Below are 124,947 nucleotides of genomic sequence, written 5' to 3'. Positions count from 1 at the left end.
GATGCTGAGACCATTATTCCAGTTTTGCCCTCAATTCCATGAGAGCTGTGGCAATTCCAGCAAAGTCCCACTGTGGTCAAATGGGGCAGGAAACTGGTTCTTTGAGACTCCTCAGAGGTGGAGGAGATAATGAATGTATGACATGCCTCACAGGGTAAAGGGAGCCAAAAAAGTAAAACCACCCACCTCCAAAACAGGAACTAAGAGATATCTTACACATCTTCCTAATCCTGAAAAATGTGGGGCTACTCCTTGGGAGCTGGAACACCCTGTGCCTGGAGCAGCCAGTAAGGCATTATGAGGGAAGCAGGATGCCAAAGGAAGAGGTCAGAAAAGGCTAGGATTCTGGGCAGGTCAGTGGCTCATGCCTTTAATCCCAGCACTGGGAAACCGAGGGGGGTGGATCACTTGAGGCCAGGAGTTCAAGACCAACCAACATGGAGAAGCTCTAGCTTTACTAAAAATACAAAAATTAGCTGAGCCTGTTGGTGTGCTTGTAATCCCAGCTACTGGGGAGTACTGGGGAGGCTGAGGCAGGAGAATCACTTGAACCTGGGACGGGGAGACTGCAGTGAGCTGAGACTGCACACTGTGCTCCAGCCTGGGTGACAGAGTAAGACTCAGTCTCAAAAAAAAGGGCTAGGATTCCCCCTGAATACTCCTGTAAGTAATGACTCTAGTCCTTCATGATGTAGTTTTACATAGAAATTCGAGAAAATTACTCAGTTATTACACTTACCAGTTGCTTGTGTTTTAAAGAATGAATGGGCTGAATTGCACTTTAACCAGCATTCAGAAACAAGATTCTAGGATGATTATATGGTTGGTACTCAAAGGATGGCCAACATGGTGAAACCCCATCTCTACTAAAAATAAAAAATTAGCCGGGTGTGATGGTGTGTGCCTGTAGTCCCAGCTACTCGGGAGGCTGAGGCAGGAGAATCACTTGAACCCAGGAGGCAGAGGTTGCAGTAAGCTGGGATCACACCACTGCATTCCAGCCTGAGTAACAGAGTGAGACTCTGTCTCAAAACAAACAAACAAACAAACAAACAAACAAAACAGAGGGTAATAAGATAAACAGGTAGTAAGATTCCCTGGTGGAAGTAAAGGTGTCCTCATGGAGAGCAGTTCTTTCACAATCTAGATATAAGATTCATATTACCTCTCTGACCTCACGTGCTATCAAGACTTAAAAACAAGTAAAACCTTTTGAATGAAAAATGAAGAGGCTGAGGCAGTTCCAAGAATTCATTAATAGTGACTCAATGAAGGGACTGCAAAATTTAGAGGGAAGCATGATCTAAATGTCATAAAAAGGATTATTGCCGGGCACGGTGGTGGGTACCTGTAGTCCCAGCTACTCAGGAGGCTGAGGTGGGAGGATCGCTTGAGTCCAAGAGTTCTGGGCTGTAGTGCATTATGCTGATCGGGTGTCCGCACTAAGTTTGGCATCAATATGATGACCTCCCGGGAGCAGGGGACCACCACGTTGGCTAAGGAGGGGTGAACCGGCCCAGGTCGGAAATGGAGCAGGTCAAAACTCCGGGGCTGATCAGTAGTGGGGATAGCTACTACACTCCAGCTCGGGCAACATAGTGAGATCCTGTCCCTTAAAAAAGGAAAGAAAGAAAGAAAAGGAAAAAAAAGGATGTTTGAGGGAAACCAAATAGAAATGTGTTTAGTAAAATGTAGCTGAAGCTTTTGCTGCATATTGGACTAGAATCTGGAACAGATACAAATTTTCAGTCAGATCCAAGTTTTTGTTTAAATTGGAGCAAGGCTTGCTGTGGGTGACACAAACCTACCAAGACAACTGCCATGGTCTTCTAGTCAGTTAGTACATAACCCCACAGGCAGCACACAAGGCTCAGCAGATGAGCATGAGGCCAGTCCTGTGTGCCAAATTAGTGAGACGGTTCCTTTGAGTGGTGAACCCATGTAATTAAATGTATTCTCATTCCTAAGGACTGACCTTCTTAGAGCCAAGTCTGCACCACTTAAGCCTAAATTGGGTAAGAATTCAGTGGCCAGCAAACCTTAGTTATAAAATAGTCACTGAATCCCCATTACAAGTGATTTAAATGCCCATTCACAGTTTCAGTAACATCATCCCAGAATTATTCTAATCATCTCCTAATGGACTTACTATTTTTCTGATTCCTTTTACTCCCTCTTACACATCTGACCCCGTCAAAATTGTTGTCGTCAATAATACTTTCAACATGATCACCATCCTCACACCACTGCACTCAAGCCTGGGCAACAGAGTGAGACTCTATCTCAAAAAAAAAAAAAAAGTATATATACAAAATATCAGTGAAATGTTTGACACCACTTACTTATACAGTGGAATAATAATTAAGAAAAGGATGTGTCATCATCTTGATGGGATACTATGAAGCCATTACAAACAACTTAAAGGAATGGAAAAGCAGACTTGGGAACTTATTTTTTATTTTTCATCCCTCTCCGCAGGCTTGGAAAATTAAAACAACGAACAAAAACAAACAAGGCCAGGTGCAGTGGCTCATGCCTGTAATAGCACTTTGGGAGAACAAGGTGGGCAGATCACCTGAGGTCAGGAGTTCGAGACCAGCCTAGCCAACATGGCGAAATCCCATCTCTACTGAACATATAAAAAATTAGCTGGGCATGGTGGCACACACCTGTAATCCTAGCTACTTGGGAGGCTGAGGCAAGAGAATTGCTTGAACCTGGGAGGTGGAGGTTGCAGTGAGCTGACACTGTGCCACTGCACTCCAGCCTGGGAGACAGGGCAAGACTCTGTCTCACAAAAAAAACAAAACAAAACAAAACAAAAACAAAAAAAACCCACCCTTGAGAGTGTATACTCAGCAAAGACAGAAGTGGCCAGCTTTGTCACGTTCCACGCACGTGAGTCAGAGCTCCCAGGAGTGGGATATAGCTCAGGCAGGGCAGAGAGAGCCCCAGGAAGGCATGCACACTCTCAAAGGGAAGGAGGGCAACACTTAGCTGCTCAGGACTTGCCCTGATGAAAACCTCTCTCTCCCCAACTTGCCCCACTCTTGACCCATCCTCAAACTACCCAATAGTGTGTTACAAACAATATACAGTTCTCACACCTTTGCTCCGCAGGAGGAAGAAAAGTGGTTTCAAACAAGGAGAGGGTGTCAATAGCTTTCTGCACTTTCAAGCAAATAGAAAGCGTGTACAGGGCTGCCCACCTTAGACCTGGCCCCTGCACCAGCCAGCGACAGAGCTCTCTATGTCACCAGAGTGGGCCAAAGGCTTTTCAGTGTTTGCTGTTTGTTCTGAGGTTTCTTCACTTTATTTTGCCTGTTACACACCCCACGGGTATGAATCCTGGTCCTGACCTCCTATCGCTGAGTGTCTCCCCGAAAGCTCACTGGCATTAAAAGGAAGGGAGGTAGGGAGAGATAGAAGAAAGCGCAGAGAAGCGGGTTCAAGTGGGAAGCTCTCGGTGAGCAGGTGAGAGGGCAAATGCACCACCAGGACCTGGGAGAACGGTCTGCCCAGGCTACAGAGCAACGGATTCCTTTTAGGAGGAGCTGAAGGCAGCCTACGAATGCAAGAGGGTTTTAGAAATAAGGGGCCTCTGCAACCTGGCCACAAACTGCAAGGAGCGGAGGGCAGGGTGGCGGGCGGGGGTCGTGGGGCCGGGGAAAGCGGGGAGAGAAGGCTGAACCGCAGGCCAGACAAGCCGAAGACCCCAGGCCGGGAAACCACACCCGGCCTTATATATTTTATTTTTAAAGTTTTTTTTTTTTTTTTTTTTTGAGACGGAGTTTCGCTCTTGTTGCCCAGGCTGGAGTGCAACGGCGCGATCTTGGCTCACCGCAACCTCCGCCTCCTGGGTTCAGGCAATTCTCCTGTCTCAGCCTCCTGAGTAGCTGGGATTACAGGCACGCGCCACCATGCCCAGCTAATTTTTTGTATTTTTAGTAGGGACGGGGGTTTCACCATGTTGACCAGGACGGTCTCGATCTCTTGACCTTGTGATCCACTTGGACCCCCGCCTCGCTGGGCCGAAGGGCCGTCGGGCAGGCTCAGATGTGGGGCGGGTGGCAGGGAGAAGACCCGGGCCTCGGCCACTGCCTGCTCTCCTCCACGCTACCAAGGGACCAGCCATCTCCCCCACTCTCCAGTCCCTTTCACACGCCCCAGCCCCCGGTTCTCCCACCCTCCAGGACCTCGGGAGTTCCCAGACCGGCGCCACCGCCAGCTCCCAGTCTGGTGGCCTTCTGTGAGTGACTTAACATCTCTGGGCCTCAGGAAGGGACTGATTGTTACGAGTATCAGGTGAGTTCAATACAAGCAGAGAGTTTTAAAGAGTGCTTGGGTCGGGGGAGTTCACTGGTTTACTCCTTTGGGATTGCGTCTCCCGCCACCCTTTTCTTAGCCAGGATTCGGGTATTCTCTTCCCTCTGCCGGCCTCCGGTTCTTCAGTCCAGGGAACGCGCGCACGGACTGGCTGGGCGGGGGCGGGGCGCCGCGGGGACCTGGCACCCGGCGGTGTCCTGAGGCGCCCTGCCGGGCCCCGCGCCTTCCTCAGCCGGGACGCCCCGAGCGCGCCAACGCAGCCAGTGGAAGCGCCGGGGCGAGCCCGAGTTCCGGAAGATGGCTTCCGGGAGCGCGTGCGAACATGGAGGCCCAGCCGGCCGTGGGGGCGTTGGAACGGCCGCGCCAGGCACAAGCGCGTCTCTTCCTGCAACTCCACGCGGCGGGTGGCTCAGCGCTCCGGACCGGAGGCTTGGAGAATGAGAGCGCACGCGACAGCAGAAGGGTCGCAGGTCAGGATTGTTTAAAGGCGGCGAGAGGCGGAGCAAGGCTGAAGGGAGGCGCCGGGAGCGCCTTTGCCGAGAGCGGCTCGTTGGTCTAGGGGTATGATTCTCGCTTCGGGTGCGAGAGGTCCCGGGTTCAAATCCCGGACGAGCCCAGGCTTTTACCCTTTAACATTCAAAATATTAAAAATAGACTTTTCCTCCTCCCCACATGGTCCATTCAGAGATTTAAAGGAAAGCATTCTAGTCCCATGAGCTCAAATGTTGATCCCCTTTGGTTTTTGAAGCGAGAGACCATATGGGCTCAATTACTACAATGTATGGTTACTGTACGCCCAAGGGCAACGCATTCAAATTGCTTTGTACCATTTAAAAGACATACCTAGTGTGGAGTCCTGTGCACGCCTTTAACGCCTCCAAACGAGCAGGGGGCGTCATGGATTAGCAGGTCGCGGGTTTCAGGAATGAGCATTTCCAAGGAAAGGGGGCGCTCAGCAAATACTCCGGTGAGGGGCACTGTCGTGGATGAGTTTAAACAACGCCATAAGCAACAGAGAACCGAGCTTCGGAGCTCCCTATACACGCGCTGCACCCAAGAATACACAGCTAGGAACAACGTTTTCATAGTACAATACTGCATCACTAGCAAACTTTTTACATTTTCACGAGGACTTTTAATATTTCAGTGTAAAGAGTGCTCTAAGTTTCCAAAAGTCTCAATTTTGTGTCTTACTCTGACTGACCTGTATTTATTAAGTTTACTTATCTATCTCCAAAATATGCAATTCGGGATTCTGAATCCAAAAGAGGGCTCGTCCGGGATTTGAACCCGGGACCTCTCGCACCCTAAGCGAGAATCATACCCCTAGACCAACGAGCCGACCTAAGGTCTGTGTTCCCGTCGTTGCAAAGGAACGCGAAGCTATTTAGTCCCGCGCCCTCACGTGGTTGGTTGCATGTTAGGATTCTACCTTTTGGTTGTGTCTGTTTTCTTTCTTTCTTTTCTCTCTCTCTTTCTTTCTTTCTTTCTTTCTTTCTTTCTTTCTTTCCTTCCTTCCTTCCTTCCTTCTTTCTTTCTTTCTTTCTTTCTTTCTTTCTTTCTTTCTTTCTTTCTTTCTTTCCCTTCCTTCCTTCCTTCCTTCCTTCCTTCCTTCCTTCCTTCCTTCTTTCTTTCTTTCTTTCTTTCTTTCTTTCTTTCTCTTTTTTTTTGAGACAGAGTCTTGCTCTGTCACCCACGCTGGAGTGCAGTGACGCGATCTCGGCTCACTGCAACCTCTGCCTCTTGGGTTCAAGCGATTCTCCTACCTCAGCCTGCCAAGTAGATGGGACTACAGGCGCGTGCCACCACCCCCGACTAGTTTTTTGTATTTTTAGTAGAGAGGGGGTTTCACCGTGTTAGCCAGGATAGTCTTAATCTCTTGACCTTGTGACCCACCCGCCTCGGCCTCCCAAAGTGCTGGGATTACAGGGGTGAGCCACCAGCCCGGCTGTTTGTTTTCTATAGAAACTGCGTTTCAATTTTCTTTCTTTTTGGTTTTGCTCTTTGAAAATCAGTAACACAGAAGAAAGCAAAGTTGTCACTATCAGTATAATATCGAACTCTTATTTCAAAAACTGTAATTTTATCGAGACCATCCTGGTCAACATGGTGAAACCCCGTCTCTACTAAAAAATACAAAAAAGTAGCTGGGCATGGTGGTGCGTGCCTGTAATCCCAGCTACTCAGGAGGCTGAGGCAGGAGAATTGCCTGAGCCCAGGAGGCGGAGGTTGTGGTGAGCCGAGATTGCGCCATTGCACTCCAGCCTGGGTAACAAGAGCGAAACTCCGTCTCAAAAAAAAAAAAAAAAAAAAAAAACAAAAAACTGTAATTTTATTTATATTCATGGCTAACAAATGGCAATAAATGACAATGTCACTGTGGCAGATTCCAGTCTCTCGCCTATTACCGAGTTCTGGATGTTTCATTTGTTCTCTTTCGCATTTTTCAATAATGTTAAAATCTCGGTTTCTTGCCTATATTGTTTTATTATAGTATTCAAAAGCCCTACCTATCTAGTTTTGTGAATCCCATCTCTGGGATTCACTCAGACTTTTCTCTTCAGCTGAAAACCCTGTTTGCCTTTGGATAAATCCCAAACTCAAACCTTCCCAGAAAAAGATCCTTTAACATATCCAAACCAACTGTATGTGGTAAATAACTGAGTTTCAATCTTATATTCTCCAACTGTTAAGTTCTTAGAGTGCAAGACACCTACATCAACACTGAATTTTACTGTAGAATTGGCAACCAATTGTGTGATTGCTGTTCGATTGTCCCAATATCTTTCATTAGATACAGTAGGCATAGCTTCTTAATTATATTTTAAAGTCTTAAATACTTAGCATTGAGGCTTACCTTAGGAAACCTAGTGCTTAATGAATAATTCTGAATGATTACAATTTGTCCCAAATTCCTTAATTCACATTTTAGGTTTTTTGTTTTGTTTTGTTTTTTTTTTTTTTTTTTTTTTTTGTTTGTTTGAGACAGGGTCTCACTGTCACCCAGGTTGGAGTGCAGTGACATATCATGGCTCACTGCATTTTGGTACTTCCATTACCAGAAGAAGGGTTCTCCATCCAGACCTGGAAGAGAGCATTCTTGGATCTCCTGCAGGAGGGAATTCAGGGTGAGTTGCAGAGTGTAGTGAAAGAAGCGAGTTTATTAGAAACTACTCTATTGCAGAGCAGGACATCCTCAGAAAGTAGGAGAAACACTCTTTTTTCTTTTTTAGGGAGTCTCACTCTATTGCCAAGGCTGGAGTGCAACCTCTGCTTCCCGAGTTCAAGTAATTCTCCTGCCTTAGCCTCCCAGGTAGCTGGGACTACAGGTGCCCGCCACCACTCCAGCTAATTTTTGTATTTTTAGTAGAGACTGGATTTCACCATATTGGTCAGGCTGGTCTCAAACTCCTGAACTTGTGATCTTCTCGCCTCGCCCTCCCAAAGTGCTGGGACTACAGGCGTGAGCCACAGTGCCTGGTCAGTTTTTCTTATGTAGTGGTCTTACCTATGTAAAAGCTAAGCCAAGCTGTATCTACATGTGGGAGAGCAGACAAAATTTGTTACTCTGTTGACTTGAAGACAATTCTTGATATTTTAGCATGTGAATACATCAAACCATAACTATGATGATCTTGAAGGCATATATTGTTGTGGCTAGCAGGACATTTGGACTTCTTGCTGTTGTAGGAATGAGTCCTTCTAGGTATCTTAAGACTGTTTCCTTAAATGTAAACATCCCATGACTATGAGTCATGACAAGCAAGGAATGTGCCTTGTTAGTCCTAAAATGAAGCCAAACTTAAAATGGTGTTATTCTAGCTTTCCTAGGCTGCTGATTCCCTAATGTGCTAACAAGCAGTAATTGCGAATTGTCATTCTAGCAAATAACCAAGATAGGAAACAAGTAGACAGAATGACTATCCTAAATAGACCTATTCATTAATTTTATTTCATGTCACGTATTCATCGATTTATTCATTAACTCATTGCTCATTCCGCCCTGCCCACCCACCCCCGAGATGGAGTCTTGCTCTGTCACACAGTCTCGAGTGCAGTGGGGCGATCTGGGCTCACTGCAACCTCCGCCTCCCCAGTTCAAGCAATTCCCCTGCCTCAGCTTTCTGAGTAGCTAGGATTACGGGTGCCCACCAGCACACCTGGCTAATGTTTGTAGTTTTAGTAAAGACAGGGTTTCACCATGTTGGCCAGGCTGGTCTCAAGCTCATGACCTCATGATCCAACTGCCTCAGCCTCCCAAAGTGCTGGGATTAAAGTAGTGACCCATTGTGCCTGGCCTGCTCATTCTTCAACAAACATTTAGCAAGTACTATGTGGTCAGCTCCAAACTGTCTACTTTCTTCCTGTAGTTTGACAACAGAAAACAATAGTTTTGGAGCTCTAGCACTGTCTCTCCCCCTTTTTGTTTTATTTAAAACTGCCCTAACTTGAGTCTTCAGTTCTTCTTAGGGCTCCAGGAAAGGAGGGAGGATAAGAATATCTTATAAAATGTTAATAAGTTCTAGATTGCCAGGATAGTTTATTCATCAAAATCTAACTTGCAAAAACAATGCCCTGGACACCTAAGAAGTTTATACTGCTTTTCTCCTAAAAAGGAGGAATATATAGAATGTAACTTGTTAGAGAAAATAATGTAACCACTTCAGATACTTGAAAGCCTCAGTCTCAAGAAGTCTCTCTGCTCTCTTTACCCACTTGAATTTACTATAGCTATTATCATTTTAGGTTTTTTTTCTCCTAACTTCTACTTCTCTCTAATCATTAAAAAGGAACTTGTCTTTTACTCAGTAGGCTAAATACTTGAGTATCTCATTTGACTGTCATAATCATGATGCACAAAGACTGACAATAGCAAAACTCGGAATATCGATTGCTTCATTGACAGAGGGAAATATCCCTATTTGGTAGGAGGAATGTCTGCGTTATCTGTCCAGGCACATTCTTGCCTAGAATTCGATCCCTGTGAAGCAAACGTAGTACACAGATAATTGCAGGGCCCAGGAAGATACCAGGTATCTTGAGGAACACTTTATCTCAGCTACAGTGAATATAGAAGTCTGGTGATACAGCCTTCTCCTGTAAGAATTAACACCTCTCTAGGGACCCTTTTACTCTCCTTCCCCCAATTTGGTATCTCTGTCACCAGTGGAAGGAGACACTAGAACTCTAATTTTCCAACTTTCAAAAATTTCTAGCAACAGAGCTTCTGGATTAAGACATACTTTGTTAAACTGATTTGGCTTCAGGCAGATCTTTCTCAAGATGGCCCCAGGATTCTTCTTTGAATCTTTCTGATTGTTATCCACGAGGAGTCAAATTTTCAGGGTTCCTGGAACACCACCCACATTCCAATTTCTTCTAGCAACAGATTTGGAAGACAAGGATAGACAGGCTAGAAATTGGGATTCTTTTTATCTTGATTACACTTCTCACCCAATTTATATCCAATCCTGTCATTCTTTTCATGAAATGTCTCTCAAATCCTGTCTTCTCATCACCACTGGCAATACCTTATTTCCTGCTCTCTTCACTCTTGCCCTGCCGCAGTGGTTATCCTTTTAAAACACAGATCTGAACTTCTTACAGCCCCTCCACCACTCTCCACTGCCTCCAGAACAAACACAACTCAAGGCTCTTCAAAATCTGACCGCAGCCTGCTTTTTTGGCATTCTCTCTTCCCCTCTTTCCCTCACTCCCCTCAAGTTGCAAAACACAAAGCATTCACCTAACGTTTCTAACGCATGGTAGGTAGTTTTCGTTCTCTGAAAACTTTTTCCTGTTTTCTCACTGGTGAACTTTTATTCGTCCTTTGAAGCCCACCGTAACTGTTTTATCCTCGGTGAATCATTCTAGATGCCTCTTGGGCCGGTGGTTTTTGGGAGAGGGAGGTATATGTGGCTGAGGTACATCACAATCAGCAGAGAGGCTTTTAACACTGCTGAGAGCCACTGTCCCTGCGGCTTTGGGTTTCTCCTTCATTCACTCTTCAAGCATTTTCACAAATGTAATCGAGTAGTTTGTTGTGTACACTGGTAGACAACGTGCTTCTTGAGAGTAAAACCCAGGTGTTCTACATCCATAGTTGAATTAATGCATTGGTATCTTCCCCAACCTATGGCATTTGAGACACAGTTCAAAAGGATTTGCTGACAGAAATAGGGCAAAGTGATTCTGGTATGCTTTTTAAGTTTTTTTTTTTTCTCACTAATGTTCTTACGATTTTGCTGTACTACAATGTTAGCTAAAACAGCACAGATATCAGGAATGGCATAAAACCCTGAAGTGAGAGGTTGCATTTTGGTTCTTACCATATTCTCCGCTCCCCCTTGCCCTAATTGTCTAAAGCATGTTTCCCTTCCTCACCATCAGCCTCCCACCTGAATCTTCCCTTTTTCTCCTTCACACTTATCTTTCTTGTGCCCCCTGTCCCTCCATTTTTCCCTTTTGTAAGCCTTTTGCATAACGATCCTTCCAAATACTTCTATTGATTGGGCAACCCGTGGGTGACAGACTGTTCCGGGCCAAGGCAACCCAAGGCGAGCAGGGTCAGCAACCAGTGTCGGGAACTTATGCATTCTAATTTTCACAGACACAGACAGGAACGCTGACATGCAAAAGCAAAGCAATCCAAAAGCACTTTCATTTTTTTTCCAGGTAGCAGGAAAGAGTTCCAGATTCCCATCCTTCTGAAACCAGGAGGGAGGTTCCTAACAGGTGGTTAAGGCAAAATGGAGACTTCTTTTTAAACCACCAGATTTCTCAAATGGCAACACATACATTATCTAGTCCATGCAAGGGACAGACCTTGGAGACAGGGCAAGGTGTACGTGTTCTACCTGGACGACTGAATCAGAAGTCTCTCCCCCATCAATCGAATGCCTCACTATTTTTCTTTCTGTTTTTTCTTTCTTTTAAAGGTAAATGAATTCCTTCTTTCTCTTTAGGTGAGGCCGGCAGAGACCAAGAAGAGCTGAAACAGAGGCGAGGTTACTACCCAGCAAAGACCCGGGGCGAGGAGAGACAATGAAGAGGACCGTGGGACTGGACCCTGAGAGAGGCAGAGGAGATGCTGGCTGGCGGGGCCCGCAGGCGGACAGCCACGCAGGCAGGCGGAGGGTTCGGCGTGGCCTGGGACCGCTGCAGACCCGGCCTCCGCGCGGGGCCAAGGCGCCTGGGTGGATCCGAGGAGGCGGGGCCTTCCTGGCGGATGGGTGATGGACAGCCTGTCTTTCCAATCGCGTCCTTCAAACGGCGCGGGCAGGCCAATGAGCGGACAGCGAGGGCCGGAGCGGGGCTGAGGCTAGGGTGCCGAGCTGGCGAGCCACGGCTGGGGCCAGAGTGGGGAGCGCAGCGTGGAGGTGCCACCTGGTGGGGGTGGCGGAGAGACCAGAACCTTCTTCCCCAAGCGGAGCCAACCTCAGTGGGGACCAGGGCTCAGCGACGCTGCGGCGGCGACGACTGCAGCGGCTGGACGATGGCAGCGCCCGCCGGAGCCTGGGCGGTGATTGCAGCCCCAGACGGGAGGCGCTGGCCGTGGTCGGTGCTGACGGCGGCTCTCGGGCTCCGTGAGTGATGCCAGGGCTGGGGCCGGGGCGGGGGGTTCCGGGTCCGGCACACGCCTCTCGCGGAGGTCGCAGGTCAAGCGCGCGCGCTGAGCGCGGAGGTGGGGAGGGGGCGCGGCCTGCGCTCTTTGGGACCGAGGGAACCCAGCCAGTGGGGAACGCGGGCCCCCGCGACCGACCGGGAAGGCACAGAGTCTCTTTCTTCTCCTTCCTGGATCCCCGAGTGCGGAGGAGGGGAGAGCGCCCTACCTTGCTCTCTCCCGGGGGTCGGTTGCGGGGAGCAGGCCCGGCGGGCGTCTGCAGTGACCCCTCGCGGCGCCCCTTGCCTTCTCCTCACGGTGATTCTGGATCGTCTGGGCCCTACCGGATTCTGACTTGGGAACCAGGGTTCTGGCGTTCCCCACCTTTGGAAGGTGGCAGAAGGTTGCAGGTTATTCCCTTGTAGGGATGGTCTTTGTTGGTTTGTTTCCTGTTAAGCCAGGGTTTTGTGGTACTTGTAAGTAGCTTTCCTAGGCTCTCATTCAGTTTTAAGTCTCTGTAATAAAAGAGTCCTGGAATCTCATTTGTCTCATTTCCGTGGTCTACAAAACATCAATTAAAAAATATAGTTACAACCGGGCGCGGTGGCTCACGCCTGTAATCCCAGCTCTTTGGGAGGCCGAGGCAGGTGGATCACGAAGTCAGGAGTTCAAGACCAGCACTGCCAACAGGTTAAACCCCATCTCTACTAAAAATACAAAAATTAGCTGGGTATGGTGGCACGTGCCTGTAATCTCAGCTACTCAGGAAACTGAGGCAGAATTGCTTGAACTGGGCCCGGGAGGCCGAGGTTGCCGTGAGCCGAGATTGCGCCACTGCACTCCAGCCTGGGCTACAGAGTGAGACTCCGTCTAAAAAAAAATGTGTGTGTGTGTGTGTGTGTGTGTGTGTGTGTGTGTGTGTGTATAGTTACTTCTAGGTTAGAATGCAAAGAGCTAGGAATACCAGGAGATGGCCTGACTTAAAAGTTAAGTCAAATCCATCATAATTCCAGACGTAGCCACCATAATTTGACAAGACATAGAGCATTAAAAAGCATAGTTTTCCTAAAGCGGGGTGGGGCAGGGTGGGGGGTGGTGGGGAAGCTCCTTTTTCTTACCAAATATCATGACTCAAGCTTATGGTAAACCTCGGGATCAATTTATGGGAGTTGGGTGAGTTGTTTTATGAACATCTGGAGTGGTATCTGCCACAGGACTTTCTGTGTAGTTTTTCAAAGCAAAGTACTTCTTGCTGTCTCCGAATTTGGTCAAATAACACTTATAAAGAGAGCCAGCTGCTGAGAAACCACGTAGAGTTTTTTCATTCCTTTTGTTTTAAAAATGTCAGTTGCATCACAGTGTCTGAATACCAGAGTTTACTCAGAAATTTCTGTCTTCATGGAAGAGTTCTTAATATAATCCTTGGATCGAGGAAACTAAGTGAAGTTCTGTTGGATCACCAACTGTTCCACATAACCAGTGATTCTAGGGGTTGTAAAGCATAAATATTGTAAAAATCTCCCCACCCTCCAGAGGTTGACAGATGATGGCACGCTTTGTATGTATAAGACATAATTCATTCTGTGTTTTGTCTTAGGAAAAAAAAACGTTGAAAGCATGTTTGTTGATAGTGGTATTCGTGTTTAATCAAACGACTTAAGTTTATCAGAAATATACTTGAGACAGAATTACTGTGTGTGAGAGGTCAGACATTGCTATGGAGGACAAAGCAGATAGGGTGATCTTAATTAAAATCAGGGTATTAAATGTAGCAGGAGTGTGAAACTACATAGTAGTGAAAAGATCACCGGAGTAATAGCCCCATATACCTTGGACGTAATTCTTCAGTAATGAAGATGAATGTTGATATGTAAAAATCAGCAGCTGATGTTATTGGTTCAATTTGGAAAATTATTGAATCTAAAATTCTTGCCAAATCACCTTTTTTTCTGGTCATGGATACTGCACATAATAGTTCATCTTTTACAAGAAAGCTTCTCAAGTTTGATCAAGACAGTTAACTCAGCAAACATTTACTAAGCACCTTTTTTTTTTTTTTTTTTGAGACGGAGTTTCGCTCTTGTTACCCAGGCTGGAGTGCAATGGCGCGATCTCGGCTCACCGCAACCTCCGCCTCCTGGGTTCAGGCAATTCTCCTGCCTCAGCCTCCTGAGTAGCTGGGATTATAGGCACGCACCACCATGCCCAGCTAATTTTTTGTATCTTTAGTAGAGACGGGGTTTCACCATGTTGACCAGGTTGGTCTCGATCTCTCGACCTCGTGATCCACCCGCCTCGGCCTCCCAAAGTGCTGGGATTACAGGCTTGAGCCACCGCGCCCAGCCTACTAAGCACCTTTTAAGTGTGAAACACCAAGCTACTCTAGGACAGAGTCCTCACCCTCAAATAATTTGCAATTCAATGAGGGAAACACTGTGATGAGTAGTGTAAGTCTGCTTTTTTTTCTGAGGTTGGTGGTGGGAGGGTGCGTCTCACTGTTGTAGCCTTGGCTGCTCTGGAACTGAAACTCCTGGGCTCCAGTGATTTTCTTGCCTTTTCCTCCCAAGCAGCTGGGGCTACAGGTGTGTACCACTGTGTAAGGCCAGAAGCACATTGGTAAAGATGTACTATGGGAGCTTGAAGGAGGGTCATTATCTCAGACTGTAGTTTGGGCTACTGGAGGAAGGGAGTTTAAACTGAGTAGGCTTTGGGGAGGCACAGAGGTACATACAGAGTTAGGAATGAACCTGTTGGTGGTGCAGGATAGTGGGAGGTTGGAGTGTATATAAGGTGGATGGTGGGAGTTGAGGCAGGAGAGCCAGCCAAGGGCACCAGCTTACAGAGGTCCTTCTCTGCCACACTTAATCCAGTGGGGATTTCTCTGTCTATTGAGATGGGAAGGATAGGTTAGAGTGGGGTGAGACTGAAGCCAGAGAAAGCAGACTATTGTAATAATCCAGGGGAGGATGATGAAGTTCTGAACTCAAGCACTGGGCTATGAAGAGAGGAAGAGAGGACACATATTCATGAGCCATTTAGAAAGTGTGTTTGAGGCTGGGCGCGGTGGCTCATGCCTGTAATCCCAGCACTTTGGGAGGCCGAGGTGGGTGGATCACCTGAGGTCAGGAGTTCAAGACCAGCCTGGCTATGGTGGTGAAACCCCATCTTTTTAAAAAAAAAAAAAGAAAGAAAGAAAGTGTGTTTGATAGAGCTTGGAAACTGATTAATGCAGGATTGAAAGAGGAGGTAGATAAAATTATCATAGGTTTTGGACTTGGGAAGCTGGGCATATTTTTGTCCTTTTCACAGATTGGAAAATAGGAGTCTTGAGGGAAGAAGATGATGGAGATACTTTTGAGTATGCTGAGTTTGCGATGCTAGTAAGACATCCAAATGGAGATGGGCAGAAAACAGTTGGATAGACATTTCTGGAGGTGAGGAGAAAGTTCTCATTGGAGATGCGGATTTGGAGAATTATGTGGTTAATTAAAGCTTAGATTGTTTGGATGAGGTCATCCAGGGAAAATGTACGGAAGAACATAGCAGAGAGCCAATGACAGAGTTCTGGGGCATATGAAACCTGAGAAAGAGACTCTGAAAGAGAAAAACCAGGAGAATTTGGTATATCAGCATTGTCAGATGAAGAGAGACTATATGTAATAAGAATTCACTGAATTTGGTGGTTAAAATGAGCACACAGTATATAAGGACTAAATCTCAGTAATTTGTACCATCCATTTCAGTAAATGGAACCTCCATACATCTGATTGTGCTGCCCAGAAACCTAGGATCCCCGTTTGAATCTTCCCTGTCCTTCACATCCATTCATTTCTCCCATCTCTAAAATGCATCTGGAATTCATCTTTTTCTACCTCCACCCCTAGCCTTTTAGTCAGTCACCGTCACTTCTTGCCTATATTACTGTGATAGCCTCCCAGCTGCTCTTCCTTTTTTGCCCCTTCTTGGTTCTTTTTTGTTGTTGTTATGGAATCTTGCTCTGTCTACCCCATGCTGGAATGCAGTTGGGCAATCTCAGCTCACTACAACCTTCATCTTCCGGGTTCAAGCGATTCTTCTCATGCCTCAGACTCCCAAGTATCTGGGACTCCAAGTGTGCACCACCACGCCTGGCTAATTTTTAATTTTTTCTTAATTTTTAGTAGACACAGGGTTTCACCAAATTGGCCAGGTCTCAAACACCTGACCTCAAGTGATCGGCCTGTCTCGGCCTCCCAAAGTGCTGGGATTACAGGCATGAGCCACCACATCCAGTTCTTTTTAATCCATTCTTCACACAACTACAAGAATGATTTTTGTTAAAATGCAAATCAGATCATGTTGCTTTCTTGTTTAAAATCCTTAATGGCTTCCCAATGCACTTGGAATGAAATCTAAACTTCCCATGGCCTTAAAAGCTCTTTGTGATCTGGTTTCTGCCTACCTCTATGACCTCAACTTGTACCACCCACCACCGCCTTCTCACTATATTCAAGCCACACTGCCATCTTTCTGCTCTGTGACACTCATTTCCACCTCAGGGCCTTTGGACTAGCTATTCTGATGTTGCCCAGGGCTGAATTCTTTTCATCCCTGAGGCTTTAACCTAAGTTTCACTTCTTCAGAGAGGTTTCTCTGACCACCTTATTCTAGGGTAGTTACCTGTTATTATTTGCTGGCTTGCTGTTTACTTCCTTGTTGTAATGTCTATGTGGCTTTTCTTCTCTCTTTTTTTTCCTCCATCAGAGTCTAGGACAGAGATGGCATCTGTCTTGTTTATAGAAGTATTCCTAGTGCTTAACATAGTGGATATGATCGATGCTAAAAATATGCGTTAAATGGCAGTGAGGCACAGGCATGTCTTGATAACAGTTTGTTAGGAGTTTGTAATATGGAGTTAAGATTTAGCATGGTATAGTAGGTACTCAATATGTGTTTATGCAAGAATATTTTTCCCAAGTGTGATTTCATACATTACCTAATTATGTCTTATCAGTTCCTTTGGACTTTTACTTATTTACTAGTCGTTATAGTAAAATAGAAACTTAGTCCTGTAAAATATATATTTTTTTACACCAACTGCAGAATATTCACTAGGCTTAGATGCTGCCAAAAGAAAAAGATAAATATTAAGTGAAAGACAGCTATATGCAAAAGTACATAAAAATGCAAGTTTGTGTTTTTACTAAGTCTAATTTATTCACTTACTCAACTTAAATGAACACTTGCTGGGCACCAGGCACTGTTTATATTTGGGGATGCAGCAGAGAGCCTAGATGCTAGTGAGAAGTGATAGACAGGAAACATCTACCCAAATAAATAATACCAAAGGACAGATTAAATTCCCAACATTCACAACTTTTAAGAAAATACGATTTACTATGAAAATTTGCAGCAAATTTTTAAAAAATGGATCATCTTATTTGTATTACAAAATACTTTTAAAACTTATTAGCCAAGAATGGTGGCTCATGCCTATAATCCCAGCGCTTTGGGAGGTCAAAACAGGTGGATCACCTGAGGTCAGGAGTTCAAGACCAGCCTGCCTGGCCAACATGGTAAAACCCGTCTCTAGCCGGGCGCGGTGGCTCAAGCCTGTAATCCCAGCACTTTGGGAGGCCGAGGCGGGTGGATCACAAGGTCGAGAGATCGAGACCATCCTGGTCAACATGGTGAAACCCCGTCTCTACTAAAAATACAAAAAATTAGCTGGGCATGGTGGCACGTGCCTGTAATCCCAGCTACTCAGGAGGCTGAGGCAGGAGAATTGCCTGAACCCAGGAGGCGGAGGTTGCGGTGAGCCAAGATCGCGCCATTGCACTCCAGCCTGGGTAACAAGAGCGAAACTCCGTCTCAAAAAAAAAAAAAAAAAAAAAACAAAAACCGTCTCTACTAAAAATAGAAAAAATTAGCCAGGTATGGTGGCGTGCGCCTGGAATCCCAGTTACTTGGGAGGCTGAGGCAGAATTGCTTGAACCCAGGAGGCAGAGGTTGCAGTGAGCTGAGATCATGCCATTGCACTCCAGCTTGGACAACTGAAACTGTCTCAGAAAAAACAAAACAACAAACAAACAGACAAAAACTTATAAGGGATATGTTGTAGGATTTCTTGAAAGGTTAATTTTTCCCACTGAGTTTTAAAAATATGGTTTAATTGGGAAAAACATAGCTTTTCAGAAATATTGCTGCTTTCCTTCCATCCACTAGATGCTGGTCTACCTACTAAATATTTCTCACCATCTCCTTTGCATCCACACTGAAGCTAATATAGTACAGCCACAATCACGTCTCTCCTGGATTATTAGAGCCTTCTAACTGGAGCCCAGGTGTTTTTGAATTGTATCTTTTATCTGAGAATTTGAGTTATTTGTGTAAGACATGCATCTCATGTGTACCTCAACCTTGGAAGATTTTAGTCTTGCTCCCTAAGACTACAGATGTCATTTTAGAGAGTCAAATGGTATGCTTTGGCATATAATTTATTATTGATTAGTCTTTAGCCCCATCAAAGGCAATTTAATTATTAGAGGAACTAGAAGCATCTCCTGAGGTCTCAAGTGTCATAAGGCTCTGAGGCTTGACCTGTAAGGCTGGTGATATTAAGTCTTCTTCATGTATCTTCAATGATATTTCTTTCTTCCTTTTCCACTCTTACTTTGCTGAGTCATTTCACAGTAGTAGTGCCCTAGAGTCCAAGCAAAAGTCTTTGGAATTTTTGCTGCCATAAGAAAGCAGAGGTCATTTAGCTCTGTTCACCATAGTGCATAAATTGAGAAATTGTGGTTGTCTCCTGGGACCTTTATATTTTTGCCTTTAAACCCCTTTATTTATTACCTTTTTTTTTTTTTTTTTTTTTTTTTTTTTTTTTTAGACAGAATCTTGCTGTGTTACCGAGGCTGGATTGCAGTGGGGCAGTCTTGGCTCACTGCAACCTCAGCCTCCTAGGTTCAAGTGGTTCTCCTGACTCAGCCTCCCAAGTAACTGGGATTACAGGAGTTAAGTCACCACGCCTAATTTTTTTTTTTTTTTTGTATTTTTAGTAGAGATGGGGTTTTACCATGTTGGCCAGGCTGGTCTCAAACTTCTGACCTCAGGTGACCCAAACTGTCTCGTCCTCCCAAAGTGTTAGGATTACAGGCATGAGCCACTGTGCCCAACCTATTCATTGGCTTTTTCAATGCATGTGGCTACTGTAATTTTTAATTTACTTACCATTTTTTCTTGATCCCATTAGGCCTTTATCCAAGATGATTTCATTGATAAATCCTCCTTCAGTAGTTTTTTTCTTCTAAACTCAGAGTCTCTTTAGAAACTGTGATACTTTATGATACCTCTGATCTATTGTCAGAACATAGAGCTTGAGCAATTTTTTAGCAATAGTGGTACATTGAAATTGAATCCAATACTTAGGTTTAATTGATTGGAGTTAGAAATGCAGTATGTCTTTGCCTATCCTGTGTGTTGCAGATAAGATTGCCTCATAGAATGAAATCCATGATTTAAGTTTTGTTATGAGCATGCTGCAACCAACTGAACAAACCTTGATGAACTTGTAATGAACATTTTTTTAAAACTGGGACCCTGATATTCTACTTTGGGATCTGGGGAGTTTATTATGTGCATTTTAAAAGATGCTGTTATTGGCCAGGCATGGTGGCTTATGCCTCTAATCCCAGTGGGGAGGCCAAGGCGGGTGGATTGCCTGAACTCAGGAGTTTAAGACCAGCCTGGGCAACATGGTAAAACCCCATCTTTACTGAAAATACCAAAAAATTAGCTGAATGTGGTGGTACATGCCTGTAATCCCAGCTACTCGGGAGGCTGAGGCATGAGAATCGCTTGAGCCCAAGAGGCACAGGTTGCAGTAGCTGAGATCGTGCCGTTGCACTCCAGCCTGGGTGATAGAGTGAGATACTCTGTCTTGATAGATTCATCTCTACAAAGTAAAAATAAAGAAAAAACAAATTATAGGTCCATAGTTCTTTTTTTTTTTTTTTTTCAGACGGAGTTTTACTCTTGTTACCCAGGTTGGAGTGCAATGGTGCGATCTCGGCTCACCGCAACCTCCGCCTCCTGGGTTCAGGCAATTCTCCTGCCTCAACCTCCTGAGTAGCTGGGATTACAGGCACGCGCCACCATGCCCAGCTAATGTTTTTGTATTTTCAGTAGAGACAGGGTTTCACCATGTTGACCAGGATGGTCTCAATCTCTTGACCTCGTGATCCACCCGCCTCGGCCTCCCAAAGTGCTGGGATTACAGGCTTGAGCCACCGCGCCCGGCCCATAGTTCTTTTATCTGTAACTCCAGAGCCACAAAAACCAAAAACCTTTGAAAATTAAGTTTTTTCCTAAGTTTGATACAAATTCTTTTTTTTTTTTTTTTTTTTTTTTTTTGAGACAGAGTTTCGCTCTTGTTACTCAGGCTGGAGTGCAATGGCGCGATCTCGGCTCACCGCAACCTCCACCTCCTGGGTTCAGGCAATTCTCCTGCCTCAGCCTCCTGAGTAGCTCGGATTACAGGCATGTGCCACCATGCCCAGCTACTTTTTTGTATTTTTAGTAGAGACGGGGTTTCACCATATTGACCAGGATGGTCTCGATCTCTTGACCTTGTGATCCACCCGCCTCGGCCTCCCAAAGTGCTGGGATTACAGGCTTGAGCCACCGCGCCCGGCGATACAAATTCTTTGGCTGCAAAATTCAACCTGAAGCAGTAAGAGACTGTTTACAACTGTGATCCTATTTGGTATGACTAATTGTATTTTTCACCACAGAGATATTAATGTGTTTGACTGCTGGCTGCTGCTCTATATTCTTTTGGGACTATTACATAACATACAGTATATGTATTGTGTTTATTCTTTTTTTTTTTTTTTTTTGAGACGGAGTTTCGCTCTTGTTACCCAGGCTGGAGTGCAATGGCGCGATCTCGGCTCACCGCAACCTCCGCCTCCTGGGTTCAGGCAATTCTCCTGCCTCAGCCTCCTGAGTAGCTGGGATTACAGGCACACGCCACCATGCCCAGCTAATTTTTGTATTTTTAGTAGAGACGGGGTTTCACTATGTTGACCAGAATGGTCTCGATCTCTTGACCTCGTGATCCACCCGCCTCGGCCTCCCAAAGTGCTGGGATTACAGACTTGAGCCACCGCGCCCGGCTATTCTTTAAAGTCTGAAAAAGTCTGTGTTCTGAAATACATCTGGCCTTAAGGATTTCCTATTAGCTTGTTGGCCTGTACATTATCTTATCTCAGACATTTCCTTCTACTCTTGTAAGTACTAAGAACTACAAAATATTGCCTGGGCAACATGGTGAAAACCTATCTTTGAGAAGATTGCTTAGAAGTGGAGGCAGAAGTAAGCCATGTTTACGCCACTGCACTCCAGCCTGGGCAACAGAGTGAGACCCTGTCTCAAAAACAAACAAAACTACAAAATACAGTTTAGTTCTTTAGTTTATTTTTTCTTTTTTTAGAAATGTGGTCTCACTGTGATTCTCAGGCTAGAATGCAATGGCTGGCTATTCACAAGTATGATCAAAGTTCCCTGTATCCTCAAACCTTTGGGCTGAAGTGATCCTGCTGTCTCAGCCTCCAAGTAACTGGGAGTACAGGTGTGTGCCAAACCCAGCTCATTTTTTTTCTTCCTTGTTTTTTTGAGATGGAGTCTAGCTCTGTTGCCTGGGCTAGGGTGCAGTGGTGGCATCTTGGCTCATCACAACCTCTGCCTCCTAGGTTTAAGCAGTTTTCCTGCCTCAACCTCCTAAGTAGCTGGGAGTACAGCCATGTGCTGCCACACCTGCCTAATTTTTGTATTTTTGTAGAGATGGGGTTTTGCCATGTTGACCAGGCTGGTCTCGAACTCCTGACCTTAGGTGATTTGCCTACCTTAGCCTCCCAAAGTCATTTTAGTTCTTTAAATGTACATAAAGCTAGTGTGCTTTCCGCTTAAGAGCTTTCACTGAAACTCCTTTAGAAATTTATGCTACTTTGGACTCAGCCTGTCTTTTATTCAAGGAATTCTAAGTCTGTAAACTGGCACAAGTTTGGGAATTGATTGAAGGGTCCTGACTTTCTGATTTTATGATTCAAATTAGACTTTTGTTCACTTTACCTAGAACTTTTCTGCTTATATAGCTCAAGTAAGAATTTAGTAGGCCTCCTATCTATTTCACTTGTAGGAATACCATGATCGACCAATCAATGCCATAGATTGGTGAGAATCAGACTTTCTCCTGTGCCTTGACTCTGCTGTCCATCATGGTAGCCATGCCCACCTTGCTTTTGGCAGTTTAGTGCTGCCCCCTGTCATCCCAGGATCCAGTGATTCCCGCTGCATTTACGTTTTCCAGTTTAGGGTTAGCAGTTCCCACTGTAAGTTCTTGGCTATAGGTAAGAGTGTCACAAAGTTCTTTTAAAATGCTGGGACTCCCCTCATGGATCTATTTTTCACAGTGATGTGGGAAAAGGTGTATTCTCTGTCTGGGCACAGTGGCTTATGCCTTTAATCCCAGCACTTTGGGAGGCCGAGATGGGTAGATCACTTGAGGTCAGGAGTTCGAGACCAGCCTGGGTGTCAAAGTACAGAGGCACGATCTCAGCTCACTACAACCTCCACCTCCGCAGTCAAACGATTCTGGTGCCTCAGCCTCCTGAGTAGCTGGGAATACAGGCACGCATCATCACACCCAGCTAATTTTTGTATTTTTAGTAAAGGCAGTGTTTTGCCATATTGGCCAGGCTGGTAGCATGTGCTTATAGTCCTAGTTACCTAAAAGGCTGAGGCAGGAAGACTTTTTGAACCCAAGAGTTCAGGGCTGCAGTGAGCTGTGACTGAACCACTGCACTCTAGCCTGCAACAGAACAAGACCCTCTTTCCAAAAAAAAAAAAACAACAGCAACAACAAAAAAGATATGTCCTCTGGACACTCACAGGTGAGTAAGTAGATCTTAAAAGATAAACCCACTCTAGGACCAGGCGAGGTAGCTAACTTAGCCTGTAATCTCAGCACTTTGGGAGGCTGAGGCAGGTGGATCACCTGAGGTCAGGAGTTCGAGACCAGCCTGACCAACATGGAGAAACCCCGTCTCTACTAAAAATACAAAATTAGCCAGGTGTGGTAGCCCGTGCTTATAATCCCAGCTTACTCGGGAGGCTGAGGCAGGAGAATTACTTGAACCCAGGAGGCGGAGATTGCGTTGAGCCGAGATCACACCATTTCACTCCAAACTAGGCAACAAGAATGAAACTCTATCTCAAAAAAAAAAACCAAAAAGCCACCCACTCTAACATTCCTGTCTCCCTAGGCCTTTGAATGCCTTCCTCCAAAGTAAGCCAAAACAGGCCTGGCATTTCAAGTTCATTTACTGGGGGCCACATTTGGTCCATGTTTCAACCAGCAAACCAAACTGTTAGAGACCTTTCTAACTCCCTGAGTTGCAACATTAAATGCAGAATCTCTGGTTAGTGGGCTCATAACAGTAAATTTGGCCTAATCCAACTTGATGTTCCCTCCACCATGATCTCACACCCTTCATACCATTCCCACACATATTCCCCAGATTTCTGTTTATATAAATTAGAAAAGTCAAATAGTTTTTTTTAGAGTATGCGCACCTTCATGTCTCACACATTGTACCTCACCTTTAGGAGCCTTCCGAGACTTAAGTCTAACTAGATCTAGAAGCATAGAAAGGTGTTGGGGGTAGGTTTTGAGGAGAGTCAGCGGTGTCTTGCAGTGCAACAGCCTCTGGGGAGGACACTGAAGTTTCCTCAGGCGCAGCAGGTTTAAACTCCTCAGATGGGGGTGGATGGCTGCTTCCACTGGCGAAGAAGGCTCATCAGAATTTAGGGACTTAATGTTTCTAGATCCATAAAAGACTTGCCCCATTTCTCCATTCCAGTTTTCCGATCTCATTTCTTTTCAGTCAATGCCCTCACTTTAGTAGTAGACACCCTGCAGAGGTTTGGAATTTCAATTTGTACTATAATTCAGTCATTTGCAGGATAAGATTCTGGATTTGATTTTTAAGCAGTCTCAGCTTTGCGACTAACAGAGATAAGGGTATCTTTCAGACATAAAGTTTTCTGATCAGATATGTAGTGCTCAAGCTGGGAATTTGAATCCTTGAGCTCATCCATTTCTTTTCTCACTTCATCCAGTGCCATTAGGAATAACCAACATATCTCATTATACTCATAGTTTGACAATAATATTTAAAGGTATGGTATATGTAGTTACTCAGAACCTTATTCTTACACGTGTTTGATTAGAAGTATCCAATTGTGGCTGGGCGCGGTGGCTCAAGCCTGTAATCCCCGCACTTTGGGAGGCCGAGGCGGGTGGATCATGAGGTCGAGAGATCGAGATCATACTGGTCAACATGGTGAAACCCCGTCTCTACTAAAAATACAAAAAATTAGCTGGGCATGGTGGCATGTGCCTGTAATCCCAGCTACTCAGGAGGTTGAGGCAGGAGAATTGCCCGAACCCAGGAGGCGGAGGTTGCGGTGAGCCGAGATCGGGCCATTGCACTCCAGCCTGGGTAACAAGAGCGAAACTCCGTCTCAAAAAAAAAAAAGTATCCAATTGTGATATTTTGCATATATCTATTGCCAACCATACCCATGGACTATCAGCGCACTCTTTACTACTGGAAATAGTAATTAGTGTCCTTAAATCTAATTCAGCCGGGCGCGGTGGCTCACGCCTGTAATCCCAGCACTTTGGGAGGCTGAGGCGGGTGGATCACGAGGTCAAGAGATCGAGACCATCCTGGTCAACATGGTGAAACCCCGTCTCTACTAAAAATACAAAAAAAATTAGCTGGGCATGGTGGCGCGTGCCTGTAATCCCAGCTACTCAGGAGGCTGAGGCAGGAGAATTGCCTGAACCCAGGAGGCGGAGGTTGCGGTGAGCCGAGATCGCGCCATTGCACTCCAGCCTGGGTAACAAGAGCGAAACTCCGTCTCAAAAAAAAAAAAAAAAAAAAAAAAAATCTAATTCAGTTAGAGAGCCAAGTCCTGAAACTCTAGAATCAATTCAGAGAACTCATCCTTAAGATTCTGCTCCTTTAGAGCCACTCTCAATACCAAAATTAGTCAGGGTTCTCCAAACAGAACCAGTAGAATATATGTGGGTATGAGTGTATACTTCTTCTTTACATAAATATAAATAGATTTAGCTGGGCATGGTGGCGTGCACCTGTAGTCCCAGCTACTCGGGAGGCTGAGGCAGTAGAATCGCTTGAACCTGGGAGGAGGAGGTTGCAGTGAGCTGAACGCACCCCTGTCAGCTTGGTAACAGAGCAAGACTCCGTCTCAATAACAAAATAAATAAATATACATAGATAACCTATCTATATCCTGCTGGCACAGATAGATAGATAGGAATTGGCTCACAGGATTTTGGAGGCTTGGTAAGTCCAAAATCTGCAGGGTAGGCTGGCAGGCTAGAGACCCAGGGAAAAGTTGCAATTCAAGTCCAAAGGCAGTCTGCTGGAAGTCTTCCTTCTTTTTCAGGAGTGGTCAGTCTTTGTTTTTTTGTTTGTTTGTTTTGAGGTGGAGTTTCACTCTTGTTGCCTAGGTTGGCATGGGATCTCTGCTCACTGCAACCTCTGCGTCCCAGGTTCAAGTGATTCTCCTGCCTCTGCCTCCCAAGTACCTGGGAGTACAGGCATGCACCACCACGCCCAGCTAGTTTTATTGTGCTTGTGATAGAGACACGAATTTCACCATGTTGGTCAGGCTGGTCTCGAACTCTTGACCTCAGGTGATCCTCCCGCCTTGGCTTCCCAAAATGCTGGGATTACAGGCATGAGTCACCATGCCCAGCTAATTTTTTTTTTTTTTTGTATTTTTAGTAGAGACGGGGTTTCACTATGTTGACCAGGATGGTCTCGATCTCTTGACCTCGTGATCCACCCGCCTCGGCCTCCCAAAGTGCTGGGATTACAGGCTTGAGCCACCGCGCCCGGCCTGTCTTTGTTATTTTTAAGACCTTCAACTGATTGAATAAGGCCCACTATATTATGGAGGGTAATCTGCTTTATTCAGAGTCCCCCAATTCCAATATTAATCTTATCCACAAAACAGCTTCACAGAAATAGCTAATGGGTTTTAAAAGATAAGCCATAAGTGGAGATCTCAAATTGTGGTTTCCCATGATCATAAACAATTCTATTCCTTGTTGTCTCCGTTTTAAAGCGCTTTCTCAACTTGGTGCTGTCTGACTTCTTCTTCCTCTCACTGTTTGACACTTTGATAAAGGCCACCTGCTATTACCAAATCAACTAACCTGTTTCAGCCTTTTCTTTCCAGACCTCTTTGCTTTTCTCGACATTGTTGACTACCTTGATCTCATTTCCTTTGCCTTTGTGACATGACTCCTGGCTGTCATCTCTCTTCCCTGTCTTCTCCAAGTGTGCATCCTCTGCCTGTGCCCCAGCGTTGATTTTCCTTAGGCAGATTCTGCTCTCGCCCCTCTGGTAGTCTCACCGCTTGCTTATCTTTGGTAATTTCACCAATTTTGTTTGTTGACAGTGAATATATGGCAGATATAGGCGTTTAGTACATATTTGTTGAATAAATGGTGGCTCCCAAATATATCCCCAGTGCTATGAACTGCAGAATCTTACCTACTGACCATTGTGTACCACTGGACATATCTGTTTGAATGTCCAGAGGCACCTCAAACTCTGTATGCTTAGAACTCAACTCCATGTATCTCTCCTCTGCAAACTCTGCCTCCTCCTGCATGCCACTGGCTATTGTTATTGCTTACTGCTGTCCCATTTGCCTTTCCCTCAAGTCAGCCAAGCCAAAAATTTGGTCTTCATCCTAGAATCCTTCCTTTTTGTCACCTCACCTCACCTCCCTGAATTTAATCAGAGCTCTGCCAGTGTTTACCTTTTATTTCTGTACCCGCTCCTTCCTTTCCATTGTTCTAGGACAAATGCTGATCATTTTAACTTCCTTACTGCAAGAGGCTCAAGGCTCCTAGATGGCCTCTCTAATGCTAGTCATATTCCCTTCGGGTCTGCCCTCCCAGCTCTTGCCAGAGGGATCTCTCTCCAGCAGATTTAATTGTACCACTCTTCTGCTAAGATCCTCCATCTCTCCCCATTATTTCTAGAATGTTCTTAGGTCCTTAGCTTGACTCATTCTTGTCCTCATTATCTGCCATTCCCTTCCTTGTACTTTATTGATTGTTTTGCAACATTTCTGCTGCTGTTTTATGTCTCCTTGATTTTGTATATGATATTTTCACTCTTCTGATTGCTCTTGTCCCTTATTTACCTGGCTAACTCCTATTTAGCTTTCTCATCTCAATGTAATCTCAAAGCCAACCATCTGCCTCTAAGCTTCCTTTGTCTCTTTATCTAAAATTGTGTTTTTATATTATTGTCTCCCCAAATGCAGGAACTGTGTGTCTTATATACCTTTGGGTCTCTAAGCTTCCTTTGTCTCTTTATCTAAAATTGTGTTTTTATATTATTGTCTCCCCAAATGCAGGAACTGTGTGTCTTATATACCTTTGGGTCTTTAATACTTAGCATAATACCCAAAACATAGTAAATGTTTAGTACCTATTAGATGAACTGTTGAACTGTTCCACCCCAAGTGGAAACTGCAAACATTAGAGCAGACAGTGAGTGGAAATAGGGAAGCAGGACCTCCCAGGACTTAAGATCTTAAGATGAGGGTGGTAATCGGTCCTTAACTTTGTATTCTAGACACTGGATTTGATACAGATGTGGCTCAGGGCCAGGATGAGGCTGGGGAGAGAACTGGGCTAGGATCAGGAAGAGGTTGAGGGGTGGTGTTCAGTAAGATCGTAATGCCAGCTTAACTTACCGTGAACTTTATAAATGCTGGGGGGCTAGTATATTTAAGCAGATTGAGTTGTTAGTACATTTTCTTCCTGTGCTGAGATAGATTGTTCTCACAAGATTGCCCAGGGAATATGGGATCAGCCCAGTGGACGTTTATTGAATGACCTCAGTGACTCTGGTCATCAAGCTGCAATAGCCTAAAACACTCCTTTCTTCACAGTAGGAATTTAACTGATAGGAGCATTGGATTGGTCACATCACCCTCTTCACTGGGCAGGGATGTAGTGTGCTGCTGACAATGACACTTTAGATATGAGGATATAGCCTAGAAATCTTGATTGGACTTTTTCTGGATTTTGAGAGATTTCCTGGATAGAGAGCCTATCATTTAAAAGTAGATTATCTCTACAGAGAACCAATATCATCCATTGAGTATTGAGATTTCTGTTTTAAAATTCATTACCTTTTTTAAAATTAAATAATCAAGATTTCAAGATGTTTAGTATATTAATGTTAAATTGAAAGAACCTTGGACTTAGGAGACAGAATGTACAAAAATGAACATGAACACAGCAAATACTCATGTTTGCTAACAACACAGTCACACAAATAAAATGTCCATGTAACTACTAACCCCATTACTTACTGATCTCCATTGCTGTACATTGTATTCTTCCTACTATTTGTAGCTGGAAATATATGGTTTGGAGGTGAGTCCCAGCCCAAATCTCATTTCAAATTGTAATACCCAAGGTTGGAGATAGGGCCTGGTGGGAGATGACTGGATCTTGGGGTGGAGATTTCTCATGAAGGATTTAGCACCATACTCTTGCTGTTGTTTTCATGATAGTGAGTGAGTCATTACAAGATCTCGTTGTTTAAAAGGATGTAGCACCTCCCTCTTTTTTCTCTTGCTTCTGCTCCTGCCATGTAAGACATGCCTACTCCCTGTTCATCTTCCACAATGACTGTAAGCTTCCTGAGGCCTCACCAGAAGCAGAGCAGATGCCAGCATCATGCTTCCTGTACAGCCTGCAGAACCATGAGTCAATTAAACATCTTTTCTTAATAAATTACCCAGTCTCAGGTATTTCTTTATAGTAATGTAAGAATGGACTAATACATATGTTTTGGGGTTTTGTTTGTTTGTTTGTTTGTTTGTTTGTTTTGAGACAGGGTCTCACTGTCGCCCAGACTGGAGTGCAGTGGCTCGATCTTGGCTCACTGCAACCTCCACTTCCTGTTCAATTGATTCTTCCACTTCATCTTCCCGAGTAGCTGGGACCACAGGTGCACACCACCATGCTCAGCTAAGTTTTGTGTGTTTTGGTAGAGATGGAGTTTCACCATGTTAGTCAGGCAGGTCTTGAGCTCCTGACTTCAGGTGATCTGCCTGCCTCAGCCTTGCAAAGTACTGGGATTACAGGCATGAGCCACTGCACCCAGCCAAAGGGACTAATATGTAATACACACACACACACACACACACACACACACACACACACACACAAATGTTTATTCTTTCTTGGCTTTCCTGCTACAGTATAAATCTCTCCTGAGGCCCAGAAAAGTGACTGGGACATAGAAGGAATTCAGGTGTTTGTTGAATGAATTTATTGGTGGTTTTAGAGTGTTACCATGCTTTGTTGGTTTGTTAACTGAAAATTTTTAAGTAGAAGAGCTTTTGAATTTTCAAATAATAATTAAAAGTTTTCAAGAATTCTAAGGTGTAGTTTACCTTATACAGATGTAGAAATTGAGCTCTCAAATTCTCTGTATGTGCTGCCTTTCCATAAACATTAAACATTGCCATGACACCCAGAGAAGCCCCAGGGAGCCTGCTAAGCAGCCGTATACCTGGGGAATATAGCTAGAGTACTTGTTTTGTACTTCACTCTCGAAAGGGTCTGGATTTTCCCCCTCATTTGTCATATCCCTGTTAATTACAGTCACTACTCTGAACATCTACTTTGGCTCTCTTTCCTTACCCCTCTTATCTGCTCAGAACCCTGTCGTTACCAGAAAATGTAGCAACTCCAAAATCTTATCCCACTCTTCAAGCCCCATCTCTTCTTACAGTTTTACTATGACAGTATCTGGAACTCTTCAACTCTTCCCATCCCTCCCTGCTTTTGTTTTGTATTCGTTACTCCTGGCTGTGCTTCCCTCTCCCACTCCAACCTGGAGTCCATAGTTCATTGTTATAATCATTCCTTTGTAAAGGCTCCTACTTCCACAGTCCTTCTGTGCCATTATTGCACTTACCTGGCAATCCCTCAACCCTGGGAAAACACTACCATCTCTTTTTATATCCTTAAGCATGTTTTGCTTTAATTATTGCCCTCATTAGATCATTCTTGCCGCAGTACAAACATAAGCTAAAATTTCTCATCCTTTTTTTTTTTTTTTTTTTTTTTGAGATGGACTCTCTCTCTGTTGCCTAGGCTAGACTGCAGTGGTGTGATCTAGGCTCACTGCAATCTCCACCCCGCTTGTGCAAGCAATTCTTTTGCCTCAGCCTCCCGAGTAGCTGGGATTACAGGTGCCAGCCATCGCGCCCGACTAAGTTTTTGTATTTTTAGTAGAGATGGGGTTTCGTCATCTTGGCAAGGCTAGTCTTGAACTCCTGACCTCGTCATCCACCCACCTCGCCCTTCCAAAGTGCTGGGATTATAGGCGTGAGCCACTGTGCCCAGCAGAATTTCTTTTTTCTTTTCTTTTCTTTTTTTTTTTTTTTTGGAGACAGATTCTCATTGTGTTGCCCAGGCTGTAGTACAGTGGCCCTATCTCAGCCCACTGCAACCTTTACCTCCCAGGTTCAAGCCATTGTCCTGATTCAGCCTCCCAAGTAGCTGGGACAACAGGTGCCCACAACCACACCCGGCTAATTTTTTTATTTTTAGTAGAGACAGGATTTCACTATGTTGGCCAGGCTGGTCTTGAACTCCTGACCTCATGATCCGCCTGCCTCAGCCTCCCAAAGTGCTGGGATTACAGGCTTGAGCCATCACATCCGGCCACCTGGTAGAGTTTCTAATCTTAAAAGCCTTCTGTTGATTCTACAGTCCTTTTTAGCTACATTCTGGGCTGAACTCTCTGCAAAAGTTTTTTTTTTAATGGACTATACTCCTTTCTTTGCATGTACTGCCACCCTTCCCACTTTCTTCTGTCCAGCCATCCCACAGCTGCCTCTGCCACTCCATTCAACCTTCTCGGGTCAGCCTCACCAGAGGACTCCAGGTTGACAAAGCCTGTTGGTTCTTCGCTGTAGCCACCTTATATGACTTCCCAGACCTTCCTCCTCTCTCCTCTTGGCCTTACTTACACCTCGTTCAGTGGTCTTCCGCTCTGACAACCTGCTCCCTTTCAGCCACCTTTGCAGGGTCTTTTTTTCCTCCCTGACCTTTATAGTTTGGTGTCCCTATGACTTAGGCTTGGCTCTCATCTTCCTCTACATTATTTTCCTGTATGATGGCATCTTCTCCTGTAGTTTAGAATACTGCTTGTATGCTGGTAACTTCCAAAATGTGCATACAATTCCGACCTCTCTAAACATCAGACCTGCAAATCTGGTTACCTGCTTAACTACTTAGAGGTCTCAAGGTCTCTCATTGACGTTGCAAACTTAACATTTCCTAAATGGCAGGTTGTTCTCTATTCCTTCTCTCCAGTTAAATCTATCCAGTTGCTCAAGCTAGAAACTCAGGAGTCATTCTTCATTCATCCCTTCTTTTCACTCCCATGTTCAATTTAATAGCAGAAATCCCGTATGTCATCCATTTCTCTCCCCATCTCTTTGTCTCTACTCTAGGTTATGGCTGCAGTACACAGCACCAGAATTACTGCAGTCACTTCTTTGGTTTTTGTTTTGAGACAAAAGGGAAGTAAAGAGTTTATGATCCACTTACTGAGGCTTTCTGGGGAGAGCAGGGCCAGGCTGCCCATGAAGGTACAAGAATGGCTTGAGAAAGCAGGGAAGGGAGACTGACTCTACTTTTATTGTGATAAGTTACTGGATCTGGAGAGAAGGTCTTTATATACTCCTTCAATCCAGGTCTTGGTTTGAACTTCCTACCTGTTCCAAAGGATGGCTCACCTGGGCTTTCTTATTAGCTTGCCCTGAGGAAAGGGGTACAGCTTGAGAGCTCTTGGCAAGGCTGGGCACAGTGGCTCACACCTGTAATCCCAGCACTTTGGAAGACCAAGGCGGGCAGATCACCTGAGGTTAGGAGTTCAAGACCAGCCTGACCAACATGGAGAAACCCCGTTTCTACTAAAAATACAAAATTAGTTGGGTGTGGTAGCACACACCTGTAATCCCAGCTACTTGGGAGTCTGAGGCAGGAGAATCACTTAAACCAGGGAGGCAGAAGTTACAATGAGCCAAGATCGTGCCCTTGCACTCCAGCCTGGGCAAGAAGAGTGAAACTCCATCTCAAAAAAAAAAAAAAAAAGAAAAAAGAAAGCTCTTGGCAGTCAAATATCAAAAATAGTATCATACTCTTTATTACAAATATTTTTAAGTGCTTGTCATTGTTTATGTTACAGGGCAAAAATCTTGTCATTGTAAATACCATGTCACTGATAGCATAAATAGAAGATTCAGCAGACTAATGTCAAGAATGTTTTTAGAACCTTGAACACAGGGAATACCCTGTGTGTCTTTTAAAAACACTGAAAATACTTAGCATCTCTATTATGTTTGGGTTAACACTGATGATGCTGAAATGTTGGGTGTTGATTGCCTGGGTCACTATGGGCAAAGAAGCTTTTTTTTTTTTTTGAGACAGAGTTTTGCTGTTGTTACCCAGGCTGGAGTGCAATGGCACAATCTCGGCTCACTGCAACCTCCGCCTCCTGGGTTCAAGCAATTCTCCTGCCTCAGCCTCCCAAGTAGCTGGGACCACAGGCACGCACATCGTTCCCAGCCAGCTAATTTTTGTATTTTTAGTAGAGATGGGGTTTCACCTTGTTGACCAGGATGGTCTTGATCTCTTGACTTCGTGATCCACCCGCCTCGGCCTCCCAAAGTGCTGGGATTATAGACGTGAGCCACTGCGCCCGGCTAAGAGCTTTTTTTTGTTTTTGTTTGGTTTTATGATATTACTGATTTCTATGTTTATCTCATAATCTTTTTGTATTTTATTAAACATGTTTTTAATAAATTAACACTCTTATTTTCAAACTTAATAAGTAGGACTCATTTTACTGTACATATTCTGGGTTTTAAGTTCTGATCTAAGAACTGAGATACAGAAGAACCAAATTTGAGTAAAATTCAGAGTCCCAGATGCCAGAAGCCAGGGAGACACTGGAAAACAATTACTGAGATATACTATATATTAACCAATAGTTGGAAGACAACATGCTTACCTTTCAGGTTTGTGGTTTACTGCCTTTCATCAATTCTGACACCGTTTTTAACATTTTACTATCTCTGACATTGAGATATGCCTTATAGTTGGTGAGTCATAGCTAGCATTTTTATCTCTTGGTGACACAGAAAACAATGTACCTTACTATCAGTGGTGTCTTTGATTACATGAAATATGCCAATTTTTACACCTTTATAAAAATCCTTTTTTTTTTTTTTTCTGAGACATAGTCTCACACTGTCACCCAGGCTGGATTGTAGTGGCGCAATTGAGCCAAGATGATCTCGATCTCCTGACCTCATGATCTGCCTTCCCCTTGGCCTCTGAAAGTGCTGGAATTTCAGGCATGAGCCACTGTACCCACCCTAAAAAGTCATTTGTACTTCACAAAAAATATCTATGATTAGACCACACGTTAGGGAAGACTTACAGTGGTGATTGTCTTGGAGTTGCATTGAAGGAAGGGTGGGAGTTGGCTCAACAGGAGTGGGTTGGTGGTGAAGGCATTCAGACTGAGAGATAGCTTGCACAAAGCGTATTGTATTATAAAGAGTGCGTTGTGTTGGGGAAAAGGTTAGAAGTTTGATGTGGCAGAAATGTAGGCACTGGGTGAGATGAGGAGAGCGATAAACTGGCTGGAATGGTAACCTAGAGCCAGCCCTGGAAAGGCTCTGTGTGCCATGCTAGGGAATTGAGGCTGTCATGGCATGTTATGCAGCATTGTAAAGCAGCTCTCCCTCTCTGTTTCATCAGCAAAGGGGTGGGCAGCACTGGCACCAATAATAGAAGAGTGAAGACAATACGTATGTCGAATAAGATCTCTAGCACAAAGCTCTCCAAAATGGAAAGGGCTGCACCCTGGAATCAGATGGAAGGGAGAACTTCTTTACCAAGGGAGTGCTATTTCCTTCTGCCTTGTTGTGAGTGGAGTTGGGGTTTGGTGGCCTGTTTTAGAAGCCTGTTTGTGGACAAGCTCTGTGACATAGTTGTTGAAAAATGAGAAGTGGCTTTCACAGGGCATATTAATCTATTTGGATGGAAATTTAGGAGTGGAACATGTGTTTCTGAGCTGTTTTTAGCTTTTTCCTAAGGGCTATCTATTCTTATAATTTAAGGGTCATTTATCATTCTTAGTTTTCTCTAAAATATAACTTTTTGTAGAGGGATGTTTTATCACAACATTTAAGAAAAAAATGTATTTGTTACTGTTCTGTGATTTTATTTTTATAAGAAATTTGAGAATTTGATCCTTCATAGCAGATATTTTTTCAGTTTGGGTCTCCAAACAAGAGACATAGAAAATTTGTTCAGCAGAGAGCCACTGAGATATATAGTTAGAAGATCAATCAGGAAACATTAATGGAACCAGAATTATACAGTAGAAGAAGAAAACTATACTAATATTTCTGTTATTTCAGTCTAAGTTTAGCACTCATTACCATTTACAGCCCCCAAGTGTATTGTTTTGCATAGAGCCTTGCATTGTTAAGCCAGTAGAAGGACCTAGTCTGTTAAAAACATTTTCTAATTTGATTCCACAGTTTTGTTGTTGTTGTTGTTTTTGAGACAGAGTCTTGCTCTGTCACCAAGCTGGAGTACAGTGGTGCCATCTTGGCTCACTGCAACCTCCGCCTCCCAGGTTCAAGTAATTCTCTTGCCTCAGCCTCCCGAGTAGCTGGGACTACAGGCATGTGCCACCACGCCCAGCTAATTTTTGTATTTTTAGTAGAGATGGGGTTTCACCATGTTGGCCAGGATGGTCTTGATCTCTTGACCTCATGATCTGCCTGCCTCAGCCTCCCATAGTGCTGGGATTACAAGCGTGAGCCACCTACCACACCTGGTTCATTCCACTTCTTTTCTTTTTTTGAGACAGGGCCTCACTGTATGTCTAGGCCAGAGTGCAGTGGTGTGATCTCAGCTCACTGCAGCCTCAACCTTCCAGGCTCAAGCAGTCCTCCTGCCACAGTCTCTCAAATAACTGGGACTTATAGGCATGAACCACCATGCCTGGCTGATTTTTTAAAAGTTTGTTTATAGAAACAGGGATCTCACCATGTTGCCCAGACTGGTCTAGAACTCATAGGCTCAAGCAATCCTCCTGCCTTGGCCTCCCAAAGTGCTGGGATTACAGGAGTGAGCCACCACACCAGGTCTTTTATTTCACATTTAAATAAAAATCTTAGATAGCACTATGTTGACAGAGTTCAGAAGTTAAAAAAGAATGCATGGTAAAAAGTCTTCCTTCTAGTCCCCAGTCCCTTTGCTGAGGATCCCAATGTTAGTATCCTGTGTATGGTTCCAGAGATATTTAATGGAGATGTGAGCAAATCCGTAAGTGATAGCATTCCATACACATGATTCTACGGCTGCTTTTTTTTTTTTAACAGCAGTTTTATTAGATATATTCACATATGATGGAATTCACCCATTTTAAGTGGGATTCAATGTCTTTTCAGTGTATTCACAGTGTGGTCCAGCCATCATTACTTGTATAATATTAGAACACTTTCATCACCCCATAAAGAAACCTTATATCCATTTCTTAGTGTCTCTTCCCCTAGCTCCTACTAACCTACTTTCTGTATCTATGGGTTTCCAAGTTTTGGAAATTTCATGTGGATGGAATCAGATAATGTGGGCCCTTTCATGTCTGGCATCTTTCACTTAAGCGTAACATTTTCAGTGTTCATGATGTAGCGTGTATCAATATTTCATTTCTTTTTATGGCTATAATATTCCATTGTATGAATATACCACATTTTGTTTGTCCATTCATAAAATGAGGAACATGTTTTGCTCTGAGGGGTGCTGTTGCTGGGTCGTGATAACTCGTGTTTAACCATTTGAGGACCTGCCAGATTTTTCGAAAGACTGTGTCATTTCTATTCCCATCAGCAATGTAGAGGGTCTAAATTTCTCTACATCCTCCCCAGCACTGGTTAGTGTCATCTTTTTTTTTTTTTCTTTTTTCTTTTTTTTTTTTTTTTTTTTTTTTTGAGACAGTCTCACTCTTTTGTCCAGGCTGGGGTGCAGTGGTACAATCTCAATTCACTGCAACCTCACTTCCTGGGTTCAAGAGATTCTCCTGCCTCAGCCTCTCGAGTAGCTGGGATTATAGGCCCTTGCCACCATGCCCAGCTAATTTTTGTATTTTTAGTAGAGACAGATTTTACCATGTTGGTCAGGCTGGTCTCGAATTCCTGACCCTGTGACTTGCCCACCTTTGCCTCCTAAAGTGCTGGGATTACTGGTCTGAGCCACCATACCTGGTCTTGTCATCTTTTTTATATAACCATTTTAGTAAGAGTCCCATCAAAATGGTTGTGGTGTTTAAAAAAATAACTTGAAGGAACATGAAGTAGTCATTTGAAAAATATAATCATGTAGAATTACTATTAGAAATTAAATGTAAGGGCTGGGCGCAGTGGCTCACGCCGGTAATCCCAGCACTTTGGGAGGCCGAGGCGGGCGGATCACGAAGTCAAGAGATCAAGACCATCCTGGTCAACATGGTGAAACCCCGTCTCTACTAAAAATACAAAAAATTAGCTGGGCATGGTGGTGCGTGCCTGTAATCCCAGCTACTCAGGAGGTTGAGGCAGGAAAATTGCCTGAACCCAGGAAGCGGAGGTTGCGGTGAGCCGAGACCACGCCATTGCACTCCAGCCTGGGTAACGAGAGAAACTCCGTCTCAAAAAAAAAAAAAAAAAAAGAAAAAAAGAAATTAAATGTATATAATACTTAGTTTTTAAGACTATCCCTCACGTAGCTAAAGTCAATTTGCTGGTTTATACATGTAAAAATAATTTCATTTGTTAGTATTTTTGTTTTTGAAAAATTTAGAGATGAGTCCTACTCATAGAAATTTTCCTATTTGTCCAGTATTGGAGGCAGAATGAAACTAACAAAAATCCTTTGGACAAAAACTATTCCAGTAAATTGTCCAATAATTATTCTAAACATCTCTTTTCCTCCCTTTTCTGTATATCTTTACAAATCAACCAAAAAGTCCAGTTACTTTATCAGCCTGCTTAAAAATCCTCTGTGGTGCTGGGCACAGTGGCTCACTCCTGTGATTCCAGCACTTTGGGAGGCTGAGGTGGGTGGATCACCTGCGGTTGGGGGTTCAAGACCAGCCTGACCAACATAGAGAAACCCTCTTTCTACTAAAAATACAAAATCAGCCGGGCATGGTGGTGAATGCCTGTAATCCCAGCTACTCAGGAGGCTGAGGCAGGAGAATTGATTGAACCCGGGAGGCAGAGGTTGCAGTGAGCTGAGATTATGCCATTGTACTCTAGCCTGGGTAACAAGAGTGAAACTCCGTATCAAAAAAAAAAAAAAAAAAAAAAAAAATCTTCTGTGGTGCCTGCTTCCTACAGGATCAAGTTCCAGCTCATCTGAATTCAGTCTGCCTTTTCATCTTAAAACTTTTCCTCTATGCTAGCCAAATTAATTCCATAATTCATTTTTAAATATTATCTCACATTTTTCTTTCTCTGCAAAATGCTCTTTCAAACTATTTTGATTCTTCTCAGTATACCAGATAAAATTCAAGTACATCTTTTATAAAACCTTCCCTGATCTCTTTATTTTTCAGATTTTGACATTAGCTGCATATAGTCTATTTGCTACTTAGGGAGATGGTTTAGTAGGAACTTATCTTAGGGAAGATAAGGTGGCATAATCAACAATAAGATACAGACCATATAGTGCTGACTCCCTGCTTGGAGGGCCATTGTCCCATCCCCTGCACTGTGTCATACCCTGCACACTCTAGGGACACAAAGTTTGTTGTATGCATTCTTGTGTATATGTCCGTGTACAGTTATCTAATGAGACTTTATCCCCCTCAGAACTTAGGACTTATTATTTATTCAATAAATGAGTTGTTTAATTGATAATATCTTTTTAAAATTCTGATAAAGCCAGCATCTGCACCGCAATAGGAAGCGGGTGCAGATGTTTCCATTCCTCTCTCATATTTTACTTTCCGTTCACGGGTGAGTGTTTACACTTTGAACTCTTCTGGCAGTGATGAATTAGTGCTGATTAATCTGTACTCTTTTGCCAGATTTTTCTAGAAGTCAGAGAGAGCTTGACTGGGGTTAGACATCCATCTAAGAGCAGGTTGGTTTCCTTGTTTTAGGATAAAAAAATAGTGCTTATATGTTTCATTATTCAAAGCTTCACTTTACAGGAATCCTAAAAATTCAGTGTTGTCTGTTCACTCCTTTTGAAAGGTTCTTTGAGAGCTCTCTGACCACCAGAAGTATAGTAGGTGCTGGGCACTCTAAAGCCAAGTAACGTGACATTCCATGGCTCAAGGAGTGTGAGTCTAACGGGAGCTGGAGTTAGTTGCAGGGGAGATAGTGCTTTTCTTTTTTTTTTTTTTTTTTTTTTGTGGGACGGAGTTTCGCTCTTGTTACCCAGGCTGGAGTGCAATGGCGCGATCTCGGCTCACCGCAACCTCCGCCTCCTGGGTTCAGGCAATTCTCCTGCCTCAGCCTCCTGAGTAGCTGGGATTACAGGCACGTGCCACCATGCCCAGCTAATTTTTTTGTATTTTTAGTAGAGACGGGGTTTCACCATGTTGACCAGGATGGTCTCGATCTCTTGACCTCGTGATCCACCCGCCTCGGCCTCCCAAAGTGCTGGGATTACAGGCTTGAGCCACCGTGCCCAGCCTATTAGTGTTTTTTTTTAAAAAACTTTGACTGTTTTAGAGCAGTTTTTGGTTTATAGCAATATTGAGTGGGAGGTACAGATTTCCATTTTATCTCCCTGCGTGGCCTCTCCTATTATCAGTATCTCCCACCAGAATGATACATTGTTATAGTTGACGAACCTACAGTAACACATCATTATCACACAAATACCATTATAGTTACCTTAGGGTTCATTCTTCCTGTTGTACGTTTTATGGATTTTGACACATGTACAAGGACATATATCCATCATTATAGTATCATATAGAGTAATTTAGTGTTTTTCAGTAGTTTCATTAGGCATCAGTATTTTTAAATCTTTAAAAATGTTTGCTGTTTTTGAGGATAGGAATATATGCTTATTGCCCTCAACCATAGGTGTATTTTTTCTAATATCTAATTCTGTCCTTGTAGTACTAACTGTATTAGCCTTTTCTGGTTTCAGTTAAATTTTGGTTCACGTATCTTCTAACATCTATAAACCTGATAAGACTTGAGAGCTCAGAAAGATAGATTTAAGGTACCATGGTCTTTTTCCTGAAGAGCAATTTTAATATGCCATTTCAGCACCTGGGAAGTGTAAAATATGTGTTTGAGAGTGCTGTTTTCTTATGTATTAGATATGCCTCCAGAGCTTTCAACATGTTCTTTATGTTAAGCATTTTAGTTCACAGTAGTCTAACAGAAGTAAAATAATCTGATTTTTCCTACCACCTTATTTTCATCTGCTTGCTAAGAACTGAGAAATGTCTGGATGCTTTATGCAGGTGATACAATTCAAGCTAACTGCAGCTGGGGCTTTTGTGTTGCCTGCTTAATGTTTTGAGCCTATGGTATTTAATGGAAGCCCTGCACTGTTTAAAATCTCCTAATAGCACTTTGTGCATCCCAGGGACCAGGCACGGTGCTTCTGCTGCTGCACTGTAGATGTTTATTTGTCTCCACTAGGCTACCAGTACATTTGAGTAGAGGCTGAGTCTCAGCATGTGTTTGAAAGAATGAATGGTTGATTGAAGAAAGGAGACCATTTGTAGGAGAGAGAGAGAGATGAACAGGATATACATAGAGAAGGGCAAGAAGGAATCCCAGGGCTTTAAAGAGTCAAGTGATTAGTTCAATGACTGGCCTGATTCAGGACCTTTTGAGCTTTTCTCATTTGAGAAACAGAAAGATCTTTGTTGGTACAAAAAATGTTAAGGATAGATATGTGGCCAGCTGGACATCGATCATGAGTGAAAGGAATTGACCCTGAGAGGGATTTGATAATCTTGTGTGTTAGTAAAAGCACATGGATTTGTTGTTGTTGTTGTTGTTGTTGTTGTTGTTAAGACAGTCTTACTCTGTCCCGCAGGCTGGAGTGCAGTGGCACAATTACAGCTCACTGCAGCCTCAACCTCCCAGGCCCAGGCGATCCTCCTATCTCAGCCTCCTGAGTAGCTGAGATCACAGGTTTGAACCACTGTGCCCAGCTAATTTTGTTTCTTTTTTTGTGTGTGAAAACAAGGGTCTCACTATGTAGCTCAGGCTGGTCTTGAACTCATGGACTCAAGCAATCCCTTGAGTCCTTCCTTGCTCCCTGCCTCAGCTTCCCAAAATGATGGGATTACAGGCATGAGCCACCACGTCTGGCTAGATTTTTTTTTTTTTTTTTTTCTAATCAAATATTTCAAAAGGTGAATCTCCTTTGGGATGATTCTCTCACCTGCACAGAAAGGTGATTCTTGGAAGAAACATATTTAAATCTCCTCCAAGGGAGTGTCCGTGTTCAAACTTGACCCTGAATCATCTCTGCAAACACTTTTTGTGTTGGGCATTATGCTGAAGCCATTCATTGTAGAGCCAGTTGATTTTTATGACTGAGCTTATCTGAATTTATTTTGATATATTATATTCTTTTTTCATTCATTCATTCATATTCATTCATTCATTTTTTCCTGACATTCAAACAAATGTTTGTTGAACACACTGCGAAAGGACTAGGCATTTGTCAGGTTATGAGGGTATAATAGTGAACAAGGTAGACACAGCCCTTTGCCCTCTGAGGGGTACAGACAGCTGGTTATTACAGTGGGGTGGGAGGAGAGCATTGACAAGGAAAGGACAGGATGTCGGGGAGCACAGGGTGTGGAGTTTGGGGCAGATGCTGAGAGGAAGTCCCTTGAGATTGAAGCCTGAAGCATAACTGTAGACAAAGAGTATAGAAGAGTGTGTTCCTGACTAATGAAAGCTTAGTTTATGAATATTTGGGGCTTGTTGAATGGAGTATATTTTTGCAGCCACCCCCCTACTTTGTGCCATCCAGCCGAGGGAGGTCCACAATAGCAGCCCTGATTTGCAGGAGGAAGGAACTCACTTCAGCTGCAGGGTGGCCCTGTTCCCAAGAGGGATTTGAGTCTGACCCCATGGTGGCAGCAAGGCAGCTCTGCGCCTGCATTGTCTCCAGCAGCACACGTCATCGAGTCAGCTTTACTTTATCCAGACTGATTGTAGAAGTCACAGTATACACTATGAGGGAATCATGTGTGGAATTCCACTGGAACATTCTGAAACTTAAAAAGTAAAACTTTTAAATTGCTTTACTAATGTCGACCTGCCTCTCTTAAAATTTTTACTGTAAAAAGTAAAATATATACAAAAGAGTGTATGTGTGTATGGTTTACACTATCAGTATTAAAATGAGTACCCATGTACTTACCACCAGCCTAGGAAATAAAACATTACCAATAGGGTGTACCTTTCACATCCTGCCTCCTCCACCCTGTTCCAGTTGTAACTACCCTGAATTTGTATTTAGTGTTCTCTTTTGTTCCTCTCTTTTAGTATGTTTTAAAAAGTCATATTTATGCTTATTAGGAGATATTACTATATCAGACTGTTGCTGTGTACCAACAGAGAACAAGAACTAGGCCAGAAAGCTGTTTAAATAGATTGCTTAATTGTACTCTTAAAAGAGTACAAAGCAGGAGTTTATACTGGTAACGTCAAAGTGCTTTAAAAAATTCAAAACAAGCCGGGCACGGTGACTCAAGCCTGTAATCCCAGCACTTTGGGAGGCCGAGGCGGGTGGATCACGAGGTCGAGAGATTGAGACCATCCTGGCCAACATAGTGAAACCTCGTCTCTACTAAAAATACAAAAAAAATTAGCTGGGCATGGTGGTGTGTGCCTGTAATCCCAGCTACTCAGGAGGCTGAGGCAGGAGAATTGCCTGAACTCAGGAGGCGGAGGTTGCGGTGAGCCAAGATCGCGCCATTGCACTCCAGCCTGGGTAACAAGAGCGAAACTCCGTCTCAAAAAAAAAAAAAAAAAATCAAAACAAAAGCCTTTTTCAATTTCAAGGAAAACCTTAACAAGGTTTGTTAAAAAGATAAGGTTTTTAGGGGCAGGGTGCTGTGGCTCATGCCTGTTATCCCAGCACTTTGGGAGGCCAAGGCGGGTGGATCACTTAAGGTCAGACGTTCAAGACCAGCCTGACCAACATGGTGAAACCCTGTCTCTACCTTAAAAACTACAAAATTAGCTGGACGTGGTGGTGGGTGCCTGTAGTCTCTGCTACTGGGAGGCTGAGGCTGGAGAATTGCTTGAACCCAGGAGCCTGAGGTTGCAGTAAATTGAGATCTCACTACTGCACTCTAGCCTGGGCAACTGAGCAAGACTCTGTCACACATACACACACAAAAAGGTTTTTACAAACCAGTGTGCTATAAATGGACCCAGTAGTAACATGACATGGAATTGCTTCAACCAGTAACAGCTTCAAGATCCCTGCCTATATTCCCTGCTGTGAAAGTGTTTGTTCCTGATAATGCTGCTACAGTGTATTTCAAATGATTTTATAGTATGCCAGTTTGAATTTACTTGGAGGAAAACCATCTTGGCATGTAATTGGGAGACATTATTTACTCTATTATTTCACTAATTCAGAATATTGAAATAGGTCAGTCATGTCAGGAAATAGCCTCTTAGGTGAACCATTCTTGAATTTGCCTTTTTCTGTGTGATTGTGATGGATATTGTTTTGTTTTCTGTCTTTGCTTTTTTTTTCCTTTCTGAAATGTTCTGGTTGTCCATGCAAATTGAAAGAGTATTACATTTTGAATATCCTTTGATTATTGTAAAAATGACCCCTAGTCAGATGATTCCACAGACTTTTTGATTACTTGTCAAATGACTTTGCAGGCTTTTTTCATTTGAATTGATCTCCTATTTTGAGGGTCAGTATCACTTACTTCATTGCTAAATGATACCTTTGAGCAACAGTACGTTTTAGAAACCTTATTCCCCAGAGTACTCTAAGAGAAGGGTTGTTTGGATTTTCTTTGCTTATGTGCTTGTCCCTTAAACTCTAGCATAACTAAGCAGGATTCTCTACTCCTTATAGAATCGTTCCCCGGAGAGAAAGTAAGCTCAGCTGTCATTACTATGTTGAAGTTTGTATGCAAGTTTATGTGGAGCTCAGAATCCAGAGTTGGCTGGATATGAAAATGTTTGTATATCATTTAACCTATTTTATTTCATTTCTTTTCTGTGTTTTTATTCCCAAACAACTGGGTTTTTTTCATGAATCAACAGGAGACTTTTTTTTTTCCCATCTATGAGTTTTCAACCAAAGCTCTACTACATTTCACAGCCATTTTTTGCTACTGTGCCTGTGCCATAATTATAAATCCTCGGCCTCAAAGGAACCTATTTAATAATCTTATTCAGATTGGGATTCTAGTCTTTAATGACATGGAATGTAGATTAGAACAATATAGTTTCTGTATATCTCAGTGGTCCTTACATTTGCATTTTTAGCCATTTTAATTAGTTCCTAAAAACTTTTTTATGACTCTGTCGATGAGCTATCTGAATTCAACAATAATTTTACTGTATATTCCCATAATATTCCTAGACTCTTTAAAAAAAGTTGGGGGAATGGACAGGGCAAACCATTCCCAATTGTTTTAAGAAACCAGTGAGCTCATCCCTTGCTCCAACTGCATGGAATACAGCCTGAGAGGGAACCTGTGATTTAGTTTCTCTCTTTACCCACACAGGAGAACACTTCCTTCTAACAAGATGCCATTCATGCTCATCACAGTTAGTCAGAAACTGCTGCTGTGTGCTGGGTAAAAGTTAATTTGGGTTTTAGATGCTGTGTGCAAGAAAACCATGTGCAGTTTTAAGCAAGGATCTTCTCCCTGCAATCAACTATGTAGAGCACCCAACTCTCAGCGTTTCACACAGTTGGCCAGTTGGCTACTCTTCCCTTGTCTCTTATGGCATCAAGATTTCTTGGGTATCTTTGGTCTCTTTGTCCATAGCATTCTCTATCAGGGGTACATTCACCATAGGCAGAGGAAAAACATGGTGATCAGAGTGGCTGCTGCAACATATTTGAGGGGGTCAGGCTAGGCGATGAATTCCGAGAGGTGGCCAGGAGTTAGCTCATGTAGGACTTTGTGGACCACATGAAGACTGGCCTGATCCTGGCTGATGGGAAACTCTATGAAGATTTGGAGTAGAAGAGTGATACGACCTGACCTGAATTTTAGCAAGATCTCTGGCCTCTCTGTGGACCAGTTGCTGTGAAGTGGGGAAGGCTGGAGGAGGCAGACACTAGTTAGGAAGCTGTTGATATTTAATCTAGGTGAAAGATGACAGTGACTTGGACCAAGATGGTGACACTAAATGAGGCAGAGAGAGATCAATTTCTAGACAGGTTTCTAAGTAGAGATGACATGTGTAGCTGACAGCTTGGAGGAAAGTTGTGCGAAAGAGAGGAGTCACAAAACAGTTCAGGGTTTTGATCTCAGCCACTAGAAAACTGGCTTTGCCATTTACCGATTTGGAGAAGACCATGGAAAGGAAGTTTTGGGGTGGGAATCATGAGTTTAATTTGGACATACTAAATTTGAAATGATGCCAATTATATCCAAGTGAAGTTGAGTAGGCAGTTGTGTGTGTGTGTGTGTGTGTGTGTGTGTGTGTGTGTGTGTAGGTGTCATCAGCATTTGGGAGCATTTGAAACTGGATGAAGTCACCAAGAGAAGGAATGATAAGGCCGGCTCAAGCCTGTAATCCCAGCACTTTGGGAGGCCGAGGCGGGTGGATCACGAGGTCAAGAGATCGAGACCATCCCGGTCAACATAGTGAAACCCCGTCTCTACTAAAAATACAAAAAATTAGCTGGGCATGGTAGCACGTGCCTGTAATCCCAGCTACTCAGGAGGCTGAGACAGGAGAATTGCCTGAACCCAGGAGGCGGAGGCTGCGGTGAGCCGAGATCGCGCCATTGCACTCCAGCCTGGGTAACAAGAGCGAAACTCCGTCTCAAAAAAAAAAAAAAAAAAAAAAAGAGAGAAGGAATGATAAATAGATAAACACTATGAGAAATGATCTGGGCTCTTAATCAAATAGCAGTTAGGAGAACCAGGGAATGAGCAGTCAATAAGATAAGAGAATCAAGAGGGAGAGGCTTTGCAAAAGCTAAACTGTTAAAAAAGAAAAAAAGTTTCTAGAGGGAGTAACTGTCAAAGGTTTCAGATAAGGCAATAAGACAAGATTTGAGAATTAACCGTGGAGGTCATTGCATTCCTTAACAAGAACAGTTTCTATGGAGTAACAGATGAAAGCCTAAATTGGGTTTATTCAAGAGAACACAGGAGGAGAGAAACTGGACACAGTGTGAACAGACAGTTCTTCCAAGATTGGTAAAATAAAGGAGGACCTAGGCGCCTGCAGGGAGATGCAAGATCAAGGTTTTTCCTCTAAACCTGGGATATAAATATAAATATGTATGTTTATATGGCTGCTGGTGGTAATTCAATAGTGAGTAAAAATTCAGAAGAAGGGGAATTGCTGGACCAATGAATGTCCTTCGGTAGGCAAGAAAAGATGAGATGTAATGTGCAGTGGAGAGGCTGATCCTGGAGAGGAATGCAGACCGACACTCCTACATAGGAGTGCAGGGAAAGCAGCACCTGTGAGCACGGATGCGGGGAGTTGGGTAGCTGTGGTGTCTGGACATGTGGAAGTTCTCTTCTCATTGCTTCTGGTTTCTCAACAGAATAAGAAGTCATTTAAGTCATTATATGGGAGTGAGAAACCTGAGGAAGTGGAAATTTGAGGTTAGAGAGGAAGGTTTAAAATAGTCCTCTAGGGAAATGGAAATCAGATGGATTAGGGCAATGTGGATGGATTGCCAGACCCATTAGGAGTCCCTTTGAGGTTATTGACCATAAATTTAAGGTGAAAATAGGCAGTGGGATTGTGTGCTTTTGTCAAGCCATGGTCAGCCACTCTGGTAGAGTTGCAGAGTGGGTAGAGAATTGGATTTAACCAGGATGGCGATTTGGCCAGGTGAAGGCGCTGAAGGGAGAGGTGGGAGAGTCGATTTTGCATGCACAGGGGTGAGTTCAATGGTGGCCCATGGGATTTAATCTGATTAAGACAAATGACGACATGATAGGAGTTTAGTTTCTGATGCAGCTTAAGGATCAGTGAACTTAGGGTTTTGGAGGATATTGAAAAGCCAAGAGGTGATCAGTTAGGGAGTAGAAAATCCTGAAATTGCAGTTCTGGAGTGGGTGCAGGTACTGATGATAGGGTCTAGAGCTGTGATTTTCAGCTGGGGTGATTTCACCTCTGAGGAGGCATTTGCAGTGTCTGGAGACATTTTTTGTTGTCACAGCTGGAGGCAGGGGAGATGCTATTGCTAACGACCAGAAGCCAGGGGTGCTGCTCAACATCTTACAAGGCACAGTACAGTTTCTCACAACAAAGAATTATCTGTCCCAATTGTCAGAAGTGCTGAGGTTGAGAAGCCCTGGTTTAGGGTAGGTTAACAGAAAAACTTCAGCCGAATTAAATTTGAAGGAGTTTAATTGAGCATTGAACGAATCACGAATTAGGCAGCCTTCTGAGCAAGGTAGGCTCTGAGATGCCAGCACAGCCACGTGGTAGAAGATTTATGGGCAGAAAAAGGAGAATGACATACAGAAAACCAGAGTGAGGTACAGAAACAGCTGGATTGATTATAGCTCGGCGTTTGCCTTATTTGAGCACAGTTCGAACAGTTAGCTACATTTGATTGGCTAAAACTTGGTGATTGGCACAAGGTCATTGGCTACAGTCTGTTTATACCTACATTTGTTATAGTTCATAGTGTACAGAAAAACCCTTAGGCCGAACTTAAAATATGTAAGGAGTCAGCTTTAGCCTGAACTTGATTGAACATGTATGGCCATGAGGAATGAATGGCTGGGGTAGGCCTCATCTTAGGTAACCGGATTATAGGAGAAGATAAACGGACTAGGGTTTTAGAAGGTTTATCTTATGACTGGTGAAATCTCCGAAAATGATGACAAGAGTAGTATTAGAGGAAAGCATAGATAGCCAGGGATGAGAGGAAGTTAATTTCCCTGTGTATGGAGTCATTTTCTTTATCTTGAGCTAGTTGATTGGCTAGCATTGGATTTCACAATCCTGGCTAAGAGCTACATTTTCAAATTAGCCAATGAATATTGTGTGTTTTTTTAAAAAGCTGCCTGTTTATTAATCAGCTTTGGTATAACACTGTTTATTAACCAGCTTTGGTATAACAAAATCTCTGTCTTAAATAGATGCCTAAAAGCCGTTTGGGAATTTGGTTAGTCTTTTTGCTCAAAATTCTGTGACTGTAAACTTGGACACTTGGTCTAGTTCCATCTTTGTGTCCCAGGATGACAGTTCTTGCAACCAGGCCTTGAGTCAGGGATCTGGTTTAAGAAATCCTTAAGAAACCTTAATTATAGACTTTAGAGACAGTGGCTTTCCAGTGCTTATCACCATGGAGAAAACTAGTCAAAATCACACAGAGTGAATAAGGGTTGCAAGCCAGTGCTGCTTCCTGGAATAAGCTGCTCCGCTAGTCTAGTCTTGTGCTTTGTCCTTCATTTTGAACTCAAGTGCCCTGAGGCTGCTTTTCTGTCTACCCACAATAGCAAGGAACTCTTTTGTTTGCATCGCCTCTGAAAGAAATGCTTGTTTTGAGGTTTGGACCACAAATAATAATCTATTGTTCCCTGTAATAATAATCCACCCTCTTTAGCAGAAAAAAAATCTGTTTGATGCAGTATGGCTATCAGTTTATTTAAAAGAATAGCCAAAAGTGCCCATTGTGTCCTGAGAATAAACATTTGCAAGATGGTTGGGAGGAATGGGGGAGTATTCTTTTTCTCCTTGGCTGAGAGTCAGTTAAGTCCTCAAGGAGAAAAAATTCTGTAAATGACCATCAGTCCTGACTGACAATACTCTTCCTTATTCTGCCCGTCTGTTGCATTCTGAGAATAATTGCAACACTGCAGATATTTATATCTTGCAGAAATAGATGCAAACTATTTCTTTTAAAAATATCGAAGGTGGATATTCTTAACAATTTTAGGCCAAATAAGTTTTTTTTCCTGACTTTTATTTTGTCTGTGAAAGCATTTCTTTTATAGCAGTAAAATTATGTTCAAATTAGCAATCATTAACAATTTAGCAAATACTTTTAGTAGCAGTCCTTAGCAGTTCCTGCAGCTGCCTATGATTGCAGATCTTGAAAAAAAAGACATTTTTATATTCCAAGTGGTAGACACATTTTAATTACTGTTTCCTGAGGTTAGGCTGACTAACAAAACTTGATGGGTGAAGTGTCAATCAGCTGTTTCTTAAGTGCATACTTAGCTAGCACACTGAAATCTTATGGTAGGTATGATTTCACTAACAAAACCAAAATACGCATTTTCTACCTTAAGTTCTTTATAGGAAAAAGATCGGTTAAATAACAAACATGGCTTTAAAATGAAGTTATAGCTTAGGATAGTTTTAATTGCTTTACATACAGATGATGAGAAAAGTTCAGCGTGATAACAATTGCAGTGTAACAGATGAGCATGAGGACAACTTAAAGACGTAAAAATACGTCTATCACGTCATTAAAAATAGATCATCAGGGAAGCCACCAAGAAGTCCTTCAGTAGGTGAATGAATAAAGTGTTGTAAATCCATACAATTGTATGTTATTCAGCAATAAAAAGAAAGGAGATACCATGTCACAAAAACACATGGAAGAAACTTAAATGCATATTACTAAGTGAAAGAAGCCAACCTGAAAAGGCTACATGCTGTGTGATTTTAACTAGGTAACATTTGAGAAAAGGCAAACCTAGAGACAGTGTAAGGTCAGTGTTTGCCAGGGGTGTCGGGGAAAGGAGGGCAGGAATAAATTGGTGTAGCACAGGAGATGCTTAGGAAGTGAAACTACTCTGTATGATTCTGTAAAGGTGGAGATGTCACTATATACCTTTGTCAAAATCCATGGATCTAAACACTAACACAAGCCCTAATGTAAACTATGGACATGCCGGTTGTTAATAATAAGAGAAACAGGGTGGCCAGGAGGAGTGAGGGAATATGAGAATTCTACTTTCCACTCAGTGTTTCTGTAAACCTAAAACTGCTTTTTTAAAAAAGTCTATTAATTAAAAAAAATATATTCAATATAGCCAAACTAGTAAAAATGTCTTAACTAAAAAGCAATACAAACTTAAACTATCAGCAGTTGTTCTGTTTGTAGGAAATACTTAGCTATAGAACATTCTGCCAGAAATATATAATGGCAGTGAATTATTGTGTATATCTAGGAACTTTCCTGTATCTTTTCTCGTCTGGCAAAAATGCACAGTGCTATTCATGCTAAATCCTACTTTTAACTACCCTTATTCCTTTCTCTTCAGTGATAGCTGGGGTATCAGCCTTGGAAGTATATACACCAAAAGAAATCTTCGTGGCAAATGGTACACAAGGGAAGCTGACCTGCAAGTTCAAGTCTACTAATACGACTGGCAGGTTGACCTCAGTCTCCTGGAGCTTCCAGCCAGAGGGGGCTGACACGGCCGTGTCGGTAAGAATGCTTAACTGCTCTTGGCTGGTCCTACCTCACAGGTTTCTTTACCGTTGTATAATTAGTGATCCATTGCTCATTTCCAAAATGAGTGTATTTGTTATCTATCGTAGACTTCAAGGCTCTTCTCTTGCTTCAAACTTTTCAGGAAAAAATAAGTTCTGCATCTCTTAAATGCAGCTGGTTTCCTTGTCTTTGCATGCGATTCTTCCCTTGCCATCCCCTCAGTTCCTCTCCACCATCAAATCCCATTCTGAAATCGATCTTAATTTACCACAGTGACTCTAATCAGGATTTATCCTGCATCTTTTCATATTTCATTGCCCCATTTTTATTGGTATTTATTTTATGCATTCCCAAATTATAATATATATATAATTTGGGAAAACATAAATACACACCTTATATATACCTTCTGATTTGATCATTTTTTTAATTAACATATAGTCCTTCTGATTTAGCAATAATTGATTGGGATCCTACTCTGTAGTAGGTTATGTAGGACCTTCAAAAATGTCTAAAACAGAATCCTTTCTCTCACCCAGAGATGATTAAGAGGAAGGCTGATATATAGATGACTTTGGAGTAAGATGAAGGATGTAACGGAAATATGGCACCAGAGGGTTGAGAAAAAGGTTAGTTAGTAACTAGTGGAGTGCTGGTTATGCAGTGGGTGTTTATTAAACATGAACTTACTGTACTGGTTCTTTTTTTTTTGAGATGGAGTTTCACTCTTGTTACCCAGGCTGGAGTGCAATGGCGCGATCTTGGCTCACTGCAACCTCCACCTCCTGGGTTCAGGCAATTCTCCTGCCTCAGCCTCCTGAGTAGCTGGGATTACAGGCATGCGCCACCATGCCCAGCTAATTTTTTGTATTTTTAGTAGAGGCGGGGTGTCACCATGTTGACCAGGATGGTCTCGATCTCTTGACCTCGTGATCCACCCGTCTCGGCCTCCCAAAGTGCTGGGATTACAGGCTTGAGCCACCGCTCCTGGCCTATACTGGTTCTTGTCTGTAAAATGGAGTTGATAAAACCTCGCACACAGCAGTGTTAGGATAAAGTGAGATTATACAAGATAAGTGCTCAGGAGAGGGTCTAGCTCTTGAGTTACTAATATACATAATTTGTTGTTACTGTTGCTCTCCCAGCATCTTGAATGCCCTTCAAATATTGGCACATATTTTATCACTGTTGCTGCACATTTCAGGTTGTCAGTACTTGGCAAGGATAGTCTGTCATCTATCTTTAAGAATACCCAACTCTTCTAAATAGTTTCATTTGTTGATCACCATGTAGGTTTTGGGTCCATCATATGCCTATGCCATTTAATCTTCACAGCTCTATGAGGAAGATGGGGTGGGGAAGGTCAGACACTGACTCGAGAGTTACTTACCCATGGCCACACCACACAGGTTAGATTTGTTTAAACTTCAATACTGTATGATTTCCCTTACATACTATTTCTCAGGTAGAAAAATCTGCTAATAATAATTTACTGCCTCATAGGTTTTAGGGATTGATTACCTAAGGCAGTGCTTCTCAGTGCTTTTTAACATTTATTTTTAAAAGGAGGCTTTTGACATTTTTTCTTAATCTTTGCCCCCTTCCATGAAATTTTATTGTTGTAGATACCCTGTGTATCTGTTTTACATATAAAAGAGTACGATTTTCTTAAACCTTTTCACCCAAGAGCCAGCATTTGCCCCCTTGGGGGAGAATTTCCCCTATGGAGAATGCATAGTCTAGAGGTCTTTTTTTTTTTCTTGGGATGGTGTCTTGCTCTGTCACCCAGACTGGAGTGTGGTGGCACAATCTTGGCTCTCTGCAATCTCTGCCTCCCAAGTTCAAGTGATTCTCCTGCTTCAGCCTTCCAACGAGCTGTGACCACTGGCGTGTGCCACAATGCCGAGCTAATTTTTTGTATTTTTAGTAGAGACGGGGTTTCACTGTGTCAGCCAGAATGGTCTCAATCTCCTGACCTTGTGATCCTCCTGCCTCGGCCTCCCAAAGTGCTGTGATTACAGGTGTGAGCCACCATGCCCAGCTGTCTAGAAGTCTTTATAAGAGAGGCCCTCCCTTCCAGTAGCCGTAAGGGTGAGCACAGAATCCGTATCATGGAAGACATGCAAAGGCATTCTCCTGCTTCACATCAGCATAGAACATACACTGATGTTCCCATAGAGGCAAGATTAAAAACGTAAGTTTACTCAAGACAGTCCAAAGAACTATTTAAACTTGAAAAGATTTCCCACTGAAGTCTTCTGCAAGAGTGAGTGTGAGGACCTTATTGAAGTCCATAGAAAATCAGGCAATCATCAGGCAGACACTCAAAGGTGATAACCTTCTTTTAAAGAGCGGTTAGATTATGCTGGAAGCATTCTTGTGATGTGGATCCATGGAGGTTTACGTAACTCATGATTTAATATTAAGAACATGCGGCTGGGCGCGGTGGCTCAAGCCCGTAATCCCAGCACTTTGGGAGGCCAAGGCAGGTGGATCACGAGGTCGAGAGATTGAGACCATCCTGGTCAACATGGTGAGACCCCGTCTCTACTAAAAATACAAAAAATTAGCTGGGCATGGTGGCACGTGCCTGTAATCCCAGCTACTCAGGAGGCTGAGGCAGGAGAATTGCCGGAACCCGGGAGGCGGAGGTTGCGGTGAGCCAAGATCACGCCATTGCACTCCAGCCTGGGTAACAAGAGCAAAACTCCGTCTCAAAAAAAAAAAAAAAAGAACATGCTATATTTCTGATTAATATTTTTAGCTAATCAATTTATCCTTACGAGTCTGATTGCAGTTAATCCCGGCATGTTCAGTTATTGACATAGAATCTTTTATTATTTATTTATTTATTTTTTTTTGAGGTGGAGTTTCACTCTTGTTACCCAGGCTGGAGTGCAATGGCGCGATCTCGGCTCACCGCAACCTCTGCCTCCTGAGTTCAAGCAATTCTCCTGCCTCAGCCTCCTGAGTAGCTGGGATTACAGGCACGTGCTACCATGCCCAGCTAATTTTTAGTATTTTTAGAAGAGACAGGGTTTCACCATGTTGACCAGGATGGTCTCGATCTCTTGGCCTCGTGATCCACCCGCCTCAGCCTCTCAAAGTGCTGGGATTACAGGATTGAGCCACTGCGCCCGGCAACATAGGATCTTTTAATTCCAAAATGTCGGGGACACATTTAATAAGATGAGTGGGTTGCTTTTTGTTTTCATAGATTTTACAGGACAAGTATATTCAAACCCACTGTATTCAAAAGCCATAATATACATAGATGGCTTTTCTGGCCCATGGCCTTGGGATCCATGTGTCTGAAACTGAACTCATTTTTTCTTCCCTGTGTTTCTCTTTTCTGCTTATTTTTTTAGGGTAGTTGTTTTCTTCTAGACATTAGTTTTGTGATCATTTTTGCTTTGTTTTGTGTTTTCTGTCCTTCCCGTCCCTATCCCCTACCACATCCCTCTGTCCCCAAGAAATAAGAACCTTGCTGGTTCTTCCTACTTTGTTTCTGGTGTCTAGCTTTTTGTCAGCCTTCCTGCATCTCTGCTCTCTATTCAGCAACGTTAACTGTGTATCTGGTCTTGTGCAGTAGCCCCTTGCTGTTCTTCTGCTTCTGTTTTTTTATCTTTCAAGCCAACCCTTATATGCCAGCAGGTACGTAGTCTTAGAACAGTTTCACCTTGCCACTGCAGTTTGTCAGAAACCTACATCCCTGTTGCTGACAACACTTGTCTAGAATTAAAAACTCATTACACTTTGGCTCAGCCTACCTCTTTAGCCTCACTTCTGTTCTCTTATAGAGTCATTTCCAGTGTAGTAAAAATGCTTTGTGCTTTGTTTTCCTACTTCTGAACACTTGCCATTTAAGCTGTACCCCATCTTTACCTTCTGACTCCTCCATGAGACCTCTTTTTTTTTTTAATTAAAAAAAAAAAAAAAAACCTTTTAGCCCTTAAAACTCACTACCCTTATCTGGGCCACTCCTATAATACAGATCCCTTAATATAACAATTTTCCTCTTCTTTATCCTGAATATAGGTGTTTTCAGAGGACATGCCTGTCTCACATCATTAGTGTTCCTTACAGCTTTAGCACCATGGCTCGTACTTTAAAAATATTGATTGATAATGATTTCTAGTCTTTTCTGTCAATTTTTCACTATTTTATTTTCATCTCTCACTGGTTTGACCAAGGCATTATTCCTCAGTTTGGTTCAGCAAACTATGTAGTTCCTGCTATGTGCTAAATGCTAAGGAGAGATAAATACAACTTATCCCTTGCATTCAAACGGCCCCCAGTCAATGATGGAGCTGTCTTGGACCAAGCGGTGGGAAACAGCATCGTGTAGCTCATCCTCGCTGGTTCAGAAATGCAGGGCAGGGAATGTGTGGACATGTGGGATGGGAAGGCAGAGACCAGATGATAGAAGGATTCGTTTGCAAAACTGAGAGTTTATGGTTCATTTTCTGGTGAAGAAGAAAGAGTGAAGGACTTAGAACAGATAAGAGATGATCTCACATAAGAGACATCAAACATTGGAAATAGTATAAGCGTTGAAATCAAAGCTGGATTTGAAGTCCATCTCTAAAACCTGTGACTTTTGGAAAGTCACCAAGGCTTCCTGAGCCTCGCGTTTCCTATTTGTGAAATATCAGGTAGGTGAATCTCACCTTGTAGGGTGGTTACGAGGGTTAGAGAGTTGTTGAGAGACAGTTTTCCATGGTCTTTCATGTTTTTGCACACCTTGCTAGCAAAGGCACTGGCTGCCTTTGTTCTGGACTTTTTTCATGCAGTAACTAGCCTTGGAAGACAGAGATGATGTTCCCTCTGGAGCAGAGGACAGATTTGTTTACTCTTTAGTATATAAAGGCAGTGTCTCCCTTCAGGGCTAAAGTCAGACATGTCTTCTGCCCCCTGTAAGAGACTTGTGTTCCCTGAACTTGGGATTCCTCAGCTGTGATGCAGTGCCTCTGCTTGTACAACATCCATGTAAGCCCCTCCCTGTCATCACTGTGGGACTTGAGGGTCAAGGGGAACAAACACATTTGTTTATGAGTCTTCTTAATGGGAGTGAAGATTTCACAGGAGTCCGTGTCTTCTGTCAGCATCTATGAACCTGTGGCCAACTAACTTTGTTAGCTTGCAAGTAGGGTAAAATCTCAGACCCTTCATGGTTCTTAACAAGTATTTAAGTCATATGAAATACAGGGCAAATATTTTTATAAATGTTAATAACATTTATTCTTTATCAATGATCATTTAGGCATTGTGGAGGATGATGAGTTAGCCATACCAGTTAAGAGGCCATAGTCCAAGACGATGAAAGCATAAAAGCAGATATTGTCAGAGGGAACCGAATAGAGAGAAGAGAGAACCAAGAGAAACTCATGAGACAGATTGGCAATATTGGGGGATTAATTGGATGGGAAGAAAGAGCATCAAGGATTACTCCAAGATTTATGGTATAGGAAAGCAACAGTAGCCATCAGTGAAGACAGGATACATGAAGACAGGAAGACGAAGTTTGTAGGAAAAGGTGACAAGTTTGGGGGAGAAGGGCAGCCAGGTAGTAAAGTGAGTAGGCAATTGGGCAAGGAGTCTAGAGCTTAAGGGATATGATCAATGGAGAGAGAGATTTAGGAGTAAGAAAATCTAGATGATTATTAAATCATGGGAATGGATGAGTCTGCACTGGGGTTTTCAGCGTGCTCAAAGGGTTCTGAAAATGTTCTGTAGGAATTGCTAATGAAACTGCTTTCTACCCTCAGCCCCAGCATCACCCCGTCCAGAACCAGAACAAACACATCAGGCCTCCAGGATAGCTGCTTGGATTAGAGCTGAGTGTGAGGATAGATCTCCTCCCACTGGGCATTAACTTGCTTCCAGGGTGCTGAGTTTGACAAGGTTTACGTTGAGAAAACAGTTCCTTTGCTGAAAGCAGGACTGAGGAGAAAGTGAGGAGTGGAAAGAGAAAGAGTCGAAAGGCTGAACTTTAAAAAGCCAGAAAGAGTATCTTGTGTTATCTGGGCTTTGTTCCTTTCACACACCCATGACTTTTCCATAGCAAACCGGAAGGAAGCGGGAGAAACCCACAGATTAACTGATCTGTGGTATGTAAGATTCCTTTCCTTTGTGCCTCTGTGTATCTTAGTGGTAAGCTAAGTGAACACTAAGCTTTCTGAAGCCTTGGGAATCACTGGGCTCAATCACAGTGTTACTGGAAGAGCATTGGCTTTGAAGACTCAGATGGGCCTAAATTTTACTCTGGGTCCCCAGCTTACTATCATTGGGACCTTGGGAAAATGACTTCTCTATGTCTCCATTTTGTCTTTTATAAAATTATGGGTGGTAATAATTATGTCAGTGAAATATTGAGAGGATTAGGGGTGGTATATGAGTCTTATTCTTCCATTAAAACCTGGCAGAGTTGAGCCCCAAGATCTCTAAACTTCTGTCTGGCTTAGATTCCATAACTTGTGATTTGTAATGTGCAATTACATTTCTTTCAGTATGAAGTCTTTAAAAGAACCTTTCATAGCATGTACATTACAGAGTTTAGGAATTCTGCCTTTGAGAATAGTTCATTTGTTCCTTTTTTCTAATTGCAGTTTTTCCACTACTCCCAAGGGAACGCGTACCCTGGGAATTATCCACCATTTAAAGACAGAACCAACTGGGCTGGAGACCTTGACAAGAAAGATGCATCAATCTACATAGAAAATATGCAGTTTATACACAATGGCACCTATATCTGTGATGTCAAAAACCCTCCTGACATCGTTGCCCAGCCTGGACACATTAGGCTCTATGTCGTAGAAAAAGGTATTTCCGTGGGTATTTTCGCAGTAATAATGGAGTCTCCTTTATCTCATGTTCAGTTGGAGGACAGGAGTGTCATTTCAAGGTGGGTTTGGAGGGAGGATTTTTGCCATACAGTTGTGCTCCCTGTTGCCATGAACCTGTGGCTCTACCAAACAGAGTTGGGGAACTGTCGCTCATTCTGACCCAGAGTAGTAGGTTTCTCCATTTTTATACCTACTGTCTGGAGCCGTTGGTCTAATTTCAGGAATATTAATTGTTCAGTTTTAATTAGAAGAAAGACCAAATCCATTATGTTTGGATGTGATGGGCAGTGGAAAGAAGGAGATTAGTACTGTTTTATATTCTCCAGGAGAAAGCTGACATTTTCAACAACAGCATAGTTATTTATTCTTTTTGATTTTGAGAAAGAACAGGAAATGCAGGTTCTGGTGTCCCATTTTTGAGACAAAGCCTGCTTTGTTGGAGAGTAGATCGAGGTAAATTCACACCTCCAGTTTTTCTTTAGAGCACTTTAGAGGGATTGTGGGTATAGAAATGCTTAGTTCCATATTTCATTCTTTCTCATCAAATATTCATGTGTCATGAACTAGATAGTAATAGGATACATAGTAGGATCTCATAATTTGGATAATAAGAGAGGGTATGGTGACTGCTAAAGGAAGATACTTGCTTGTTAATTTAATAAAAATCCATGTTTCTCTCTGTAGCAATGTACCTTAAAACCATTTTGTTCTTTCTCTCTAGAGAGTTTGCCTGTGTTTCCAGTTTGGGTAGTGGTGGGCATAGTTACTGCTGTGGTCGTAGGTCTCATTCTGCTCATCAGCATGATTCTGGCTGTCCTCTATAGAAGGAAAAACTCTAAACGGGATTACACTAGGTAAGAAACACTGTTTTCTAGGGCAGGGGTGGAGGGAGGGAATCAGGGTTTATAAAAACTTGTATTTAATGAAAAAAAGCATTTTGAAGAATTAACTACTGTTTTCTTTCATGTCAGAATCAGGCAGTCTTCTTAGGAGGTGTTCTAACATGGGCAAGCAGAAATCAGTGGGCCTGCTATTATATGTGAAAGATTATTCTAATCTCTCTGTTCCAGTTTTGTTCTTAGGTTTGGTGAGATGAGTTGCTCAGCAGTCTGCTCTGTATTTCAGTACTATCCACTATGCAATTAATATTCTTAAGACATCACTTATGTAATTTAATAATTTAATTTCAATTTCTTGGTAATAAACTCACAAGGTGGTTCTTTCCAGTTGGGTAAATATTAAACCGTAATTAAGAAGTTCTGAGCTGGAGGTAGTGGCATGCACCTGTAGTCCCAGCTACTCAGGCTGAGGCAGAAGGATTGCTTGAGCCCAGGAGTTTGAATCCAGCCTAGGCAACATAGCAAGACCCTGTCTCTTTAAAACAAAAAGAAGAAGAAGAAGAAGAGAAAGAAAGAGAGAAGAAAAAGAAGTGATTTTAGTAAACTACCTCCCCCAGCCCAATGTGATGATGATGCAGGGCTTTTCCTTTTTGTAATTCCCCTACCCCCTCCAAACTTAAGTAGCTTTATTGCTTTGATCATTCTTAGCTAGATTCGCCCAAAATGGGATAATAAGAGTTAACAAAATATATCAGCAATAAAGAAACATAGACTTCCTTTTAGTTTATGGCTTCTCAAAAGGAACAGGTTTGAGCATAGGGTGTGTGTCTAATTAAAGGACCTTCTCTTTTCCCCACTCCAGCTGGAAAGCTAACCCATATAAGCTATGTAGAACTCACGTGGTAAGACTGGAGCGAAGGCTGGATTCAAGTTGATGTAGCATGAGCAGTGTTGCAGATACACAGATCTAACTTTAACCATCCTGAAGGGAGTGACGTGAAAGGATTGCATGTCCTGAACTCTTCCGCTGGTGGATGGTGGAAACCTCTATCTATGGGCTTTTCTGATCTAGAGTTTTTAGGAGTGCTGTGTTTTAACAAGTTTGAGTGTTCAAATTCAGATATTACTTGCTTGGAATGCTTCTGTTCTGCTGACTATATCTGCCCCCTTGCATGGTGAGTGTTTTATGATTAAATATAGCTGGACTGTTGGTTTTGGTTTTCAACATGAGACTAATCCAGAGTGGTGATATGCCGGTGTTTGTAGTTCTTGCTTTGGGCTTAATGAGGCGCAGAAAAGAGGTCCTTAGACTCCTGCATGGCATCATGAATGCTGCTGTTCTTACTTTGGTTTTTTTTCCTCCTTCCCTACCTTTTCTACCTTGGTGTGCTGGGATCAGATCCTGCTTATCTTCCACTTCTTAAGAAAAGCTGACATAGAAGACACATTGGGACTTTAACAGGGCTGGGTCTCCTCTTCCACTCCCACTAGACACATGGTAACTAATCACATTGCCCGTTGCCGTTAATATTCCTGTGTACGTATTCAGTCCCTCTCCCTTGTTGATGACTAACCAGCTAGCTCTGAGCTAACCCAACAGCTGTTATGATTTGTCCATGAATATGTCACATGTTTGTACTGGAAACATGTTAAGCATACCTCCTGGATGAAATTGGGTTGTCAAGTTACATAGAGGTTTTATGCATATCTGAATATATGTGCTCTTCGTGTAAAATGCTATTGTGTGTGTGTGTGTGTGTGTGCATTAGTTTTCTTTTTTCATACATGTATTTTGTTATCAATAATTAAGATCCTGACTGATTATGTGTTAGAATAATTAAGCCATTTTTGTTCAGAGCTTATAGCCTCCCATTTCAGAGCAGGAACAGTTTGCCAAATGCATGGTATGCTTTGGTCTTAGTAATGACACTTTAAATGTGATTCTCCCCAAACTCCTAAGTTTTAAAAAGTATATATCATAAGGCTTTAAGCTGTACTGATGACACATCTCATGGAGAAATCCTTATACTGTACCTCCGCTTGCTTACTTCCTGGCATTCACTTTCCCAGATTTGTTTACGAGATAGTGCTTATTGTTAAAGACTCCTGTCCCCCTGAAAAGGTTCAGCCTGTGTGACATGGGATTCCTTAGTGTCTCATTCATGACTTCCTGTGTTTTTGAGGGGATTTGACTGTGTTATTGGTAGGGAATAAAAATATGAAGGGAACAAGATAAATCAAGATTTGCCCGGATATATATATCTGTAATTGAAAACATGCATTCAGAAGAAGTTTGCCTTTGATTATAACAAAAGTAAATTGCCATTAAGCTATTAAAAGGTACCATAGAGCTTGTTCCCTTAAACCTTTATCCCAAAGGAGGGTTGAGGGCAGGGGGAAAAGACAAACAGCAAAAGGATAAATGTGTATTGTAACCAGAGTCTCAATATGATTTTTGTAAACTGGGTTGAAGAGGTTGTACCACATTTGTTTCTGTGCCTCCCCAGTGATGTGTTCATTGACTTAGAAGAATGAGTGAGTGTCAGGGATAGAAAATAGTTTTAAAATATGTGATTGTTTTGATACCCATTGTTTTGTTGTCTTTAGTTTTTATACATCTGTTGCTTCATCTTGGTGTCACTTGCATTTCTATATTTTTGTTTCTATTTATTTTATTTTTTAATTTGTTCTTCAAATTGCCAATTTATCAGCTGCAGTACATCAGAGAGTTTGTCACCAGTTAAGCAGGCTCCTCGGAAGTCCCCCTCTGACACCAAGGGTCTTGTAAAGAGTCTGCCTTCTGGATCTCACCAGGTAATGGCTGATTGCAATTCTGCCCACTGCACTGTTCCCTACAGCTTTGTGCTCTATCACTTCCTGGGTGTGGAAAAGAATACTGAAGCTATGAGAGAGAGACAGAGACAGACAGACAGGCAGAGACAGAGAGAAAGAGAAAGGGTGGGAGTGAGGAATTAAAGGGCTGGTCTAGGAAGTCCATAGGAAAATATGTGGTGAAGAATCTGCTTGAGTAAAGATTTCCATAAAACCACCAATCGTTTACTAACAATGTGGCTTCTTTGCCCCAAGCAGAATTAGGAAATGGCTTTGTCAATAAAAGATTCTTCTTTAATTGCCCAAGGAAATGAATCTAGTGAACAAGATTCTTTCTATATTGAGGTACTCTGTAAGCTAAGAAATTAGCAGGGAAAAGTTGATATTCTTAGTATCGATAATAAAAGAAAAATTCTTTTCTATGGATTCTTTAGAAAAGAAATGGAAAATAAGCATTTATCTTGAATAAGGAATGGTTTTGGTGTCTACTTGTAGAAAGTACAGAAGAGAAACAAGTTTTATTTGGAAGTTAGCGTATAATCTAGCTTTGCGTGTTTTGGCTATACTATTTTAATTATGACTGTGGCATGGCAAAAATTCCGTCGCTTAGTTCAGTTTGATTCTTCTGGGGTAGAAAACATGCTAAAGAATTTGACCAGTTATAGCTTTGTCTTAAAAAAGGGTTAGCTGGTGGGAATGGATTTCAGAGGAAATAAAAAGAGTAACATTGTTTTGTGGGAAAGGTACCTATAGTCTTATTCCATAGTTATTATATGTAGTAGGGAAACTACACTGTAATGTTAAATTACTAAAAGTACATACCCAGTTAGTGACAGAACTGGGGCTACAACCCAGATGTCTAGATAGCATGTTCTCTACCACAGCATCAGGCTCATTACTTGTCCTATTCTGTCTGTCTGTCTCTCTCTGAGATTATGTAATATACATCAGATACCTCAGTCTACTAATTTGGGTTGTGAACGGGAATAGGTAGGATTGGGAATGAAGACATGAAAGTTACACATAGGCATAGCATCTAAGCAAGACTTGGAACATTTTTCTAATACCCTTGAAGCACTATGGAAGTTGCTTTTTTGCTGAAAACAAACTAGAAAAAAGAAACTGGTTTTCAAGACAGTGGAAGACAGATGATGCAACACTATGATCCCCGAGAGAAAGGAAGCAGTCAATGTGAGCCGTATTATTGCCTCGGTGTACTGGCTTGAAGCAGTTTCCACACTGCAGTATAGGTAGGGAACATGGAAACCGAGCCCAGCTGTCTCACTGAATTGAGGTGGCAGAAATCAGAATTTGGGGAGGTCAAGGGGGCTAGGATTTATAAGGCTGAGTACCAAAGAAGAAACAATAAAATGTGCTGGGATGAGCACGGGCACTTCAGAAATCTGTAGCAGGGTCCCCTCGAGTTTTTGTCAGATTACAGAGTTGTATACACATAGGAGAAAACTCGCTGAAACCAAGGGAAGAACTACCTGAAATGTGGTAGGTTGTATAATACCTGGAGCTCACACCGATCTGGGACTAGTTTGTGTTAAGAACCAGTGTAGAGAGACTTATAATATACAAGGTATTGGTTGGGGTTCTCAAAATGGTCATACCTAAATAGGCTAAATTAGCACCAGAATAAAGGATGCTATGGACCCACCATAACAAAACTTAAAAGGAAGGCTTTAAAGAATCAAACTAATCCAAGAGTAACTTAGTTGCATTTTACAGCAAAATCCAGCACTCTATACTGCAGCAAAATTCAGCACCCGACAGTGTAAAATTTACAATGTCTGGCACCAGTCAAAAACTAACAGGCATAAAAAGAAACCAAAAAATAAAACACGTAAGCCAGATAATAGTGGTATGTACCTGTAGTCCCAACGGCTAGAGAGCCTAAAGTGGAAAGATTGCTTGAGCCCAAGAGTGTAAGACCAGCCTGGGCAAATATGGTGAGACCCTATGTCAAATAAATGGAAAGAAAGAAGGAATAAAAGAAGGAAGGAAGAGCAGGGGAGAGGGAGGGAGGAAATAAGTAAATAAAAATAATAAAAAAATTAAAAAATCAGTCAGTAGAAACAAATCCAGAACTGACAGATGATGGGATTCGTAAACAAAGACCTTAAAGTGAGTATTATGTATCTTATTAGTAAACTTAAAGATGTAAAGGAAAGCTTGAACATTAAGAGGAAAGAAATAGGTATCTAAAACAGACCAAAATGGAACTTCTGGACGTGAAAAACAATTGGATGGTATTAACAAGATTAGACACTGCAAAAGAAAAGGTCAATTAACTTGAAGACCTAGCAATAGAAACCATCCAAAATGAAGCACAAAGAGAAAGACAGACGGTGGGGTGAGAGTGAACAGACCTTCAGTGAGCCACTGAATATATAATATATATATATATATATATATAAAATATATAATATGCTTGGATAATATATCGAGCAATCTAATTAGAGTCTGAGAAGAAAAAGAGAAAGAAAAAATATATAAAGAAATAGTGAACATTTTAATAAATTTAATGGAAAACATAAACACACAGATGAAAATTACTGGGCACGGTGATACACACTTGTAATCCTAGCACTTTGGGAGGCCGAGGCGAATGGATCACCTGATGTCAGGAGGTCGAACCCAGCCTGGCCAACATGGCAAGACCCCATCTGTACCAAAAATACAAAAATTAGCTGGGCATGGCATTGGGCACCTGTAATCCTAGCTACTTGGGAGGCTGAGGCAGCAGAATTGCTTGAACCTGGGGTGCAGAGGTTGCAGTGAGCCAAGATTGCACCACTTCACTCTAGCCTGGGTGAATTAGCAGGATTCCATCTAAAAAAAAACACAAAACACAAAAAACAAAAAACGAATGAATAGCAAATGTTTTTCATAAATTTAATGAAGAACATAAATCCCCAAATCCAAGAAGTTCAACAAACCCTAAGTAGAAGAAGCAAAAAACCACACACTAAGGCACATTGTGATTAAATTGCTAAAGACCACTGATAAAGAGAAAATTGTAAATGTTCAGGAAAAAAAACCCAGAAGGCATGGAGGAGCAAAGGTAGGAATTGTTAAAAAAAACGTTCACTTTGAATGAAGAGACCTTCCAAACAGGCTTTGTGTGAGCAGCATGGCTGTTTATTCACCTGGGTGCAGGTGGGCTAAGGCCGAAAAGGGCATTAGCAAAGGGCAGTAGGATAGGAGTTGGTTTTATAGGTTTGGGTAGTTTTTTTGGGGGTGGGGGTATTGCAGAGTAAGTTTAGTTACAGAGGTGGGGGATAGGGGCAAGGAGTATACAAATCCAGTTAAAATGGCAAGATTGGGTGAGAGGTATTTACATTATCATAAGAACAGTTAAGATGGCAGGGTTGGGTGAGAGGTATTTACATTTTCATAAGAACAGTTAAGATGGCAGGGTTGGGTGAAGGGCTTGTGGGAAGCTCCACTGGGTGATTAGGGACAATGGCCAGTGCAGGCAGGCGGTGGAAGACTTGAGCCGAGGCAAGCAGGACTTGACTTTCAGGCTCCAGGCTTGCATATGGAGACCTAACAGGAGTGACAGACTTCTCGTCAGAAACTGTGAGGCTAGTGATGATGGAACCAGCAGTTTTAAATTGCTGAAGAAAAAATGATCAACTTAGAATTTTTTGCCTATCAAATATATCTTTTAAATATAAATATAAATACTTTTTGACATTTCTCCTATTTTCTTCTTCTTTTTTTATCTTTTTTTTTTTTTAAGATGGGGTTTCTCCATGATGGCGTGGCTGGTCTTGAACTCCTGACCTCAGGGGATCCACCCACCTCAGCCTCCCAAAGTGCTAGGATTACAGGCTTGAGCCACCGCGCCCGGCCTTCTTCTTTTTTTAAAATACAGGTATTTATCACCAGCAGACATGCTGTGTCAAATGTCAGAGTTTTTCAAGCAGAAGGAAAGTGACGCCAGACAGAAATTTAGATCTATACAGGAGAATGAAGAGCACTGAAAATGGCAAATAAGTGAAAAATATAAAATACTTTTTATTTTTAAAAAAATATCTTTGGCCAGATTCAGTGGCTCACGCCTGTAATTCCAGCACCTTGGGAGGCTGAGGCAGGCAGATCACTTGAGGTCAGGAGTTCAAGACCAGCATGGCCAACATGGTAAAACCCTGTCTCTACTAAAAATACAAAAATTAGCCGGGTGTGGGGGCAAGCTGTAATCCCAGCTACTCAGGAGGCTGAGGCACGAGAATTGCCCCAGTCCCCGTGGTGAGGAGGGAGTGAGAAAAGAAGAGTAGAATTTAACAGTATGGGTCCCGGGGGCACTCTGGCTTGGGGTGAACTTGGCACTGAGCTCTGGGCTCCACATGCTTTTATTAGGTGCATTATCTTGTTAATCTTGCCGGCTGTGGGGAGGGGAGGCAAATGCGGTTCTTCTAAGAAATGCTAACTTAGAACACTTGAGTTTTACCACCCATTGTTTATCAAGGTTCATCTGGAAAGAGGCACAGCTGATAAGGCGCCTTAAGGTCTGACCACACACAATGCATCAAGGGGCTTTTATCTCCCAAGCATTGTGGACACAGAGCAATCAGAATTACTCCATATTCTGAGAACGTAGGCAGAGCCTGTGGCGTTGGGTTTCAGTTATCTCGGCCCTGAAAGGCTTTTCGGACCTGCAAGCTCCCATCTGTAAGACCCTCCCGAGTCTTGTGAGCAGAGGTTGCATTCCTTCCCAGAGTTCTTGTACAAGGCCTCTTTACGAGACCTTCATGCAGACCCTATGCTGGGAAGAGATTGTGGGACCAAAGCAGTCTTGGCTGCCTTGGAACCACACCGCAGCGTTCCGCAGTTTTAAAGCACTCTCAGATGGTCTTCACTATAGGCCTCCTGTTTCCACTTGATTTCTGCTTTTACAGACCTTAAACAATTTGTATTTTACTGTACGATAGTTTGGAGTTTTCTTTAGTTCAACATTTGATCCATGGCACAAATCTCAGTGTATAAAAAGCAAAGCAAGCTTGTAATTATTTAACTATAAGTAACACAGGTCTGCCCCTAGCCATCTTGACCCACAGGGTGGGAGGATGGAAGAATACTGTTGTAAGGTCCTTATCTATGAAATGGTAATTTAAAGATGGACTGTGGTAAGTTAAAGATATATATTGCAAACTCTAGAGCAAACACTGAAAAAATAAAAGAGATACAGCTAAAAAGCTGTATCTCCAAATGGTAATAACTGATAAGAATGAGATTCTGACATATGCTACAACATGGATAATGGTAAATCTGGATGGTAATAATACAAAGGTTGGCTTCAGAAGAAGGAATAGAACCAGGGATAAAGAGGGACTTTTTATGATGATAAAATGATCTACTCCTAAAGAAGACATAATCTTAAATGTTTATACTTCTAATAATAGAGCTTGAAAATAAGTGAAGTAAAACTGAGAGAATTGGAGGGAAAAATTGACATATTTACAATCATAATTGGAGGTTTCAACAAGAAACTTTAATGTAATCATTTTTAAAATACTCACTTAATCCAAAAGTGATCAGGAGAGGAGAGGAAAATGAGCAAAGGGTAGATGGAGCAAATAGAACACAAATAATGAAGTGGTAGAATTTAACTCAACTAGACTTAAGATTGCATTTCTATAAATGGGCTGAACACTCCATTAAAAGGTGCAGGTAGACAAATTGGATAGAAAAGGAAGAACCAATTATATGCTGTCCACAATAAACCACTTTAAATATAAAGATCCAGATAGGTTAAAAGTATTAATACAAGGATGGAATTGAAAGCAGAGTCCTAAAGAGATATTTATACATACATGTTCATAGCAGTGTTATTCACAATAGCTCAAATATAGAAGCAACCCAAGAGTCCATCCGTATTGATGATCTAGGCTTCTGTCTAAAGAAACCTGAAAAAGAAAAGAAAATTAAACCCAGCATAAACAGATAGAAATAATAAAGAGAAGCCGGGCGCGGTGGCTCAAGCCTGTAATCCCAGCACTTTGGGAGGCCGAGGCGGGTGGATCACGAGGTCAAGAGATTGAGACCATCCTGGTCAACATGGTGAAACCCCATCTCTACTAAAAATACAAAAAATTAGCTGGGCATGGTGGCGTGTGCCTGTAATCCCAGCTACTCAGGAGGCTGAGGCAGGAGAATTGCCTGAACCCAGGAGGCGGAGGTTGCGGTGAGCCGAGATCGCGCCATTGCACTCCAGCCTGGGTAACAAGAGCGAAAACTCCGTCTCAAAAAAAAAAAAAAAAAGAAAGAAAGAAATAATAAAGAGAAGAGTAGTGGAAAAATCAGCTGACATTCCCATTGTTTCCCTGTAGGTAATCTGTCTCTTCTCTCTGGTTGCTTTTCAGATCTTCTTTATGCCTTTGGTGTTCTGCATTTTATATACTGTTTAATTATGGATTATCTGTTATTGCATCTGCTTGTAATTTCATTGTACCTCCTGAGTCTTAAGGTTGATGTCTTTAATAAACTCTAAAAAAATTACCAGTCACAATCTCTTTGAATTTTTCCTTTCTGCATTTTATCTATTTATCTTTTTATGGAACTTTGATTATATGTATATTAGACCTTCTCTATGCTCTAAGTCTCTTGCATATCTTTCATCGTATTGTCTTTCTGCCATTTTCTGCATAATTTCTTCATCTGTCCTCTTTCACAAATTCTTTCTTTAGCTGTGTCTAGTCTACTGTGCAGCCTCTTTTAAACATTTTTAAATTGCAATTTCATATTATAAGTTTATTTTCTAGAAATGTTATTTATTTATTTATTTATTTTTTTTGGAGACAGAGTCTCACTCTCTCGCCCAGGCTAGAGTGCAGTGGAGTGATCTCAGCTCACTGCAACATCTGCCTCCTGGGTTCAAGTGGTTTTCCTGCCTCAGGCTCCCAAGTAGCTAGGATTATAGGCACCCACCACTTCTCCCAGCTCATTTTTGTGTTTTTAGTAGAGACAAGGTTTCACCATGTTGGCCATGCTGGTCTTGAACTCCTGATCCACCCATCTTGGCCTCCCAAAGTGCTGGGATTATAGGCATAAACTACCGTACCTATTTGGTTCTTTTTAAAATATACCTGGCTAATTTTGATAGTTCCTTATAACTGCATTATATTTTCACCTAACTTATTTATTTAAGCATATTAAATATTCTTATACCTCAAAACTGATAATTCCAGTCTTTACTGATCTGACTATAGTTTTTGTTTATATATTTTTTGCTAATGGTAGTCATTTTCTCACCTCATGAGTGTTTTATAATTTGAAGACTGTACTTACGTTCGTGGCACTTTGTACAGATTGATTGAATCTTCATTTGAAATACATTTTGTCAGCCGGGTGTGGTGGATCATGAGGTCAGAAGTTTGAGAACAGCCTGGCCAACATGGTGAAACCTCGTTTTTACTAAAAATACAAAAATTAGTCTGGCGCGGTGGCAGGCACCTGTAATCACAGCTACTTAGGAGGCTGAGGCAGGAGAATATCTTGAACCCGGGAGGCAGAGGCTGCAGTGAGCTGAGATCAATCCACTGTACTCCAGCCTGGGCAGCAGACCAAGACTGTCTCAAAAAAAAAAAAAAATTTTACTTATGAGAAGATTTCTATTTCTTCTGCTTGTGCCTTGGATTCTACCAACCAAGTGAGAAAAAATGCACAAGAGGTAAAAATTTTGAGACCTTGCATGGTAGACTGTATAATGGCCCTACAAAGAGGTTCATATTCTAATCTCTGGATTCTGTAGGATATGTTACCTTACATATCAAAAAGGACTTGGCAGATGTGATTAAATTGCCTTGAGATGGGGAGATTTTCCTGGATTATCTGGGTGGCTCCACTGTAACCAGAAAGGTCCTTAGAAGAGGGAGGCAGAAGGGTGAGCATCGGAGAGAGACTGGAAGATGCTATACTGCTGACTTTAAAGATGAAGAGGTCACAGCCAAGGAATACAGGCAGCTTCCAGAAGCTGGAAAAGGCAGGGAGACAGGTTCTCTCCTAGAGCCTATGGAAGGCACGCAGTCCTACTGACACCTTGATCTTAGCCCAGTGAAATACACTTCAGACTTGTGACCTGTAAAACTGTGACATAATTAATACCTTTTTAACACCTTTAAAATTGTCTTTATTCTCCTCCCTCAAACTTGGTTGCTATTCTGGTTGGGTAGGATTCCAGGTTGGAAATCATTTTTCTTCAGCATTTTGAGGCACTGCTGATTGTTGTAGCTTCAAGCATTGTGGCTTAGAAGCTGATGCCATTCTGATTCACTCCTAGGGCAGAGGAAGGTGGGGTCATCTATTTAGCAAAGGGAGAGTAAAGACCAGAACCAAATTAGAGGTCTTCCAGCAAAGTGGAGTGGAAGGCTGGGTTGGGAAGGTGTTAGGTAGGCACTACTTAGAGTTTAGAGTGTTAAGGCACTGGGGAAAAGATAAGTAAAAATTTTTTCTTTGTGAAGCTTAGTTTGGATGAGATTGGTGTAGAGTAATTTTTGTATATGTATTTGATGAATAGTTGGTTTTCTTCTTTTCTTTCTTTCTTTTTTTTGAGATGGAGTTTTGCTCTTGTCACCCAGGCTGGAGTACAATGGCACGATCTTGGCTCACTGCAACCTCCACCTACGGGGTTCAAATGATTCTCCTGCCTCAGCCTCCTAGGTAGCTGGGACTACAGGCTTATGCTACCACGCCCAGCTAATTTTTGTATTTTTAGTAGAGATGGGGTTTCACCATGTTGGCCAAGTTGGTTTTGATCTCTTGACCTCATGATCCACCCGCCTCGGCCTCCCAAAGTGCTGGGATTACAGGCGTGAGTCACCATGCTGGCCCTGAATATTTGGTTTTCTAGATCCTTTTCTGGAAATCATTGCTGCTTTGTATGCAAAAGGTGGGTTTTTGGATTATGTTGGAAAACAGTGATTGAATGGAATATTTATGTATTTGTCAACTATAGTGCATAGATAGGGTAATGTTTCAAGAAGTAATTATGTGCATTTTCCCATTAGTCCTCACAACAGTCCTCCAGGGTAAGTTCTTTTGTTGTCCCTATTTTATATATGAGAGGCTTAGTTAGGTGAGTCACTTGCTCAAGGTCAGTAGTTAGTAGCTAAGCCAGATCTGTTTGGTTCTAAGGAACGTGTATATTTTATCCTGTCTATTCAATTCATTTTACCGTCACTGTGATAATCGGTGTTTTTCTCATTTATCTCAAAGAAAGTCATAATACATAGCTGTGTTTCATATTTATATTTGACTTTAAAAGCAGTGAAATAAATACTACTAAAGGTATTCTGTCAACAGTCAGTGAGCACAAGGTAAAAGCAGATGTTCTGTCTTAGCGATTCATGCTAGAATGGTGGGAAGATTCCTCTAGTACCTGAAGGACCAGAATCAAATCACACAGGGCTTTCAGCTACAGAGACTACGAAAGGTGTACTACAGGACACAAGATAATGACTTTAATTGGTAATTAGAAGCAGGTCTCTTTGCTATTCCAGAACCCTTTTCTTCTTGAACCTTCTTCCCCCACCTTCACCAATATGGTTTTTTACTGTAATAAATAATTTTGGTACAGGTAAAATTCAGTGGTAATTTTATCTCTAGTTGTAACTAAAATAATAAACCTATATTAAGCAACGTATTAATTGAAACATTTCCAATAGCTAAGGCCTATTCATGTAGAAAGTAGTTGAAAACATATATTCAGGCCGGGCGCAGTGGCTCAAGCCTGTAATCCCAGCACTTTGGGAGGCTGAGGCGGGTGGATCACGAGGTCAAGAGATCGAGACCATCCTGGTCAACATGGTGAAACCCCGTCTCTACTAAAAATAGAAAAAAATTAGCTGGGCATGGTGGCACGTGCCTGTAATCCCAGCTACTCAGGAGGCTGAGGCAGGAGGATTGCCTGAACCCAGGAGGCGGAGGTTGCGGTGAGCCGAGATTGCGCCATTGCACTCCAGCCTGGGTAACAGGAGCAAAACTCCATCTCAAAAAAAAAAAAAACAAAACATATATTCAGACCAATTTTTCACTTAATTGTTGTAATTCTTTGTGTAAAAGCAAAAATAAATAAATAAACGAAGTGGAAGGTGGGGAGGGTGAGTGCCAAGAGGTGGAGTTAAGACAGCTAGGTTAATGTAGGTTTCATTGTTGTTTTCCTTCTTTATTCTTGCATACTCAAAAGTAAACATCTTAGCAATGGTGGGCCATTTCCAAGTTGATCCTGGTTCAGTGGAACCTCTTGAAGTCCTGAGCAGCCTCATTAGCCCTCAAAATCAAGGTGCTGAGGCATATTCCATAGAGACTCAGGGCTCCTTCCACCTCTAAATAGCACTCAGAATTAGACTTCATAGAGGTGTTCTAGATCGAGCTAGATCTGTCAGCAAACCCCAGTCCCAACCTACATCTGCAATTTCTCTGCATCCTTTATTTCATCCATCCCTTCGTCTAGCACCTACATTCTGCCAAGTTCTAGGAAATTAACAAAGTCCCTGACTAAAGACTTTATTATATTCTAAGAGAGAAGAAGAATGAGGATAACATCAGGCAGTAGTAAATAGTTTGAAGAATACCAAATCCATCAACAGAAAGGGATTTCTTCAATGTTTTTCCATATGCTTTCACCAGATAGTTGTATTCTCTTGTCATGAAAGACAATACTGTCTCACATTAAAGACCTTATTGATATTTTAACGTTTACTGACCAATTAAGAGAGAATTCTGTGTTGTTTTTTCTCTTTACTTTATTTTCATTCTTTTCCACTTACATGGTGTATCAGTTATCTACTGCCACATAACAAACTATCCCAAAATACAGTGGCTTAAAACAGCCACCATTTATTTGGCTCCCCATTCTGTGGTTTGGTTGAGCAGATTCTGGTCTGGGTGAGTTCAGGTGATCTCTGCTGACTAACTTGTGCATCTGCAGTTGGCTAGAAGGTTGACTGGTAGCTGGACAGTCTACAGTAGTTTCACTTACAGTCTAACTAATGGCAGGCTGTTGGCCAGGTATACAGAGGACAGCTGGACTGTTAGCCCTGGCTAACTTGGGCTTCTTCACATGGTAATGGTGGCAATTTTGGTCCCAGTATCAAGGGAGTGGAAGCGGCAAGGTCTGTTGAAGTCTGGCTGTGGGAGGTGTACAGCATCACTTCTGCCTCATTCCGTTAGTAAAAGCTGGTCACAAGATCAACCCAGATTCAAGGGGTAGAGAAATAGATTTCTACTCTTGATGGAAGGACCTACAGCATTATGTAAGAGTATTACAAAGAGTAAGATGCAGTGAAGGAAAGAGTTCGTAGCCATTTGTGCAATCAGTCACACGTTGTAAACTCCTCCCATGAACATATTCTATAACTCTTAGTGAATTTTTAGGAATTATGATATGGGGTTTTATTATCTAAGAATTTATATGATTCAGTGTTGCAAAGACTGTCCTATTCTTGGAAATAGATGTTACCAGGGAACAGTTAGTTTTCATTCTGTTCCTCGTAGGAAATAGTCTTTTTAACTTCCTTTTGTTTTCTGGTGGAGTTAGCATTTAACTTGCAGCTTTCTGAAATGAATATATAGGGTCTCTGTATGATAATTAACTGGTGATATGTTAATATTACCCATGACAGGCATTGTAGATTAAAGATACACACACAGAGTTTGACTGTTTAGTTTACCTGATCAGTTACCTTAGTGCATTTTAAAGTGTGTTTGTGTAACAAAATGTTCATAATAATAACTAACATGTATTAAGTACTATCTGTAAGACACTGCCTAAGTTATAGGTTTCATCTTAGTTTATTTTCATAACAAAAAACAAAAATATAGATATTATTAGTAGTACCATTTTAGAGATGAAGAAACTTATGCTTAGAAATTCACAAATATGCCCAGAGCCACATGACCAACGTTCTTCTCTAAGATTCAACAAAGATGACATCATAATTCAGACTATAGATCTGCCAACATTCAAATGGATCTAGTTGTCCAGTGTTATTTTCTTTTTTTTTTTCTGAGATGTAGTTTCGCTCTTACTGCCCATGATGGAGTGCAATGGTGCAATCTCAGCTCACCACAACCTCCTCTGCCTCTGAGGTTTAAGCTCCTGCCTTAGCCTCCCGAGTAACTGAGATTATAGGCATGTACCATCTCGCCCAGCTAATGTTTTGTATTTCTAGTAGAGATGGGGTTTATTCATGTTGGTCAGGCTGGTATTGAACTCCCAACATCTGGAGATCCGCCCATCTCAGCCTCCCAAAGTGCTGGGATTACAGGTGTGAGCCACCGTGCCTGGCCTGTAGTGTTTTCTAACTCTGCTTTTAGATGCTCTTACAACTGGGCCTGTCCCTTCCGTAGACATTGGAGTACCTGAACTCCACAGAACCCCAGGTTACATACTAAGGACACAGGTTGTTAGGGCTCCTGGATGGGGATAAGTGTGTTTATTTTAAACCATGTGCTTTTGGCTACTGAGCTTATGACTTCAAAGGTGAAAGCTTAAGCACGTTATTAGACTTCTCAAGGGAGTACCCCTAGATTGGGAGAAAAGTTGACATTGCGTAATATTAAATTTTTCTTTTAAAACCAGGGCTGTTTTGTTGTTGTTTACAATTTTAGAGTCTGGACTGAGAGTCCGAAGTGCAGCCACCTCTCTGACCTCTTCCCCCAAGAGTTAGGGAATACGCTCTGCCCCCAGGCCACCCAGCTTTCCCTTGCTCTCCTGGATGGGACCCTGAAAATTCCCTGGAATTGTAACCTCTTCCTTACTGCTGAGGCTAAGAAGAGGTTCTACTTTACTCCATTAGATGGTTTTTCTTTACATCTGTGTAGATTGTGGCTTTTTGCTTTTTCTTTTTATTTTTATTTTAAAACAGGAAGGACAGTTATCTGATATTAGAAATCAAGGAAGCAGGCCGGGCGCGGTGGCTCAAGCCTGTAATCCCAGCACTTTGGGAGGCCGAGGCGGGTGGATCACGAGGTCAAGAGATCGAGACCATCCTGGTGAACATGGCGAAACCCCGTCTCTACTAAAAATAGAAAAAAATTAGCTGGGCATGGTGGCATGTGCCCGTAATCCCAGCTACTCAGGAGGCTGAGGCAGGAGAATTGCTTGAACCCAGGAGGCGGAGGTTGCGGTGAGCCGAGATCGTGCCATTGCACTGCAGCCTGGGTAACAAGAGCGAAACTCCGTCTCAAAAAAAAAAAAAAAATCAAGGAAGCAATATTTGTATTTGTCACAATAGGCTCAGACTAAAAGAATTATGCTATAAATAGTTGTATTGAAGAATATTTGAAATATTTTTAAACTATTTGTTTGAAACTATACCTATTTGTATAATGTGACTGGATCAAATTGAGTGTATCTTTGGGTGGCACCAAATATGTTGGTTTCTTGCATGGATTGATTATTCTGAACTTCATGATTTCTGTGGGTCTCAGATGGGTGGAAGTTCCCATCTTAGTCCTTAAGACTCTGACCCCAATTGTAAGAGTTGAGGAATTCTGTGATAGTTATTAAGATAAGCAATATTCCTAAGAAAGAATATTATTATAGAAATTTTCAAATGTCAAAAATGTTTGAAAGAATAATGTAACAAAGCCCCATGTTCCCACTTTAACTACTGTCAACATATGCCCAATCTTCTTTCAAAGTCAGTCCTGGACATGTTATCCATAAGAAGTCTTCCTGGCCGGGCGCGGTGGCTCAAGCCTGTAATCCCAGCACTTTGGGAGGCCGAGGAGGCGGGTGGATCACAAGGTCAAGAGATCGAGACCATCCTGGTCAACATGGTGAAACCCCGTCTCTACTAAAAATACCAAAAATTAGCTGGGCATGGTGGTGCGTGCCTGTAATCCCAGCTACTCAGGAGGCTGAGTCAGGAGAATTGCCTGAACCCAGGAGGCGGAGGTTGCGGTGAGCCGAGATCGCGCCATTGCACTCCAGCCAGGGTAACAAGAGCGAAACTCCGTCTCAAAAAAAAAAAAAAAAAAGAAGTCTTCCTGAAGACATTCAAAAGAGGGAACTCTTTGCTTTGGAACCCTGATGAGATCACGTTAATCACTGCTTCTAGGCCTGTAGCTGAAGGAACCACCAGCTTTTTCAAACCTCTAATCTTTCTGCTTCCCTTTTCCAGGGCCCAGTCATATATGCGCAGTTAGACCATTCCGGCGGACATCACAGTGACAAGATTAACAAGTCAGAGTCTGTGGTGTATGCAGATATCCGGAAAAATTAAGAGAAGACCTAGAACATATCCTCAGCAAGAAACAAAACCAAACTGGACTCTGGTGCAGAAAATGTAGCCCATTACCACATGTAGCCTTGGAGACCCAGGCAAGGACAAGTACATGTATACTCACAGAGGGAGACAAAGATGTGTACAAAGGATATGTATAAATACTCTATTTAATCTTCCTGATGTGAGGAGCCAGTGTTGCATGATGAAAAGATGGTATGATTCTACATATGTACCTATTGTCTTGCTGTTTTTGTACTTTATTTTCAGGTCATTTACACTTGGGAGATTTCAGAAACATTCTTATCACTATCATTTAGAAATGATTTGCCTTAATGGAGACAGTGGCAGATCCTGTAGTATTTCCAGTAGACATGGCCTTTTAATCTAAGGGCTTAATCAGTCGTAGCCTTTACTGTAGTTGGAGGATGGCGATGCTATGATGGACACATATCCTGGTTGGCCTTTAACACAGTGTCAGCACCGTTTATTTGTTTGCAGCTTTTGAAAAATACCTGTTGGCTATGCCACTTGAAAACAATTTGAGAAGTTTTTGTTGATGTTTTTCTCACTAAAATATGGAGCAATTGTTAGCCTTACATGTTGTATAGACTAAATTGCACCCTTGAAATGTGTTGTTTCAATTTGTGGATTCATAATAGCAAGATTAGCAAAGGATAAATGCCAAAGGTTACTTTATTCTGGTTACCTTTAGATCAATACTGATTAAATAGAAAATCCAAGCTTTGCTTGAGAACTACTGTAATGTGGAGAGTAAAAGGTATTGGTTTTATTCTTTGCTGATGTCTTTTCAGCTTGAAATAACAGTCCCCATACAGCTAAAGGAGAGGAGTTTCTTTCCTTCTAAGTAGGCAGAAATGGGATCATTATATTGCCACTCTGCAATATCCCAGAGTTCACTCTTTAGAGAATCACCTTCTTTCACTTTTTTTTTTTTTTTTTTTTTTTTTCAGGTAGAGGCTCATTATGTTGCCCAGACTAGCCTTGAACTCTTGGGCTCAAGTGATTCTCCCTCCTCAGCCTCCCAAGTAGCTGGAACTATCGGTGCACCTCTGTGCCTGGCAAGAATCACCTTTTTTTTTTTTTTTTTTTGAGACAGTCTTGCTGTGTTACCAGGCTGGAGCTGGAGTGCAGTGGTGCAGTCTCAGCTCACTGCAACCTCCACCTCCCAGGTTCAAGTGATTCCCCTGCCTCAGCCTCCTGAGTGGCTGGGACTACAGGCGGGCATCACTATGCCCAGCTAATTTTTTGTATTTTAGTAGAGATGGGGTTTCACCATGTTGGTCTGGTCTTAATCTCCTGACCTCAGGTGATCCACCTGCCTCGGCCTTTCAAAGTGTTGGGATCACAGATGTGAGCCACTGCGCCCCGCCAAAGAATCACCTTCTTTATGAAGCATCAGTCATGGCTTTATAACAGCTTCATGGTGCTTCAAAGACTATTGAGGTTAACGAGAGCCTAGATTAGACCGTTTGGCTGCCCTTCCCTAAAACTTGTTTTCTCCCATTCACTAACCCCCACCCCACTTAGAATCTGTGAGTTTTTACTTTCTACTGGGAATGGAAAGCATGGTAAAGATCATTAAACACTTATGTTGTCATTTCTCCCATTTTCTTTTAAAATTCCCCCCTTTTAACATTGTCCTAAAGCCCACAGTTATGGAAAGAATCGCGTCTAGCTGGTCTGTAGAGTGTGTTTGGGTAAGTGGCAGCAAGGGGTAATGTTACTTTTCCTCCCCTCTAGCTTGGACCCCACTATGAGCTGCTACTTTTTCTTCTCGTCTTGTTATCTTCTGGGTATGTTTGAAGGCTGAGTTGTAAGAGAATTCATAAAGGGAATAAAACAGGATTGAGATTTCAGGGTGTGCACAAGGTGATAAGATAAAGGGCATATGAGCTTTAGAATGAACTCTGTCTCACACCTGAGGCCTTTTGTGTTTTGAGGAACTATTTTTGTTTTATTCCTGTAATGCTCCACCTTAACATACCACATCTGTGTAAGTCAGTGGGGATCAGGTTTTGTCACCACACACATCTTCTGGAGCTGGGCAGCGTCTGCTCTGTGTTCTGTGTGGAATGGAGAAAAATATGCCTGCTCTGCCGCCTTCCATAATCACAGGCCCAGCCCAAGAGAGTAACACACAGCGACATACTGCTAGACATTTCCACAAAGTGGTCAACTCTGCCTGGCATCCTCAAACTTTTCGGGCATCTATTTTAAAATCTATAGGAGCCTTTGGAAGGCCTTTTTTGTGTGTTAGGAGGGGAAGAGTGTTGAGATTGTCACCATCCTTCAAGCTGAGACCCTGGTGAGCCTTTGCCACTGTGAGAACCGCATAGCTGTCCAAGTCTGTGCTTGAGGTACAGAGGACACACATTGTAGATGGGCCTGTGTCATGTTTCCTTACAGTCGTTTTTTTACAGAGGAAAGGGGCTTTGTTTTTTAACTTCTTTCTCAACAGTTCCTGTGAATAAACTAAACATTTCTGAACTCCCTGAGAGCAAGAGCCCTCACTTCTTGTGGTGCCGGGACCATATGCTGGTGAAGCTGGTGCTCTGGGTCCACTCACTCGAATGACACCTGGAGGCCTTTTCTTCCCTCCCCACCACCTTCCCCAGCCCAACGTCTTGGCCTCCTGCCCAACCAGACACCTCAAACTCTGTCAGTGCCCTGGCATTCTGGCAGAGAATCCTCACCAGCTCTCACTGACCTTCTCCCCAGGCGCAGCTGCCAGCATGGTGCTCTGCCGGGACGGGTTTCCTGAAGGAAGCTGCTCACACTGAGACGGGCCTCTTCCCAAGCCCTGCACACCCGCCCCTACGGCCCTTTTGGTTCCTTTTCCTGTGCCTCAGCGCTCCTTGCCTGGCAGTAGATAACAAACTAGCATTGCCCAAAGGGCAGATATGCCCCCTGACCCCATGTCTTCATCTTGGCAAAACGAGTCCTCTTAAAATTATGCGCTAATTCTGTATGGGAGCATGCAAAAGGTGTTACTTAAGAGATTGAAATTCCAAACTATCTAGTTTTTCAATGGAAATGTATCAGCCAGGGAAAAACCATCAAGCTCGTTATTATTTTTTGATCTTCAGTTGTATTTTTATGAATATTTTAATACATCTTTTTCAATTTCTGGATTGTGTTGTGTGCTGATTTTGACCAGAATAGAAAAAGAGGTAAAAGCCTTTCACTCATACCATTCCAGCTACGCCAGCATTCTTTTCTTCAAAACTGCCATCCGTGCACCTGCTTCTGGGCCTTTGCACGTGCTGTTTCCTGGGCCTGAAGCGTGCCTTCTGCACATACTCCTGTGGTTTGGTCTCTGACTTCCTTTAAACCTCTGCTCAAATGTTACCTCCTCAGGGAAACCTCCTGTGATACATATAAAAGAGCAACACACCCTCCCCGCTGCCTCCCTAGCCCCCTCAATTCTGCTCTATTTTTCTCCCTCTCTCCCATTACCCACTTACTTGTCTGTTTTCCCCACCAGAACATAAGCACCAAGCAGCCAGGACAGGACCTTGCTGTTTTGTTCACTGCTCCATCTGCAGTAAGGGGAACAGTGCCTAGAACTTAGCAACTGCTCAATACATGTTGCCTGGATGGATGGATAGATGGATTCATCCATTCAGCAACCTAGGCTGAGAAGGATTCAGTGCCAAGCCCTGTGCATAAAAGGAAACAAAATAAAGAAGATAAAATCTCAAGGAGCTTGCCACAGGGTGGAGGTGACAGGTGGCATGAATGGAAATAACTAATAGTTGCCAAATACTTGGTGTGAGCCAGGCACTTTGCATTTTTTGCTCTATTATTTCTGTGAGTTAATACTAATTGTACTAATCTCAATTCAATTGTCTGAAACAGTATATGGCCTGCCTAGGGCCACTTAGCTAATAAGGTACAGAGAAGAGGGGCTGGGCCTGGGACCACTGTGTGATCCAAAGCCTGTCCTACCCACTATGCCCTGTGGCCTCTCATGCCAAAGGGGAGAACCAAACTGCTTCCTTAGAAAAATGTGGTATGAGCCTGAAATGCAGTTGCAGTTTTTTCCCAGTCTCTTAGGAGCTCGTTAGGGGTGAACTTGAGACGGTAGTAGTAGAGGTGGTAGGCGATGTCAGAGCTTTAACCTCAGTCTGGAAGACAATATGGTGACTTAATTTGAGAAACTATGTCACAAAAAATGTGTTACTAATAAAACATTGAAGCTTTGCAGTGACTTAGAATATTATAAATTACCATGGATTACATAACTTTGGGCTTGCAAAACCTAATTCGTTCTTGAGTGGGAGAGGATGAGTCACAGCTGGCAGGAACTCCCCTGGGAGTAATCCTCACATGTGAACAGCATCCCTCTTGTATGATGTGGCAAAAACAAAAGGAATACTTCCTCCAGCACACAAGGGCAGCAGTGATGGAATCTTACATTTTTGTCATCTCTAAGGTTCCTTCCAAGTCAGCACTAAGTGTCGGAGGGCGTCCTCCTGCTGGGGCTCTGGTTTCCAAGCTACATAGGGGCCTTGCCAACCAAAGATGTACTTATTATTAATGAGAGCAGCTTCCACCCCTGAGGGAGATGAGTTGAGCAGTGGTTAGAGGAAACCTCAGATACCCTCTCATGCCAGTTGGCTCCCTTCTGACCTCTCTGGTGGTTCCTGTGCTAACTGGACTGCGGAACCACTGACTTAATCCTCCCACTGTGTAGAGAAGGTGAGGGAGCAGCCACCGGGAGAAAAGTGGCATCTGTGGCATTGGTGGAGCTGGTGGTAAGAACCAACCATCTGCTTTTATGGTGGGTTCTCTTCCTGTACTGTCCTCTTGCATAGTCAAGATATTTTTTTATGAAAAATTTTAATATATTTTGTTTTTATTGTAGAATTACTTTAATGAAATTACCCTTTGACATAATTTGAAAATGTTTCTTTCTTTCTTTTTTTTTGAAAAAGAGTCTTAATCTGTTGTGCAGAAAGGCCAGGAGTGGTGGCTCAAGCCTGTAATCCCAGCACTTTGGGAGGCCGAGGCAGGTGGATCACGAGGTCGAGAGATCGAGACCATCCTGGTCAACATGGTGAAACCCCGTCTCTACTAAAAATACAAAAAATTAGCTGGGCATGGTGGCGCCTGCCTGTAATCCCAGCTACTCAGGAGGTTGAGGCAGGAGAATTGCCTGAACCCAGGAGGCGGAGGTTGCGGTGAGCCGAGATCGTGCCATTGCACTCCAGCCTGGGTAACAAGAGTGAAACTCCGTCTAAAAAAAAAAAATCTGTTGTGCAGCCTGGAGTGCAGTGGTGCTATCTTGGCTCACTGCAACCTCCACCTCCCAGGATGCAGCAATTCTCACGCCTCAGCCTCCTGAGTAGCTGGGATTACAGGCACACGCCACCACACCCGGCTAAGTTTTTGTATTTTTAGTAGAAATTGGGTTTCACCATGTTGGCCAGGCTGGTCTTGAACTGACCTCAAGTGATCTGTTCGCCTCAGCCTCCCAAAGTGCTGGGATTACAGGTGTGAGCCACTGTGCCCGGCCCCTTTGACAGAATGCTATCAGCCTACGTTGAAGTATGTCATCAAAAAGAGTCCTAGGAAACTAGCTACTTATTATACTTTATTTCCAGGATGCCTTTGAGAACGTGGTTCTCTGTCATACATTTTACAATTTTATAAAGACCCACAGCACAAATATCTCTCTGGATTTAATTCTAGACCATGTGGTTTAGATCTGTGTCCCACCCAGCTTAAATCTCCTGTCGAGTTGTGCTCCCCAGTGTCGGAGGTGAGGCCTGATGGGAGGTGATTGGATCACAGAGGGTAGATTTCTCATGAATGGTTTAGCTCCGCCCTGCTTGGTACTGTTCCCGTGATTGTGAGTTCTCACGAGACTTGGTTGTTTAAAAGTGTGGAGCACCTCCCACTTCGCGCTTTAGCTCCTGTTCCCGCCGCTGCCGAGATGTCTCAGGAGACACCTCACTCCACATTTGCCTTCAGCCATGATTGGAAGCTTTCTGAGGCCGCGCCAGAAGCCAAAGACGCCTTAATTCCTGTTCAACCTGCAGAACCGTGAGCCATTTAAACCTGTTTTATTCATAAATTACCCAGTCTCGGGTTTTTTGTTTGTTTTCTTAGATGGAGTCTCACTCTGTCAGCCAGGCTGGAGTGCAGTGGCTCCATCTAGGCTCTTCGCAACCTCCACCTCCTGGGTTTAAGCTGTTCTGCCTCAGCCTCCTGGGTAGATGGAATGATGGCCACGTACCACCATTCCCGGCTGAATTTCTTTGTATTTTTTGGTAGAGGCGGGGTTTCACCATGTTGGCCGGGCTGATCTCAAACTCCTGAGCTCAGGCGATCCATCCGCTTCAGCCTCCCAAAGTGCTGGGATTACAGGTGTGAGCACTTTGGGAGGCGATCCATCCGCTTCAGCCTTCCAAAGTGCTAAGATTACAAGTGTGAGCCACTACGACTGGCCCACAGTCTCAGGTATTTTTTATACCAGTGTGAAAGCCACTAATACACCAGGAAAGCTGTTTGTTATGAAAATTTTCTTTCATACGAGTCGTGCGCACTGGCTTGTCACTGATTGTATTTGCTTTTGCTACTCTATAGGTCCAAGCCGAATTTGTGGGTCATTTCCTACCACTGTACACAGATTGTACACTCCATAAACGCTTTGTACATTAACTTTACTCATAGCTTTATGTGTGTCTTGGATGATGTTCAGCTCTATGATGTGTCTCAGTTTTTTCCAGTGATAGAATAATAGATGGATAGCCTGATTTAGATAGAGAAAGTAGGTGGACAGAGATTCTGGCCATGGTATCAGAGAGATTCAGAATGCCAACCATAGACTTACTCTGACTCCGGAAAAACCATCTCAAAAATTCCTATTGTTACCCAAAAGGGCTGAAAATAAGAGTATATGACAGCCCAAGTGTAACAAAACTACATGACAGGAGTTATGGCCGTTTCATGTTATTCCCTGTTCATCAGTGATGGAAAGCTAGGTTCCTACGTGCTGAAAGTTCATCTCTGTTATTGCAGGTAAGGTTTCCATTGGTATTAATGAACTTGAAGGCCACTTAAGTATTATGAAATATGAAGGTATTAATGAAATACGAAGGCCACTTAAACTTCCCAGAGGTGTCAAACGATGTGGGTATTTTAGAGCATGTTTCAACTAACTTCATCACTATTAATATTTTTGTTTGAAATACCCAGTTAGACAGGAAACTTGAAAGATAATTGTTTCATTTATTTGTATCATCATACTGAAAGCTGCGTAAAAAGTTCTGGTTGTTCCTTGAAGACATTAAAAGAATAGATCCTTTATGCCCTGTAAGTTATTTGACCCTTCTGGAAATGAAAGGATTGACTGATGGTTGATTGAAATTTTCTACTTTTTATCAAATTGGTGAGATGGCAAAAAAAAAAAAAAGTGTATATATATATATAAAAAGAGAGAATAGTAAAATCAACCTCTATACACTTATCTTCAATACTTACTTTATCTGGCCCCTTTTTTCTTTTTTCCTCTTTTCTGAATTATTTCAAAAATCCCCAGATCATGTAAGTGCACCCCTACATGCTTCAGTGTGCATCTTTTTAAAATGTGAGCATTTTCTTACAAAATCACAGTAGCTTTTCATATTTAACAAAAAACATGTTCTAAAACACATTTTAAAAACAAAATCCTTGCTTTTATATATTATTTCCCAGTTAGTATTCAAGTTTCCCTTGTCTCAAAAAATGGTATTTTACAAGTAGTTTCTTCCAATCAGGATCCAAACGTGATTCTGGTAAAGATTTTTTTTGCCTATTTTTAAACTCAAAATGGGATCATGGTGCTCTGCAGTTTGCTTTCTTCCCTTAGCATTACAGCAGAGAAGTTTCAGCATGAAGAACTAGGTCATTAGATAACAGCACCTACAGGGCTTTCTCTTCTGTAGAGGCGCCGGAACATTTTAAACTATTCTGAACTTCTGGATAGGCTGTTTCCAGTTGTTTTGTTATTGTCTATTACAAGTAGTGCTGTATTTGTCATTTGCCTTCATGAACTATTAAGGGGAAATAAGCCAAATATAAGTAATTTGCAGCCTTGGAGAAGCAACACTGGATCAGTCATGTCCTTGGCCTCAGAAATGGGATCTAATATCTGAGAGTGATGAAAGTGGCTCTCAAGCTTCCCTGCCCTCCTCACATCCTTCCTAAAGCCATCAGGAGCTGGCCATAGAGCACACTGGCTGCTCTCAAGTTTGACTGAGTCTTGGGTTGTTAGAATAACAACTGGGAGTGGAAGGCTGGAGGGAGCTCTAGAATCTATGGGGGACCTGGCTGTGTTTGCAAAGAAGAAAACATAGATGTAAAGCTCAAAGGGGAACTGCTGCTTCCAGCTTCCATTACCTCCTGAAAACAGGATGTAAAGCTATTGTCCCTTCTTGGCTCAGGTTTTTAGATTTGTTTGTCCATCCATTTCTTCAATGTGGGCTTTGTGGAGCTGGCCTTTAGAGTTCCAGAATATGAGGAGGGGCTGGGTTGGTTTGTTTTTAAAAATCTCCCTACCTCTGTGAGGAGGATGTCTTGCAGATTTGCTTTCAAGACTTGCCTTCCATGCTGTGAGGCTGACAAAATTGTGGTTACTTTGCCTCTCAGGGCATTAAATAATTTCAGGTATTTATACCTGAGTCACTGCTCTGCTGTGGGAGTGGGGGATCAAGCAAAGCTAAAGACCATCTTAAGGCCTGAGGTTTCACTTTCTCTGATAAGGACTCCAAGGGAACTGAATTTCAATACTAGACTGCATTCTTGGTTCTTTCTCTGCCTTTGAATAGCATTATTTTTAAATTGCCAAGTTTCTTTTAAAAGAAACAACTTTTAAATATATTTTGTAGGGAATATCTTAGAATGTACAATAGACTCATAAGAATGTGGAACATTTGGCCAGGCGCGGTGGCTCATGCCTGTAATCCCAGCACTTTGGGAGGCCCAGGCAAGTGGATCACTTGAGGTCAGGAGTTCAAGACCAGCCTGGCCAACATGGTGAAACCCTGTCCCTACTAAAAATACAAAAAATTAGCTGGGCATTTGTAATAGACAGTAATAAATAGTGCTATGGCATGGTGGCTTGTGTCTGTAGTCCTAGCTACTCGTGAAGCTGAGGTGGGAGAATCGCTTGAACCCGGGAGGTGGAGGTTGCATTGAGCCAAGATCGTGCCATTGCACTCCAGCCTGGGTGACAGCGAGACTCTGTTTCAAACAAACAAACAAACAAAAGAAATGTGGAACATTTCACAAAACCCTGTCCATGATCTTACTGGCCCAGCAGAATCCCAGATGTTTGTCTATAATGCATCTGGATGCTCTTATCAGAAAAGCCTCGGTCTCTTACTTACTTGTAAGCTATTCCTGAAGAAGGTTGCTTCAGTAGAGGGGAAAACTTTATGAAAAGCTTGCTCAAGTACCTGGGTCCCAAGAATGTCAAGCATATCTGGAACACAGAGTTCCCAGCAGCCAGCAAGTGCCATGCTGCTCAGTGTCCTGCAGCCAAGGAAGCTGAACCAAGCTCATGGGGTTGCAGGAATATGAAACAACACTGCCTTGCTGGCAAAGAGATCACATTGCTGAGTGCTGCCTGCGTCCCTCTGAGACACCAGGCTCTTGTAGAGGAGGTCGAGGTAATTATTTAGTGCTGACTAATTGAGGTTGTGCAAGAGAGAAAAATACCCGAGAGATACATGAAGTAAACTTAGGAGGAGAGCTTGGAAATAACTGGCCCTCTTCCATATCCGCTCTAAAAAATACCATAAGAGAAAGTAAAATATTTGCGGTTTCTATTGTAAATTGTGTTGATTCAAATTAATTTCAAGCTTTTAGATTATGTTTCTTCTATGGCTACCCTTCGTACCTCCTCCTCCCATCAGTAGACATGCATTAAAGTCAAGGCAAAATACAGGTTCTTCTGGTAGAGGCAGAGAGATCATATGAAAGAGGATTGAGAACTAGAAGCAGCTTAGCCAGTGTAGGGCCTGTGCATTAGACTAATATCTAATCTGTTAGTAAGCACTAATTTGACATCCTGGAATCACAAGAATTGGATAACTACATAATGATAAAAGGGTTTGCCTCTCCGGCCTGATATATTTTCTCTTACATATTAGTAACTCCTTCCTCATCCAAGTTGATATCATTCTGTGCTATAGAAAATTCTCAGTTCAACCTTCATTGGTTCTGTTTTGGCATGTTAAGGTTAATGCAGATAGGTAGAGACCTATGGCACCCACTGGCTACATGTGGCCATTGAGGTGGTGGTTTTTGTTTGTTTGTTTGTTTTAGACAGGGTCTTGCTCTGTTGCCAATGCTGGAGTGCCGTGGTACAATCACAGCTCACTACAGCCTCAAACTCCTGGGTTCAAGCAGTCCTCTCACCTCAGCCTCCTGAGGAGCTGGGACTACAGGTGCACGCCACCACGCCTGGCTAATTTGTAGTTAATTTTTTGTAGAGAGTGGATCTTGCTATGTTGCCCAGGCTGGTCTTGAACTTCTAGTTCAATCAGTCCTCTTGCCTCAACCTCCTGAAGTTGCTGGAATTAACCTGGACAACATGGTGATGTTCCCAGACCAAACTGAGGGTCGGGCTGCTATTTCTCGCAGCCCAGTAATGAGATGTAGATGAACTGGGGAGGAACAGAGTTATTTCTGTAACCAGTTACAGGGAAAAGGCCTGGAAATTACCACCAGACCAACTCAAAATTAGAGTTTTCTTGAGTTTATATACCTTCTAAGCTATATGTCTATGTGTAAGTGTGCATTCATAGATATAAGTGATTAACTTATTTTAATCTATAACTAGGCTCTGTAAGTGTGCATTCAAAGACATAAGTGATTAACTTATTTTAATCTATAACTAAGCTCTGAGTCCTGAATATCTTCTTCTGGAGCCTCATTAAATTTACTTATTCTAAATAGGTGTAAGTGCTGGGGTGATTACCCTTTTCTTGTCTCCTATTAAATCATAAAGGTTTGGGGAGTTCCTTTAGACCCCAATAAACTTGTTTATGAAGGCCTGGAGAGTTTCTTCAGACCCCCAATAAAACTTGTTTAATCCGAAAAGGGTCTTGTTAAGAATTCCTTCATTATCTTGTCATGCTTCAAGGCCCAGGAAAAGCCTAGGCAAAACTCTTAAATTCCGGCCTTTGTATAAGGGCACTGGCTCAATCAGCTTTTAACGTTTAACCTACCTACTCAGTCAGTGCTAGGACAGTTGTAACTGGGGCCTGTGTTAGTGAGACCTGGCCTGTCACAGTGATACCCTGTCTCTACAAAAAATTAGCCAGGTAGGGTGGCACATGCCTGTAGTCCCAACTATTCAGGATGCTGAGGAGGGAGGACTGCTTCAGCCTGGGAAGTGGAAGTGGTAGTGGGCTGTGATTGTGCCACTGCACTCAAAGCTGGGTAACTGAGACCCCATCTCAAAGAAAAAAAAAGTGCTGGGATTACAGGCATGAGCCACCGTACCCAGCTAAATTGAATTAAAATTGATAACGTTTAAAATATATATCTTTTGTCACACTAGCCATACTTCAAGTGTTTAGTAGCTACACGTACCTCTTGCAACTACCATATTGATCAGTGCAGTTACAGAATATTTCCTTCCTTGCAGAAAGTTCTATTGGATGACACTGTTGCAGACCAAGCAGGGATTGGCAACGTTTTAGACAGTTGTATCAGGTTATATGCACACAAGCTCACAGAGTCCTCCATATCCTTTTATTTTTCATGGCATGGAGGTGCGGTGGCTGGGGATGGGGGTACCGTACCCTCACAGCAGTGGTCTGGTAGCTGACACTTTCTGGTGAGTAGACAGCATACACTCTACTCAATATAATTTATAGCCTGTGATGTCTCACACATTGTAAAGTGCTACATTGCATCTGAGAACAAGACAGAGCTTGCTGAAGGTCTTCTAAGCCTTGACCTTATGCCAAGTTCTGGAATATAAAGATGAGGGCTGGTGCTGGGCGTGGTAGCTTATGCCTCTAATTCAAGCACTTTGAGAAGCTGAAGTGGGAGGACTGCTTGAGCCCAGGAGTTTGATACCAGCCTGGGATACATAATGAGACGTCTATCTCTAGAAAAAAATTTTAAAATTAGCCCCACCTACTCGGGAATCATGGGTGTTTGTGTGGGGAGAGGGAGGCGGGGGGAGGGTGATATGGGAGGATCCCTTGAGCTTGGGAGATCAAGGCTGCAGTGAGCTATGATCATTGTGCCACTGCACTTAGCCTGGGCAACAAAATGAGACCCTGTCTCCAAAAAATAAAAATAAATAAATAAATAAAGATGAGAGCCACAGAATCCTGCCATTGATGAACTCAGAGAGGAGACAGCCCCAAACAGTGGCAATCCTGGAAGAGCCTGGGAGAACAACAAGGACCAACTCATAAACCCAACCTGTAGCAGTCAGAAGCAGGTGTTTTGAGGCAGAATCATGTGAAAGACTCTTACAAAGGCATTCCAGCTGGAGGAGCCAGTCACGTGGGTTCAGGGTAGGAGAGTGGGGCCAGTGTGGTTGCAGCATGGGGATTTGGGTTGAGCCAGGCCTTAAGAGCCCACTTTCCAGGCTAAGAAATTGGTATGTATCCTGAAGGCCAGATTTGAAGTAGAGTAATAAATGGGGCTTGGTATTTTAGCAAGATTATCCTACCAATGATTGAAAATCTGAAATCAGATGGGAATCTGAATTCGAGAGACCAATTAATTATGTAGGCATTCCAGAGCTCAGTCAGAGAAGAAGGAACTGGATTTTCAGCAGCAGTGGGAATAAGAGGATAAGAGGAGTGGAAGAAATATGTAGGAAGATGTTCAAGAGCATTGGCAAAACATGACTGCCTCTGGGACCAAAGAGAGGAGTCATGACGGCAGGGGCTGGTACCATTAACAGACGGGAAACTTCATGAGCAGGTGACGGGGAAGGTGGGGGTGAAAGGCTGGGCTTCGGAGTGCAACAGGAGGGACAAATGTTAACAGTCCATTTAGCAAGTAATGAGAACCATGCAAATGCTTGAAATTGTTCAGTCCTTAGCCTCTCTGAATGTATTTGTTAATTTTGAGCAACCTCCTTGAAAAGCCCATCTCTGATTTCAATATGTTCTTCCTTCTCCATTATCTGTCAAATCAACACACTCATCTCTCTCCACTGACACTTCTTTCTTGCAGGCCACCCTAATTCCAAGCTTGCAACAGCAAGTATCTCCCAGTCTTCATCTTGACTTAGCTGTCTTCTAACCCATTCTCCATAAAGAATGGTGGTCCTTCTACTTATCTTTTTTTTTAATGAAAGGGATGGGGCCTCACTTTGTTGTCCAGACTGGTCACTAACCTGGCCTCAAGCAATCCTTCTGCCCCAGCCTTCCAAATACTGGGGTTATAGATGTGAGCCACCATGCCTGGCCAAGAGTGATAGTCTTTCTAAAACAGAAATGTGGTCCATGTACTTCCTTAGGAAAGACATTCAGTGCCTCCCACAGCTGGCAGGATAAGGTCCTAAACCCTACCACCTGGCACGTAAGCCTGAGGGCATGCAGCTCCTGCTCCCCACCAGTCATCACACGCACCTCCCCTTGCTGAGGAGAGCTCCAGCTAGACAAAGTGGGAGGACCCAGGCTCCAAAACTTCTCCAGCACCAAATGCTGTGTCCCAAACCTACTGTAAAGCTCTTCATCTGGCTGAGTCCTATTTCAGGAAGCTTTCTCCAGCCTTCTAAAGCCAGGTTAGGGTGCCTGCCAGGCCCCTTCATAGCTATGTGTTTTAATGATCTGTTCTCCCAGCAGGATTCTGAGTGCTTTACCTGTTGTATTAATCCATTCTCACTGCTATTAAAAACTACCTGAGACTGGGTAATTTAAGAAGAAAAGAGGTTTAATTGACTCAGTTCCACGGGCTTAACAGGAAGCATGACTGGGAGGCCTCAGGAAACTTATAATCATAGCGGAAGGCGAAGAGGAAGCAAGCACCTTCTTTTTTTTTTTTTTTTTTTTTTTGAGATGGAGTTTCGCTCTTTTTACCCAGGCTGGAGTGCAATGGCGCGATCTCGGCTCACCGCAACCTCCGCCTCCTGGGTTCAAGCAATTCTCCTGCCTCAGCCTCCTGAGTAGCTGGGATTACAGGCACGTACCACGTGCCCAGCTAATTTTCTGTATTTTTAGTAGAGACGGGGTTTCACCATGTTGACCAGGATGGTCTCTCGATCTCTTGACCTCGTGATCCACCCGCCTCGGCCTCCCAAAGTACTGGGATGACAGGCTTGAGCCACCGTGCCCGGTCTGCAAGCACCTTCTTACATGGAAGAGGGAGAGAGAGAGTGAGGGGGGAGATGCCAAACATTTTTAAACCATTATATCGTGTGGTTTAAACAGCATAGGGAAAACCTGCCCCCACGATGCAATCCCCTCTCACTATCCTCTCCCCCAACACTAAGGATCACAACTCGAGATGAGATTTGAGTGGGGATGCAGAGCCAAACCTTATCAGCCTTCACCCACAACGAACTTATGAAGAGGACACTATTATTATCGCCATTTTACAAACAAGGGACATAAAACACAGAGGTTAAATAACTTACCCAAGGGCACAAAGAAGTAGCAACTGGATCCAATCCAGTGAGGTCCCAGGTGCATCTCGGTAACCACCCTTTGGAATGTTTCTTACTTGTCATTGTAACCCTAGTGCACAGCCTGTCTAGTATAGCTGATGTTAAGTAATTTTTGTTTATCTCCGTATAGTTTACTCATTCAATAAATATTAGGTTCCTACTTCTAAGGTAGTCTATCAGAACTAGCTTGAAATGATCAAATGAAAATATTATTGGCGGGGCGCGGAGGCTCATGCCTGTAATCCCAGCACTTAGGGAGGCCGAGGCCGGTGGATCACCTGAGGAGTTGGAGACCAGCCTCGCCAACATGGTGAAACCCCGTCTCTACTAAAATACAAAAATTAGCCGGATGCAGTGACGGCCATCTAATCCTAGCTACTCGGGAGGCTGAGGCAGGAGAACTGCTTGAACCTGGGAGACAAAGGTTGCAGTGAGCCGAGATCATGCCATTGCACTCCAGCCTAGGCTGGGCGACAGAGCAAGACTCCGTCTCAAAAAAAAAAAAAAAAGAGAAAAGAAAATATTATCTAATGCACTTATTAATTTACACTTTCTGAAGACTTACTGTTTGTGCAGGCACACTGGACTTAGTGCAAACAAATAGAGAATGAAAACAATACCCTGACCCTTGCTTGAGTTGACAGACATGGGGCTGGTGACAAAAATTAAAAAAAATATTTTTAAAAGATCATCAACTTTTTCATTCCTGTTCCTGAAGCCTTCGTGGATTATTTATGTCTGCATGTTTGCCTTCTCCTAAAAATAATTCTATCCAGGATGCCCCAAGGACGTCATGCTGTAAGCTTCCTGTAGGTAAGGAGGGGCGAGGCAGTGGTGCTAAGTGCTGAAGCTGCAGGTCTGAAGATAAAGCCTCCAGAGCGTGACCAGAAATGGTTCGTTGGCAGCAGCCACAGCAAGGAGCCCGTGCTGCCACCTGCTGGCCAAGAGCAGGTTCCCCCACACCCATCCTGTTACGAGGCTGAATCACAGGCAGACGGGAGAGGGAAGGGATTTTATCACAACTCGCTTAGTTTAGAGATAGGAAACTGATGAAAAAGGGACTTGCCCAAGATCACGTAACTGTTTGTGGGATAGTCAGAACCGGAACCAAGTACAGGTTTCCTGTAAAACCTGACGCATGCTCCTCTGGATTCAGGCACAGGGAACTTGCAACCTTCAAATTGCAGTCTGGTCTTCTCTTGCTTTTTTCCTTTCTCTCTTCTCTTCTCCCCGCCCCCCAACCTTTTTTTCTCCTCTCCCCATCCCTCCCCTCTCCTCCCGTCCCTTTTTTCCTCCCCTCTTCCTTCCCATCCCTCCCCCCTCCTCCCGTCTCCCTCTCTCCTCGCTTCCCTCCTCCCTTCTCCCCATTTCTTCTCCCCTCCCCTTTCCTCTTTTTTCTTTTTAAAGCCAATTCTCATCACTGCACTTCCAGGGCAGGGGAAGCACTGGGGAATGAGGCAGCCTAGCTCTGTGGAGGGAAAGGGAGCTGGTCAACATATGCCTTAGGTATTTTTTTAATTAGTAAACTTTATTTATGGAGCAGTTTTAGACTCATAGCAAAATTAAGTGAAAAGTAGAGAATTTCCATACACTGCCTGATCCCACATACTCGCAATCCCACTGGCCAACAGCATTTCCTACAAGAGTGATACATTTGATACAATTGATGAACCCACACTGACACGGCATTTTGACCCAAAGTCCGTATGTTATGTTAAGAGTCACTCTACTTCCAGCACTTTGGGAGGCCGAGGCGGGCGGATCTTGAGGGCAGGGGTTCGAGGCCAATCTGGCCAACATAGTGAAACCCCGTCTCCACTAAAAATACAAAAAATTAGCCGGATGTGGTGGTGTGCGCCTGTAATCCCAGCTACTCAGGAGGCTAAGGTGGGAGAATCACATGAACCCAGGAGGTGAAGGTTGCGGTGAGTCGAGATTGCGCCACTGCACTACAGCCTGGCGACAGAGCAAGACTCTGTCTCAAAAATAAGTCACTCTGCTGTTATACATTCTACGGGTTTGAACAGATGTGTAATGATGTTTATCCCTTTTCGAAATCGTTTCACTGCCCTAAAAATCCCCTGTGTTCCTCCTGTTCATCTCTCCTCCTCCCACCCCTCTGGCAACCACTGTCTCCATAGTTTTTGCCTTTTCTGGAATGTCATATCGTTGGAACCATATAGCATGTAGCCTTTTCAGACTGGCTCCTTTCACTCAGTGATGTGCATTTAAGGTTCTTCTCTGTCTTTTCATGGCTTGATAGCTGATTTCTTTTTAGTGCTGAATAACATTCCATTGTCTGGACTGACCACAGTTTATCCATTCACTTACTGAGGGACGTCTTGGTGGTTTCCAAGTTTCGGTAATTATAAAGTTGCTATAAACGTCTGTGTGCAGAGTTTTGTGTGGATATCAGTTTTCAGTTCATTTGGGTACATGCCAAAAAGCACAACTGCCTAATTGTATGGTAAGAGTATGCCTGGTTTGCTGAAAAACTGTAAAACTGTCTCCAAAGTGGCTGCACCACTTCACATTCCCTGCAGCCATGAGTGAGAGCTCCTGTCACTCCACACCCTTGCCAGTATTTGGTATTTTAGATTTTGGCCATTCTCACAGGTGTGTGGTATGCTTTAGTTTTTTTAGTAATTTGGGAGATAAATGATTAGTTTCAGAAATCCTAACACTCATTAGCACTATCTACCCATAGAATCAAAATCACAGGGAAGCTTGGTGGTGTTGAGTTACAGGAAATGTGAATACTTGCCTGCAGTTCACAAAGGGTACAGGGGTGGGACTCACGCTGTCGCTGTCGTCCAGCTGAGTATGAACCAGACTAGGGTGGTAGGGGCAGAACCCCAGTGTACTGTCCCCTGAGTCTGTGGTCAAGCAACGCAGAGCGGCAACCAGAGGATGCTAAACTCCAAGGTGATGACTTGACTCTATCGTGATCACTGCCTGCAGTTAACATCAGGAAGGCTTAACACAGGGAGCAGTATATTTCAAGAGAAGGAACAAGTATAACCCAATAAGGAAGGCATATGCTAGAGATAAAGGCACCATCCAGACAAAGTGCCCAAAGGCCTACCTTCCTTTGCCCATCAGCATTTAGGCATGTTTTAGTTTACTTCTCTCTCACTAGCTAATATCAGACCACAGTGGGCTTGTTTCCTGTCTGCACCATCTGTTTTCTTTAACGTAAAAAAAAAAAAAAAAAAAAAAAAAAGTACAGGATGGGGAGAACTTGTTAGAATACATGTGACAGTATTAAAGGCTAATGCTTATTGATCTCCTTCTGTATACCAGGCAGTGAGTTTTTAAAAATTTTTTTGAAAATGAGACATTCTCGCTCTATGCCCAGCCTGCAGTGCAATAGCATAATCTCTGCTCACTGCAACCTCCATCTCCCAGGTTCAAGCAATCCTCCCACCTCAGCCTCCTGAGTAGCTGGGACTATAATAAGCATGTGCCACCACAACCAGTTAACTTTTTGTATTTTGTTGGTAGAGTCAGGGTTTCATCATGTTGCCCAGGCTGGTCTTGAACTCCTGAGCTCAAGCAATCCACCAGCCTCAACCTCCCAAAGTGCTGAAATTACAGTCGTGAGACACTGCACCCAGTTCCAGGCAGTGTTTTTCATTGTACTTCTAAAAAAAAAAAAAAAAAAAAAAAACCTCACAAAACTCCATGCAAATATGTGCTAATATTATTTCCACTTACAGACGAGGAAACTAAGGCACAGATAGTTAAGTAGCCAACTTGGGATTATCTTCCAGATAATTGGAATATGTCCACAATGACTCCAAAAATGGCTGCCAAAAAAGTGAAGGTGTGGTCGGGTGTGATGGCTCACACTTATAGTCCCAGCACTTTGGGAGGCCGAGGTGGGTGATCGTAAGGTCAGGAGTTCAAGACTAGCCTGACCAACATGGTGAAACACCGTCTCTACTAAAAATACAAAAATTAGCACACATGTAGTCCCAGTTACTTGGCAGGCTGAGGCAGGAGAATCAATTGAACCTGGGAGGTGGAGGTTGCTGTGAGCTGAGATCTCACCACTGCACTGTCAACGAGACTCTGTCTCCAAAAAAAAAAAAAAAAAAAAAATGAAGGCATATAAGTGGTTCTACAGGATTCTTTCAGGTAGAACAAAAGAAGTAAGAGTCCTCTCATATTCCAAATTGGCCATTCTATTGCTCATATATAAGTGAAATAGAGATAAATGTGAATATATTCAGAGACAAGTGACCAGGATACTGAGAGAACCGAAAACAAGGAGATGGTAGGAGAAGTATTTAGCTTGGAGAAGGCTCAGGAGAACCACAAGGGGTATGTTCAAGGCTTTGAAGGGGTCAGCGAGGAACAAGTTTAAGTTTATTCTGTATGATTCCAAAGAGTAGAACTAGGTTCATTTTTGTGGAAGCTAAAGGGAACTTGAATATTTAGATGGTCAAAGTGATTTTTAAGACAGAAAACACTGTTTCCTGATGGTTTGCAGAAGCCAAGACAGAGAGCCAGAAAAGTGGATTTGAATATGCTTGGACAAGAGCACACAATTTCTGGATTTAGGCTCAAGTTCAGCCACTTAACTGGCCAGATGATGTCAGGCAAGCCAGAGCATCTACCATTCCCACCATTCAGGGTTTGCAGGGAGAAGATAAGAGCAGGTCCCAGAACTCTTTATATCTATAAAGACTTGTATGAATGTAAGGAATTGTTATGATTAAGGCATTAGCTTATTATGACAATGTAATTGAAATAAATCTGAACTCAGAGGCAGTTCAGCTGAGTCTTCGAGATGTCCAGGTTTTGTATGTGTTACTCCTTCCACCATGCAGGATTTGAACACAGCTCTATTATAGTACAGTAGAATGGGCTCAGTGAGGTTTATGTGTGCATCTGTTTCTTCTGTTGGACAAATGAGCTTGCAGAGGTCAAGAATTGTGTCCCTCATGTTTTTATATCTTAATCTCCAGTACTTCATCAGGGATTGGTACACGGTAATAAGTTGGAAAATGTTAGTAGAATGAATAAGTGAGAGAATGAATAAAGTACAAAATAAGGCAATTAGAAAGCAAGGGATTTCTATGTTGCAGCGTGGGGAAAGCATGCAGCTTCCAGGATGACAGCTTTGGAGGGGACAACACTTAAAGTTTAGTATTTGATGTGTTTATTTTAAAATCAGTCCTCTGTCGCGCCGGGCGCAGTGGCTCAAGCCTGTCATCCCAGCACTTTGGGAGGCCGAGGCGGGTGGATCACGAGGTCAAGAGATCGAGACCATCCTGGTCAACATGGTGAAACCCCGTCTCTACTAAAGGTGCAAAAAATTAGCTGGGCATGGTGGCGCGTGCCTGTAATCCCAGCTACTCCGGAGGCTGAGGCAGGAGAATTGCCTGAACCCAGGAGGCGGAGGTTGCGGTGAGCCGAGATCGCGCCATTGCACTCCAGCCTGGGTAACAAGAGCGAAACTCCGTCTCAAAAAAAAAAAAAAAAAAAAAAAAAAAATCAGTCCTCTGTCTAATATTAGTTTCTTTTTATTTGTATGGCACACTGTAATTTTCAACACTTTTTAACCTCCACTATTTTATTCAATACTCACCAAAATGCATAGGGAGGTTATGTTTATCAGGCAGGGAATATGTATCAGGCAGGAATCAAGTGTATTTATGGTAGTGCTTATGTTCGAACCTAATGTTCTGATTTCTTAGCTTGGAGCTCTTCCCTCCATGCCAGGCCAGCAGCGCTCTGTGGTTAAGCTTGTGGTACCATCTGAGTCTGTCCAACCTCCTTTGTGGAACTCAGTTATGTTACCAGGAGAAAAAATGCACAGCTTTGCTTTTGCATCTGGGAAATGATGAAGATGAATGTTATTTCTTAAATATTTAAAAAATGCAAACTCCAAATATATAAAAGATACCCACATAAAAATTAATGTTACTTTTTAAAATGATCTTTATTTTGTATTAAACATATTTATCTGATATTAATAATTGATTTGATATTTGATGCACGTGGTGAGAGGAGCTAAGACATCACCCTGGCTTTGGAAGCTGTAGCCAGGTCCTACAAACGTATCTTTTCTTATTCTTTCTTTATAAACCATGACAAATGTTTGCTATTTGTAATACTGTGCTACCTCCAAAAGACTTAACAACTGGATATTTTAAAATACATATTTTCAGTTAATATACTAACTAGAAACATGTCTGTTGCAACACATGATGTTATACCATCTTGAGATTAATAACTTCTCATATGATACAACTTTGCGTGGGCTGAAATAGATGGATCAAGCTAAAACAACATTAATGGTAAGGTCAATTTTTGTAATGTTAGGAGGAAGTTAAGCGTGACACTCCTGACCCTTTTTGACCAGAAAGAGAAGAAATCAACACGTCTTGTCTGTGCCTGGAACAGAAGAGCTTATGTAGGAACCTGGAGGGGCCAGCCACAGAGAAAGGTCGATAATAGATCATCACAAGGACATAGTGCTTACTAAAATCTTTTGTCTTTGACATGTTAGAAATGATTGTCCACGATATCAGCTCTCATCAGAAATTTGTTTTTTTGAATATCCTGAATGTTTACCCTGCCTGTTACAATTTTTTCCCATGACGGGAGACTCAAGATCGTCTGAAGCCATTGGTCTTCTTTTAACTCAGAAGCTGAGTACCAGCATTCCTGAGAGGAGGGAAACAGAAGAAATCATTAGCACTCCTTGACTTTTGTAATCAGGATTAGTCCAATACCAAATAAGCCAAACTGTCCTTGAGCTTTCAAAACCATGTGAACCCATAGACAAAAATGAATCTTGCTATCCAAACTAGGATACTGACACATCCCTCTTAAAATAAACACACATACTTATACATTCATTCACGTATTCAGCAAAGCTGAGTATAAGGCTCTGTGCAAGGCACTAAGTGTGGTTTTTGCTTTCAAAGAGTTCACATTCTCAAGGAGAGGAAAGACATGTAGACAGATGTAACACAAAGTGGAAAGTGGCCACAGAGAAGGGCAGAGAGAGGTCATGCTCAGAGGGATTTGGATGAGGAAGAGAGTCCATGAGAACTTAAACAGGAAGAAGCTCACAACCCTGAGCTCTAGGCACATCACCTGTTCTGGTAAGAATCAAGAAAAGCCTATGGTGATTGCTATGGTCTGAATGTTGGCACCCCTTGAAATCCTTGTGTTGCAAATTAACCCCCAAGGTGATAGTATTAAGAGGTGGGTCTTTGGGAGATAATTAGGTCATGAGGGCTCTGACCTCACAGATAGAATTAGCGTCCTTATAAAAAGTCTGGAGGGAGCATATTTTCCTTTTCCATCCTTTTGACATGCAAGGACACAGCAAAAGGCACCATCTGTGAGGAATGGACACTCACCAGACACTGAATCTCCAGTGCCTTGATCTTGGACTTCCAGCTTCCAAAACTGTGCAGTAATTTTCTATTGTTTATCAATGACCCAGTCTAAGATATTTTGTTACAGCAGCCTGGATAGACTAAGACAATGACCTTCTGTGCCTGGTGAAACCTAACCAGGCAATGGGCTTCCGAGGCTTCTTTATATGGGTGAGCATCCCCCATCCCAGCTTGCTAGCTGATGATACATACTTTGCTTATTTGCAGCCAGCATTTCTCCAGCACATTCCCCTGTGTTTCAGAGAGCTGCAAGGCTGTGTTCAGAAAGAGGCGACAGTTCTGCCTGTCTCCCATTAATATACAGACGTAAGCCATCAGGTGGTAGAGCCTTGGGTAAAAGACAGGGCCAGTGGTGTTTTGACTCACCAGAGTCTTCAAGTTCTAAAGAAAAAAACCCACAACAGTATATTAGAATCAAACAGGGTCCTTGACTGTAAATTATTTCCTTCACAGATGATTTGGGAACATTTCAAGGATTTAAGCAATCAAGTGAGAAAATACATTATAGAGACATACATAGTAGGTATTGGAGATAATAAATGTCAGGTGGAGTAGTTCCCATGGTCCACTGAGATCAGGAATTGACATGAGAGATCCCATCATTGCTTCTCTGCAATAACTTTAAAAAAAAAAATTGTTTTGATGGCTGGGCGTGGTGGCTCATACCTGTAATCTCAGCACTTTGGGAGGCCGAGGCAGGTGGATCACCTGAGGTCAGGAGTTTGAGACAAGCCTGACCAACATGGCAAAACCCCGTCTCTACTAAAAATACAAAAATTAGCTGGTTGTGGTGGTGCGCACCTGCAGTCCCAGCTACTTGGGAGGCTGAGACAGGAGAATCACTTGAACCTGGGAGGCAGAGGTTGCAGTTAGCCAAGATTGTGCCACTGCACTCCAGCCTGGGTGACAGAGCGAGACTTCATCTCAAAGAAAAAAATAATGTTGATGATTATGATTATTAAAGCACTACAAGTTAATTGTTGAAAAATTAGGAAAAAAAATTGGCCACTTCTGCATGTAAGGAGCTTGGAAGTAACCACTTAGTCCTAGAATCAAGTAAAAAGCTGAACGGACTGAAAGATCAACAAATATTCTTGGATCCATAAGAGAAGTGAGAACACGGGGCAAACTGCTGATCCAAGGACTGTAGAGACAAACAGACAGAGATTCACAAGTGGAAACCACTGTGGGAATTAGTGCCAGGCTAGGAAAACCTGAACTGTAATTGATGAATTGCTACAAACTCAGAGTGGACAGGTCTGGGAGTTAAAAACTCTATGGAGGCCGGGGATGGTGGCTCACACCTGTAATCCCAGCACTTTGGGAGGCTGGGGCGGGTAGATCATGAGGTCAAGAGATCGAGACCATCCTGGTCAACATGGTGAAACCTCGTCTCTACTAAAAATCCAAAAAATTAGCTAGGCATGGTGGCGGGTGCCTGTAATCCCAGCTACTTGGGAGGCTGAGACATGAGAATTGCTTGAGCCTGGGAGGTGGAGGTTGCAGTAGGCTGAGATTGTACCACTGCACTCCAGCCTGGGTGACAAAGCAAGACTCTGTCAAGAAGTGGGTGTTGTTTTAAGTTGTTAACTTGTGGTAATGAGTGACAGAGCAATAGAAAGCTAATAGACCTGTGCTCAGTGTTTACAAGAACAAGACAAATGCGTCAACCCAACACCAGAGGTTTAGCCCTTTATTCTCTTAGGGTGCTTGCCCATGCCAAGTTGTAAACTGTTGGAGGTGTTTAATTTGCTCACTCTTGTGCCCCAGCACTCTTGTATTAATATGCTTAATACATAGTTGAAATTATACATATATATATATATATATATATATATATGTATTTTATTTTTAAAGTTTTTTTTTTTTTTTTTTTGAGACGGAGTTTCGCTCTTGTTACCCAGGCTGGAGTGCAGTGGCGTGATCTCGGCTCACCGCAACCTCCGCCTCCTGGGTTCAGGCAATTCTCCTGCCTCAGCCTCCTGAGTAGCTGGAATTACAGGCACCCACCACCATGCCCAGCTAATTTTTTGTATTTTTAGTAGAGATGGGGTTTCACCATGTTGACCAGGATGGTCTCGATATCTTGACCTCATGATCCACCCGCCTCGGCCTTCCAAAGTGCTGGGATTACAGGCGTGAGCCACCGTGCCCGGCTCATAGTTGAATTTTTAAAATTGTCATGTGGAATGATTTATCTACCAGGATGCTTTATCATAGCAATGGCAATAAGAACATTCAGAAAAGTTTTATCCAAGAATAATTAGACCACGCAATCGTATATCTATAAGATAAACTATGATGCTTCCTTTTAAATTGTGATCTGAAAAACAATTTAATGACAGAAAATTATTCATAATATGCTTAATAGCAAATTACAAAATATAGAAATGTGCATGCACACACACAAATACTTGAAAAGTGGGATCTCAATGTATAAAAAGTGCTTATCTCTAAGTAGTAATGTAGTGGACAATTTATATTTTCTTTCTTACGTTGGGGAAGTGCCTTCAAAAACATCTGTGATAAACATGTCTAATTCTATAATGAGAAAATAATTAGCACACGAAGTAGATAGAGATCCATTTAAGGCGTATTTTATACTGGAAACTGGAGAGTAGGCCTCACCTTGAGTAGCTCCTTTCCATTAGCATGGGCATTCTCTGACTGTTCTTTGATTTGCTTTTGAAGATGAAGAACTTGCCCCTCCATGTACCTAGACATTCCTTCATAGTAAGTAAGTGTTATGGTTCTTCTTGGCAACAGATTTTTAGCTGTACTGGAAAATATGTAAAAGTTGTCCCATTCTTGACATCTGGCATACCTGCATTACCACAAAGGAATAAGAAAAGTCAGTATCACCTGTGGAATAGGCTGGCTTTCTGAAATGGCTCTCTGGATGTGCAGCTTCCTGTACCTGGGTCTCTGGAAGTGTGTCTCCTGCCTACCCCTGCTTCACTCTCCCTAACAAAGCAGGAAATTAATTATGTGATGCAGAGCAAGGAAATGATAGATTTTTTTTTTTTTTTGATGGCTTGAGATGAATAGAATCCTTGAAAACACCCAGGTAATATTAGCCACCACTGAACTCTTTGACTTTTTATATTAAAAAGTAAGGGAGATCAGAAACTTGGAACTGTAGATTCTGGGACTTGAAGATAGTGCTCCAATACCGAAGAGAGATGATTTAGGACAGTACTGCTCAAAATGTGGTTCACAGACTGGCATCATCAGTATCACCTGCGTTCTCATTAATGCAGGTTCTCTGCTTCAGTCCAGGCATACTGAATCAGACAGGCTCTGAGGGTGAGGCATCTCCGCATTAACAAGCTCTCCAGGTGATTGTTAGCTCACTAAAGTCAGCAACATTGGCCTAGAACACAGATGTTAAAAGAACTCTCCAGCTGAGATAGTAAAGAAAAAGAAATTTGGATGATTTTTGAACTTTAGATTCCTTGACCTTTAGCTCACATTGGTAAGTTATTTGATTTTGAACTTTAATTGGCAAGAGTAATTAATTTTTGGATTTTAATTTCTCCTCATTAATTTTATAATAAGGGGATTTCTGGCCAGGTGAGTGGCTCATGCCTGTAATCCTAGCATTTGGGGAGGCTGAGGTAGGATTGCCTGAGTCCAGGAGTTAGAGACCAGCCTGGAGAACATGACAAAATCCCATCTCTACAAAAAATTAAAATTAGCCAGCTGTGGTGGTATGCACCTGCAGTTGCAGCTACTCGGGAAGCTGAGGTGTTTGGGAGGATCACTTGAGCCTAGGAAGGCGAGGCTGCAGTGATCCATGATCACACTGTGGCACTCCAACCTGGGTGACACAGCAAAACTGTCTCAGAAAGAAGGAGGGGGTGGATTTCTATTCAGATTTGGGGTTGCTCTAATTTGTAGCATTTTATATAGGAATGTCTTCATATTGTCACTTAGTTTCATCACAAACCTCTGATAGACCATATGGTTGCATATAATTTAATTAAGATAGGAAATAATAGAGGGTGATTTTCAATCTTGGGGATAGACTTGGAAGTAATGTAATGAATGTTCTGTTCTGACCCATTTTAGAACCTTAGCGGTCATCGAAATAGGCTTAACTGAGTTTAAAATGTAATAGGTTACTTTGGGAGGCTGAGGCGGGTGTATCACGAGGTCCAGAAATTGAGACCATCCTGGCCAACGCGGTAAAACCCCATCTCTACTAAAAATACAAAAAATTAGCCGGGCGTGGTGGCACACGCCTGTGGTCCCAGCTACTCAGGAGGCTGAGGCGGAAGAATCGCTTGAACCCAGGAGGTGGAGGTTGCAGTGAGCCGAGATTGCGCCACTGTACTCCAGCCTGGAGACAAAGCAAGACTCCATCTCAAAAAAAAAAAAAAACCATAATAGATAGGTCGGGCGCGGTGGCTCAAGCCTGTAATCCCAGCACTCTGGGAGGCCGAGGCAGGTGGATCACGAGGTCAAGAGATCGAGACCATCCTGGTCAACATGGTGAAACCCCGTCTTTACTAAAAATACAAAAAATTAGCTGAGCATGGTGGTGCATGCCTGTAATCCCAGCTACTCAGGAGGTTGAGGCAGGAGAATTGCCTGAACCCAGGAGGCGGAGGCTGTGGTGAGCCGAGATCGCGCCATTGCACTCCAGCCTGGGTAACAAGAGCAAAACTCTGTCTCAAAAAACAAACAAACGAACAAACAAAACATAATAGGTTAACGGGATTAAGCCTCAGACTTAATGAGTTAATGGGGTACATGGAAAATGCTTCTTCCTTACTCCTGAAGTTTCCTTCCATGTGAGGGGTTTCTATTTGGTGCAAAGCACGAGAACTCTTTCCTTGCTTCACTTGCCCCTTCAATGATAAGGAGAGATCTTGCTGGTGAATTGGGAGAGGAATCGGGCAACTATAACTCTGTCTGTATCTCTCTGCATCTTGAGAGCTAGTGAAGCCAACTGGGAGTGTGATACTGATCTCTGTGCTACAAGAGCCCTGCCTCCATGTGAGTAGATCTACAGTTTTCCAGAACTGTCTGCTACTGAGCAGGTTAAGTCCAATTCTAGGGCTCAACATTAGGAAGCCCACTTATGTGCAGATATAAGCCATGTCCTCCAACACTGGCTGTATCAATCTATATGATTAGATATGGGTGGGTGCTAGGGTGGGCAAGTGGTGCTATTTATTAGTCTTCCTCAAACCCCAGCACTCCTCCAAAGAAAGCAATCTTTTCTTATTTATCCCTGTATCAGCACAAAATGGTATGTTTGCGATAAATATTTATTGCATGGAATGCAATTGAGACAATCTCACTTTTCTGTCCTTGGCCAAGGGGGATGAACTAGTTAACACATCTTTCAGTGTAAATATCCTCTGACACCTTTAAGCTCTCTCAGGTATAAATTATGAATACTTTCTAAAATATTTTTAAAGAACTCTTCCTTGGAACTCAACGTCTTCACCTTGGGAACTTAGTGATATGCAATACATTGTTACCAGAGAGCTACAGACGAATAAAGTCCCAGAAGGAGTCCACTCTGGAACTTGAGGATTCTGTTGTCTTCATATTGGTATATGAATTCCAAACATTCTTCAAATGTTCTATAAACAAAACCTAAAAGAGAGAAAAGGGTGAGAGTTGCTGGTAGGTGGTCATCTTTCTAGCCTAGTTGCTCTCAGTAGAATATTCCCACTGCAGGGAGAGTAGCCTCTGATCATTGTATGAATCCAGAGGGTCCCGTGGATTGCAACAACCTGACGACTGGACTGGCCTGTGTTTGCTGAGTCCCAGCTATTGAGGAGTGTTATGGATATATAATACAGTTCCACAGTACTGACCAGGCAGGTGTGGGGTTTAACTAATCCTTCCCAGCCTTAGAACAGCCTAGGACAGGCGTCCCCAAACTTTTTACACAGGGGGCCAGTTCACTGTCCCTCAGACCGTTGGAGGGCCACCACATACTGTGCTCCTCTCACTGACCACCAATGAAAGAGGTGTCCCTCCCTGAAGTGTGGCGGGGGGCCGGATAAATGGCCTCAGGGGGTCGTATGCAGCCCGCGGGCTGTGGTTTGGGGACGCCTGGCCTAGGACTTCTATGTCTCCCCACACATGCTTCCCTTGCTGGCGGCAGTGTCTGCATCTCCCTTCAAGATCCTGTGTGGGGAAAACAATTCCCAAGTTGGTTCCTGTGGTTTAGTATGTACACTTGAAGTGACCTACTTGATGTCACTTGAAAGTTATCAGGAAATAACTTGTTTTCCAAATCACCAACAGCTGCCAACCTGAACTCTCACCTGAAGCAAACTAGTCCTTCATTCTAAAGCATGAAGTCTCTAAGTACATCCTGCTAAAAGTTAAAAGCCCCTAGTAAGAGGCACATAGTAAGATAGTCACTATCACTTAGGTGCAAGTTGATCTGACAGTTTAACTGGCAACACATACCAATCAGGTTCCTTCAGACTTAATTCTCCTTCTTGAAGTGCCTTTACAGTCTTGGCACTTGCTAGACAGTGCTTCAGTTCACACCACTAGCCTCTCTCCATCCCTGCTTTGTAAGTCCACCCAGACCTATTGGTGCCAAAGCGCCAACCTGACATGACAGCTGCCTCACCATACCAGCACAGGTCCCACACCCCCAAGTTCTTTTACATTCCAAACCCACACTTACCGGAATAAAGCATGGTGTCCAAGCAGACAAAGTAGAAAAATGCCTTGCTCAAGATGTGTTCCTGTGTTACAGAAAGATCCCACAGACACCCCAACACCTGGATCAATTGCTTGTATCTGTGGAAAAGAAAAGGTAATGGCCACTAAAAAGCGGTAGATATTGTAATCCCAGCACTTGGGAGGCCTAGGCGGGCAGATCATGAGGTCAGGAGTTCGAGACCAGCCTGGCCAACGTGGTGAAACCCTGTCTCTACTAAAATACAAAAATTAGGCGAGATGTCAGGAGCCTGTAATCCCACTACCTGGGAGGCTGAGGCAGGAGAATCTCTTAAAACTGAAAGGCAGAGGTTGCAGTGAGCCAAGATCACACCACTGCACTCCAGCCTGGGTGAAAGAGTGAAACTGTCTCAAACAAACAAAAAAAAAAAAACAGTGGACATAATGGACTTTGGGGACTCAGCGTGGAGGGAAGGAGGGAAGTGAGAGATGAAAGACTACATGTTGGGTACATGTACACTGCTGGGGTGACAGGTGCACTAAACTCTTATAATTCACTACTATAAAATTCATCTTTGTAACTGAAAACCACTTGTACACCCAAAGCTATTGAACAAAAAGCAGTGGATAGGATGAGGTTCAGTAAGGTCCCTCCCTGGTCTAGTCCTGGTCCTTCTCAGTAATTCAGAACCAAATACACCTCTTAAACAGACGTCAAATGCATCCCTACCCAGTACCAAAACCTAAATCTCAAATTGGCTCTTGTTTCAAATTGTTCTTTCATGGGTTCTCTATAGCAGGGTGACCAGAGTCAGAGCAAATTGGCCTTAGCTTCTAGACCTGGTTGCTATTCTCTGACCATTTGCCTCCCTAGAAGACTTTTCCCTTTGTCTCCACTTGACAGAAGTGGAGGCCTGATTTCCACAGCTGGGATGACTGTCTGAGTTCCCCTCCACTGGCCACAGCAACCAGATTAGAGATGATGCATGGGAAATAATTCTGTTAAACGAAACAAAATAAAACAAAACAAACCAAGGCCTGGCACGGTGGCTCATGCCTGTAATCCCAGCACTTTGGGAGGCTGAGGTGGGTAGGTCACTTGAGATCAGGAGTTCAAGACCAGCGTGGCCAACAGGGTGAAACCCCATCTCTACTAAAAAATACAAAAATTAGCTGAGGGTGGTGGCATGTGCCTGTAATCCCAGCTACTCGGGAGGTTGAGGCGGGAGAATTGCTTAAACCTGAAGGCAGAGGTTGCAGTGAGCCGAGATCAAACCACTGCACTCTAGCCTGGGCAACAGAGCAAGACTCTGTCTAAAAAAAAGAAAAAAAAGGACAACTATTATCAGTTACATTTTCTTACTGCAAACTCTACTCCTTTCCCCACCCTATGGTCAGGCTAAAGTTGAACCCAGAACACTCAATAATATGGCCTCCTCCCCCTAATTTTGGAAAATACTTTAAGATAAATACCTGCTTTTCAAAAGGAGACATTGGCTAAGTCTGTAGAGGGACAGATAATGTCGGTTGGGATTCTGGAGCAGTGCCCACATCTGGTGGGCCCGGGTGCCTGGGAAGAAAACAATTCCAGTATATTGTGGGACATTCCTTGTATCCTCATGTCCTGTCTTGCCCAGTCAGCCCTTACCTAACTCAGTGGCCAAGTCCAGGTGTCCCATTATGAGCTTGTTGAAGACCAGTGTATCAGCGACGTATACCATAATTTCAATGCCCTCGCCTTTCAGGGGGAGGTTGAAGATTTGCTGCAGGGCCATGATTTCATATTTGAACCACATACCCTGGTAGCCAGCCAGCTGGTGGTATAGCGAATAGTCTAGGTAAGCCTTAATGATCTGAAATAACAGAGTGGAGGAAGACTGAGGCAGAATGCAAAGCAGAAAGCTCAGGAACATCACTCATTGTCTCCCAGTAAACATTTGTTTATTAAGTTTGAGAATAGAGCTGGACATTTGGCCAAAGCCATGGGCTTACACACAGAAATCAAACTGGGTTTTTGCTACCTGTTTACTGAGTCACTCAGGATAAACTTGATGGCCCCTTACCCATGGAGTCCTTAAATGAAATATAAAAATTTTAATTTATGTGAAAAATAAAAGCATAGCTTACATATTAGATATATAATTGCAGAGCGAAAAGCCTGCAAGGATACACTCCAAAGTATAAACAGTAGTTACCTATTTGTTGGGGGTGGGAGGAGAGATTTTACTTTATGCGTCTCTGTGATGTTTGTTATAGCAAGCATATATAACTTCAGTGATTTAACAAAAAAGAAAGGTTGGTTTGGTTTCTTTGCCTTTTTTTTTTTTTAATAGGGACTAGTTTTAAACCTAATTTGGAGGTCAAGTGCAGTGGCTCACGTCTATAATCCCAGCACTTTGGGAGGCTGAGGCTTGAGCTCAGGAGTTCCAGAGAAGCCTGAGCACAATAGCGAGACCCTGTTTCAACAACAGCAAAAGCTAGCCAGGCTAGCATGATGGCACATGCTTGTAGTCCTATCTACTCAAGAGGCTGAGATGGGAGGTCACTTGAGCCCAAGAGTTTGAGCCCAGTCTGGGCAATAGAGTGAGACCCCATCTCAACAGAAGATTTAAAAAAAAGCCAGCATGGTGACACAAAACTGTAATCCTAGCTACTTAGGAAACTGAGGTGTTTGGGAGGATCAGTTGAGCAGGGGAGGTTGAGGCTGCACTGAGCCATGATCATGCCACTGCACTGCAGCCTGGGTGACTGAGTGAGACCCTCTCAAAAACAAACAAACAAATACATCTGATTTGGAGATTTACAAGAAACTGGGTTACTCTAAACAGCTCTTTAAAAAGATAAAGTTGCTACAGAATGTACACACTTAGAGAATAGTTAGAAAATAGTTCCTTCTAAAGAAGCAGTTTTATTATTTATATAAAAACAACAGAATACATGTAACCTAATTTGAAAAATACAAACAGAAAAAATATAGTATCTCTAGTGGTGGGAGTGTTGGGATAGGGGAAGTATTTTAGAGTAGAGGTTTTTTGCTGGAATTCCTCAAATGGGACAAAATAAGCAGCCTACAAATTCTGTGTTACAGGTAGGTCTCTGGATATTTAAAACCACAGTCAGAATTCCTTTCTTCCTTGTTTGAAATATGCTCCAGATAATGCTACCAGAAGGTAAGGATAGCCAGAAGTGGTGGTGGGGGAGAGGGAATTGTTGAGCACATAAGAAATCCAAGACTGTAATAAAGCCTAGGACCTCTTGGATATGGAGCAAGAGAACAGAGTCCAACTGGTTCACTTTACAGAGGAAATATAAAGCTCCATGTTTATGTCGCTTGCCAGTGGTCACAATGCAGATAGGCAGAGTTCTGAAAACCACTCTCTGGCTCTGTCTCGGTCTTTCCCTTATCCTATGCTGAGTTCCTCATCTGCTTTTGCGCACTGAGGGGAGTGCTTCTCTGTTTTCAATCCCAGCCACCTTCATGATGAATGTCTGGGTTCACTTTCCAGCCTGCCTTTTTATTTTTTCCACCCCAAGTCTACCACGGTTCTTAGGCTATAGCTCCATGTGTGGAGAAGTATTTCAGTCAATGTAAATTTCTTGAACAACCACAATTCTTCTAGAAACTTAGGATGTGAACAAGACAACTGAAGAGGACCTTGCTCCCATGGGATTTACACGCTGCTAAGGGAGACAGACCAAAAGCTAATGCAGGAGCAAACAAGAAATTGTCGAATGGTAATAATACCTATTAAAACAGAGTGACAAGTTAGCAAGTGAATGGATGGTCATGCCCAGTAAAGATCGGAGGATGAGCACTCTGGGCAGAGGGAACAGCCAGGGACAGATGGGATTAAATTTCTGTGTTTGAGGAACCAAAAGAAGACCAATATGGCTGGGCCTGTGACTCCTTTATGGCCTATGGAGCTAGGAGCAGAGGATGGGAAGTGAGCAGGGGTCAATTTTGACGGGCTTTGTAAATACTTCTGTATCCTAGGAGAGCCAGCCTAAGTCCACTGAAAGGGACTAATGCAGCAGACAGACTCCCAGTTAGGAATTCAAGCTCCTCCAACGTTTATGGTGCTACCTGACTCCTTCCCTTTCTTCTTGACAATGAATGACTCCAGGAGGAAGAAACCCAGACTGACTGTACGTTTATAATGGAGCAAGGCCATTCACATTAGATGAGTTGGATTTAGCTTAATAATTTCTTGATCATGTCTCCTGATACCTTCTTCATCCAATCAAAGGCTTTCCTATTTCTGACCTAGACTAGTGGTTCTCCCAATTCATCTTGGGATCCCTAAGAATCCCCGACACCTTTTCAGGGAACATATGAGGACAAAGCTAGTTTCATAGCATCCACACATTATTTGTGACAGGAAAAATAGTGAGACCTTAAAATGGGCCAAAACACAAATTTAGAAGGGTTCCTACCTCACTTACTAATCAAAGTTATCTCTACTTTTCTTTGGACTGTCTTACAACTATGTTGCAAAAAAACTAATAATAATGTAAGTGATATGATTTGTTTTTCATAGAAATGTAAATACTCAGTGGAATACAAGTGATTATTACCCTGTTACTAGACAAGTTTTGTATCCATTCATAAATTGGATTCTCCTTGGAACCACTTGGTTCCAATCTTAACTAATTTTGATTGAGTCAACTCAGTGAGTTAAATAAAATCTTTAATGTGTACTTTCCATATTTGTTATGATTTATAATTCTATCTTTTTAAAAAAGAATATATATTAATTCTCTCATGAATATGTAGTGGAGTCTTCCAGAGGCAACATATGTGATATTGCAACAGTGAAAGTAGAAGCAGATGTGAGAATCTAGTTGTCTTCTAGAAGCCAGACATTAAGATAATACAATGCCGTATTTCCCATTAGGTTTTTTTTGTTTGGGGAACAGAGTTTTAAAAAATGAAAATGGTAATTATGTTAATATGTAATAGGCTTGTTATCTTTATTTTAAAATAATATTTTAGGCCAGGTGCGGTGGCTCATGCCTGTAATCCCAGCACTTTGGGAGGCTGAGGTGGGGCAGATCACTTGCGGTCAGGAGTTCAAGACCAGCCTGACCAACATGGCAAAACCTCGTCTCTACTAAAAATACAAAAATTAGCTGCGTGTGGTGGCACGTGCCTATAGTCGCAGCTACATGCGAGGTTGAGGCAAGAGAATTGCTTGAACCCGGGAAGTCAAGGTTGCAGTGAGCGGAGATCACAACACTTCTCCACCTTGGGTGACAGAGTGAGGCTCCGTCTCAAAAAATACCCTAAAAATAACAATATTTTAGAATTTTCTCAGTTTTTGTTTCTTATATGATATCAATAAATTCAACCCATATAAATAAAAGCCATTTGGGATCCTCAATAATTTTTAACAGTGTGAAGTGATCCAGAAACCAAAGTGTTTGAGAACTGCTGGCCTTGTCAAAACTAGTCAGTCAGAAAGCCTTCTGTTATATCCTCAGAATTCTGAATCCCAATTGGCTTTCACTAGGCTTTTCTTCCCAAATGACACTCAGAAACTTAAAGGAGCAGCTACAAAAATCCCCTACCTGGAAATTATTTTGAGTTTCCAGTGCAGTATTCATTTGCATCATAACTGCCAGGTAGGCATAATGCTTGCAGTGAAAAAAATAATTTAAGCTATAGATGCGCCACAGCAAGGAGAGGCAGACAGTTTGCTGGTAAAGTTGTGCCAGCCTCTTCTTCCTATTGGATAAAGTAAACACAAATGGAACATAGAAGTTACCATCATCATCATCATGCTGTAGGGGAGCACAGGTATGCAGTGTCCTCACTGTGGCCCTGGCAATCAAAACCGACTTGAATTTGAGGCCTGCCTCCATGACTGACAAACAAGCACATTTTTTCCATTGTAAAATGGGACTCATGATACCTACTTACAATGATTAATTTACGTAAAGCATCTGGCCGGCGTCAGGTAATTGCTAGTTAAATAAAGCTATTTAAAAAGCACATCAATATCATTCATCACATTTGATTCTGATGACAGCCCTGTAACAAAAGAGTGGAATAACTGACTCCATTTTATGTATGAGGACAGTGAGACTCAGGTTAAGTAATTAAGGCAAAGACATACAGCTGGAATGTGGTGATGCCCCAATTCAAGCTCTGTCTACCTCCAGCCCAAAAGTCCAATGTATTAGTTTCTCCAGTGCACACTGCTCTCAGCAACTAGTTCTCAGCTCAACAGAGGTGTGAAAGGAAAATAAAAATGCGGGACCCCAATTCACTATGCCAAAAGGAAAAAATTAAGCTAAAAGCTGAGTCATACAATAAGTTGCCTTTCCTTTTGTTCCTTAGCAGACAGCTGCAGATAAAAAGTTAAGTGCCTGCACCGGTAGTTACTCTGTGTCCACCTTATCCTACGTCAAGTGCCTATTTACTCAGCATGAGACAATACATCATTGACTCTTCCCCTAGCTTTTCTCTTGTAACACCTGGATGACCATGCCCTCCTTCATTTCCCTACAGCTCACTTTTCCCCTCTAGATACTGCAGGCCTCACATTCATCTTTGGAGACGGGCACAGACCATGATTTCTGTGATTCTGTGTTTTTTTCTTCTGGGCATATCCTTAACTTTGGCAAAATAAACTTCTAAACTGATTGAGCCCTGTCTCAGGTACTTTTTCATTTACAAAAACAAAAACAAACAGAAAAAAACAAAAAAAGAGCATTTTTCTTTTGTTTTTTTTGAGATGGAGTCTCAGTTTGTTGCCTGGTTGGAGTGCAGTGGTGTGATCTCAGCTCACTACAAGTTCCGCCTCCCAGATTCAAGCAATTCTATTGCTTCAGCCTCCCCAGTAGCTGGGATTACAGACATACACCACCAGGACTGGCTAATTTTTTTCATTTTTAGTAGAGACGGGGTTTCACCATGTTGACCAGGCTGGTCCAGAACCCCCGACCTCAGGTGATCCGCCCACCTCAGCTACCTCCTGAAGTGCTGAAATTGCAAGCATGAGCCACTGTGCCCGGCCAAAAAACATGAGCGTTTTTACTTTTATTTTTGTTTTTTGGAGACAGAATCTCACTCTGTCACCCATGCTGGAGTGCAGTGGTGTGATCTCAGCTCACTGCAACCTCCACCTCCCGGGTTCCAGCAATTTTCCTGCCTCAGCCTCCCTAGTAGCTGGGACTATCGATGTGCACCATCACACCCGGGAAATTTTTGTATTTTTTAGTAGGGACGGGGTTTCACCATATTGGCCAGATTGGTCTTGATCTCCTGACCTTGTGATCTGCCCACCTTGGCCTCTCAAAGTGCTGGGATTACAGGTGTGAGTCACTGCACCTGGCCAAAATGAGCGTTATTAACAATTCCAGTTGTGAAAGGAAACTATCTTGGACCCCCAAAATCACTAAGGAAAACTCAAGCTGGAAACTGTTTAGGGCAAACCTGCCTCCCATTCTATTCAAAGTCACTCCTCTGCTCACTGAGATAGACACAATTCTGATTTGCCTCCTTTGGAAAGACTAATCAGAAACTCAAAATAATGTAACCAGCTGGGCAGGGTGGCTGACGCCTGTAATCCCAGCTTTGGGAAGCCAAGATGGATGGATCACCTGAGGTCAAGAGTGTGAGACCAGCCTGACCAACATGGTGAAACCCTGTCTCTACTAAAAATAGAAAAAATACAAAAAATTAGCCAGGTGTGATGGTGGGTGCAGGCACGGGCCCACTCGTATAGGAGCAGCTGCTGAAGGCCCAGGGGCCAGAGGTGGACACGTTGTAGGACTTCTGGGTCACCCTGATGGTCATGATGAAGGCAGGTGGGCTGAACCATGTGGAAATTCCAGAAGGAGCAGATAAGCTGATTCTTTCTTCTTCAACACTTTTCTACTTTTCCCTTTGTGCAGGTACTTCTTACTCCTTTACAAAATGTGAGATGTGTAAATTACCTGCTTTAGCAGATGAAAATACAGGATACCCAGTTAAATTTGAATTTTAAAACTAATAATTTTTATGAAATGCATATGTCCTAAATGTTTCATGTGATAGATACATACTAAAAAAAGTATTCCTTGTTTATCTGAAATTCAAATTGAGGCATCCTGCAACCCTATATGTAATGCAAAGACCACTGCCTTCTCAAGAGAGATCTCTGCTGACTATCTCCCAGCTCTTCCTCCTGGGGTTTCCAGGAACAGCCAGGTATTCCCATGAGCCCACCTCCCACATGGACAGGAACTCAGCTCCGTTACATTTTCCTTTTCACCTCAAGATCCCCTACATTTTTGGGGAACACGTTTGGAAGTTGGGGAGGCAATTGTTGATGGGATTGTAAAAGAGTTGTAGTAACTTGCTCATAGGAATAGATGTTTGTATCTTGGGCAGAACCTATAGGAATATTGCTAGTGAGCTCTCCCAAGATGGAAGAGATGTCCTCTGTCAGTTCTCCAGGTACCCAACAAGGTGACATCTCCTTTGGTGGCATCTCTTTGGAATTGCTGGATAGGTGGATTTTTTTTTTTTTTTGAAACGGAGTTTTGCTCTTGTTGCCCTGGCTGGGGTGCAATGGTGCGATCTTAGCTCACCACAACCTCCACCTTACGGGTTCAAATGATTCTCCTGCCTCAGCCTCCCGAGTAGCTGGGATTATAGGCATGTGCCACCACACCTGGCTAATTTTGTATTTTTATTTTTATTTATTTATTTTTTTTTTGAGACGGAGTTTCGCTCTTGTTACCCAGGCTGGAGTGCAATGGCGCGATCTCGGCTCACCGCAACCTCCGCCTCCTGGGTTCAGGCAATTCTCCTGCCTCAGCCTCCTGAGTAGCTGGGATTACAGGCACGTGCCACCATGCCCAGCTAATTTTTTGTATTTTTAGTAGAGACGGGGTTTCACCATGTTGACCAGGATGGTCTCGATCTCTCGACCTCGTGATCCACCCGCCTCGGCCTCCCAAAGTGCTGGGATTACAGGCTTGAGCCACCGCGCCCGGCCTTAATTTTGTATTTTTAATAGAGATGGGGCTTCTCCATGTTAGTCAGGCTGGTCTCAAACTCTCTACCTCAAGATAATGCTCTGCCTCAGCCTCCCAAAGTGCTGGAATTACAGGTGTGAGCCACCGAGCCTGGCTTTTTTTTTTTTTTTTTCAATGATGAGAGGTGTCTTTGTTGCTCAGGTGGGCCTGGAACGCATAGCCATCTACCTCTCCACTCACTATTTGTCCCCACTCATTATTATAGTTATCTTATAGGTAGAATTTATATATATTGAAATGCACAGATCTTAACATTACAATTTTAACCAACAGGTACCCCTGGGTAACCCACATCCTGATTGAGATTCATAGATGGGTGGGAGTTTTGTCCTTTGGCAAATGTCTTCAAGGCTTGCTATTTGTCTTTGGGGTGGGGCAAAACCCAGTGTCTTAGTTCCTAATGGAAGAGGGCTTGTGACTGAAGTCCCAGGAATACCTGCATCCGTCTTCTGATCCATGTTCCGATCTGTGTTCCATCCAATCAGAACATGGATGGCCATGGGGGTTAATGGGCTAGATGAGTAGGGAGGAACCTAGAACTCACCTTACAAAGGGGTCCCTTGTGTTTGTGTCATCCAAATTCCCTTTGGCAAAAACTGCCCGTAAAGTGCTTTGTGGTAACCCTGGTGTGGGAGCACCTCCCCTCCCACACTCTATCCCTCCCCCAGTGAATGGTCAGAGCCACACAGGAGTCCTTGTGCCCCCTGGAGGCCAGGCTTTGGGGGCTGACTTGGATTATATGTAGGTCTCTCTGGGGAGTGAGATTAAACACTCTGCTCTCCCCAGCTCCTTCTCTTACCCTGGAGGTGAACTCTCTTTGGCCTGCTGATTCACATAATGAAAGTGTCTGTTTTTCTCAACGTGAATATGGAGAAACAAGGAGATTAAGTTGTAAGGAAAGATTCGGTTGAGGAGCTTCAGCGCCTTCCTCAGCATTTTCTTGGCAGGCACTATCAGGCCCATATTGAAACAGACCTAGAGGGAGATGGGAGGGAAGAGAGGAAAAGAGGAAAAGCAATGATTCTAGACTTAGTAAATCCCAACAATACATATTTTGGGATTCTTATCAAAAAACATAATTTATGGACCAGAAACAAAATCTTCCTGTGCCTGGCATAATGTCTGTTGGATGTATGCATGAAGGATGGTTGAATGACTAGGATTTTGCATCTTAGTTATGCATCATCCACCTCTGAGACAATGTTTACCCATTCAGGTCCATTTTTAGAGGTTGTTAAAAAATATTTCATAAAGATGTCAACCTGAGCCAGGGCAGTGGCTCACGCCTGTAATCCCAGCACTTTGGGAGGTCAAGGCAGGTAGATCACTTGAGGTCAGGAGTTTGAGACCAGTCTGGCCAACGTGATGAAACCCTACTTCACTAAAATACAAAAATTAGCTGGGAGTGGTGGTGGGTGCCTGTAATCCCAGCTACTCAGGAGGCTGAGGCAGGAGAATCACTTGAACCCGGGAGGTGGAGATTATAGCGAACCGAGATCGTGCCACTGCATTCCAGCCTGGGTGACAGAGTGAGACTACCTCTGAAAAAGAAGAAGAAAAAAAAGATGTTGCTGGGCGCGCTGGCTCAGCTGTAATCCCAGCACTTTGGGAGGCCGAGGAGGGCAGACCACTTGAGGCTAAGAGATCAAGACTATCCTGGCCAACATGGCGAAACCCCGTCTCTACTAAAAAATACAAAAATTAGCTGGGCATGGTGGTGGGCGCCTGTAGTCTCAGCTACGCAGGAGGCTGAGGCAAGAGAATTGCTTGAACCTGGGAGGCAGAGATTTCAATGAGCTGAGATTGTGCCACTGCACTCCAGCCTGGCAACAGAGACTCCATCTCATAAAAAAAAAAAAAAAAGGCCGGGCGCGGTGGCTCAAGCCTGTAATCCCAGCACTTTGGGAGGCCGAGGCGGGTGGATCACGAGGTCGAGAGATCGAGACCATCCTGGTCAACATGGTGAAACCCCGTCTCTACTAAAAATACAAAAAAATTAGCTGGGCATGGTGGCACGTGCCTGTAATTCCAGCTACTCAGGAGGCTGAGGCAGGAGAATTGCCTGAACCCAGGAGGCGGAGGTTGCGGTGAGCCGAGATCGTGCCATTGCACTCCAGCCTGGGTAACAAGAGCGAAACTCCGTCTCAAAAAAAAAAAAAAAAAAAAAAATGCCAGCCTGGAGGACAGGGAAGATCTTGCTAGTAAGCCATCGTGAGGAGGCTGGAGCCCAGAGATTTGAGTTTCTAGAGTCTTGGCTAGAAGTCTGTGCTAAGAGATGGGAGGAGGATGTAGAAAGTATAGGGATGACTTCTACTTCTATGGAAAGGCCTAAGATAAATAACAGATTAATTCAAGCCTTTAATGGTTTCTTACCTCACCTTTGAGGCTGTAAAAGGTGGCAAACTCAAATGTCTGGCTCCAAGATTTGTCCTTCTTAAGAGTTTTTAGCAACTTCTCTCCTTCATTCAAATACCTGTATGCCTGCAATGAGCCCAAGAAGTAGAAAAGTGTTGATTCATCAGAGATTGAGCCCACAGAAGGTCCATAGCCCCAGACTCTACTGAGGGAAGGGATGCAAGAAGCATGTCAGTTACTGCCTCCACTTCCATCCCCAGCTCCACTGATTAAAATGGGCTTCCAAATTCCAGATGGGAGCTGATAGGTAAAGATCTCACCTTCATGCTTACCTTTGTCTGCTGGATCACTCGATCCAGAGGATGAATCTGGAAATCTCCACTTTCCTCATGCTATCATCTAAGTTGCCTTACCGGAAGTTTCCCTCAAGCCAGTTTCCTCCTCTCAGTAATTCCATCCCCAACCTCCCTCTTTCCAGCAACACACCCACTTCCCCTGACCAGCATTTCCACATCTACGAGAAGCTGGTCTTCAGTTTTGAAAAGAATTATGAATCACCCCCGTTTCCTTTACTAGGGCCATTTTGGGAGGTGGATGAGGAGGGTAAGTCCCTGCACAACTCTCCTTATTCATCTTCACCTTCTAACATCCTCAGGCAAATCTTAGCACATGTGAACACCAAGGTAAGACAAGACTTCAAGAATAAAATAAGGTGAGGCAATACCTCTCAGTCTCATGTATCCTGTTGGGTATGTGTGGGAGGCAAAAAAAGAGGGAGACATGGTGAGTTGGCCACCAGCCCCAGTCCCACCAGAGTTTCTTTGATGGGAGAGAGGGTACAAATGGCACATTCTGGGACCTTGCACTGGGGCTCTACTTCTAATCACTGCCTTTCTGATCACTCAGCACTCCTTGTCAAATGAAAAAGGGTATGCATAGGTTCTAGAAAGTTGGTCCTCAGGCCTACCTAAGCCTCCTTCTCCTGGGGCTCCTTGGCTACATCCCCATCATTACCCCAAACAAGTGCATGAAATATGCAGGAGACTTTCATTCTTAACATAAATTCTTTCAAGGACAGGAACTTAGTAACATTTTTAATAGTTTAATTGTAGAATTTTATGTAAATCTAAGGTAGGAGGGTTGATTAGGCTGCTGTGACCAGTAGCAACTGTAAATTATGGAAGGTCTATGAAACTCTTCCTGAAGTTGGCTGAAGTCAGATAAAGCAAGGTCCCAGAAAGACATTTCCTCAAGCGAGTTCGCATGGAAGGTTAGCCTAGCCAGCTGCTCTGTGAAAAGTGATCTAAGGGCAAATTTTGAGAAACATACTTCAGCCTAGCCTGGCCTTTACCTTTCTCTGTCCTCTGAAAAGATTTTTCTGTATCTCAGCATATCAAAGGCCCTGAAATATCTGAAGAAATTTATTTAACTGTATTCAGCTCAGTGATTTCCAACTTATTTAATGAATTCTGTTTATTTCATTATATGTATCAAATCCCCTCATTTCTAGGGGCATATTGCCCTGGAACCTTATTTGTAATTACCCTGGAGAAACATTCACTAGTGCTTTGGTGATCTAATGGTATGTGTGATAAACTAGCACACATTGCATGATGATAAAGATGGGGAGACACTTTTTGGGGATCACAAGATTAAAACCAGAATTGGCTGGGCACAGTGACTCACACTTGTAATTCTAGCACTTTGGAAGGCCAAGATGGGCAGATCCCTTGAGTTCAGGAGTTCAAGATCAGCCTGGGCAACATAGTGAAACCCCATCTCTACCGAGAATACAATAAATTAGCCAGGCATGGTGGCATAAGTCTGTGGTCCCAGCTACTCAGGACGCTGAGATGGGAGGATGGCTTGATCGTGGGAGGCAGACGTTGCAGTGAGCAGAGATTGCACCACTATACTCCAGCCTGAGTGACAAAGTGTAACTTTGTCTCAAAAACAAAAAAACCACAATTGCACTCATCAAAGATTTACAGGTATTTCGTGCTCGAAATTATTTGAGGGTTAATGCCACTTGGCTGTTATTGAGGAAGACTATGCTAAGAGTCCTCTCTGCATCATTTAGAAATGGGATGTGCCCCCATACCTCCCATACAAGTAGACAATTCATGGCAAGTTTTAAAGCTGGCAATATTTTTAATAATTTACAATGCTAGTTGAAATGTATTCCAACTCTCTTTTCTCAATCTTAGATCATTTCCCATCTGAACAATGTGATTTTCAGCAGAAAGGGGTGCTGTCGGAAATATAGAATGTAAAGAAATAAAAAACCAGAGCTTCCCTTTGGGCTCTGTCTTCTATGATTTGTCTCTAGGGTGGAGGAGGTCTGGGTAGAAACAGCTTACCATGTAGTTATCATGCAAGATGAGATAAGCAGATACAGTTTCTAAGAAGTAATATAAGGCTTTGTTATTTTCTTCCAAAGCCAGAAAATGGTGGGCCAGAGGCAAAATGACAATCTCTAGGATTTCTTCACACTGGCAAGATTCCAGAGGGATAATGTCTTCATCAGATGTCTTCATTCTTGTTATAATGTTGTCAAAGAAATTCAAGATAATTTTTCTTATTTCTTTAGGACTGTCCATATGCAGAAATAAATAAGAGTAGTAACTTAAAGAGTATTGCTTTTGATATTAAAATATCTTTAAAAACTAATAAAAGAGCAGGATAATAAAACCTAGTGTGGATACTACTGACCAAACTCACCAGGCATACTCCCTGAAGTCTCCCACTTGTATCTAAGAGATCAAAAGTACTGGCCAGACAAAATGATTCTAATAGGTTGAATTTAATGACAATTGCTTATGCTCTACTTCCTAAACAATGATATATGCTTCTACCTGGGATTTGCAGGAAATAATGCAGATTTCTTAAGAATCTTTGATTCGGAAAAGGTAAGTTCTTCTTCAGCTAGAAAATAAACAAATGAGTTGTATGGGTCATTGAAATGTTCTCTGTAGTGGAGATATCTGCTCTCTACCCAAGACTCTTGTTCCCTTTATGGAATTATTGCTGCCCAGCCAGAAACCACATTGCCCAGTCCCTATTGCATCTTAGGTGAAGCCACACAATGAGTTTTCACAGTAAAATTAGATCAGAAGTAATATATGTCACCTCTAGGCTGAGATGGTTATGAGTCTTCTCTGCCTTCTCTTTCCATAAGAAAGCAAATAATTGTAAGAAGTAGAAGGATAGCAAACCCACAATTTGGGAGGAGCCTGTGGCCCTTGCTAACTGCATGCAAAGCCATTGGTCAAACCTTGCATTGGATTATTTCATGAGGTAGAAATAAATTATGACTCTTGTGTTAAGCCACAGAAATGTTGGGGTTTGTGATAACTAATAACATTATCCTAATTAATTTATTCTGGAACAAAAACTATGAATTAAACCTGAAGAAAGTGACATCAATTTCCAGTGGAGAAATATAGATACTTAAAAGAAATACCCCAAAAAGTTGGCCGGGCGCAGTGGCTCAAGCCTGTAATCCCAGCACTTTGGGAGGCCGAGGCGGGTGGATCACGAGGTCAAGAGATCGAGACCATCCTGGTCAACATGCTGAAACCCCATCTCTACTAAAAATACAAAAAATTAGCTGGGCATGGTGGCGCGTGCCTGTAGTCCCAGCTACTCAGGAGGCTGAGGCAGGAGAATTGCCTGAACCCAGGAGGCGGAGGCTGCGGTGAGCCAAGATTGCGCCATTGCACTCCAGCCTGGGTAACGAGAGCGAAACTCCATCTCAAAAAAAAAAAAAAAAAAAATACCCCAAAAAGTTAACTGAAGGGCAGAGAATCTTAAATGAAAAACCTCAGTGTGGCCAGACCCAGTGGCTCATGTCTGTAATCCCAGCACTTTGGGAGGCTGAGGTGGCGGGATCACCTGAGGTCGAGAGTTTGAGACCAGCCTGATCAACATGGAGAAACCCCATCTCTACTAAAAATACAAAATTAGCCAGGCATGGTGGCACATGTCTGTAATCCCAGCTATTCAGGAGACTGATGCAGGAGAATTGCTTGGATCTGGGAGGTGGAGGTTGTGGTGAGCTGAGAGATCACACCATTGCATTCCAGCCTGGGCAACAACGGTGAAACTACATCTCAAAAACAAACAAACAAACAAACAAACAAAAAACCTTGGTCTAAGCAGACTTCAATAGGTTAGAAAATTCCGTAATGATCTTAAAACAGAAAACAAATAAGGCTCATCTAATCCAGCCATTTCTCCTTTCAAGCAGAAGAAAGAATCCCAGAGAGGGGAAGGAACTCGTCTCAGGTCATACATCTGTTAGTGGTGGAGGTAGTACTAGAACCTAGGTCTTCTGGCTCTTAGGCTAATGCATTACTCCTTACATCTTATAGATGGAGTTTGAACATCTAAGATGTTATCACCTTCTTCTGAAAGCTCTCTGTGTCCTTGTACCCATAGATAAGTACCCCAACTTCTGTGGGCCCATCAACCCTGTGCAGACCCATATCATAGTCCTTATTGCACTGCATAGAAATCAATTTGGCCACCTCTTCTAGATTACTATTTATTGATTCCTTAGTGACTAACAGCTGGATATACTGAATTATGACTCTGTCCCTTTACTCCTCTAAAACTGCTCTTGTTAAAGTTACTTGTGGTCATGATGTTGCCAAATCCAAAGGCTACATCTTTGTCTGCACTTGATTACCTCTCAGCAGCATTTAATACAAGTGACCACTCTCTCCTTTCACTGTTTCTTTTAGCACACATTCTCTTGTATGTTTTAAGGGAATTGGTTGCCCACTTAATTGGCTTCTGTTCTTCTACCAACATTTTAAATATTAGTAAACTTCAGTTTGGTCCTGGGCTTCATTCTCCATTCACAATTTCTCCCTAGGCAGTTTCATCTGTCCATGACTTTTAATTACATTAATATGCTAATTGTTTTCCATTTTGTATATCTAAGCCTTGACATCTTCAACTACAGACCCATATATTCAAATACCACCTTGAATGTAGTATTTGAATATATGGGTCTGTAGTTGAAGTAGACTAGTTCAAGCAGTCTAGTTGAAGTAGGCTGTAGTTCAAGTGGCAGCTGCCACTTGAATGTGGAATAGGCATTTCAAAATTAACACAATTCAAATAGAAACTCTTGAATCTCTCCTTCAGAAACTTATACCCACTTACAACTTTTACTATCTTAGTAAGCATCACTGCCATATATTCATTTTCTCAAGGCAAAAACCTGGGCAAGATCCTTGATTATTTTCACTCTCTTACCCCCTTCCCTATTCAGCCCATCAGAAAGTCCCATTGACCATACCCAAAAACATATCTGAATCATCTTCTTCTGTCTATCTTCACTACAGCACCACCAAAGTCCATTACCAAAATTTTACCTGGACAACTGCAAAAAACTGATCTCCCTTCCATTCCTATCCTTTTCAATCTCTTTCTTACAGAAGGCAGTGCCATTTAAAAAATATGATTCAGATCTCTGTGGCAGAAACTGCTTGTCTCCCATCTCAATCTCCGTTGTCCCTTTTCTCATTAGTAATAGAATTCAATGTCATTCAGGACAGCTACAGTTTTCAGCCTCCCTTGCAACTGGATATAGTCATGTGAGTAGGTTCTGATCAATGGGATGTAAGAGGAAATACTGGGTAGGACTTTTAGAAAACCCTTTAAAAGGGAGGGGACATCCTTTCGTGTTTCGACTTCTTTCTCCTTCTGGCATTAAATGTGGTGGCTGGAGCCTCAGCAGCTGTTTTGGACTAAGGTCCCTGATGTTCATGAAGCTTCCATTCTAGTCCCAGTGATGAGACAAGCCTTTTACATGAGAAATAAACACATATAATACATTTAATAATTAATTTAAGCCAGTCTAGTTAGGTTCTTGTTGTATGAAGCCAAACTCATTCTAATTGATATATTTCCAATGTGTTCCAATTCACTTAGACTGAAATTTAGACTCTTTATCAAAGTCTACAAGGCCCCTTGAAGATTTTATTATTTAATCTGTTTATTTTCTGTCAGCTGCCATTAAAATTCAAATTTATAAGAATAGATACATGTCTCTTATTTTTCACTATAGTCCCAATATCTAGGTCACTTCCTGGCACATGGTAGACACTTAATAAATGTTTGTTGCATAAACATGCATGTTTGTTGAAAATAAATCAATTAGTAAAATGAAAATGCTATTCCTCCTTCAATATTCTATGTATTTTTTATGTTTAAAGTTGTAATGGTATCCAGCATAGTGGCTCATCCCTATAATCCCAACATTTTGGGAGGCTCAGATGGGAGGATCATTTGAGTCCAGGAGTTCGAGACTAGCTTGGGAAACATGGCAAGACCCTGCCTACAAAAAAAAAAAAAAAAGAAAAGAAAAAAAAATTAGCTGCATGTGGTGGCATGTGCCTGTAGTCCTACCTACTTGGAGTCTGAGGTGGGAGGATGGCTTGAGCCTGGATGGTTGAGGCTGCAGTAAGCCCAGATCACACCACTGCATTCCAACCTGGGAAATAGAGCAAGACCCTGTCTCAAAAAAAAATTTGTAATGGTGATAGAGTGAGATGCAAAGATTGGATAGATAGAGCAAATAAAGTCAGGGCATACAAGATATGCTGTTTGTCATCATGTCATTTATTGCTTGAGTGAGTCATATTATTACTTTTTTTTTTTTTTTTGAGATGGAGTTTCACTCTGTCGCCTAGTCTGGAGTGCAATGGTGTGATCTTGGGTCACTGTAACCTCTGCCTCCTGAGTTCAAGTGATTCTTGTGCCTCAGCCTCTTGAGTAGCTGGGATTACAGGACTGCACCACCACACCTGGCTAATTTTGTATTGTTATTACTTTTTTTAGTAGAGACAGGGTTTCACTGTTGAGAAATGCTAAGTGAACAATTGCTGAGAAATGCTGAGTGTTTGCTAGGAAGAACAATGGCAAGGAAAACCTAGCCAACCCCATCCCCCCCACCCACCCAGTGGAAAACTATTTGGGGCATTCTTAAGTGGCAGGGCAATATATAAATATCATATACCAGTTAAAACAATTCTTTAGGCATGGGATACGTGACCCTGCCCCTGTGGCTCCCTCGTGGAGAGTACTTTTTAGTTTTTCTGTGATCAATGGTAAGCGGGCATCAGCTGCCTACCTGGTTTATTTTTGTAAATGAGAAAATACCAAACATCTGTTAATAATCATCACCTGTTCAGAGTCTGCTCAGGGCCTTCAGTCCAGAATTCTGTGGGCCCCTGAGTCTCTCAGCTCGGAAGGCAGTTGGCTCCCGGGATGGTCCCACTTTATTGTTCTATCTGGGTGTCTGCTTCTCAATTCCTTCAGCTCCGCCTGGGTAGGAGTCTCTACGGCTGAGCTAGTCTCGGTAAGTAGTGCCCAGACAAGGGGCTCTAAACCCAGTACGAAGGGTCACCTGAGTGACAGAAAGGAGAAGCTGATCTGAAGGTATCCCAAGTACTCTTGAGAAAAATCTCCCAGGGTAAGTTGGGGGAGCTCGGAAGGAGCCCAGAAACTCTTGAAAGAATCCCCCAAGTGAGTTAAAGGGGAACCCAAAGTAGCCCAATAACTCACTCTTGAAAAAAATCTCCCAGGGTAAGTTGGGGGAGCTGGGAAGTATCCTGAGAACTCTTTTTTTTTTTTTTTTTTAATAAAGATGGGGTTTCACCATGATGGCCAGGCTGGTCTTGAACTCAGGTGATCCACCCACCTTGGCCTCCCAAAGTGCTAGGAATATAGGCGTGAGCCACCGCGCCCGGCCCCTGAGAACTCTTTTTTTTTTAATTGCATTTTAGGTTTTGGGGTACATGTGAAGAACATGCAAGATTGTTGCATAGGTACACACATGGCAGTGTCAGTGTGATTTGCTGCCTTCCTCCCCTTCACCTACATCTGGCATTTCTCCCCATGCTGTCTCTCCCCAACTCCCCACCTTCCACTGTCCCTCCCCTATTTCCCCCCAACAGACCCTGGTGTATAGTGCTCCCCTCCCTGTGTCCATGTGTCCTCATTGTTCAACACCCGCCTATGAGTGAGAACATGCGGTGTTTGATTTTCTGCTCTTGTGCCAGTTTGCTGAGAATGATGGTTTCCAGGTTCATCCATGTCCTACAAAGGAGAACTCAACAAAATCTCCCAGGGTGAGCTGGGGAGCTCGGTAGCATTAGGGTGACATGGGAAAAGATCAAGCAAGTGCGAGTCTTAGTGTGGTCTGTTGGGGCTTTAGTGCATTTTGCCTTAGAGCCATTTCAGATGGACGACGAGGAAGAAGATTCAGGAGAGGAAGGGGAGTATGATGAAGAATGCAGAGAAATTATAGAGCAAAAGGATGAAAAGTCAACGAGGAAAAGGTGTGCCCGTCAGCTTCCCTTCAGTATCTTGCCGAGGGATGGCCAGATTCTCCCCATATTTCTCCATTAAGGAAATTGGAAGCTACCTCCAAAGTGAAACTAGCTGCTCTTGTTGCCGTTTGTACTCCTAATAATATGGTAACCGGTTCCATTCAAGCCGGAATTTAACAAGCCAGAAAAGAGGGAGATTTAGAGACCCAGCAATTTCCAGTTGTTGTCCACCCTCAAGATCAGCAGGGACAACTTCAGGTTGCTTTTGAGCCCTTTCCCTTTAAATTGCCAAAGGAATTTAAACAGGCCATTAGCCAATATGGGCCTGGGTCTCCGTTTGTGCTAGGATTATTGGAGAATGTAGCTACTACTTACCAGTTGATTCCAATAGACTGGGATACTTTAACCTGAACTTGTTTATCTCCCTCTCAATTTTTACAGTTTAAGACCTGGTGGACGGATGAGGCTAATATTCAAGCTAATATGAATGTTAATGTTAACCTCTGATTAGCATTGCCACAGAACAGCTTATAGGAACTGGTGCATGGGCTCCTTTACAGGCACAGGCTACTATGGCTGATTTAGTCAAAGAGCAGATTAGGAAAGTATGTTTAAGAGCTTGGGCGAAAATTACATCAGGAAGTGAAAAAAAACCTTTCTTTTGGAGCTGTTAAGCAGGGGCTGAAAGAGCCATATGCTGACTTTTATATCTCAATTGCAGGAAGCCGTAAGAAAGGCCATATTAGAAACAGAGGCACAAGATATTGTATTACATATACTAGCGTTCAACAATGTTAATTCTGAAAGTCAGGCTACTTTACGGCCACTAAAGGAAAAGCTCACTTGCTGGATTAAATTAAGGGGTGTGATGGAATAGGAAATTTACACAAAGCTACCTTACTGGCACAAGCAATGGCAGTTTTAAAAATAAAGGAGGTTCTGGAGCTTGTTTTTTTTTTCTTTTTTTTTTTTTTGAGACGGAGTTTCGCTCTTGTTACCCAGGCTGGAGTGCAATGGCGCGATCTCGGCTCACTGCAACCTCCGCCTCCTGGGTTCAGGCAATTCTCCTGCCTCAGCCTCCTGAGTAGTTCGGATTACCGGCATGTGCCACCATGCCCAGCTACTTTTTTTTGTATTTTTAGTAGAGATGGGGTTTCACCATATTGACCAGGACGGTCTTGATCTCTTGACCTGGTGATCCACCCGCCTCAGCCTCCCAAAGTGCTGGGATTACAGGCTTGAGCCACCGCGCCCGGCCTGGAGCTTGTTTTAATTGTGGAAGGAGATAATAAATATAGAACTCCACAAATGCAACTAAATTTAGCATGATTAACTTTAAATTTTGAATTTGCCAAGAGGAGGACAATTAACAGCAGCTGAACAACACCTGAATACATAAACCAAGGAAAAAAATTGTAAGGCAATTAATCTGGTGGCAAGATCCACTCAGAATTGGAAAAAAAAAGGCAATATAATAATATGGGGTAGAGGATTTCTTTCTTTCTTCAGGTCCTAATCAACAGTCGGTGTGAGTACCATCCAGACACTTAAAGCTTTCATAGATGGCTGAGGAGAACCTGAAGAAATAAGAACAGCCTGTTATGAGTAACTTGATGGTAGCCATGATAGCAGTTATCACCATTACAGTGAATATACCTGGAGTTGGGGAAGAAGTAAAAGGAAATTTCACATATTGGGCATATATTCCTTTCCCTCCTTTATTGCGGCCCATGATTTGATTAGATCCCTCAGTAGATGTAAATAGAGGATTAGTAGGGCCATGACCAAAAATAGAGCTGAATAAAAAACTTTGGAAAATACCTATGGCCCTGAAACCAGTAAGTCTGGGAAGGAAAATATAGAGGATTAAGCCCTAATTCTTATTCACTGGAATTTATAAGAAATAAAGCTCTTTAGATTCAGAGCTGTGTAACTCTCCCACCACCAAAAGATAAGGGGGGTTTATC

At 42.8% G+C, this 124,947-nt stretch overlaps 2 protein-coding genes and 2 non-coding genes across 5 annotated transcripts in view; 2 read left to right on the top strand and 2 right to left on the bottom strand.

The window, feature by feature from the left end:
- The first annotated feature begins 4,870 nt into the window (after positions 1-4,870).
- Positions 4,871-4,942, top strand: TRNAP-CGG (transfer RNA proline (anticodon CGG)). The gene has a single exon. It is a non-coding gene; the product is annotated as a tRNA-Pro (tRNA).
- A 653-nt stretch (positions 4,943-5,595) lies between these two features.
- On the bottom strand, positions 5,596-5,667 carry TRNAP-AGG (transfer RNA proline (anticodon AGG)). Its single transcript has one exon. It is a non-coding gene; the product is annotated as a tRNA-Pro (tRNA).
- Positions 5,668-11,539: 5,872 nt separating this feature from the next.
- MPZL1 (myelin protein zero like 1) lies at positions 11,540-76,445 on the top strand. 2 transcript variants are annotated; one of them, XM_039459899.2, is made up of 6 exons: positions 11,540-11,912; positions 49,588-49,754; positions 56,369-56,582; positions 57,327-57,459; positions 60,156-60,258; positions 74,415-76,445. In XM_039459899.2, the coding sequence occupies exons 1-6, from the start codon at positions 11,555-11,557 to the stop codon at positions 74,514-74,516; spliced, it is 1,077 nt and encodes a 358-aa protein (XP_039315833.1). In that variant the 5' UTR covers positions 11,540-11,554; the 3' UTR covers positions 74,517-76,445. The 2 variants fall into 2 exon arrangements, with proteins under 2 accessions (XP_039315833.1, XP_039315834.1); XM_039459900.2 differs by lacking the exon at positions 60,156-60,258.
- Positions 76,446-95,122: 18,677 nt separating this feature from the next.
- ADCY10 (adenylate cyclase 10) overlaps positions 95,123-124,947 on the bottom strand; it is an 88,857-nt gene continuing 59,032 nt past the window's right edge. Inside the window, exons 21-32 of the mRNA XM_074389674.1 lie at positions 117,491-117,560; positions 116,996-117,227; positions 114,654-114,761; positions 113,080-113,255; positions 108,822-108,978; positions 104,902-105,106; positions 104,727-104,823; positions 103,258-103,373; positions 102,086-102,203; positions 99,222-99,417; positions 96,786-96,974; positions 95,123-95,850 (exon numbers count right to left, since the gene is read on the bottom strand). Of these exons, the coding sequence (XP_074245775.1) occupies positions 95,689-95,850; positions 96,786-96,974; positions 99,222-99,417; positions 102,086-102,203; positions 103,258-103,373; positions 104,727-104,823; positions 104,902-105,106; positions 108,822-108,978; positions 113,080-113,255; positions 114,654-114,761; positions 116,996-117,227; positions 117,491-117,560 (1,826 nt within the window). The 3' untranslated portion in view covers positions 95,123-95,688. The remainder of the gene's footprint in view (positions 95,851-96,785; positions 96,975-99,221; positions 99,418-102,085; positions 102,204-103,257; positions 103,374-104,726; positions 104,824-104,901; positions 105,107-108,821; positions 108,979-113,079; positions 113,256-114,653; positions 114,762-116,995; positions 117,228-117,490; positions 117,561-124,947) is intronic.

The sequence above is a fragment of the Saimiri boliviensis genome, chromosome 19 (genome assembly GCF_048565385.1).
Source record: "Saimiri boliviensis isolate mSaiBol1 chromosome 19, mSaiBol1.pri, whole genome shotgun sequence".
In the NCBI taxonomy this organism is placed as follows: Eukaryota; Metazoa; Chordata; class Mammalia; order Primates; family Cebidae; genus Saimiri; species Saimiri boliviensis.
This window is presented reverse-complemented; position numbering and strand designations above follow the sequence as displayed.

What these genes read in the sequence shown, in the direction of transcription:
- MPZL1 (XM_039459899.2), top strand. Translation starts at nt 11,555, where the DNA reads ATGGGTGATGGACAGCCTGTCTTTCCAATCGCGTCCTTCAAACGGCGC. An exon ending in GCTCTATGTCGTAGAAAAAG is followed by an intron (nt 56,583 to 57,326) that starts GTATTTCCGTGG and finishes CTTTCTCTCTAG; the next exon opens with AGAGTTTGCCTGTGTTTCCA. An exon ending in TGCCTTCTGGATCTCACCAG is followed by an intron (nt 60,259 to 74,414) that starts GTAATGGCTGAT and finishes TCCCTTTTCCAG; the next exon opens with GGCCCAGTCATATATGCGCA.